The following is a 144,179-nucleotide window of genomic DNA, read 5'->3' on the forward strand; positions in this document are numbered from 1 at the left end:
TTAAGACAAAATAATACTAAGTATGAAGACTTCATGGAACAAGCAATAGATCTAAAAAAGAAATTGGAAGGGAGAGGATACGAGCCTGAGGCACTTGAGGTGGCATTGGAAAAAGCACAAAATATGGAAAGAGGAGCTCTGATAAGAGGAAAAAATAAAAAGAGGGATACAAACTTAGAATCAAGTGAGAGATTGAACCTTGTTTTTGACTACACTCCAATGCATAGAGAGATAAGACAGAGTGTACTAAAGAATTGGAAAGTGATTCAGAGGGATCCGACCCTAAGAGAAGTATATAGGCAACCACCATTGGTCACATTTAGAAGAGCGCCAACTTTAAGTAATAAACTAACAGCCAGTGAATTTAAAACACCAAGGGAACCCACATGGCTGGAGCAAGGAAGATCTAAGGGGAACTATAAGTGCGGCCATTGTTCTTTATGTACACATATGAACCCAGGAAAATATTTGAAAGTAGGACCAATAGAGAATAGAACAAGGGACTTTATAACCTGTAGAACAACTCATGTAGTATATATTGTATGGTGTCCATGCCACTGCTTTTACATAGGCATGACAACAAAACAGATGAGGAAGCGAGTACAAGAACACATCAAGTCAGTGGAGACTGGAGTAGGATGTACTAGATTGATTGAACACTTCAGGGATGTACACGACGGAGATACCACTTGTTTGAAATTTGCAGGCCTAGAACAGGTCCCAATCCCCACAAGAGGAGGGGATCGCGAACGTTTATTGTTGAGAAAGGAAAGTAGGTGGATTATCAGTAGTGATGCCCTGGGACCCTTAGGTTTAAACGATCATATAGATATGGCCTGTTTTCTGGATCCTTAATGAGAAGGTGCAATTGCATGGAACCCAAGACCTTTGATTACCATTATTGTTTTTAGATTGGATCTAGTATTCTCATGGATGGGGCAATGTGAGAAGTGTCAATATGGTGCTAAATAGTCGCAAATAGTTGATTAAGAAATAACAATGAATTAATAGAAAGTGTAATGTTTAGCGCCACACACACATTTTTTTGTAGAACAACAAGAACATGCCCTGACAGCCCCTGAAGAGTAACTAGGCCCATTTTTTAATAATGAGGAATAATATCTTTAAATATTTTCCTGAATATTTTCTTTTATTTCTTTTTCTTTTTATTTCTAAGGAATAAATTAATAAAGTTTATCTTTTTAAGTAGCTCTAGGAAAGTCCATTCCAAATAGGATACATTTGAAGAGTCTATCTAATTATTTAGCACCATCTAGTGGTACATTTGGGCGTCTTAGAGAATAGACGCACAGATGTCCAGAAAGATAAATACGTTACTTCCTGCTGAACGTACGCGTGGAACGCAAACAAATGCACGCATGCGTGTTCACGTAGTATATGCGTGACACGCAGATGAATGTACGCATGCGTCATGACGTGGAGACGCAGGAAGTGACGCGGAAGCGGCGTGACAGGCGCATTACACGGAGCGAACGCCCGGTAGTTTAAAAGAACCAGAAGTGGGATCTTTTGTGCGCACGGAGCCTCAGAAGAAGCTTGCACTAAGCGAAACGGTCGTCAGGCGGACCGCTGCTCCCACATTGCCCCACGGTAAGAAGATCATATGGGTATGTGACAAATATCTGTGTTTATTATGGATGGAAGATTTTAACAATACTAATAAAACCAATGAAGATTTGCCTAGTGATAGTGCCGGAAATTTGTTTCTATGGTGAGAAGATTGAATGTTTGTTTTTTCATTTCCTGAGCACATCAAGGGCAGCATACCCTGAGCATCAGACCCTCAAAGGGCCTCATCCTAAGCAGTCCAGATAAAGCAGTGCCGGTCACTTTCTTCTACCAATATAATTGTACACAGATTCCAGCGCCATGGCAGTCAAGGGCGTATATGCTATAGTAAAGCAGAATTACATGCATAAAGTCTGAGCGCACGAGAATGCATTACATGCAATGCTACGCTCTACACATCATGCAGTAAGACTTTATGCACATTATTCAGCTTAAGGGCCGGTTCAAACTTGTTTTAAAAATGTTTTTAAAGCTCTGCAGAAATGCTGGAAGCGGATCCTATGTTAAAAATAGGACCCGCTTCCACTTGTGCAGAAACACGGATTGCACACGGATCCGTGTTGCACAGAAAGAAAACGTTGCAGAGAGTCCAGATTTGACACTTTTTCCAGCCTATGAGAACAGACACTGTCCGCTCACACTAGGCTAGTCGTCGCATCTGCATCGCCCATTTTTGTTGCATCCACACTGTTGCCGTGATGTACTACTCACGCGTCCCGCCCTCCATCACCGCCGCTCGGTCCATTCTGAACTGCCCGGAGGCCGACAGAAGCATGGGGATTCTCCAATAAGCTGAAACAGACCAATGGGAATCCTCAGCAACAGGGAGAATTCTCATTGGTTCATGTCCCGTTTTCATTGCAAACCCTGAGAATCCCCCAAGAGGAGATGGACTGGCCCAAAACCTGTTGGTTCTGTCAGATTTTAACTGCCTACTTTTTTTGATAGTGATAGCGGTAGTGGTCCTTTAAGGAGGAGAAAAATGTGCTCGGTAAAGATCATCCATCACTTCCAGATCTCTTGGCTGCTGTGATTCTCAGGATAGGCTGCCCCAACTGGCTGTGTGTGTACAAGATTTAAGCGTTATTAACTGGTTCCGGACCAGCATGGTAGAAATCTACACCCTGTTTATGTCCACCTAAGCCTACCAGGTTGTAGAGTTCAACTTCCACATTCCGTGTGCAGGCTATACTGGGAAAGGACTGCTCTGGTCCTTGAAGCGGATCGGAGAAGAAAAACTAACTATAACAAGTAACTGGTCTATATATTTATCAAAAGTTTAGATAGTTTACACAGCAAATCTAGCTGCAAACCACCCGAAGTTCGCCGGCGAACTTCGGGTGGTTCACGTTCGCCTGCGAAGGCGAACTTTCCCGGAAGTTCAATTTGCCTCATAATGCTCTATTGAGCAGAACTTTGACCCTCTACATCACAGTCAGCAGGCACATTGTTGCCAATCAGACTGCACTCACTCCTAGAGCCCGCCCCCCCCCCCCCCCCCTTTAAAAGGCAATTGTGCCGTTTTACTCACTAGTCTGCCTACACTAATTAGTTAAGGGACAGCTGCTGACAGACTCTGCTAGGGAGAGTTTAGTTAGGCTCCTATAGGTTTGTTCCTTATACTCCCTCACTCCCTCCTCCCGGAGGGAGGAGGATCTCATCTTCCAGGGAATTGTAGAACAGGGATGCTCGGATGTGCCTCATCCACGAATTCGGCAATCCGCGTGGTTGCAAAAAAAAATCCGCATTCGGCCCCGCCGCATGCAGATTTTCGTCCACGTCCACGCAACCACGTGGATTTTCTGCCGTGAATGGCGTAATCACGCGTGGATTCCCGCCCGGAGGCGGATTTTCTTTTAACGTTAATAACAAAGCCCCCATACATGCTACAATCCCCCAAATTGCATGGATTATCGAGGTGATAAGGGGCAACATAACTTCAACATAAAAAATTCCCCAAAAATTTTTTTTTCTAGAGAAAATGGATTTTAAAGTGAAATCAACACTTTAAATAGGGCTATTAATTGGTAATAAGTGGTTTTAAAAAGGGATATACGCGTTAAGCAGTCAAAGAGGTGAAGGCGAGTTCTAATGGCACTTGGCGGCGAAGGTACCGCTGGAGGAGGCTGAGTGGCTGACGCCAAAAAGGCCCCAGAGAGGTTTTTGTAATTTTTTTTTTTTGCAGCAATTAGCAATGACATTGCAGCAGAGTTGTCAGTGGACACGGGCAGTGTGAACGCAGAGTGCAGTGGTGGTAGCGACTGAGTCAGGAGAAGGACTATGCGGGCGGTCAGTTCAGCAGCACAGAAGGACCACGGCAACATACTGGTAGTAGTAGTAGCAGCACAGCGTCATAGTGCTGGCCAAAAAATTAAATGCACCCGGTGACCCGGGCAGTGTGAACGCAGACAGAGTACATTGGTGGAAGCGAGTGAGTCAGGAGGAAGAGGACAATGCCGGCGGTCAATTCAGCAGCACAGAAGGACCATGGCAACATACTGGTGGTAGTAGTAGCAGCACAGCGTCATAGTGCTGGCCAAAAAATTAAATGCACCCGGTGACCCGGGCAGTGTGAACGCAGACAGAGTACATTGGTGTAAGCGACTGAGTCAGGAGGAGGAGGACAATGCGGGCGGTCAGTTCAGCAGCAGCAGCACAGAAGGACCATGGCAACATACTGGTGGTAGTAGTAGTAGCACAGTGTCATAGTGCTGGCAAAAAAATTAAATGCACCCGGTGACCCGGGCCGTGATAACGCAGACAGAGTGCATTGGTGGTATCGTGGTAGCGACTGAGTCAGGAGGAGGAGGAGGACAAAGCGGGCATTCAGTTCAGCAGCAGCAGCAGCACAGAAGGACCATGGCAACATACTGGTGGTAGTAGTAGCAGCACAGCGTCATAGTGCTGGCCAAAAAATTAAATGCACCCGGTGACCCGGGCAGTGTGAACGCAGACAGAGTACATTGGTGGAAGCGACTGAGTCAGGAGGAGGAGGACAATGCGGGCGGTCAGTTCAGCAGCAGCAGCACAGAAGGACCATGCCAACATACTGGTGGTAGTAGTAGCAGCACAGCGTCATAGTGCTGGCCAAAAAATTAAATGCACATGGTGACCCGGGCAGTGATAACGCAGACAGAGTACATTGGTGGTACCGTGGTAGCGACTGAGTCAGGAGGAGGAGGAGGAAAAAGCGGGCATTCAGTTCAGCAGCAGCAGCAGCACAGAAGGACCATGGCAACATACTGGTGGTAGTAGTAGCAGCACAGCGTCATAGTGCTGGCCAAAAAATTAAATGCACCCGGTGACCCGGGCAGTGTGAACGCAGACAGAGTACATTGGTGGAAGCGACTGAGTCAGGAGGAGGAGGACAATTCGGGCGGTCAGTTCAGCAGCAGCAGCACAGAAGGACCATGCCAACATACTGGTGGTAGTAGTAGCAGCACAGCGTCATAGTGCTGGCCAAAAAATTAAATGCACATGGTGACCCGGGCAGTGATAACGCAGACAGAGTACATTGGTGGTACCGTGGTAGCGACTGAGTCAGGAGGAGGAGGAGGAAAAAGCGGGCATTCAGTTCAGCAGCAGCAGCAGCAGCAGCACAGAAGGACCATGGCAACATACTGGTGCTAGTAGTAGCAGCACAGCGTCATAGTGCTGGCCAAAACATTAAATGCACCCGGTGACCCGGGCAGTGATAACGCAGACAGAGTACATTGGTGGAAGCGACTGAGTCAGGAGGAGGAGGACAATGCGGGCGGTCAGTTCAGCAGCACAGAAGGACCATGGCAACATACTGGTGGTAGTAGTAGTAGCACAGCGTCATAGTGCTGGCCAAAAAATTAAATGCACCCAGTGACCCGGGCAGTGTGAACGCAGAGTGTAGTAGCGACTGAGTCAGGAGGACAAAGCGGGCGGTCAGTTCAGCAGCTCAGAAGGAGGACCATGGCAACTTACTGGTAGTAGTACCATAACACCAAAAAATTAACCAAGGTAGGCACTAGGCAGGTAGTAACTGTCTTTATAAAGGCAGGCATAGTTAACAACAGCACATGCAGCAGCCACTTCATGTCCCCCTGTGTCCGACAATAGGGGCCAGGAACTCACCTTCCACCCAAGCCTGGTTGATTTTCAGGAAGGTGAGTTTGTCCACAGAGGCGTGGGAGAGCCGAGAGCGCTTCTCTGTGACCACGCCACCGGCCGCACTAAAGCATCTCTCTGAGAGGACACTGGAAGGAGGGCAGGATAGGAGTTCCAGGGCGTACTGGAAAAGCTCGCTCCAGATGTCCAGTCTCTTGACCCAGTACTCCAAGGGGTCCACGGGGCTGTCGGTGTCATTGAGCCCACCGGATGACCCCATATAGTCAGACACCATGGTGGTCAGTCGTTGCTTGTGCTGGTTGGTGGTGGATGCTGTGGCGGACACCTCTGTTCTGGGCTGCTGCACTGCATACAGGCTCTTGCTTAGGCTCTTCAGGTCTCCGGGGCGCCAGTTGCTGCTGCTGCTGGCGGTTGTTGTTGTGCTGCTAGTGGCAATGGCAGGCACCTCTTGCTGGCTTGGCAGAGCAGTTACAGTGGGGGTGGAAGGCTGGGGGAATGCTTCCAGTAGTCTGCGCACAAGGGCCTCCTTCAACTCCCTTGTGCGTTGCTCGGTGGTGGATGGCGTCATTAAGTCTCCCAGCTTCCCCTTCAGACGGGGATCAAGCATCAAGGTAATCCAGATGTCCTCCCTTGAACACATCTGGATCACCCGGGGGTCCCTGCGAAGGCAGCGCAACATGTGCACAGCCATGGGAAACAAGTGGGCCCTGCCAGCAAGATCTTCCTCGTCCTCGCCATTGTCCCATAACGCATGCCTGTCCTCTTCCTGTGCCAAGTCGTTGTCCTCCTCAAACCGCCATCCACGTACAACGCCTGCTGCACTCTGCTCCTCCTCCTCCTCCTCATTCAGGTTACTCTTCCACTACCTGCTGTGAGCCCTCCTCTGAGCTGGACTGTGCTGCCATCTGCTCCTGTTCTTCCAACTGCCTCAGGGCTTCATCCCCACGCTCAATTAAATTGTCCATTGCCTGCTCCAGTAGACAAACCAAGGGCACCCACTGGCACACAGAGGCCCGCTCCTCACTGACCATCTTGGTTGCCTCCAGGAAGGGACTCAGCACCAGGCATACTTGCTGCATCAGTGTCCACAGAGTGGCAGTAATCATGGGGACTTGCTGGTTGCTGGGGACACTTGGGTCTAGCATGTAGGCCCTAAGAGCCAGCCTGTGCTGACACAGCCGCTCCAACATGGCCAGAGTCGAATTCCAGCGAACTGGCATGTCGATGATCATCCGGTGTTGTGGCCTTCCATACTGCTGCTGTAAGGTGGACAAGAGTGCAGAGGCAGTGGCTGACAGGCGGAAAAAGCATACCACCTCCCGGGCATCCTGCAGCAGCTCGCTCATCCCCTGGTAGGTGCGCAAGAAGCGCTGCACCACAAGATTGAGCACGTGGGCCAAGCAGGGGATGTGCTGGAGGTTTCCCTGCTGCACTGCTGCCACCAGGTTGGCCCCGTTATCGGCTGCCACATACCCCACTTCCAGGCCTCTGGGGGTCAGCCACCTCCGCTCCTGCTTCCTGAGGGCGGCCAGGACGTTGGTGGCCATAAGCCTCTCCTTCCCCAGGGTCACCAATTTTAAAAGGGCTTGGCAGTGCCGAGGCTTGGCGCTGCTGCTGCCGAGGCGGGCTTGCTTTCCGGGTGCAGAGGGAGTGTCGTGACAGGACCCTTCTGCATCCCCCCTGATCCCGCGTGGTGGCACCACTAGCTGGGCTGATGTGCTCTTGTCCTCCCTCCCTTCCATCAGTGTCACCCAGTGGGCCGTAAAGGACAGGTAGCGACCTGTCCCAAATCTGCTACTCCACGAGTCCATGGTCACGTGGACCCGCTTGCCCACAGTGTAGTCCAGGGAACGGGCCACGTTTTCCACCGCAAACTTGTGGAGTGCTGGGATCGCGCTCCTGCTGAAATAGTGGCGACTGGGGACTTGCCACTCGGGGATGCCAAATTCGAGCAGCGTCCGCATGGCGCTCCCCTCCTGCACCAGGGAGTAGGGAAGCAGCTGTGATGCCATGGCCCGGGCAAGCAAGCCATTTAGTTTGCGGATCCGCCTGTGGCTTGGAGGCAGAGGCTTGGTCAGACCCTGAAAGGTGTCGCTCAGCAGGGTCTGACGACGCTGGGATGCAGGGGAGACAGAGGAGAGAGACGAACACTGGCTGCCAGCCTCAATGTCTGTGTCCTGAGTAGCCGAGGTGGAAGAGCGCTTGCGTGCTACTACTGCTGCTGCTGTGGGGGATTCACGACCCTGAGGGAGGGATGATGCTGCTGCGCTGGTGGGCCTTCTGCTCTCAGGAACCCCTGCCAGCAGTGCCTGCTTCCTCTTAAAGTCCGCATACTCGCGGCAGTGGCGGCTTCTCAGGTGGCCCTGGAGGGATGAGGTACCCATCTTGCTCAGACTTTTCCCACGGCTCAATCTTTTGCTGCATAACCTGCACACCGCATACCTTTTGTCATCAGTACATTCCTCAAAGCAATCCCACACTGGTGACTTTAATTTACTGCGGCCCCCACTAGCAGAGGGTGCAGCGGAACAATGTGTGGTAGTAGTTTCCGGGGGTTGCATGGTAGTGGTGCAGACTGAAGCAGTGTCCTGTCTACTTCCTCCACGCCCACTGCTGCCGATGCCCCTGCCTGACATATGGCGATATCCTTGCCTAGGCCGAGGTGACTCGTCATCCTGCTCTGCCTCTGACCATTCTTCCACGGACTCAGCAGGCTGCACATAGTTAGGGTCCACAACGTCGTCATCATCAGCAGCATCATCATAATCCAGCTCTTCCTCTGACTCCCCCGCCTCCTCTTCTGTCCCTACATCCCCAGACACAGACCCCTCTTCTTCATCACCAGAACTCAACAACGCTTGTGATTGTGGCCCGATCTGAATCTCTGCCACATCAGTCCCCAGTAAGTCCTGAGCTTCTTGCATCAGCAGGTTCCCAGAAGCCGGACTGAGGGACAGAATGCTGTCATCCTGGGAGGGCTGCTGACCAGTGGGTGCTGGGGTGGATGTCACAACAAGCGTGGGACGTTGGCTGCTGCTGCTGCTGCTGCTTGGAGTGGTGCTCACAGTAGAGGTCTGGGAGGAAGTCATGATGTCCATGAGTACGACAGGTTCCATTTGCTCAACCACCACACGGGGACCAGAAACTTTAAAATATTTGGACAATGGCGTCCGCTGACTCGGCCCAGGCTTTTCTGCCCCCTTTCTGCTGCATCATGACCACGTGCAGCTGGGCGTCCTCTCCCTGGACGTGGAGCAGTCCCAGAAGTGGCTGAGGCAATTGAACTCCCTTTCCTCTCACCCCGCGAAACCCTGCCAGACATGTTGCTAGTAATGAATCACTGGATGCAGTGGGCACAGTACAAGGTCACTGAAGGATGCACCAGGCACAGTACAAGGTCACTGAAGGATGCAGTGGGCACAGTACAAGGTCACTGAAGGATGCAGTGGGCACAGCAGTGGGCACTGGATATACAACTAGGTCACTGAAGGATGCAGTGGGCACAGCACAAGGTCACTGAAGGATGCAGTGGGCACAGTACAAGGTCACTGAAGGATGCAGTGGGCACAGCAGTGGGCACTGGATATACAACTAGGTCACTGAAGGATGCAGTGGGCACAGTACAAGGTCACTGAAGGATGCAGTGGTCACAGTACAAGGTCACTGAAGGATGCAGTGGGCACAGCAGTGGGCACTGGATATACAACTAGGTCACTGAAGGATGCAGTGGGCACAGTACAAGGTCACTGACGGATGCAGTGGGCACAGCAGTGGGCACTGGATATACAACTAGGTCACTGAAGGATGCAGTGGGCACAGTACAAGGTCACTGAAGGATGCATTGGGCACAGCAGTGGGCACTGGATATACAACTAGGTCACTGAAGGATGCAGTGGGCACAGTACAAGGTCACTGAAGGATGCAGTGGGCACAGCAGTGGGCACTGGATATACAACTAGGTCACTGAAGGATGCAGTGGGCACAGTACAAGGTCACTGAAGGATGCAGTGGGCACAGCAGTGGGCACTGGATATACAACTAGGTCACTGAAGGATGCAGTGGGCACAGTACAAGGTCACTGAAGGATGCAGTGGGCACAGCCGTGGGCACTGGATATACAACTAGGTCACTGAAGGATGCAGTGGGCACAGTACAAGGTCACTGAAGGATGCAGTGGGCACAGCAGTGGCCACTGGATATACAACTAGGTCACTGAAGGATGCAGTGGGCACAGTACAAGGTCACTGAAGGATGCAGTGGGCACAGCAGTGGGCATTGGATATACAACTAGGTCACTGAAGGATGCAGTGGGCACACAAGGATGTCACACTGTGTAATGAGATGCTCATATGCCAGCGAGCGAGCAGTGGGCACTGGGCACGGCACAAGGTCACTGACAGAATGAATGAACAGCGCTGGCAGAGAGTGGCGGCGCCGGTGGTGTGACTGGCTGCCTGCAAATAGTACAAGTGTATAACTGTCACTGGAATATGCAAGTGAACACTGCAGCTGCACTAACCTGCCTGCCTGCACTACACACAGATAATCCCCACTCCCACTACACTGACTACCCTGCAGCACTGAACCTGCCTGCACTACACACAGTTAAATAATCACTAGACTCCCACACTCCCACTACACTACACTGACTACAACTAACTACAGCAATCACTCACTGACTAGCTAACTGTGTACAGTATAAGAGCAGTGTTAGCAAAAAAAACGCTTTGTTTTTAACACAATAAATGCACTTGCTCAAACAACAATGGCCTGGAGATAATCCTCTCAGCACCACAGTCTAGCAAGGACAGAGCTTTTCCATCATGGCCGCCGCTTTATATTCAGGAGGGGAGGGCATAGCTCCCCTCCTGTGATTGGTTGCTAGGGCCTGGCTGGGGCACTCTGATTGGCCTGCAATGTGTCACTTCCGCATAGTTTGACGCATTTCCGCAAACCACGACTTCAGCACCGGGTTTCACGAGCGTGAATGCGGATTTCTGTCCGCATTCACGCGAAGCCGAAGTAGATTTTCGTGGTTGAAAATCTATTCATGGCTTAGCGCGTCCGAGGCGGAATGCGTCAAAATGGTCATGAATCCACGCGTAAGCGTGATCACGACCTGGCGGTGAGCACCACTGTTGTAGAATTTCAAAAGCCAGCTTATATACCTTGGCCGGGAATTGAACCCAGGTCTGAGTGCTTGGTAGATAGCTCTCTTAACCGCTATACCACCACCAACACTACATTCTGAAACCAGCCTAGCATGTACCATTATGATATATCCTAGAGAAAAATGAGCTTGCTTAAAGATTTGTAGGCTTTCAAAAGCCAGCTTACATACCTTGGCCGGGAATTCAACCCAGGTCTGAGTGCGTGGTAGATAGCTCTCTTAACCGCTATACCCCCACTAACACTACATTCTGAAACCAGCCTAGCATGTACCATTATGATATATCCAAGAGAAAAATGAGCTTGCTTAACCTGCTGAGCGGTCTGGACGAGCTCAGCTCGTCCAGTACCGCCGGAGCCTGCCGCTCAGGCCCTGCTGAGCCGATTTGGCTCAAATAAAAAGCAGCACACGCAGCCGGCACTTTGCCAGCCGCGTGTGCTACCTGATCGCCGCTGCAGCGCGGTGATCCGCCGCATGCAGCGGCGAAAGAGGGTCCCCCCTGCCGCCTGAGCCCAGCGTAGCCGGAACAAAAAGTTCCGGCCAGCGCTAAGGGCTGGATCGGAGGCGGCTGACGTCAGGACGTCGGTTGACGTCCATGACGTCACTCCGCTCGTCGCCATGGCGACGAGGTAAGCGAAACACGGAAGGCCGCTCATTGCGGCCTTCCGTGTTACTTCTGGCCGCCGGAGGCGATCGGAAGAACGCCTCCGGAGCGCCCTCTAGTGGGCTTTCATGCAGCCAACTTTCAGTTGGCTGCATGAAATAGTTTTTTTTTATTAAAAAAAAACCCTCCCGCAGCCTCCCTGGCGATCTTAATAGAACGCCAGGGAGGTTAAGGATGTGTAGTATGTCAAAAGCCAACTCACATTGGCCAGGAATAGAACCCAGGCGTACCACTATGTAGGCTGCTATCCTAACCATTATACCACCAACACTACATGCTGAAACTTCTTGGAGCAGACTTACTTCCTTCCTCCAAAAGACACACATACATCCCCATAAAATCATTCAACAGCAACTGTGTGCATAGTCTTTGTGGTACACAGTCTCTGTGGCACAATTGGTTAGCGTGTTTGGCTGTTAACTAAAAGGTTGGTGGTTCAACCCCACCCAGGCATGGCCTTGCCTTTTGTGTTCAACAGGTGTCCGAAGAGAACCCCAGATAGCCATGTAGATTCATGTCTTTCTCTCTCTCTAGTAAGGATGGTCACCGCTTTCCGCGGAATTATATTTTCCTCAATTTTGGGCGGAAATTGGTCATTCCATTCCTTTTGGTCGGAACGGAATTGCTTTTCCAATCCGGCAGAATTCCGAAATTGCCTGTTAAATTCTGCTGGTATCCGTTGATGCCATTACATTGTTACATAGTTACATAGTTATTTTGGTTGAAAAAAGACATACGTCCATCGAGTTCAACCAGTATAAAGTACAACTCCAGCCTGCTCCCTCACATATCCCTGTTGATCCAGAGGAAGGCGAAAAAACCCTTACAAGGCATGGTCCAATTAGCCCCTAAAGGGAAAAATTCCTTCCCGACTCCAGATGGCAATCAGATAAAATCCCTGGATCAACATCATTAGGCATTACCTAGTAATTGTAGCCATGGATGTCTTTCAACGCAAGGAAAGCATCTAAGCCCCCTTTAAATGCAGGTATAGAGTTTGCCATAACGACTTCCTGTGGCAATGCATTCCACATCTTAATCACTCTTACTGTAAAGAACCCTTTCCTAAATAAATGGTTAAAACGTTTTTCCTCCAGGCGCAGATCATGTCCTCTAGTCCTTTGAGAAGGCCTAGGGACAAAAAGCTCATCCGCCAAGGTATTATATTGCCCTCTGATGTATTTATACATGTTAATTAGATCCCCTCTAAGGCGTCTTTTCTCTAGACTAAATAAACCCAGTTTATCTAACCTTTCTCGATAAGTGAGACCTTCCATCCCACGCATCAATTTTGTTGCTCGTCTCTGCACCTGCTCTAAAACTGCAATATCTTTTTTGTAATGTGGTGCCCAGAACTGAATTCCATATTCCAGATGTGGCCTTACTAGAGAGTTAAACAGGGGCAATATTATGCTAGCATCTCGAGTTTTTATTTCCCTTTTAATGCATCCCAAAATTTTGTTAGCTTTAGCTGCAGCTGCTTGGCATTGAGTACGATTATTTAACTTGTTGTCAATGAGTACTCCTAAGTCCTTCTCCAAGTTTGATGTCCCCAACTGTATCCCATTTATTTTGTATGGTGCTAGACCATTAGTACGTCCAAAATGCATGACCTTACATTTGTCAACATTGAATTTCATCTGCCATGTATGTGCCCATATAGCCATCCTATCCAGATCCTGTTGCAATATGACACTATCTTCCTGAGAGTTGATGATTCTGCACAATTTTGTATCATCTGCAAAAATAGCAACATTGCTCACTACTGCATCTACTAGGTCATTAATAAATAAATTGAAGAGCACTGGACCCAGAACAGACCCCTGTAGGACCCCACTGCTAACAGTCTCCCATTTTGAGTACGATCCATTGACCACAACTCTTTGTTTTCTGTCCATTAGCCAGTTCCCTATCCATGAACACAGACTCTTCCCCAGTCCTTGCATCCTCAACTTTTGCACCAGACTTTTGTGGGGAACAGTGTCGAGGCCTTTGCAAAGTCCAAGTATATCACATCTACAGCATTCCCAATATCCATATTAGCATTCACTACCTCATAAAAGCTGAGCATGTTAGTCAAACAGGACCTGTCTTTAGTAAACCCATATTGATGCTGAGAAATAAGATTATTTTCTACTATGAAGTCATGTATAGTATCTCTTAGTAACCCCTCAAATAGTTTGCATACAACTGATGTTAAACTTACAGGTCTATAATTTCCTGGATCAGATTTTTTGCCCTTCTTAAATAATGGGAAAACGTGGGCTGTACGCCAATCCACTGGGACTCTGCCAGTTGCAAGAGAGTCACAAAAGATAAGATAAAGGGGTTCATCTATAACTGAACTTAATTCCCTTAGGACCCTAGGATGCATGCCATCCGGGCCAGGTGCCTTGTCTATTTTTAATTTATTTAGTCTTGCCTTCACTTCTTCCTGCGTTAAGTATTTAATATTACAGTTAGAAGATTGAGACTCTTCCGCCTCTGTAGTTTGCAACAGTGCTGTTTCTTTTGTGAAGACAGAAGCAAAGAAAGCATTTAATAACTCTGCCTTACCTTGGTCATCCACCATTGAGTTCCCATCCTCATCCTTTAGGAGTCCTATACAGTCAACCTTTCTTTTTTTAGAGTTAATGTACTTGTAAAACTTTTTTGGGTTAGATTTGATATCCTTAGCGATTTGTTTTTCAGCTTCAATCTTTGCCTGCCTAATTTCTTTTTTACAATTTTTATTGCATTCCTTATAATTGCTTAGTGCAATAAAAATTGTAAAAAAGGAGGTTCGCGATTTTCAGCTTAAAACCATCAAGTCCTAGAGAGAGAGAGAGAGAGCAAACTCATTTTTATCTTGGGTATATCACAATGGTACATGCTAGGCTGGCTTCAGCATGTAGTGTTGGTGGTGGTATAGCGGTTAAGAGAGCTATCTACCATGCCCTCAGACCTGGGTTCAATTCCCGGCCAAGGAATGTAAGCTGGCTTTTGAAAGCCTACAAATCTTTAAGCAAGCTCATTTTTCTCTAGGATATATCATAATGGTACATGCTAGGCTGGTTTCGGAACGCAGTGTTGGTGGTGGTATAGTAGTTAAGAGAGCTATCTACCATGCACTCAGACCTGGGTTCAATTCCCGGCCAAGGTATGTAAGCTGGCTTTTGAAATTCTACAATTCCCTGGAAGATGAGATCCTCCTCCCTCCGGGAGGAGGGAGTGAGGGAGTATAAGGAACAAGCCTATAAGAGCCTAACTAAACTCTCCCTAGCAGAGTCTGTCAGCAGCTGTCTCTTAACGAATTAGTGTAGGCAGACTAGTAGTGAGTAAAACGACACAAGGACCTTGCCTTTTATAAGGGAGGGAGGGGGGGGGGGGGGTTCAATTCCCGGCCAAGGTATATAAGCTGGCTTTTGAAATTCTACAATTCTCTGGAAGATGAGACCCTCCTCCCTCCGCGAGGAGGGGGAGTGAGGGAGGGACATGTTGTAATGCAGTGTAGGCCTGTAATTGAACATTGAATGAGATTTGTGACCTTAAAATAGGGGTTTTTGTGAAATCTAGATTTTTGCCTGAGATTTTTGATGTGTATTTCATTCAATAATGTCTGTGTAACGATCGATGAAGCACAGAGAGGATCTGATTACCAGTGATCTGCAGTATCACAGGAAATACAGATGTATACCAGATTATACGTGATCTGCAGTATCACTGATAATCCAATATACTAGCTAACCTCTGTTCACCTGAGTAGAGTGTAGTGTTTGGTGTAACTGTAACACTTTGAGGACTAGGCCTCAGTGCAGCAAGGAGAACTGCACAGATTCCTTCCGCAGACTTGAGCTCTCCAAGACGGGAGGAGTCAGACTGACAGTAGGAAGGACAGACTGAAAGCAACCTTCAGGAGGAAGGATCACTAACAGAGCGAGGAACCGCCTCTAACAGTAAGGTCGGTTCTCGGGGTCGGACAAGCCAGGTCGTACACACACGGACAGATAAAGAACAAGATCAGGAGGCAAAGGCGGAGTCAAAGTACAGGCAGGGTTCAGCAACGGGGTATCAGATATATCGGGGTACAAAATCAGGAGGCAGAAGCAGAGTCAAAGAACGAGCCGGGGTTCGGCAACAGAGTATCAGAAATATCGAGGTACAAGATCAGAGTTCAGGAGGATAGTCAAGGCAGGCAAAAGTCATAACAGATAATCACAATCAAACTAGTACTTTAGCTATCAACAGAATCTAGCTAAGTGTAGGATTACAGCTCCAGCTGGTCCCGGCACACTTGCGGATCTGACTACGGATCTGGGTGCTCCCACATATGTGATCGCACGCCAGACAAAGAGCAAGTGAACAACCAGCAGTATATATACTCTAGGACCTTTCCAGGACCTCCCTAATTGCTGGTCCAATGGGAGCAGTGGAATTTGTCAGCTGACCCAGCTGGTCAGCCGACACCCTTCTAAGTGCTATTTAAACTCTGCCTCTGTGCTCGCGCGCGTGTAAGTCTGAATCTTGGTGGACTATCAGTCCCAGCCACACCAGTACTGTTTTGCAATGTATCCAGTGAACTGAGTGCGGGAGCCGCCTCCAATGCGGATTCCGCCGTTCCCAATGCGGATTCCGCCGCTCTGCCTAAGCGGCATGCAGCGTTTTTTCCGCGTTGTGACGCCATGCTGGACGCGGAAACAGCCGCCTCGCCTTGAGAGACAGCGGCTTTTCCGCGTTTCATCACAGTACCCCCCCTCCGAGGAGTGGACTCCGGACAACTCCTACCAGGCTTCTCGGGGTGTAAGGCATGAAACTCCCTCCTTAACTCATCCGCATGCATACGCCTCCCTGGTACCCATTGCCTCTCTTCAATGCCGTACCCTTTCCAATGAACGAGATACTGTACCGAGTTTTGTACAGTACGTGAATCAATAATCTTCTCCACCTCATATTCGGGTTGGGCATCTACCAATACAGGAGGAGGAGGAGTGGGACCCACCTGGACTGCTGGTTTAAGAAGGGATACATGGAAAGACCTTACTCCCCGCATGCTGGTGGGAAGGTCAACGGTATATGTAACATCATTAATTTTCCTGACAACCGGGAATGGACCCACAAACCTGGGACCAAGTTTATCAGAAGGTTGTCTCAGGGTCAAGTGACGTGTGGATACCCAGACCAAGTCTCCTGGTCTGAACCTCCACTCCACTGAGCGTCTTTTGTCAGCTTGACCCTTCTGACTCAGAAATGCTTTTTCCAGGTTACTTCTTACCGTCCCCCAAAGGTTCCTAAATGACCTTTGCCAGAGCTCCAGGGCTGGGAACGGAGTGGAGACCACAGGCAATGGGGAAAATTTGGGTGATCTCCCTGTCACTACCTGAAAGGGGGAAAATCCGGAGGACGAATTTTTTAAATTATTCTGAGCAAACTCCGCGAAGGGCAAGAATCTGACCCAATCGTCTTGCGCCTCTGCAACATAACACCTCAAAAACTGCTCTAAGGACTGGTTTATCCTCTCAGTCTGGCCATTTGTCTGAGGATGATAACCAGACGAGAATGATAGCTTTATGCCCATGAGTTGGCAAAAAGCCTTCCAAAATCGGGAAACAAATTGCACTCCCCTATCTGAAACTATGTCTTCAGGAATGCCGTGCAATCGGAATACATGTGTAATAAATAACTCGGCCAACTCCTGAGCCGAGGGGAGTCCCTTCAATGGCACAAAGTGGGCCATCTTGCTAAAGCGGTCAATTATGACCCAAATGACTGTCATGCCTTCAGATCTGGGAAGCTCACCCACAAAATCCATGGACAGGTGGGTCCATGGCTCACTCGGGGTGGGCAAAGGCTATAAGGTACCGACAGGTGCCAGCCGGGAGGGTTTGCTCCTGGCACATATCGTACACTCCTTCACATATTCCTTGCAATCTGCTGCCAGTGACGGCCACCAGGCGCATCTGGCCACCAGATCCTGTGTTCTAGATGCCCCTGGATGGCCAGCATTCTTATGCGCATGGAACATCTCCAGTACCTGGAGACGAAATGGCAGAAGAATAAACAAAACCCCTGCGGGCTTCCCTTCCGGGATGTCCTGCTGAAAGGGAGTCAAAGTCTCCTTCCAGTCCTCCCAAGTTCCAGTTGCTGCCAGTATCAACCTCTGAGGAACAATGGTCTCTGGAACGGAGGGCTGTGCTGCCTCTGACTCGAAACACCTGGATAACGCATCCGCCTTAACATTTTTGCTACCTGGAGTGTACGTAATAATGAAACTAAACCTGGAGAAGAACAGCGACCACCGAGCCTGGCGCGGGCTCAACCTCTTAGCCCCCTCGATATACTCTAGGTTTTTGTGATCGGTGTAAACCGTGATGGTATGCTCAGCTCCTTCTAACCAATGTCGCCATTCCTCGAAAGCCAACTTGATGGCCAAAAGCTCCCTATTGCCAATATCGTAATTCCTCTCTGCAGGGGAGAACCTGCGAGAGAAATACGCACACGGGTGCAATCTACCCTGCAAGCCTGACCGCTGAGACAGCACAGCCCCCACTCCAACCTCCGAGGCATCTACCTCTACAATGAACGGGAAAGAGGCATCCACATGTCTGAGGATGGGTGCTGAACAGAATAGGCCCTTCAGGGTGGAAAAAGCCTGTAAAGCCTCAGGAGACCAGTGGGTGGTATCTGCCCCCTTCTTAGTGAGACAGGTAAGGGGAGCAATGACCGTGGAGTACCCCTTTATAAACCGTCTATAGTAGTTGGCGAAGCCAAGAAAGCGCTGAAGGGATTTCAACCCAACCGGTTGTGGCCACTCCAGAACAGCGGAGACCTTGGCAGGATCCATAGATAGGCCCGTGGTGGAGATTATGTACCCCAAGAAAGCGACAGATGTTACTTCAAAGATGCACTTCTCAAGTTTTGCGTATAACGAGTTCTGCCTTAACTGATTCAACACAAACCTCACATGGTTTCTATGTTCAGCGAGGTTGTTGGAGAAGATAAGAATATCATCAAGATAAACCAGAACAAATTTCCCCAACACCTCCCGGAATACCTCGTTAATGAGTTCCTGAAAAACGGCCGGAGCATTACATAGCCCGAAGGGCATCACCAGGTACTCATAATGCCCGTCTGGTGTATTAAAGGCCGTTTTCCACTCATCGCCCCTTCTTATGCGTACCAGATTGTACGCGCCCCGCAAGTCTAGCTTAGAAAAGATTTTAGCATCCGTAATCTGAGTGAACAAATCATCTATCAGTGGCAACGGATAGCGATTTTTTACAGTAATCTTGTTGAGACCGCGATAATCGATGCAGGGTCGCAGGCCTCCATCTTTCTTTTTGACAAAAAAGAACCCTGCTCCAGCAGGGGACCGGGACGGGCGAATGAAACCCTTGGCCAAATTTTCACGGATGTACTCCTGCATGGCCAATTTTTCGGGCCCTGACAGATTGTACAAATGACCCCGGGGAGGTACACAACCGGAACGGAGATCAATGGGACAGTCGAAAGGGCAATGTGGGGGTAACTTATCCGCTTATTACGTCAGCATATTCCATGTACTGTTCAGGAACCCCCTCCACCTGAACCCTGGTTTGGCCCAAAGTCACCCTCCCTAAACAGTGCTGGTGACAATGATCGGACCATCTGGTTATCTGACCCGTGGCCCAGTCTATTTGTGGAGAATGAGCTTGTAACCACGGCATGCCTAGGATGATAGTGGAGGTTGACATATGCAATACAAAAAACTGTAGATGTTCCCCATGCAGTACCCCTAAGGTGACCTTCACCTGCGGTGTCTGTGACAGGGAACGATTCCGTTGCAGAGGGGAAACGTCTACTGCCGTGACCTGAATGGGGGGACTCACTGGAGTGAGGGGAATACCCAACTCCTGAGCAAATTCAGTGTTCATAAAATTAGCCGCTGAGCCCGAATCAATAAAAGCCTCAGTGGCTACAGACTTATTATCCCATGTAATCGTACAGGGGAGAAGCAATCTTTTCTCTTTTTGGGGTGAGAATGGCGTGCCTAGGGTGTCACCCCCCACTACTCCTAGGCAGACTCGTTTCCCGGCTTGTTCGGGCAGTTTCGCTCGACCAATCTGCATTAGTTCGGGCGGAGGCAAGGCCGGAGAGGTTGAGACAGGCGGATAAGGTGTTACTAGGGGAGTAGCGGATGGTGCCGCGTACGAAGTCACCCTGACACGGTGACTGCCTCTAGCCTGCCTCTGATGACGTAGCCTGCGATCAACTCGAATGGCCGATGATATGGCCTGATCAACTGTCTTGGGCTCAGGTACAGTTAACATTAGGTCGGAGACCTCCTCCGATAACCCAGACAGGAAGTAATCTATCAGGGCAAAGTTGTCAAATCTAGCGGTGACGGACCACCTACGGAATTCTGCCGCGTAATCCTCGACCGACCCTCTGCCTTGGCGCAAAAGTTGCCGCAAGGTCAGGGTCGTCGTATATCACGGCCATAGCCTTAAAAAATTCCTCAACTGAGGTCAGAGCTGTATCTGTGGGAGGCAGATTGTATGCCCAGGTCTGGGAGTCACCGGTTAACAATGTTTTAATAAAAATGACCCGTTGGGTCTCTGTCCCCGAGGATCGGGGTCTCAATTCGAAATATGACAACACTCTACTCCTAAAATTCCGGAAGTCAGACTTGTGGCCGGAAAACTTATCAGGTACGGGCATACGTATGTCATCACTAGGAGGGGATCGCACCGAATCAACTGACGTCTGAAGGGTTTGCACAGAGCCTTTAAGAGCATCAATTAAGGCTTTGTGCTGGCCCAGTGCTTGATGGATGTTATCCACCGAAGTGGCGAGCACAGACAGAGGGTCAGCTTGTGCGTCCATCAGTATTTTTTGGTCTGGCGTTCTGTAACGATCGGTGAAGCACAGAGAGGATCTGATTACCAGTGATCTGCAGTATCACAGGAAATACAGATGTATACCAGATTATACGTGATCTGCAGTATCACTGATAATCCAATATACTAGCTAACCTCTGTTCACCTGAGTAGAGTGTAGTGTTTGGTGTAACTGTAACACTTTGAGGACTAGGCCTCAGTGCAGCAAGGAGAACTGCACAGATTCCTTCCGCAGACTTGAGCTCTCCAAGACGGGAGGAGTCAGACTGACAGTAGGAAGGACAGACTGAAAGCAACCTTCAGGAGGAAGGATCACTAACAGAGCGAGGAACCGCCTCTAACAGTAAGGTCGGTTCTCGGGGTCGGACAAGCCAGGTCGTACACACACGGACAGATAAAGTACAAGATCAGGAGGCAAAGGCGGAGTCAAAGTACAGGCAGGGTTCAGCAACGGGGTATCAGATATATCGGGGTACAAAATCAGGAGGCAGAAGCAGAGTCAAAGAACGAGCCGGGGTTCGGCAACAGAGTATCAGAAATATCGAGGTACAAGATCAGAGTTCAGGAGGATAGTCAAGGCAGGCAAAAGTCATAACAGATAATCACAATCAAACTAGTACTTTAGCTATCAACAGAATCTAGCTAAGTGTAGGATTACAGCTCCAGCTGGTCCCGGCACACTTGCGGATCTGACTACGGATCTGGGTGCTCCCACATACGTGATCGCACGCCAGACAAAGAGCAAGTGAACAACCAGCAGTATATATACTCTAGGACCTTTCCAGGACCTCCCTAATTGCTGGTCCAATGGGAGCAGTGGAATTTGTCAGCTGACCCAGCTGGTCAGCCGACACCCTTCTAACTGCTATTTAAACTCTGCCTCTGTGCTCGCGCGCGTGTAAGTCTGAATCTTGGTGGACTATCAGTCCCAGCCACACCAGTACTGTTTTGCAATGTATCCAGTGAACTGAGTGCGGGAGCCGCCTCCAATGCGGATTCCGCCGCCTCCAATGCGGATTCCGCCGTTCTGCCTAAGCGGCATGCAGCGTTTTTTCCGCGTTGTGACGCCATGCTGGACGCGAAAACAGCCGCCTCGCCTTGAGAGACAGCGTCTTTTCCGCGTTTCATCACAGTCTGCCTCCAGGTATTAGAACCCTTGAAACGTTTTCTATCATTTTTCCAACCGGTAGAAATTTTTCTAAATGTTTAAGTTCGCCTACCCATTGAAGTCTATTGCGGTTCGCGAAGGTTCGCGCGAACCAAACCTTCCGCAAACTGAAAATCGGAGGTTCGCGACATCTCTATATGTGATTATTTCTTCCTGTGATACAATGAGAGCGGCCATGTTCTGTTTGTCACATTACACATAGGTAAGCTGATAGCATCTCCAGACTTCAGCCTGTGACAAATTCACTCCCCCCCCCTCCCCTCTGCATCTAAAATCTCTGGCTAGTAACACACTCCTCCTCCTGCCCAGACTGAGCTCCCATAAGCCCTTGCTACAGTGCCAAGGCACTCTCAGACAGCTATGGGGAAGGCTTGTTTAATCTATAGGGAGTATTAAAAAAAAATAAAAAATAGTATTTGGCTTGAAGAATGCCCTATAAACTATGTGAAAGGAACACAATTATGCAATAAGTTAAAGTTTATCTGGAATCCACTTTAAGAGGCCAGAACCAACCGGTTCCGAAGTGGTTAAACAAACATTATACATCTCAGCCTTTCTGCAGTCAGATTGTGGCAATTTTCATTGCTGATGCTCTCCCTGATTCTTGATAAGCGTTCATAAATCCTCTGTGCACCACTGGCAGCAGTAAAAAGGAGAGGCATTCAGTAGGTCATATTTATGTTGTCCACTAATGATGATATCTTTTTTTCCCAATCTTATCATTTCTATGTAATATGAGGGTCTACCTGCCCTTCCACTACATAGATTTGCTAAGATTGGATACAAAAGCTTGTATTATAAGTAGGTGGCATTGATACAAAAGTTTGTATGATTAGTGGGCACCATCAAGGCGTAGGGTCAGTGAGAGAGTCTAAGATGACCATTTCATTCCATTTTACTGGTCAATCAACCTTTTGATCTGATAATTCTACTGGATCAGAGGAGAATCGATAAAGCAAATTTGGTCACCTGATCTGAAATCAGTCACAAGGGCTCAATCGGGAGCCCAGCGCAACATTTCCCATTAACCAATGGACCCCCAGCTGGCGACACCCCCTTCCCCCCCAGTGTATATGTGCTATCCCCCCATACTAGTGTGCACTGCAGTGTTAAAGTGACATTGAAGTGAAAAAAAAAAACTTATGATGTAATGATTTGTATGTGTAGTACTGATAATTAATAGTACATTATTAGCAAAGAAAATAGTATCATGTGTAAATTTTTAGATATATAGCTTTTTTTTTTATAACATTGCATCATTCTCTAATATTTGCAATTACAAGCCACACTGTGTATTTTAAACTATAAGGGCCCGTTCTCACTACGGCGATTAGCGGTCGAGTCCCACTAATCGCCAAATCGCTGGTGTTTTTTAAAGCACTAGTGCTATTCTAGCACTATGGTAGTTATCTCTCTGCCGCAATTGGCACTTATCCCGGGCGTATGTCGATTAGTGCCAATCACAAAATGTGCAGCATTTACCTGCAGCTAGATTTTGAAGCGATCGCGGTACAGTGCTTAATAAAGCGCTGGTCGTGATCGCTCTGAATCGTGGAAGTGTACAGTGATTTTACTGCGCTAATTGTGGTGAAATCACTTGCACAAAACGGTTTTGCGTTTTTACGTGTGAATGGGCCCTTACACAAGCAGAGCTAATAACCCTTTGAACTTCCCAGGAGTAAAAATGTTATCTAATCTGTCCCTGACTGTTTCTTTAAAGGTGCATACACTCGCCTGATTTATTCAAACGATGGGTTATCAGATCCCCCGCGGGGCGGCCGTTCAAGCGACAGTGTCCCTGTGTGTACAGTCAGCAGGCTGATAAGGCTGGTTTTGACCGATCCACCGAGCGCCGTCTGACGACCCATCATTTGAATAAATCAGGCGTGTGTACGCGCCTTAATGTATAAATGCTCCAGAAAGCAAAGGCCAAATTGGTGGTGGTGTTTAGATAAGCTCTTTTACATAGATAACAGCTGAAGTTTCTTAACTCTTCCTGTACTGGAAACAATATCTGTGCTACTAATGTTCTGTTTCTTAGTACTACACATAGAAATCATTATATCATAAGTTTATTTTCACTTCAGATTCCCTTTAAAGCCTCACCTGTCACATGTTGCGCCAATCCTGGCTCTCTCCTGTGCGCAGTGTCATGGTACAGGCACTTGCGGAGGAGGCCAGGATTCGAGTCAGTGTGTGACAAGTCGCTTTGTTTAAAACGTGTATGCAAGGAAACCATAATACAATTACAAAACAGTGTGCACACTAAAACCCCAGTGAACTCATCTCGTAGCCTCCGTAGAAGCGCCTTGCGGCTAAACGTCCGTCAGGCTCACGTCTTCCCCCTGCATCCACCCGCATGCCTGCTTTCTCCACGGTATGTGACTTTTTACTATACAATTTTAAACCTTGTCACAATGGACACCAATTGGGAATGAAGCTTTCATCTAGCAGTGCAGACTATCTCCTCCTTTTGCAACCTATCTATCTCTAACTGACTAAATATACACAGGAAATATACACAAATTTACACATATACATTCGTAATTGTACAGAAGGAAGCAGGCAGGAAGCAAAGTCAGGACAGAATACCAGGTTTGGTCAGCAGGTAAACAGGAAGAATCATTAAGGCCTTGAATCCACTAGAGTGTTTTTTGTTTTGTTTTCTTTGAGCGTTTAGGGAGCACTTTCAAACTCTAGCATTTTCCCTAAACGCTCTGCCAATGTATATTGTCCACCAGAGCAATTGCGATTAAGGAAATTGTAATCGCAGGCACGATCACAAATCACTAGCGATTGCGTTTTGCGATTTCTATTGGGATCCAAGCCTAAGGCCAGATTTGATTAGAGATAAATTTGTTTTTTTTGTGTGGAATCTGCCTATAATCGTCAGGTCTATGGTTACCTTTAGAATGACCTGCACTGTAATACCACTGACTGCTAATACTGTACTGCTGCCATAGAGAATGTAATAATAGCTACAGTTCCTCTATTTTACACAAGATGGCGCTTTCGCACAGGAAAAGGTGGGACGTATAAACAGGACGTTCCATTGAAGAGGATGTGCAGAGGAGACATTGCTGAGACTGGCAACAGGGAAGGTAATCAGATTCTATGTTGTCATTGTCATTATATATTTACACCGAGTATCCCTTCTCCCCTCCCCCACCACCAGCAACAGTTGCTGCACACATAGACGATAATAATAACATAGGGGTTTACTTAATTTAGTGCATGTAATAGCTAAGACATATACAGTAAGAGATGAGCTTCATTTTATTTGAGTTTAATGATTAGCTGCACAGGAACTGGAACTAGGAGGGCTGAATTGGAACTTTGCACGGGGCTAATCAGATGCAGGAAGCTGATAATTAATTACCTGTCTAATTAATCAAGCTGCCATTAGCTTTCTCATTCTAATGAGTTCTGTGTAAAGACACACTCACACACTCACTCACTCACTCACTCCAGCATGCATGCATATCATGTGAAAAATAGCTTCCGTGTGCAGTATTTAAATGACATAGTCGTTGGGAATATTGTTGTGGAAAATGTAGTTGGAAAGACTCGTCATTTCTTTTTTTTTTTTTATTTAATAAAGTATTTGTATAGTGCCAAGTGCCAACAAATTACGCAGCACTGTACAGAGCATATTGTCATGTAACTAACTGTGTCACAGCAGAGGGGCTCACAATATATGTCCCTACCATAGTCCTATATCTATGTATGTATTGTGTAGTGCATGTATCATAGTCAAGGGCCAATTTTAGCCAATTATCTTTATCTGTATGTTTTTGGGAAACCACAGAAAAAATCCACTAATGTGATTGGGTGGACAGCTCCCTTGGAACCATTTGGGTTTTAGATACCTTGTCATGAACTACATCAACACCATTCTGCCAATCATAATGCTTTATGCTGTAGTGTAGAGGGCGCTGTGATTGGAGAACTCTTCTCTTTGAGGTTTCCTGTTGGGTCTACTAAAGTAGACTAGCCTCCCTAATTTTAACACTGCTATGTAGTAGGGAGGGCTTACCTACGCAATTTGTTTAGAGTATTTAAAATTTGTTGGCCCTCATACAATGTGCCTATGAATCGGCCACCGGGAGATTTGGGCGCAGGGTAAAGCTGATAAATGACTTACCCTGCTCCTGCTATTTGCAATAAGCAATATGTGCAGTGCTGAAATGCCGCATTACAGTGGCAGAACGAGGGCTTTACACCCCCCAAATCCCGGGGCAAAAATTCGCGACTTTCCAGGCCGTGAATTTTGCTGCCCGGGGAGGTAGAGATTTGTGCTGTGGCTCTGCCTCTACTGGAGTCACTCTCCGCACCAATCTCTGCCTCTCCCCGCCCCTCTAAGTGAAAGAAGGCAGGGAGAGGCGGCGATTGGCGGAGATTGACTCCAGTAGAGGCAGAGCTACAGCGCAGAGCTCTGCCTCTACCAGGAAGCACTCCCCGATTTTTGCCCCGGGGATTTAAGGGGTATAAAGCCCTCGTTCTGCCACGGGAATTTGGCGTTTCAGCACTGCACGTATTGCTTATTGCAAATAGCAGGAAAAAACAAGTATTTAAATTGGCTTCAGAATTTCTTTAAATATAAAATAAAACTGTGGGGTATCTAAAAAAAAAGGTTATTTTTAGGAGAAGGAGGATAGATACGATTGTTTATCTCATCAGTTTATTTTCACCTCGGATGTCCTTTGCCAAACCAAACCAAAGGACAGAAAAGGGGAAAAAAATGTTGAACTTGAAATATATCCATCTGTTTAGGGAAATAAAGTACCACTAGCTGACCCACGGCGTAGCATATGCTACATAAGGGGGTAGCGGGCAGAAAGTGGGAATTGGACACAGCGGTGGGGAGGGGTTTTGGACCCCCCTCCCTCACCTGGGTCCCACATGTGCGCTCCCCTCCAGCTTAAGCTCAGCAGAACCCCCCGGCAGTGTATAGTATTGCATCCAGACAGGAGAGGAGAGTTGTGGTAGTGTCACGTGGCGGTCATTGTTACAAGCAGACCTGGCCAGTGGGTAGCATTGCATTCAGATAGGAGAGGTGAGGAGGATTCTGGGAGTGTCACGTGGTGGTCAAAGTTACAGGCAGACCGGACCAGTGGGTGGCATTACATCCAGACAGGAGAGGAGGATTCTGGGAGTGTCATGTGGCAGTCATTGTTATGTGTTTCTATATACAGGACTGTAAAGATTTGAAGAAGATATCTGGTGAGGTACTGAGTCCCGACACACAATTTATATTGGATGTCCCCCACCCTACGGCCTGACACCAGAGAGAGACAACATCAATAGATTACCATACTCAGCTCAACAGCAGGACCTCTGACTGGAGAGGTGAATGTGCCAAGAATAATGTATCATGCTATCAATTTGTCAGCACAAGTTCAGGATAGAGTCTGGTGAAATAACTTCAGACAAAAGCTGGCCACCAACCATGCAATATTGAATGTACAAACTCCTCCAATCTTACCGCATCTGTGTGATATGAGGTACTACCTAAAGTACCTGTTCAAAGTACCTTTAGCAACTTTAGCCTTCTTTTATACTGATTTGATAAAACTGAGCAAGATTGTACAATAAATTGTTTATTGTCAATGCCTACCCCCACCCCCACTATTACCACTGAGTCCTACTTAGGTGGGCAGCAAGGACACACAATCAGCTCTGAGGGGGGCTATTACTAAACATGTAACTCCGTGTGGCTACTGGTTAATAAATGTGTATTATTGGGGGTTGGGGTTTACTGCTGTAAATTGTTTATACGCCCTGATGAAGCTATTGTGGCGAAACCTGTTGGTTTAGATGGTTTGTTTGGTTTGCACTTTGCACACCTGAACTACAGAGATACTCACCTGCAGCTCTCACAACCTCCCTCTGGGCTCTAGCTTGACCTACATCACCTGTATGCCCACAGTCTTCTTTGATCTGGCATTTAAACAGAACAGCAGTGATTTACCTGCTGTGTTATACAGTACACAGCCATAATGGTGACTGTATGTTTACTCATAGGGACCCCTCCTTTTAACTTGATTTGTTACATGTGCCCTTGTTCCTATTTTATGACCTAATCAAATCTGTTTTAACTGTCAGTAAGGCCTTGTCCACTTGTTGGATGCACATTGAGCTAAGTTTTCCCCTGACTCTTTTGGATATTTGTTGCTTGTGTTATTGTGTGTGTCAGGATGTCACCAACTTTTTCTCCATGCAGGAAGGGCAGTATTCAGAGGGATACAAGGATATCATGATGGAAAATCAGCCGCCCCTCACATCACCAGGTAAGAGGAGACTTTCATTTCTTAATAAAGGAGAGAGCTGTTGAGCACAGAGTGTCCACTTAGATCCCCATTTGTCTGATAGAAACAATGTACTCAGTCAGTGTGTGTGTGTGTTTTTTTTTCTAAAGAGGGATCCAGTAACAGAAATCCACCAGAGAGATGTACAGGTCCTCTTTATACCCTGGATTGTCCACAGGAAGATCACGCCAACCCCCATCATTATCAGGTAGGTGGAACAGAGAGACTAATAGTGCCCATTAATTGCACAATCTTACTACTTCTATCTAATATTAGGGACACCTAAAATATCCATTAAAAGTATATTCACCCAGTTTATCCTTCTACATAAATTTGGTAAAATTGAACAATTAAGATTGTATCATAAACTTAAGCCCCATACACACGTTCAACAGCGGTCTTTTATGCAGCACAATTATCAACAACTTTTCTTGTGAAACAAGTTGAAACAACCATTAGAAATTGCTTGCTATTGTTCACACAACTGATAAGAAGTCAATCCAACTGTTAGATTGACCTATTATCAGTTGTGTGAACAATAGCATGCAACTTTTTTTTGGTTGTACAACTTGTTTCACAACAAAAGTTGTATGATAATTGTGCTGCACAAAAGACCGCTGTTGAGCGTGTGTATGGGGCTTAAAGAGAACCAGAGATGAATATTTATACATACCTGGGGCTTCCTCCAGCCCCATCAGCCTGGATCGCTCCCATGTCGCCTTTCTCCGCTACCACCGTCCGCCGGTACCGGGTCCCGTCATTTCCGCCAGTCGACGCAAGCGCAGTGCGCTTCCTCCGCCCTGCGCTGGCACATGCGTAAAGAGCCAGAGGAAGCCCCTGTGCATGCAGAAAACTGGCTGGAAGTGACGGGACCCGGTACCGGCGATAGAGGCAGAGGAGGACGGCGGCGTGGGATCAATCCAAGCTTATGGGGCTGGAGGAAGCCCCAGGTATGTATAACATCTTTTTTTTTTTTTCATTTTTAAATGTTGTTCGTCTCTGGTTTCCTTTAAGGTTCTTATCTTCTATGAAATCTCTATTATCTAATTTTAACGATATTATTTTATTTCTGTAAGGAGGACAAACCGATTGAAGCTAAAGTCGAGGTTAAAGAGGAAGTAGAAGAGGCGTGTGTTAGACATGATCACAAGTCTACAGAGGGGGATGAAATGACTGAGATAATTAAAACATATGTGAAAAGTGATAATCAATCTGCAGAGGAGAAAGAAATCATGAGGACTATGAAAGAGGAAGAAGAGAGGGATGTGAATGGTGATCATCAGGATTTGAAAGAAGGTGACATGATGAGGACAATTAAAGAGGAAAAAGAGGAGACGTGTGTGACGGGTGATCAGCAGTCTTTGGAGGACGGCAAAAGTATGGGGACAATTAAAGAAGAAGAAACGGAGACCTGTGTGAAGAGTGATCTGCAGCATACAAAAGAGGGTCAGAAGGTGATGCCAGTCAAAAAGGAGGAATGTTCTCTAGACATTGGCTCAGGTAAGAGATCTTTGAGAAATTCTCATCATCATACCTTAAAAAAATCATTACTGTACCCGCCCACTCACTGGATATAAGTAACAGATTGTAGTGGTAAAAGTGTATGCAGAATAGATGAATCTCTGGTCCTTATCAGAAAGCTTTGTGTAATTTACCAGTTAATGCTTTCAAAAAATGAAGTGGAGGTGCTGTACACCTGTGTTCTCCAAACCTGTCCTCAATTCCCACCACCAGTGCCTAATTTGCAGATAACCTCCTATGTACACTACTATTGGAATGGGTGATACAGTGACTAGCACTCTCACCCTGCAGCTGAAGGTTTGCATATAGCGTATTAACTGCTTGTAAGGCTCACTTGCTCAGGTTGTCCAGTGCAAATTTTACTAATGGATTACTGACTATTAGGAGCATTCCAATAAGTAACTGGATTTTTAAAGAACATACATCTTGTTACAGCAGTGTTCTCCCCAGGCTCTTATAGTCAGGAGCTCCACCCAGCTAATTTTGGTAAAGCCTGGCTCACATTGGCTCACCTCCTCATTCTCCTCCTATGCTGTAAGCAGAGTTGCACTGGCCCTGCATTCCCACCCGGCTACTTTTTCATGCCACCCGGGTGGAAAAAAAATTCTGGGGAGAACACTGACAGTCCATCAGTTTAAATCCTAGAGTTTCTATTTTCTCGCAGTGTACATGTGAGTTTTCTCTGGGTAATTCTCCTGCCATATCACAAAGACCTACAGATAAGTTGATTGGTTCCCTCAAAATTGGACATATATTGTGATAGTGACGTGTGGCTATGTTTTAGGATTCGATTGTGAGCTTCTCTGAGGGACAGTTAACCTCCCTAATGGTATTCCCGACTCAAACTTAGGCTGAAAATAAACATACTCTGAGCTGTAATCCCGAGCCTGGATCAGGGCAACTCCCAGGCAGGACAGGTTATAGTAAAGAGCGCAGCAGAGCAGTACTTTATATGTCTTCTCTCCAGGTCACCAGGTGAGATTGTTATCTATCATGTGGCGGTAGATGGAGATCTTACCATAAGGGTAGAGTGCCACCTGGAGGACACCAGGAAGAATGCAGCTCTGGATCCCAGGGAGGTGAGTAATATGCAGAGGCTGCCTGAACTTATTGGAGGGGGGACTCCAGCGTTCTCCAGGTCTTCAGCCTTCTGAGTGATTAGTTCTAAATTTAGGGTCTAAAAGTGAAAAAAAATTACACCACCTATAAAAAATCCAAAATTAATCATAACGCTAAGAAGGCATAATTATCTACTCTATTTAGTGCTGTGGAAGATCTCCGCTCCATATAAATGCACAATAATAATTAACTACAAAACATGCAGTGGGAGTTGAGTACAGGTTTGGAAAGCATTGGTGTACATATTTTGAAAGGCTCATCTCCATTCCTCAGAATAACATTGTAGTACCAACAAATGACAGGGAGATACTGTACACCATATAAAAGGCTCATCTCCATTCCTCAGTATAACATCATAGTACCAACAAATGAGGAGGGGATACTGTACACCATATGAAAGGCCCATCTCCATTCCTCAGTATAACATCATAGTACCAACAAATGAGGAGATACTGTACACCATATGAAAGGCCCATCTCCATTCCTGTGTATAAAATCATGTCCCCTACCCCTACAAATGCTGAAATCTATTACAATCCATGCCTAGTGTGAAGCAGTAATAGATCGGATGGTCGAAGCTGGTGGCGATTTATAAGTGTATGGCCACCTTTAGCCTGTCAATCAACTAATCAAGAACAGGGATTAAATTAGTTTGGACCCACCCAATATCACTCAAATATACATTTTCCAGAAGTTGCTTAAAAGCTCCAAACAAGCAGCACTCCCTGCCTCAAATTAAATTCCAGAAGACCTAGGAAAGAAATGTACTGAAATGTATCAGGAAAGGTTTACAAAGCACTCTCTGATAGCCTGAATCAGGGTCTAAGGCTAAGAATATTAGAGGCAGAGGATCAGAAGAACAGCCAGGCAGTCTGCATTGTTTAAATGGAAATAAATATTTCAGCCTCCATATCCCTCTCAGGTCAGTTGTCTTTAATCACAACAGTATGTCTGAGCATCCCTCTGTGGCTTATAGTGATCAGATTGCTTGCAGCACACACCCCTTCCATTCCTCCACAGCCAACTGTACCATAACCATCAGCATTTTTTAAAGCTAAATGACCTAAGCTGTAAATCTTCAGAGGAAAAGAAAACCACTGACTGGCTGCCATGCTGCCAGCTACATCGCAGCTGTCTTGAGTAGAGAGTGGCTAGATAGAGTACTAGGTTAAGGGCTCTGCCTCTGACACAGGCGACCATGGTTCGAATCTCGGCTCTTCCTGTTCAGTAAGCCAGCACCTATTCAGTAGGAGACTTTAGGCAAGTCTCCCTAACACTGCTACTGGCTATGGAGCAGTAGCATAAAAGCACAATAAGCACTATAAAAGCACAATTTAAATGTTCTGTGTTTTTAAAGTCTAAGATGAGGCCTAGCTGCCAGAAAGTAAGATGAGACTAGGAATCTCCTCTTCTCAGCTGACCCCATACATCAAATATAGAATTCCCAACAACACGTTTGGCCAGATTACAGCAGCTTCTTCAGTTACAAAGGACCTAGAGATGCTCTCTGCAGCTATCGGCACTATGTCAGACTATATACCTGAAGAAGCTGGCGTAGACCGATGAAACAAGTCATTGAATAATTTTCTTTGCCGGCTCAATACTTGGGAAAAGAGGACAGTTTCCACCTTCCTATTTAATATCTATTTGTACAGCTTAAAAGGAATTCGAGGTGTGAGACCTATGGAAGCTGCCATATTTATTTCCTTTTAAACAATACCAGTTGCCTGGCAATCCTGCTGATCTTTCTGGTCAGTAAGGTCTAAATCACACACAGGAAACAAGCGCACAGCTAATCTTGTCAGATTTGTCATAGACAACTGCTCTGCATGTTTATGGTCTATGGTATTAGAGGCAGAGAATCAGCAGGACAACCAGGTAATGTGCATTATTTAAAAGGAAATAAACATGTCAGTCTCCATATCCCTCTCACCTCGGGTTCCCTTTAAAGTGGTATGAAACCCAGCATATTTTCTTTGCTCTAAAAGATTTACAGCATATTATGTACTACCACCATTTTTTTTACTAGAACAGCATTCAACTGGTTAAACACAGGACTTACTTAAGCTCCCTGCAGGGACAGCTGGACGTAACCGAACTGAAGATAACATTATCTTGTGTTTACTTAATTGTGTCAAGTGAGGAATGTAAACATTCTCTGACAATTCAGACACTCCAGAACGCAGACAGATACTCACAAAGCATTTCTGGGTACATTACAATAAGAATACACCAGTTATGAATAAAATGCAATGGCAGCATTTAGAGCAAAAAAAATTGTACTTTGGGAACTTGTAATTTCTAAATGATTAACAATACTCATGCACAAATGATAACTGTATGGGATATAAAAAGTAGGAAAACATGTTTTTATTAAATATTATGTCCGTTTTATACCGCTTTAAGGCTTCCTCTTGTACCAGTTCACTAGTTCTAATCTGAGGATATGTGTGTTCCCAGCATTAGACACTACTGCAGCCACATAGATCAGCATAATGCCAGACAACTGGTATTGTTTAAAAGGAAACAAATATTGCAGCCTCCATATCCCTTTTGCTTCAGTTGTCCTTTAAATTGTTAGTTTGTAGTTGAAAGTCCTCCAGGATTTATACCTGTTCTGTAGAGGGTGGGCCAAAATGTATCCAAAGCAATGCCAAAGAAAGTGATTGATTGCAGCAAATAGCACAGCCAAGCACTGAATTCAGGGAAAGCAGTAACTTTTTCACATGTTGATATGGACAGTGAGGGTATTTTACCCAAAAAAGAATCAAATGAGCATTTGGAAAAATGTAGTAAAATACAAAAACAAACAAACAAGCTAGTGATTATTATGATTAATATAAAATAGTATAGACCATGGCAAAAAGTAAATTTTGACACAGCTGTGCATGACTAACCACACCAGGAATGTATCCTCTATAACCTCTATATACAGGATCTTCTAAAAAAAAAAAAGCTTATTGTGATAAAGTTCATTATTTTCTGTATTGTACTGATAAACATTAGACTTTCATATATTTTAGATACACACAACTGAAGTAGTTCAAGCCTTTTTTTGTTTAATATTGATGATTTTGGCATACAGCTCATGAAAACCCAAATTTCCTATCTCAAAAAATTAGCATATTTCATCCGACCAATAAAAGAAAAGTGTTTTTATAACAAAAAAAGTCAACCTTCAAATAATTATGTTCAGTTATGCACTCAATACTTGGTCGGGAATCCTTTTGCAGAAATGACTGCTTCAATGCGGCGTGGCATGGAGGCAATCAGCCTGTGGCACTGCTCAGGTGTTATGGAGGCCCAGGATGCTTCTATAGCGGCCTTAAGTTCATCCAGAGTGTTGGGTCTTGGGTCTCCCAACTTTCTCTTCACAATATCCCAAAGATTCTCAATGGGGTTCAGGTCAGGAGAGTTGGCAGGCCAATTGAGCACATTAATACCATGGTCAGTAAACCATTGACCAGTGGTTTTGGCACTGTGAGCAGGTACCAGGTCGTGCTGAAAAATGAAATCTTCATCTCCATAAAGCTTTTCAGCAGATGGAAGCATGAAGTGCTCCAAAATCTCCTGCTAGCTAGCTGCATTGACCCTGCCCTTGATAAAACACAGTGGACCAACACCACGAGCGGACATGGCACCCCAGACCATCACTGACTGTGGGTACTTGACACTGGACTTCAGGCTTTTCCTTCTCCCCAGTCTTCCTCCAGACTCTGGCACCTTGATTTCCGAATGACATGTAAAAGTTGCTTTCATCCGATAAAAAGTACTTTGGACCACTGAGCAGTCCAGTGCTGCTTCTCTGTAGCCCAGGTCAGGCGCTTCTTCCTCTGTTTCTGGTTCAAAAGTGGGTTCATGCTTCCATCTGCTGAAAAGCTTTATGAAGATGAAGATTTCATTTTTCAGCACGATCTGGCAGCTGCTCACAGTGCCAAAACCACTGGTAAATGGTTTACTGACCATGGTATTACTGTGCTCAATTGGCCTGCCAACTCTCCTGACCTGAACCCCACAGAGAATCTGTGGGATATTGTGAAGAGAAAGTTGATAGACGCAAGACCCAACACTCTGGATGAGCTTAAGGCCGCTATCGAAGCATCCTGGGCCTCCATAACACCTTAGCAGTGCCACAGGCTGATTGCCTCCATGCCACGCCGCATTGAAGCAGTCATTTCTGCAAAAGGATTCCCGACCAAGTATTGAGTGCATAACTGAACATAATTATTTGAAGGTTGACTTTTTTTGTTATAAAAACACTTTTCTTTTATTGGTCGGATGAAATATGCTAATTTTTTGAGATAGGAAATTTGGGTTTTCATGAACTGTATGCCAAAATCCTCAATAAAAAAAACAATGAAAGTCTTGAACTACTTCAGTTGTGTGTATTTGAATCTAAAATATATGAAAGTCTAATGTTTATCAGTACATTACAGAAAATAATGAACTTTATCACAATATGCTCATTTTTTGAGAAGATCCTGTATAAGCTCTATCCTCTATGCTTTCCAGATGTCAAAGCAAATCGCAATCTCAGATCTGCACTTGACCTATTGTTCTCTTCTACAATTACCTCCTCGCATTCACGTATACAAGATTTCACACATGCTTCACCCCACCTCTGGAATGCCATCCCTCAACACATCCGTCATTCTCCAACCTTTATTACCTTTAAATGCTCTCTCAAAACTCACTTTTCTCAACAAGCACTCTACTTTAGGCCACTTCCCCTTTGTCCTAAGGCCAAGTTTTACTCCTACTAGATATCCTAAAACACACTGCCTCTAGGTGTGTTTTTTTTGCTATACTACCCCACCTCTTGTTTCTCCCCTATTCCTTTAGATTATAAGCTCGCAAGGGCAGGGCTCTCTCTCACTTTTGTGTCTTGGAATTCATTATACATTTTATTCATCATGCTATTTTTGCCACTATAATTACCAATTCTGTATTTTGCCACCAATTCTGTATTTTGTTTATGGGTGTATTCCATTTGTCTGTATTATGTACCCCATGTTTGTTTCTTATTTTGTACAGCACCATTGAGTATGTTGGCACTTTATAAATCAATAATAATAATAATAATGTATCTATTATTTCCCCAATAGATGGACATTATATCGGAAACACCTCAGAGGGACGTCTTATCTCACCTCCAGATGATAATGCAGAAGATAATGGTGTCACACAATATTCTCCAGGAGGAAACCCCATTACTGGAAATACACATCACAGACTTCACCCAGAGGGGAGATCACCGGATCCCTCTAAACCCGAGGAAATGTCTTATGTATCATATCCTGTTACCCCAAATATCCATCTCGGTTTTCATGCTGCCAATAGTACCCCAGATCGGTGTAAAAATGAGGAATTCTCACCTACCACATCCCAGATGATTATAACTACTGCAGATAAGAGATTCCCATGCTCTGAATGTGACAAGAGTTTTACTAGAAATTCCCTTCTCGTTCAGCATCAGAGGGTACACAGTGGGGAGCGTCCCTTCTTATGTGCCGAGTGTGGGAAATGTTTCAGCCAGAAAACGCACCTTGTTAGACACCAGAGAATTCACGCACGCGAGCCGGCCTTCTCATGTGCAGACTGTGGGAAAACCTTCACTCTGCAAACAAACCTTGAGAAACACCAAAGGATTCACAATCGTATTACAAGCTTTGTGTGTTCTGAATGTGGCAAGTGTTTCACGCGGAATTACTCTCTGGTTCTTCATCAGAAAGTGCACACCGGGGAGCGGCCCTTTTCATGCTCAGAGTGTGGGAAAAACTTCAGTCGTAAATCAAACCTGAATGTACACCAGAAAAGTCACAAACGTGGGCTTCCTTTTTCATGTTCTGAGTGTGGGAAAGGCTTCATTCGGAAAGATCGGTTTCTGGAACACCAGAGAAGTCACACGGGTGAGCGGCCTTTCTCATGTTCTGATTGTGGGAAAACTTTCCGTCAGAGTTCGACTCTGAACAAACACCAGAGAATTCACAACATGGAGCGGCCTTTTTCATGTTCTGAGTGTGGGAAAAGCTTCTCTCAGAAATCCACCCTTGCCAAGCACCAGAGAATTCACACAGGAGAGCGACCTTTTTCATGTTCAGAGTGCGGGAAACGTTTCAACTTTAAAACAAGCCTACATGTGCACCAGAAAAGTCACACAGGAGAGAGACCTTTTTCATGTGCAGAATGTGGGAAATCTTTCACCATCAGATCCCGCCTCCTTCACCACCAGAAGATGCACACAGAAGGGCATTCTTCATGTGTCAAATGTGGAAAAGTGTTTTACAACAAACAAGACTTTCTTCAGCACCAAAAATGCCACACAGAGAAACGTCCATTCTCGTGTTCTGAGTGTGGGAAAAGTTTCAGTCAGAAAATACACCTTAAAGTACACCAGATAAGTCACACAGGGGAGCGTCCATTTTCATGCTCTGAGTGTGGGAAAGGTTTTATCCGGAAAGAAGTGTTGCTTGTACACCAGAGAATTCACACAGGTGAGCGGCCTTATTCTTGTTCAGAGTGTGAGAAAACCTTTACTCAGAAATCAAGCCTTAGAGTACATCAGAGAGTTCACAAAGCGGACTGTCCTTTTTCATGTTCAGAGTGTGGAAAAGGCTTTCGGTTTAAAGTAGTCCTCCTTAGACATCAGAGAATGCATAGTGGTGAGCGCCCTTTTTCATGCCCAGAGTGTAAGAAATCATTCTTTCAGAAATCAGAACTAGTCAGACATCAGAGAAATCACACAGGTGACCGACCTTTTTCATGTGCAGAGTGTGGGAAATGCTTCATATTCAAATCAAGTCTTATTCAGCACCAGAGAAACCATACTGGGGAGCATCGGTTTTCATGTGTGGAATGTGGGAAACGTTTTTACTATAAACGAGACTTTCTTCAACACCAGAGAGGTCACACAGGTGAGCGTCCTTTCTCGTGTACAGAGTGTGGGAAATGTTTTGTTTCTAAAAGGGACTTACTTGTGCACCAGAGACTTCACACAGGTGAGCGTCCTTTCTCATGCTCAGAGTGTGGGAAAGGATTCATTCAGAAGAAAAACCTTGTCATGCACCAGAGAAGTCACACAGGTGAACGTCCTTATTCATGTTCCGTTTGTGGGAAAGGTTTTATTCGTAAAGGACAGTTTCTTGAACACCAGAGAATTCACACAGGCGAGCATCCTTTTTCCTGTTCAGAGTGTGGGAAATGCTTTGTTTGGAAATCATGTTTTCTCAGACACCAGACAACTCACACAGGCAAGTATCCATTTACATGTTCAGATTGTGGGAAAGGTTTTTTCAGGAAAGGAGAATTTCTTGCCCACCAGAGAAATCATACGGGCGAGCGTCCTTTTCCATGCTCAGAATGTGGGAAAAGTTTCAAACAGAAAGCACACCTTCGTATACACAAGAAAAGTCACACTGGGGAGCGTCCTTTTTTATGTTCGGTGTGTGGGAAAGGTTTCATTCGGAGGGGGCATTTTCTTGAACATCAGAGGAGTCACACAGGCGAACGTCCTTTTTCATGTTCAGAGTGTGGGAAATGCTTTGCTTGGAAGACTTGTTTTCTCAATCATCAGAGAAGTCACACAGGCGAGTATCCGTTTTCATGTTCAGAGTGCGGGAAGTGTTTCATTCGGAAAGGGGAATTTCTGGCACACCAGAGAAGTCACACAGGTGAGCGCCCCTTCTCATGCTCAGAGTGTGGGAAATGTTTCTCACGGAAAATGACTCTAATTGTACATCAGAGATCCCATTCCCATTGATGCAGGTGACATATGTACTGGTGTTTGGTTGTATATGTGGAACTTTGTGAAAGGGACATGGATATTCTTCAGCAATAATGCTTGACCAATGCCCCCTCTTTTTGTTTGCTGTGCTGATCTTATCCCTCTATGTATAAGAAGTGCTGCCTCCTCAGTATGTAGTAATGGCCACATATTCCACCATACCCCCCTAGCTGTTGCTCTTCTGCCCTCATCTCCCTTATAACACAGTATACACTGCTCTTATCCCTTCTCTCTGCATAGTATAGTATATGCTGCTTCCCTTCTGTAGAATACAGTACATGCTGCTCTTCTGCCACCTTCCCTCTCCATAGTACAGTACATGCTGCACCTCTCCCTCTTCTCTCCTAAGTACAGTGAATGCTGCACCTCTCCCTCTTCTCTCCATAGTACAGTACATGCTGCACCTCTCCCTCTTCTCTCCATAGTACAGTAGATGCTGCTTCTCTCCCTCTTCTCTCCATAGTACAGTACATGCTGCACCTCTCCCTCTTCCTTCCATAGTACAGTGAATGCTGTGCCTCTCCCTCTTCCCTCCATAGTACAGTACATACTGCACCTCTCCCTCTTCTCTCCTAAGTACAGTAAATGCTGCACCTCTCCCTCTTCTCTCCATAGTACAGTACATGCTGCACCTCTCTCTTCTCTCCTAAGTACAGTGAATGCTGCACCTCTCCCTCTTCTCTCCATAGTACAGTGAATGCTGCACCTCTCCCTCTTCTCTCCATAGTACAGTACATGCTGCACCTCTCCCTCTTCTCTCCATGGTACAGTACATGCTGCACCTCTCCCTCTTCCCTCCATAGTACAGTACATGCTGCACCTCTCTCTCTTCTCTCCTAAGTACAGTGAATGCTGCACTTCTCCCTCTTCTCTCCATAGTACAGTAGATGCTGCTTCTCTCCCTCTTCTCTCCATGGTACAGTACATGCTGCACCTCTCCCTCTTCTCTGCATAGTACAGTACATGCTGCACATCTCCCTCTTCTCTCCATGGTACAGTGAATGCTGCACCTCTCCCTCTTCCCTCCATAGTAAAGTACATGCTGCACCTCTCCCTCTTCTCTCCATAGTACAGTAGATGCTGCTTCTCTCCCTCTTCCCTCCATAGTACAGTACATGCTGCACCTCTCTCTCTTCTCTCCTAAGTACAGTGAATGCTGCACATCTCTCTTCTCTCCTAAGTACAGTGAATGCTGCACCTCTCCCTCTTCTCTCCATAGTACAGTGAATGCTGCACCTCTCCCTCTCCATTACCGTACAGTACAGTACATGCTGCACCTCTCTCTCTTCTCTCCTAAGTACAGTGAATGCTGCACCTCTCCCTCTTCTCTCCATAGTACAGTACATGCTGCACCTCTCTCTCTTCTCTCCTAAGTACAGTAAATGCTGCACCTCTCTCTTCTCTCCATAGTACAGTACATGCTGCACCTCTCCCTCTTCTCTCCATAGTACAGTACATGCTGCACCTCTCTCTCTTCTCTCCTAAGTACAGTACATGCTGCACCTCTCCCTCTTCTCTCCATAGTACAGTACATGCTGCACCTCTCCCTCTTCTCTCCATAGTACAGTACATGCTGCACCTCTCCCTCTTCTCTCCATAGTACAGTACATGCTGCACCTCTCCCTCTTCTCTCCATAGTACAGTACATGCTGCACCTCTCCCTCTTCTCTCCATAGTACAGTAAATGCTTCACCTCTCTCTCTTCTCTCCATAGTACAGTTAATGCTGCTCCTCTCCCTCTTCTCCCTGTAGTACAGTTAGTGCTGATCCTCTCCCTACTTCCTCTGCCACAGTACATCACATAGATCTCCACTCCCCCTCTCTGTTGTATGGCACATACGGTTCCTCTCTAGTATGTTTGCCATACCTGCTGCTCGGCAGTGAGCAGTGAACCATGTGTGTCAAGGGATTACTGTTACACCTTCTCCCTCTGGAGCATGAAAGGTAATTTGAAGTTACAGGAATAATGTCCAGATGTCTTAGAATAACTGTGCTGCCTGATCAATTCTTAGTGCTGCTGTACAGGAGAGAGAAGGACACAGATTCCAGCACCATAGCAACCTTGGACACAGGATATATGAAATGCTGTGTGCTTCCTGAGGTTCATCCTTCAAATACAAAAAACCCTCTGGGCCTCCTCATTGGTGTTTCATTCTGATCTGGAGATCTCTCTGCTCTACAATGCATTGTATAAAATGATGTGGATTGCCTTCATGTCGTTATTCATTGTGGTTATTTGCATACTTTTAGGTGTTTTATCACCATTGTTATCATTGTGAATATTGTGAATGTAAATAACATTTGTTTCACTTTTAAATAAACAGTATATAAAAAGATACAAATTGTGATTTTGTGTTTCAAAATTGATATTGGTTTACAACAAGATAACATGACATACAATGACAAATGTCATATTTAAAGTGGACCTGAACTCAGAACTCCTCTCTGCTCTAAAAGATACACAACACCATAATACAATTTAAACAAAAAAATGTATTTGTTACAACTAATACAAATCCTAAAATAAATCTGCACTGTTTTTACTTCCTGATTCACGGAAGAAGAGATATAGTGTTTATAGCCTGTGCTTTTAAATGGGCTTATCTGCCATCTCTGCCTAGGCAGTCATGTGACACAGGGGGAGATCAAATTACAACTAGTGATTAGACACAAATGAGGGGGAATTACACAGGCTAAACTCTTTATATACATACAGGGTGCATTTCTGTTATGTTTTCCTTGTGTCCTGTGCAAGAGTTCAGGTTTGCTTTAAGTATCGTCATATACATTAATCGTGAATAAAAGGTAACAGTGCAATATGTTTTAACATAAACATTCACTGGTACAATTCTGCTGATATGGTCTCAGCTTATGTTCCAGAGGTCTTCAGCATACTTTCTGGAGCATGTATTAGGTTAAATTGGAAAAATTACACCAGTAGGAAGAGGAATAGAGGGTTGTAGGATTTTGCTGATCTGTCTTCTGAAAATGGACAAAACACCTAGGAGAAAGTGAGTTGAGTCTGTTGGTGAGGTGGGAAGATAAGAGAAATAAAGTAAGAGAGAGGGAGAAGAAAAGAGAAGAGAAAGAAGTTATATCTCATAGTCTTGTTATCAAAGCATCCTCCAATGAGGGATGTTCCCACTGACCAACTGCTACCACTGATCTCACTGCTCACCCATCGCCGGAGGCCCCTCACTGTGCCTGTGATCACTGTGAGCCAATCGTATCGGTTCACATTGAAGATAGGGTCAGGAGCCAATGAAAGTGGCTCCTGACCGGCTCACAGAGCTCTGCCATCATAGCGACGGCAGAGCAAGGGGCCTCCGGCGATCGGCGAGCAGTGTGACTGGCGAGAGCGGCAGGTTAGTGAGGGATTCGTTTTCTGGTACCAGCAGTCTCTGGTCCTTAAGGGAAAAAAGAAGCAGTCCTAGAAGCTCAACTGCTATAATATAATTGAGCCAGGGAGTCAACCAGTCCACACCCGGATCCCTCAAGGGGCAAAAGTCCACAGCAATAGAAGAAAAAGACTGGGTCTCTACCTGGATAAATGCAATTGTAGCACTATTTTATTGCTCCATAGTGACAAAACAACACAATGTTTCGGCCAGCAGGCCTTTATCAAGTTATAAACTTGATAAAGGCCTGCTGGTCGAAATGTATTGTTGTTTTGTCACTATGGTGCAATAAAATAGAGCTACAATTGCATTTATCCAGGTAGAGACCCAGTCTTTTTCTTCTATTGCTCTCATCCTTAAGGGGCCAGAGACAGCTGATATGGAAGTGGTTAAGGCCGGGATCCCAAGTTTTTTGGGGAATTTCTTATTTTATTATTATTATTTACTATTTATATAGCGCCGACATCTTCCACAGCACTGTACAGAGTATATATAGTCTTGTCACTAACTGTCCCTCAAAGGAGCTAACAATCTAGTCCCTACCATAGTCATATATATATAGTGTATGTATTGTAGTGTGTGTCTATGTATATATATATATATATATATATATATATATATATGTAGTATATGTGTAGTGTATGTATTGTAGTCTAGGGCCAATTTTCAGGGGGAAGCCAATTGTCTGTATGTTTTTGGGATGTGTGAGGAAACCGGAGTGCCCGGGGGAAACCCCTGCAGACACGGGTAGACCATACAAACTCCTTGCAGATGTTGACCTGGCTGGGATACGAACCAGTGACCCAGCGATGCAAGGCAAGAGTGCTAACCACTAAGCCACCATGCTGCCCTTCAGGATACTGGTCAATTTTTAATTGATCATAAGGAGTATATTCTAGTTGATCATAAAGGAGTATATTCTAGTTTTGACTGCCCAAAAGATGACCAAAGGTTTTTCCAGGTCATAGTTGATGCTGAGAAGACCAGGGAGGCCAGCTTATTCTGTGATTCTGTCAGCCTCCTCTTTTCTCATGTAGCAGTGCTTGCAATTTGTGATTTACCATATTAAATGACTTGTTACATTTGTCAGTGGTTCAACTCTGGTACAAGGTCATCTTGTGTTTACTCTTTACCTGCATCAGTGTTTTACTTCAGCCAAAATCTGGAAATATGCCTGAAGAAGGGGACTACATCCCTGAAAGCTTGCATGATTTACCTTAGACAAGACTGTCTTTTCTACCTACATAATCTGTTTGGCTAAGGGCCTGTTTCCACAACACGCAGATTGGATACAGAATGGATGCCTGTTTCCACAACGTGCAGATTGGATGCAGAATAGATGCAGAATAACTGACTCCAATAAATGTCTAAGAGCCTGTTTCCACTAAACTCAATTTTTCTGATGCAGATTTTCCCATAGGCATTCATTGGAGTCAATTTTTCTGCATCCAATCTGTGTGTAGTGGTAACAGGCCCTAACATAACACCAACGTTTTTGCTACTAAACTCTGGTACAAATAATTGTTATGGCTAACCCCCCTCCCCCTCATATTACACACAGTATAAGTCTATTAGAGGAGATTAAGTATCTAAAACATAACTTTTATTGCATGACTAGCTGGTGGTCTGCACTACACTGCTTGGGCAGTACTGCAAGGCCATCTCTCTGAATGGCGTGTTTGCGATCTCACCACACGCGCGCGCCATCCCGCCATGTGGGTGGCATGCAATCACCATCATGGCCAACTACAGCAGGGCAAGAGGGGGCGTGTGCTGGCTCACAAACACAGCTTCACAGCCAGAGGAGCAGGAGGGGGTGTGGTTGGGGCAGACAGACTCAGCTCTGCAGCCAATCATAGCAGGGCGATTCAGGAGAAGAGGTGTTCAAGATGGAAGGACATAAAGACACACACCAGCCCGCTTGGAAATTGCTATTATAGATTAAAAAGTGGAGACTAAGCACAACCTAAAGTGACAGTGATTAAATTTTGGCAGTGGTGGAGAGTAACATGCGGTCATGACCGGTTGTAACCTAGTCAACATCTGAAAGTAACAAGGAACACTACTTCTTACTACTAAAAACCTAACATTAAGATTCACCATCACACAGAACCCAACATTTTTTGCCCCCTCTAAAGTGGGGGGCTTTGTCAGGGGTTCAAATAAAGTACAAAGAGTGCAAGAGTGGCTGTAAACTGTATCTACAAAATGGTCACACAAAAGGTAGCTTGTGAGCTAAAAGATTAAGCTAGCTACTTTCTGTGTGACTATTACTGTATGTAGATATTGTTTACAGCACTTGCACTTTAGCACACTTTGCACTTTATATTTGTACCCTTGACAAAGCCCCCCATTTCAGAGGGGACAAAAAAATGTCCCATCTAAATCCACTTCGCTTCAGTGATAGATTGTGGTAGATTGTCTGAGCTGTGCGCAAGCTGTGGGCATTTTTCTCTGACTCACTCTGCCTCCTCCCTTTTCCAGAGCAATAGAACGCGCTGCTAGCCTGTTGCGCACGCAATGCGATCTTTCCCCTCCATTGTGCTGCAATCCTGCTTTTACTGTATTTACACTGCAACTAGCCTTCAGGTCTTGGAGAGGAGCAGGTCAATGACATCTGCAGGACCTTTCTATTATTTGGGAAGGCTTACTATATCCCAGGCAACACTTAACTGGGAGGATCTTCAGTTTAATCTCCAGTAACGGCTCTTGCCATCAGCTAGGAAAGGCTCACTGGTGTCTCTGGCTAGCTCTCCAGGACAACCCCCCCCCCCCTATTTTTTATCTAACTGGGAGTGTAGGATTATTTGTTTATTTTTAGCCAAATCTCACCTATCTTCCTAAAGTCAGGTCAAAAATGTATTCACTGCCAAAAAGTCATTCTTAAGGCTCATACACACATCAGACCATAGTCTTTTGAAAATGAAAGATCACAGACCAATTTTACCCCCTTCCATGTAGTATGAGAGCCATACCTACACAGTCTATTCTATGGAGCTGAACTCCCCATCAGATAGAAATCTTTGTAAGATGCTGCACACACAGATGCTGTACAGACACAAAGGATCAGTATCTGCAAAAGAGCTGTTCCTGCAAAATGCATTCATAGTCTATGATATCTGCAGATCCTCATACACACCTTGTTTAACAGACATTCATCTGCAGATCAGATCCACCAGGATGGATTTTCAGATCTGCAGATTATTGTCTGATCTGCAGATGAATGTCAGTTAAACAAGGTGTGTATGATGATCTGCAGATCTCATAGACTATGAATGCAATTTGCAGGAACGGATCTTTGGCAGGAACAGAACTTTTGCAGATACTGATCTTTTGTGTCTGTACAGCATCTGTGTGTGCAGCATCTTGCAAAGATTTTTTTCTGATGGGGAGTTCAGCTCCATAGAATAGACTGTGTAGGTATGGCAATCATACTACATGAAGGGGGTAAAATTGGTCTGTGATCTTTCATTTTCAAAAGACTATGGTCTGATGTGTGTATGTGGCCTTACTTATTTTTGTACCAGTCCGAAGAATAACAAAGTAAGGGTGCATACACACATCAGACAATAGTCTTTGGAAAATGAAAGATCGCAGACCAATTTTACCCCCTTCCATGTAGTATGAGAGCCATACCTACACAGTCTATTCTATGGAGCTGAACTCCCCATCAGATAGAAATCTTTGCAAGATGCTGCACACAAAGATGCTGTACACATTCAAAAGATCAGTATCTGCAAAAGATCTGTTCCTGCAAAAGATCCATTCCTCCAAAATGCATTCATAGTCTATGATATCTGCAGATCTTCATACACACCTTGTTTAACAGACATTAATTTGCAGATCAGATCCACCAGGATGGATCTTCAGATCTGCATCTAACTACCTGATGGGGAGTTCAGCTCAATAGAATAGACTGTGTAGGTATGGCTCTCATACTACATGAAGGGTGGTAAGATTGGTCTGTGATCTTTCATTTTCCAAAGACTATAGTCTGATGTGTGTATGAGCCTATAGTTTAAGCATACAAGTTGTGTGTAGTGATGAGCAGAAATTACGCCTATGCATAATTACACATTTTAATTCGCAATTACGTACCATAATCGTTATGCAAAATTTCAGGGAAAAGCGTAATTCATTTCATAGTTGATTGTAAGCATTAATAATTATGCATGAATTTAAGCATAATTTACAAGTTATTTTGTACCGACTGCTGATGAATATTAAAGCTATTGCTATTGCTTTCCAAATTACTATATATGTTAGGGCCCATTTCCACTAGACGCATTGCTATGGAGAAACCACTCTGCATCGCAACGCAAGAAAACTGCAACCAATTCATGTCAATGGAGTAGTTTCTACTGATGCGAATGTACCTATGTGATATGGCGTGATGCAACACGGGGGAAATTATGAATAGCATGCTGCAGTTTTCCACAGCATGCATACGAGTCCCCGACAGGAAGCCACATGATGCCGCATCTGGTTGTATGGAAGATAACCAGATAACTTGCGGAGGGATACGAGGCGATGAGGAGATCGCCTTGCATCCTAAACTCCAGTGGAAATGGGCCCTAAAGGAGAATAATGGGTACAAGTTAAAAAAAGATTTGTTCAAAAAGACTGTAGTTTTTGAGAAAATCGAAATGAAATGAGAAATACAAAGAAAAATGTTTTTTAAACTAATTTTTCTGAGTTAAAAAAAAACATTTTTCTTTGCATTTTTCTCAAAAACTACAAGGTCTTTTTGAAAAATATTTTTTTGAGTTCTATCTGCTGTTCTCCTTAACATATGCAATGTAATAGTGGTAGCAATAGCATGTAGGGGTGCTTTGCTATTCATTGCCAAAGTTGGCACAAAATTATGTGTTAATTCATGTGTAATTTTGCATCCTATACAATAAAATGCAAGTGTCCCTGCGTCATCAACTGAATGGTTGTGTGTCCCTGGCTTTTTTGTACTGAGCATGTGCGCAGCCAGGGTAGTTAGGACATAGGTCCAGATCTGACAGTTTGCTGTGTGTGGTTCACAGAGGTTCTCATTGCATTGTGGGAAATAACAGCTTTTTCCAACTGCCAAGCAAGCAGCTCCCTGTGTGCATATACTTCAGACAGTGGTGGGGAACGAGCAAGCGGGATGTGTATGTGCGCGCATTGCGGGGGGTAGCGACTGTGACTTAGCGCCCATTTTTTAATGGGCGGGCCTTTTTACTAGTAATATAATGTCAATTGAATTAACAATTTGTAATTATGTATAGGCGTAATTGCAAAAATGTATGTGTTATTTTGCGTAATCAAAATTAGCTGATTGCGATCATCACTAGTTGTGTGGGGGATTGCAATTGGGATACAGCCTGTATTTGGAAGAGCTGCCAGTTTCCTGTTGTACAAAAATGTCAGTCTATTTATGGCTTTGAATTCAATTTATTTAGATTAGAGTTTAGTGGCAGTGCATAGCTTTGCATCTGATTTTGTATTCAAGGAGTAGAGGTGTAGCGAACGGTTCGCCGGCGAATGATTCCAGGCAAATTTTGGTGGTTCGCGTTCGCCAAGAAAAGGCGAACTTTTGCGGAAGTTCGATTCGCCCCATAATGCACTATGAGGGTCAACTTTGACCCTCTGCATCACAGTCAGCAGGCACATTGTAGCCAATCAGGCTACACTAAGCCCTGGAGCCCCACCCCCCCTTATATAAGGCAGCCTCCGGCTGCCTGCTATTAGACAGACTTAGGCGAGCTGCTGAAGATTGTTCTCCTAGGGAAAGATTAGTTAGGTTCTTGGCTACTTAGCTTGCTCCTGGCTGATTATTATTGCTTTAATAGCACCCCTCCACAGCTCTTTTCAGAGCTAATCCTGTACTTTTTTTTTTTCTGTGTGTCAAACTGACACTTTTGTTGCATACACAGCCTTGCTATAATTCATACTGTGTGTGCCACTGCCAGCAGCCCAGCACATTCAGTGACTACCTGTGTGTGTGACTGGGAGCTGCACAGTGTACTACCCAGTACTACATATACCTACTAGTACCTGTTGTGTTTACTTAACCCACCTCATCACTGCATATACCTAGCTTTGTGTTGAGTTAACCCAGCTCACTGCATCTAACTACCTGTTGTGTTGAGTGAACCCAGCTCACTGCATATAACTACCTTTACTGTTCAGTGAACCCACCTCACTGCATATAACTACCTTTTGTGTTGAGTGAACACACCTCACTGCATATAACTACCTTTACTGTTCAGTGAACCTAGCTCACTGCATATAACTACCTTTTGTGTTGAGTGAACCCACCTCACTGCATCTAACTACCTTTACTGTTGAGTGAACCCAGCTCACTGCATATAACTACCTGTTGTGTTGAGTGAACCCAGATCACTGCATATACCTAGCTTTGTGTTGAGTGAACCCAGCTCACTGCATCTAACTACCTGTTGTGTTCAGTGAACCCACCTCACTGCATATAACTACCTTTATTGTTCAGTGAACCCACCTCACTGCATCTAACTACCTTTATTGTTGAGTGAACCCACCTCACTGCATATAACTACCTTTACTGTTCAGTGAACCCACCTCACTGCATATAGCTGAAAGGAGTGGTTACTATTAAAGTCAGGCCACGGCCTAGTCAGATTTCAGATGCTTCAGATTACTTAGGTTCCTGGCGCCAGGACATAAAAGGGTTAACAAGATACACACACACACACACACACGCACGCACGCACGCACGCACGCACGCACGCACGCACGCACGCACACACACACACACACACACACACACACACACACACACACACCTGCTTTATGCTGATTATCCTTGTCCTTATATGCTACAGAATACAGGGTTTGCTCATGCGCAGTATATCACCATAATTACAGAAAGTCATGTGATTTACAAGAAATAACAAAGTTCAATTATCAAGGGGAAAAAATGATATTTATGACCATACAGGTGTCCACATTGGGGACACATTGGGGATTTGCCCAGAAAGGGGAATTTGACTATTCTTGGTTTCATACAGCCAGCTTTTCCTGCACAGATGTGAGAGATGTGAGGCTGACTGTTCTGAAGACATTCTAATATCAAACTGATTAAATACATACATGTATTATACGTGTATATGAAATTGATCTATATACTAATATATATACATACACATACATATATACCTACACATCCTTTCACCTTTATTGTTCAGTGAAACCACCTCACTGCATCTAACTACCTTTACTGTTGAGTGAACCCAGCTCACTGCATATAACTACCTGTTGTGTTGAGTGAACCCAGCTCACTGCATATAACTACCTTTACTGTTCAGTGAACCCACCTCACTGCATCTAACTACCTTTTGTGTTGAGTGAACCCACCTCACTGCATCCAACTACCTTTATTGTTGAGTGAACTCACCTCACTGCATATACCTAGCATCCCCCCGAGATGGACAAACCAGGTAGAGGAAGAGGTAGAGGCAGACCCAGAGGAAGGCCACCTGGCACCAGCAGGTCTGTGCGAGGTGGTGTTGCTGTGATTTAGTGCGGACCTGGCCCAAAGTACAGTGCTCAGAAGAAGGCACGTGCCATCACTTCCCAAAATTGTGAGGACGTGGTTGAGTATTTAACACAGAACACCTCATCTCCCGCAGCCAGTGCCACCAGCGCTAGTACAAGCACCACATCCGCTGCATTTGACACTTCGCAGGAGTTATTTAGTGGTGGTGAAATCACTGATTCACAGACACTACTGCAACAACAAAAAGAAGGCGCAGGTACACCACCTCATACGTCAGAGTTAGGTGGCGATAGTATGGACGTAACGTGTGAGGAGGGGGATGATGAACCACCTGATGTTGGTGCAGTTGTGGAGGTGTCTGAGGAAAGTGAAGCTGGGCTGGAGGATTATGATGACGATTATACGGATGCGACGTATGTTCCCAATAGAGGAGATGACCAGGAGGACAGTTCAGAGGGGGAGTCAGAGAGGAGTAGGAGGAGACGAGTCCATGATAGAAGCAGCAGGAGCTCGTCCTCAGAAACAGCTGGGGGCAGTGTCCAGCGCCATGTATCACCAGCTATGGACACCCAGGCAACGTCAGCTGCTGATGCCACCGTAGCACCATCACCCCAGGGGGGCTCCGCGGTTTGGAAATTTTTTAACATGTGTGTCTCAGATCGGAGCAAAGCCATCTGTTGTCTCTGCCAGCAAAAATTGTGCCGTGGAAAAGCCAACTCTCACGTCGGGACAAGTGCCTTACGAAGGCACCTGGAGAAAAGGCACAAATGGCTATGGCAAGAACACCTGAGGAAAAGCAGCACCCAAAAGACAAGCCACCCTCCTTCTCCTCTTCCTCCTTCAGGTGCATCATCTTCTTCAGCCGCTTTCTCTCTTGCACCTTCACTGCCGCCACCCTCCACACCGACTCTGCCCTTGAGTGGTTCCTTCTCCTCTGCCCACAGCAGTAGCCAGGTGTCCGTAAAGGAAGTATTTGAGCGTAAGAAGCAAATGTCTGCCAGTCACCCTTCTGCCCGGCGTCTGACAGCTGGCGTGGCGGAACTATTAGCTCACCAGCTATTACCATACAAGCTGGTGGAGTCAGAGGCTTTCCGTAAATTTGTGGCCATTGGGACACCGCAGTGGAAGATACCAGGCTGATATTATTTTTCACAAAAGGCCATACCCAAACTCTACCGTGCAGTTGAGAGGCAAGTGGTGTCATCTATTGCGAAGAGCGTTGGGTCAAGGGTCCACCTGACCATGGATGCCTGGTCTGCCAAGCATGGGCAGGGCCGCTACATTATGTACACAGCCCATTGGGTCAACCTGGTGACCGATGGCAGCATGCAGGGGGTACGTGGCTGCGCAGCGGACCAACTTGTGACACCTCCATGGCTTGCAGGCAGACCTGCTGCCACCTCCTCTCCGCCTGCTACATCCTCTTCGCTGTCGTCATCCTCCTCCTCCTCGGCTGGTGCCGTGATCTCCTCTCCAGCATGTCTTGCCTCAAAGCGGAGAGTCACACTGGAGCAGCTCTCCTGGCTGCTCTTAACAAACAGGTGGAGCAATGGCTGACTCCGGACTAGCTGGAGATCGGCAACGTGGTGTGTGACAACGGCAGCAATCTCATTTCCGCGTTGAATCTGGTCGTGCAAAGATTTATGTCCAAGTACCCAGGCTTAGAGTAGGTCCTGAAGCAGGCCAGTAAGTTGTGTGGGCATTTCAGGCGGTCTTACACGGCCATGGCACGCTTTGCGGACATTCAGCAGTGAAACAACTTGCCGGTGAGACGCCTCATTTGCGATAGCCCGACTCGCTGGAATTCCACCCTGCTCATGTTCTCTCGCCTGCTAGACCAGGAGAAAGCCGTCACCCAGTACCTGTACAATTACAGTAGAAGGACACAATCTGGGAAGATGGGGATGTTGTGGCCCAACAACTGGACACTGATGCGAAATGCATGCAGGATCATGCAGCCCTTTGAGGAGGTGACCAAACTGGTGAGTCGCGCTGAGGGCACCATCAGCGACTTGATCACCTACGCTTACTTCCTGGAGTGTGCCGTGCGTAGAGTGGTGGATAAAGCTGTGGAGGAGCGTGAACGAGAACAGTTATGGCAGGAGGAGTCGTGGGAGCAATTTTCATCCGAACCAGATGGTTCCTCAACACCTGCGGCAGCACAGAGGGGGAGGAGGAGGAAGAAGAGGAGTCGTGTGGGGAAGGAGATGAGTCATACTCGGATGATGATGATGATGAGGAAGGTGTTTCTGTGGAGGAGGAAGAGGCGGCGGAAGAAGAACAACCGCAGCAGCCGTCACAGGGGGCTTCTGCTGCTCCAGGTTCCTGTGGTATTGTTCGTGGCTGGGGGGAGGAAGAGGAGTTGCGTGCCATCACTGAGGAAGAGCAAGAGGAGATAGAGAGTACGTCTGCATCCAGCTTTGTGCAGGTGGCCTCTTTCATGTTGTCCAGCCTGTTGAGGGACCCCCGTATCAAAAAACTCAAGGGGAATGACCTGTACTGGGTGGCCACGCTACTAGACCCTCGGTACAGGCACAAAGTGGCGGACCTGTTACCAAAGAACTCAACAGAAGGCGGAAAGGATGCAGCACTTGCAGAACAAGCTCGCAATGATGCTTTACAATGCGTTTAAGGGTGATGTGACAGCACAACGCAATCAAGGTACCACTGGCAGTAATCCTCCTCCTCCCAAGTCCACGCAGGCAAGGACAGGACACTCCAGCGATCTCAGGGTGATGTCGGACATGCAGACATTCTTTAGTCCAACGCCTCACCATAGCCCTTCCAGATCCACCCTCCACCAACGCCTGGACCGGCAGGTAGCCGACTACCTGGCCTTGAGTGTGGATGTAGACACTGCGAGCAGCGACGATGAACCCTTCAACTACTGGTTGCGCAGGCTTGACCTGTGGCCAGAGCTGTCCCAATTTGCCATCCAACTTCTCTCTTGCCCTGCCGCAAGCGTCCTGTCAGAAAGGACCTTCAGTGCAGCTGGAGGCATTGTCACTGAGAACAGAAGTCGCCTAAGTCACGACAGTGTTCAGTACCTGACCCTTATCAAAATAAATGAGGCATGGATCCCGGAGGGCTGCTGCACGACCGAAGACTAAGTCAGTCCCCACACACAGCATCTCTGCCTGCAGGCCGCTTGCCTTCTCCGCCACCACCAACAGGGTCCAGGACTCTAGGCGGATTCCTGAATTTTATACTAATTTTTCTGGTGCGTGTACATGCCTGCCTAATTTTTCTGGCTGCACTGCGGGCGGCTGCAACAAAAAAACAAAAGGCATGTACATGTGCCCATACCCCTTCATGATCATTGCCTTGCCGCAGTGAAGGGGCTTGCGTATCACAATGAAGCAATGACCGCCGGCTATTTGAGTGTCTCGGGTGGGGGTGGCACACAAAAGATAATAAAGTCGTTGCTTCATTGTGGTCAGACCAAATTTGATCAGCTGGACAGTCACTGTTGTTCTATCATTGAGCTACCACAGCCCGACGACCATATGGACTGGAAAACCGCCACGGGCCTACACTCTGGCTATGTTGCGCACCAGTCCAGCACGGCCGTCACTACGCAAACAGCTGTTTGCGGTGCGTTACACAGTGAGTTTGGTGTGTCAGTGTGAAGCAGTACTCTAATTACACTCCCTGATTGATGTATACACATGCAAGATGTTTGAAAGCACTTTAGGCCTTCAATTTAGCATTCAATGTGATTTCTGCCCTTAAAACGCTGCTTTGCGTGAAATACAGATTTTTCCCAGGTCCATCTTCATTCCTCATTATAACATCATGTTCCCAACAAATGTGGAGGGGATACTGTACACCATATGAAAGGCCCATCTCCATTCCTCAGTATAACATCAGTACCAACAAATGAGGAGAGGATAATGTACACCATATGAAAGGCCCATCTCCATTCCTCACCATAACATCATAGTGCCAACATATGAGGATGGGATACTGTACACCATTTGAAAGGCCCATCTCCATTCCTCAGTATAACATCATAGCACCAACAAATGAGGAGGAGATACTGTACACCATATGAAAGGCCCATCTCCATTCCTCAGTATAACATCATAGTACCAACAAATGAGGAGGAGATACTGTACACCATATGAAAAGCCCATCTCCATTCCTCAGTATAACATCATAGTACCAACAAATGAGGAGGAGATACTGTACACCATATGAGAGGCCCATCTCCATTCCTCAGTATAACATAATAGTACCATCAAATGAGGAGGAGATACTATGCAATCGAACAGAGGCACCCAAAAAATAAAAGTAGCTAAAAATGTTAAAAGCTAGAGGAGGCAGTGGTGGACTTACCTCCTTCAAGTAGGCACAAGATTGTTGTACAGGGTGGGCCATTTTTATGGATACACCTTAATAAAATGGGAATGGTTGGTGATATTAACTTCCTGTTTGTGGCACATTAGTATATGTGAGGTGGGAAACTTTTCAAGATGGGTGGTGACCATGGCGGCCATTTTGAAGTTGGCCATTTTGAATCCAACTTTTGTTTTTTCAATAGAAAGAGGGTCATGTAAAACATCAAACTCATTGGGAATTTCACAAGAAAAACAATGGTGTGCTTGGTTTTAACGTAACTTTATTCTTTCATGAGTTATTTACAAGTTTCTGACCACTTTTAAAATGTGTTCAATGTGCTGCCCATTGTGTTGGATTGTCAATGCAACCCTCTTCTGCCAATCTTCATACACTGATAGCAACACCGCAGGAGAAATGCTTCCAGTAGCTGTAGTTTCAGGTGCTGCACATCTCATATTTTCACAGCATAGACAATTGCCTTCAGATGACCCCAAAGATAAAAGTCTAAGGGGGTCAGTTCGGGAGACCTTGGGGGCCATTCAACTGGCCCACGATGACCAATCCGCTTTCCAGGAAACTGTTCATCTAGGAATGCTCGGACCTAACACCCATAATGTGGTGGTGCACCATCTTGTTGGAAAAACTCAGGGAACGTGCCAGCTTCAGTGCATAAAGAGGGAAACACATCATCATGTAGCAATTTTGCATATCCAGTGGCTTTGAGGTTTCCATTGATGAAGAATGGCCCACTATCTTTGTACCCCATATACCACACCATACCATCAATGTTTTGGTTCCAACAGTCTTGGAGGGATCTATCCAATGTGGGTTAGTGTCAGACCAATAGCAGTGGTTTTGTTTGTTAACTTCACCATTCACATAAAAGTTTGCCTCATCACTGAACAAAATCTTCTGCGTAAACTGAGGATCCTGTTCCAATTTTTGTTTTGCTCATTCTGCAAATTCAGTGCCCCGATCTGTGTCAGCCTCGTTGAGATGCTGCAGTAGCTGGAGTTTTCAAGGGTGCCATTTGTGAGTAGCTAATATCCGCCGAAGGGATGTTCGACTAATGCCACTCTCCAGTGACATGCAGCGAGTGCTACGCTGTGAGCTCTTGCTGAATGAAGCTAGGACAGCTACTGATGTTTTTTTCATTAGTGACAGATTTCATGCGTCCAAATTTTAGCAAATCCAACACTGAACCAGTTTCACGAAACTTAGCAGTTTGCTAACTGTAGCATGGGAGATGGGTGGTCTTGTAGGGTGTCGTGCATTGAAATCTGCTGCAATGACCGGGTTACTGCGTTCACCAGACATCAACACAATTTCTATCCGCTCCTCACGTGTTAATCTCGGCGACATGTCAATGGCTGTAAACAAAGAGAAACTTGGAAATAACTCATGAAAGAATAAAGTTATGTTAAAACCAAGCACACCATTGTTTTTCTAGTGAAATTCCCAATAAGACTGATGTGTCACATGACCCTCTTCCTATTGAAAAAACAAAAGTTGGATTCAAATTGGCCACCGCCATGGTCACCACCCATCTTGAAAAGGTTTCCCCCTCACATATACTAATGTGCCACAAACAGGACGTTAATATCATCAACCATTACCATTTTATTAAGGTGTATCCATATAAATGGCCCACCCTGTACAACAATCTTGTGCCTACTTGAAGGAGGTAAGTCCACCACTGCCTCCTCTAGCTTTTAACATTTTTAGCTACTTTTATTTTTTGGGTGCCTCTGTTTGATTGCATAGTATCTCCTCCTCATTTGTTGGTGCTATGATGTTATACTGAGGAAAGGAGATGGACCTTTCATGTGGTGTACAGTATCGCCTCCTCATTTGTTGGTACTATGATGTTATACTGAGGAATGGAGATGGGCCTTTCATATGGTGTACAGTATCTCCTCCTCATTTGTTGGTACTATGATGTTATACTGAGGAATGGAGATGGACCTTTCATATGGTGTACAGTATCTCCTCCTCATTTGTTGTGAACATGATGTTATACTGAGGAATGGAGATGGACCTTTCATATGGTGTACAGTATCTCCTATCTCCTCCTTATTTGTTGGTGCTATGATGTTATACTGAGGAATGGAGATGGGCCTTTCATATGGTGTACAGTATCTCCCTCTCATTTGTTGGTACTATGCCGTTATACTGAGGAATGGAGATGAGCCTTTCATATGGTGTACAGTATCTCCTCCTCATTTGTTGACACTATGATGTTATACTGAGGAATGGAGATGGGCCTTTCATATGGTGTACAGTATCTCCTCCTCATTTGTTGGCACTATGATGTTATACTGAGGAATGGAGATGGGCCTTTCATATGGTGTACAGTATCTCCTCCTCATTTGTTGGCACTATGTTATACTGAGGAATGGAGATGGGCTTTTCATATGGTGTACAGTATCTCCCCCTCATTTGTTGGTACTATGATGTTATACTGAGGAATGGAGATGGGCCTTTCATATGGTGTATGTTATCATTTAAGTAGGCCTCAGTTATCTGGACTGAGGTTTAGGTAAAAGGCTTGTTCGCAGAGTATACCTTTAAATAGAGGTTTTCGTGATGCAGGCAGAAGCATCTCAGTGTCTGCTTGAAGCAGATGATACAAGCAGATACTGAGAAGATGTTCCTAGTCCAAGGTCTTAGGCCTACACTGCCCCAGACAAATGGACTACGGGAACAATCAACATAGGCCATATTTATAAAACAGAACATTCCTGTATGTAAGTGAAAGTGGTCATGGAATATTAATCGAGTAGGTGTGTGGTGTGTGTCCTGACATCATAAGGGATCTGAACCAATCATAGATTGCTTAGATGATGTCAGAATTTAACTATTTGATTTTCATATAAAGGGGGAGCACGGAGGGAAAAGGGTACTGTACTCTACTTTCCAGCTATCCGGCTCTCTAGGCTTCCTAGTTAGAATACTAGCTTCCTGTATGTATGCTGTAAATATATGTGATGTGCATAGGACATAGGAAAGACTATTTATACTTTGAAGAAATCAAACTGTAACACAAGATGCTTAATAAACCCCTTTGAAAGGTGAAGAAGGCTGTCTCCGGTCTATCTCCTGTATGCTGTCGCTGTGAGTTGCAGCTCTGATGAGTTGCTGGTGCCGGATCTAAAGGTGATTTATTACAGTGTACAGTATCTCCCCCTCATTTGTTGGTACTATGATGTTATACTGAGGAATGGAGATGGGCCTCTCATATGGTGTACAGTATCTCCTCCTCATTTGTTGGTACTATGATGTTATACTGAGGAATTGGAGATGGGCTTCTCATATGGTGTACAGTATCTCCTCCTCATTTGTTGGTACTATGATGTTATACTGAGGAATGGAGATGGGCCTTTCATATGGTGTACAGTATCTGCTCCTCATTTGTTGGTACTATGATGTTATACTGAGGAATGGAGATGGGCCCCTCATATGGTGTACAGTATCTCCTCCTCATGTGTTGGTGCTATGATGTTATACTGAGGAATGGAGATGGGCCTCTCATATGGTGTACAGTATCTCCTCCTCATTTGTTGGTGCTATGATGTTATACTGAGGAATGGAGATGGGCCTCTCATATGGTGTACAGTATCTCCTCCTCATTTGTTGGTACTATGATGTTATACTGAGGAATGGAGATGGGCCTTTCATATGGTGTACAGTATCTCCTCCTCATGTGTTGGTGCTATGATGTTATACTGAGGAATGGAGATGGGCCTTTCATATGGTGTACAGTATCTCCTCCTCATTTGTTGGTGCTATGATGTTATACTGAGGAATGGAGATGGGCCTCTCATATGGTGTACAGTATCTCCTCCTCATTTGTTGGTACTATGATGTTATACTGAGGAATGGAGATGGGCCTTTCATATGGTGTACAGTATCTCCGCCTTATTTGTTGGTACTATGATGTTATACTGAGGAATGGAGATGGGCCTCTCATATGGTGTACAGTATCTCCTCCTCATTTGTTGGTGCAATGATGTTATACTGAGGAATGGAGATGGGTCTTTCATATGGTGTACAGTATCTCCGCCTTATTTGTTGGCACTATGATGTTATACTGGGGAATGGAGATGGACCTTTCATATGGTGTACAGTATCTCCGCCTCATTTGTTGGCACTATGATGAATATCACCAACCATTCCCATTTTATTAAGGTGTATCGATATAAATGGCCCACCCTGTATTTTACAACAATATAGTTTATTTATATACTTCCAGAGTCAGTGCAACGCATTTCATGGGCGTGATCCCGCTTCATCAAGCAATATAGATGGGTAAACAGCTGTGGGTCAGAGACATTTGGCTAAGTATGAGATGTATGGTAATGTAAAATAATTAATTTGCAATCAACAGATATTATTAAATTGGTTTGTAATAAATAAATAAGTGTGCTTGAACTGGCAATATGTGTGCAATATAACACGTGTGTGGGAAAGAATATAATACACGGGCTATGACAAAGAAGTGTATTGTAGGTGGGGGCAGTCCCCCATATGTGTCTTGTCTTGCCTTGAAGCATAGTTTTCTTGGCCCTTTTAGACTTTTTATTATGTTTTTAAACTTTTAATTCATTTTCCCCTCACATATGGGGGACTGCTCCCACCTACACCACACTTATTTATCGCAGCCTGTGTTTTATATTATTTCCCACACATGTGTTATATTACTCACATATTGCCAGTTCAAGCACACTTATTTATTTATTACAAACCAATTTAATAATATCTGTTGATTGCAATTCATTATTTTACAAGATTACTATGCATCTCATACTTAGCCAAATGTCTCAGACCCACAGCTGTTTACTCCTGTCTGTATTGCCTGATGAAGCGGGGTCAAGCCTGTGAAACGTGTTGCACTGACTCTGGGAGTATGTAAATAAACTATATTGTTGTAAAATACAGCAATCTTGTGTCTACTTGGAGGAGGTAATTCCACCACTGCCTCCTCTAACTTTTAACATTTTTAGCTACTTTTATCCTTTTGGCTCCTCTGTTTGATTGCATATTGTCTGAGTCCACCCTTGGTGGAGGGGTGCTACCCCTTATTCCTATCTACAGAGAGCAACTTCTTAATCCTGAATGGAGTCAGGTCTAATCTCCCCACCTGCTTTTACAGTGGTTGCCTATGTGGTAACCCTGGTTTGTGAGTATAATTATACTTACCTTCACTTTCTCCATCCTAATACCAGTACTTACTACACTATATTGGCCTCTCGATGTCCCATTTTTGTTTTGAGGAGGAGATATTGTACACCATATGCAAAGTCCATCTCCATTCCTCAGTATACCATCATAGTGCCAACATATGAAAGAATATGAAAATCATAGCACCAACTATCTGCTGTATACTCTTATATATGACTCTGGCTTCGTATTGGTCCATTTGTTCAAAACAATGGGAATCATGGGTGGAAAAATCAAAAAAATAAGCCCTCAGCAAAGTTTAGTATTTGAATTTCAGAACAAGCACTGCTATTGGCTCCTTCATATGTTGTGGTGGCCAGGAAGTACTTTGTGAATTGTTTGAACAGCCATAGTGGGCTGTGCGCATGCATGGTGCATTGCTGTTTTTGTTTGCTAAATGTGGAATCACCAGTTTTATTTTTGTTAAAGAATTAGCTTTCCCATGTTCTATAAATATTATTATTCCCTCACCAGATGGACGTTACATCAGGAACACACCAGAGCATCTTATCTCACCTCCAGATGATAATGCAGAAGATAATGGCATTGCACAATATTCTCCAGGAGGAAACCCCATTACTGGAAATACACATCACAGACTTTACCATGAGGACAGATCTCCGGATCCCTCTAACCTTGAGGAATCTGCCTACAGATCCCTTCCTGTTACACTAAGAAGCCAGTTAGCCTCTATTGCTACTTCACATACTATTATACCTACAGGTGATAATAAGAAATTTGCATGTTCTGAATGTGACAAGAGTTTTACAAGGAACTCATCTCTGGTTGTACATCAGAGAATTCACACTGGAGAGCAGCCCTTTTCATGTTCAGAGTGTGGGAAACAATTCATTTGTAAAACATACCTTAAAGTACATCAGAAAAGTCACAAAAGTGAGAAATCCTTTTTTTTGTTCTGAGTGTGGAAAAACATTCATTAGGAGAGCATGGTTTATTGAGCACCAGAGAGGTCACACTGGTGAGCAGCCTTATTTATGTTCACAATGTGGGAAAAGTTTCAGTCAGAAATCAAACTTTAACACACACCAAAGAACTCACACATTTGAGTATCCTTTCTCATGTTCTGAGTGTGGGAAAGGCTTCAGTCGAAAAGGAGGCCTCCTTTTAAACCAGAGAATCCATACTGGTGAGCATCCTTTTTCATGTGTCAAGTGTGGGAAATATTTTACATTCAGAACAAGCCTTCTTCTTCACCAGAAAAAGCACACAGAAGAGCATAATTTTTCATGTACAGAATGTGGGGAAGGTTTTTATTATGAACAAGACTTTCTTCAACACCAAAGAAGCCACACAGAGAGGTGGCCTTTCTCATGTGCTGAGTGTGGGAAATGTTTCACTCGGAAAGGAAACCTTAAAGTACACCAAAGAAGTCACACAGGCGAACGTCCTTTTTCATGTTCGAAGTGTGGGAAAAGATTCCTTCGGAAAAAGCAATTGCATATACACCTAAGAATTCATACAAATTAACATACTTTTTTTGCGTTCGCAGGGTGGAAAAGTTTAATACAAAATAAAGTATTATGATGCAGAGACATTACAAATTTTAGTGTCTTTTTTTATAATGTGCAGATTGTGGGAAAGGTGTAAAAGAGACATACTGAGACACAGGTTACAATTTTAAAGTTCAGAGTACTGGAAATATTTACATTTTCATTAAAACTCAATACTGACGTATTAAGCCATCTAGCAGAACAACTTCTCTGCTTGACAAGCATAAAAATAGTGCACTGTGATTCATGATGAATCAGCTGCTCCCTTCTGTACTCGGGTGGCAGCGCTGACTTATTCACATTTATTAAACCGTGTCCCAGGACAGCATTCGTATACCCCTGACTTCTGTAAAGTTAACTTGGCTCCCTGGGCTCTGATGTTCTTATCTGGTCAGGTCAGCTAGCAGCCTTAAATCTTGTCCTGCAGCAGCTCTGGAAGAGAGGGAGAAGGGTCAGACTCCACTCCCTCTGCTGTTTCACTTGTGAAGGGGGGCTGTTCAGACCACTTGCAGCAGAGGTACCAGGCAGAGATGGGTCTATAGATAAGATAGGAGATTCTCCCAGTCTCCTCTTTGATTCTGCCATCAATTTTGGCAGACGAACGGAATGGAGCAGCTGATTCATGACGAATTAGCTGATATTCAGTTGCAGTGTACTCTTTTTCTGCCTGTCAAGTTCTGCTAGATGGCTTAATTCTTACACTATCGATTAACATGTTTTTTTTTAAACCTGGGATTGAGAAAGTTTCTTAAGCGCTGGTAAATAATGATGTATACAGTTCACTTGTTTATTTCCTTTGTTTACTGTACCAAATTCCTTTCACTCTTAACTGACAATAAGTCTGGTCAAATCTGACGGCTGAGTGAATGGAGGGGGAATTCCCTCACATTACATCTGTTAATCCTGTGTGTGAGAAAGTTCTCAGCAGCTGTCTGTGTTTCTGAACTGTCTGCAGGAGAGCAGAGGAAATGTAACTTGTTATAAACATTTGTTATTGCATGTGTGAAACGTGGCACCACAGCTTTTCATACTTTTTTGCTTTCAGAGAAAAATACTCTGTAGTCTGATATGCAAAAAACACTGGCTGTGCATTGAGGCAGACACCCCTTTTGCAAATGATTTGTTCCAATAGAGCTAAATCCTACGCACAATGAATTAAAGCTTTTGCCTCTGATATTTAACATGAAAAGGAGGAAAATGTTTACACAGTTACTTAAAAAGTAATTGTACATTGTCATTTTAGAACACTTGGGTGTTGATAGTGTTCCTTTAAGAACCAAATTTTCTTCACAGCAAAAACGCCCCAGAAAAGTGCATCATTTTTATGCATGTAATGCAGTAAAGGATTTTTACTAATACAAACATTTCCCTTCAACACCAAATAAATCACATTCGGGAGGTTCCTTTCTCTCCTTCAAGTTCTGAGTAAAGCTAGTTTTATAGTTATACTGAACTCTGGTAGTCTTTAGAGCAAAATTGAACTGAAATTAAACTGAGGACATAAACAACGGTATCTATCATATTGCTGCTAAATATGGTTTTCTTGGGATCCAATGGTTTTACCTTATATTTAAAGAGACTCCTTAACAAAAATTGCATCCTGTTTTTTATCATCCTACAAGTTCAAAAAGCTATTCTAATGTGTTCTGGCTTACTGCAGCACTTTCTACTATCACAGTCTCTGTAATAAATCAATGTATCTTTCCCCTGTCAGACTTGTCGGCCTGTGTCTGGAAGGCTACCAAGTTCTTCAGTGTTGTGGTTCTGCTATGAACTCCCCCTTCCAGGCCCCTCTATGCACACCGCCTGTGTATTATTTAGATTAGGGCAGCTTCTCTCTTCTCTCTTATCTTTTACAAGCTGGATAAATCGTCCTCTGAGCTGGCTGGGCTTTCACATACTGAGGAATTACAGACAAGGGCAAAGCTGTTTGCAGGAAGAAAAGAGCAGCCTGAAACTTCAGTGCATGAGAACTGCAGGGGGAAAGAAACACACAAATGATCTCTTGACATTCAAAAGGAAGGGTGTATACAGCCTGCTTGTGTATGGATGTATTTTCTATGTGTGGACATACTGTACATCAACCTACTTCCTGTTTTGGTGGCCATTTTGTTTGTTTATAAACAAACTTTTTAAAACTGTTTTTAACCACTTTTAATGCAGCGAGGAGCGGCGAAATTGTGACAGAGGGTAATAGGAGATGTCCCCTAACGCACTGGTATGTTTACTTTTGTGCGATTTTAACAATACAGATGCTCTTTAAAGTGAACCAGAGGTGAAAATAAACTGCTGAGATAAAAAATTGTATTTATCCTACTCCTAAAATGACTTTTTTAGATATCCCATGGCTTTATTTTATATTTAAACATTTATAAAGTTGACTGAATATTTTGTTGCCTCTGCTCAGTAGCAGCCTTATAAGTGTCCCAGAGTTAGAAAAAGGTCAATACCTCATGTATTTTATCCAGGGCTGTGGAGTCGGTCCAAAAATCCACCGACTCCGACTCCTCAGTTTAGGATTCCACCGACTCCGACTCCTCGACTCCGACTCCTCTAATTTGCATATTACAATTTTGTTGATTAAAAGTATGTAACATGAAATTCGTCTCTTAACTGCCAACGCTTAGGAATTTTACAAGACAACTGAAGTGAGAAGGATCTGTAGACTACTATATTTATTCCCTTTAGACTAAAACTAGTCCTTGGTAAGAGTACTTGTAAAAGGTACAAACCGGAACAAAGAACATCTATCAGGCCCTAGGCAATGTAAGTGTGGGTACATGTAAGAATGATGTGCAGGTACTCTGCAGGGGAATGAGGAGATTCTTCCTCTATTACACATTCTTCATGCACAATCTGAACCAGGTTTATGGGTGACAGACAACACCTCTGTGTTCAATGTGCACAGCATTCTCAGTGGATTCCCTGCAGCTCTGTGGTGAGTGCATATGTAGAGTATAGTACTACTGCATAACAAAGTAAACCTGAGACAGATGAAATTAAAGTTTTATACATACCTGGGGCTTCCTCCAGCCGCCTTCAGGATAATCAGTCCCTCGTTGTCCTCCTCCACCACCTGGATCTTCTGCTAGGAGTCCAGGTATTTGAGCCAGTCGGGCATAGTGCGCATGCACACACTCCGCCGCCAGGAGCATACTACACCTGTGCAGCACTATTGCGCAGGTGCAGAATGTTCCTGGCTGTGGGAGCGGCATGCGGCCGGACAGCGCTGACTGGCTGAATTACCAGGACTCATAGCAGAAGATCCGGGTGGTGGAGGACAGCGAAGGACTGATTAGCCTGAAGGGGGCTGGAGGAAGCCCCAGGTATGTATAAAACTTTACTTTTCATCCGTCTCAGGTACCCTTTAATTTGTAGTCACCAAACCAAATTTTAACAACATATCAAGTTATTTGATTTCACGAGCAAAGACAGTGCATACATTTGCATAAATCAGCATCAGTGCAGAATTATTTCCATCTCATTGACCATCTCTATTAGTGACACAGCTACACATCAGGCTTTATTCTTACAGCATAGATGTTATTTAGTATATATAAGAGATTCCTGTGTACACATCATATATACAGTCACAATCAGATATGTATATCTGACCTTAAAAATACGGGGACTGCTTTATTGAAGCAGCACAAGTAACTAATTTTGATTGGTTTATTTCATTTTTGTGGATTAAGCACAGCTATTACTGTATATATACTGTATATATACATTATTTTTAATGACTATTATCTGAGAAATAGAACATTTTATCATATTTTCTATTTTAATTACAGTTACAAATTCATTAGGAGTCGGAGTCGGAGTCGGTGTATTTTTTCCCGACTCCGACTCCAGGCACCCAAAATTGCCCGACTCCACGACTCCGACTCCATGACTCCGACTCCACAGCCCTGATTTTATCTCCCTCTCTTCTCAGCAGTTGTATTCTGCTAGGAAAACTTTTATGGCTGTAAGTTGCTTATCAGTGATGTTTACTATATTCCCGACAAGGTACTGACAAGACAGAAGCTGTCACTTCCATGACTAGAAATTAACTCTTTCAGGCAGCAAAATAAAGTAAAACAGCCTGATTATTAATATGTTTTGTACTGTATATACATATGTTTATCTCATCATGTCAGGTCACCTCGGGTACACTTTAAAAGCTAAATCCATGAGGTTAAAGTTTTCATTGTCTCAGCTGAATGACAGTTTTAGATGTTTTACAACCCCCATCTTGAACTATTGACTTTTTTGTGTATTCTCTTCACACACAGTTGTCTTTCTCTTGCCACTGAAGAGTTGTATAGCCTGTAATTAGTTATCAATGAGTTACTACAGTCTTACTGGGGTCCCACTAGAGAGAAACTGTAGTACAGAGCCTTGGACGTTATCCCTTACAGTGAGAAAAAGGAAATGAAATGGAACACAGTTTAGTTTTACATATGCTTGTTTATCTTTTCACGGGGGTTAATTCACAAAATAGCGGCAATACTGCCGTGCACAGACTGCACACGGCAGTATTACCCTCACTACCGCCAGCAAGTTATGCTATTACTGTGACTTGCAGAACATGAGTAGCAGGACCATTGCTATGGTAATGCACATTACTAATGGTAACACTCATTACTAACCTGCATTACCGTAGCAACAGTTGCACTACTCGAGTACCGTGGGTTGCGCTAATAGCATAACTCATGGTACTTGCTCGCGGTAGTCAGGGTAATATCGTCATGTGCAATCTGTGCATGGCAGTATTATCGCTATTTTGTGAATCAACCCCCATGTAATTTGTCAGATACTCTTTAAAGTACAACTGACCTAAGAGGAATACGGTGGCTGCCTGCCTGGCCGTCCTACTGATTCTCTGCATTTTCCACATGCTTGTGTCAGGTGTGTGCTTTAGACTCTGCTGAAGCATGAAAGATCAGGTGGATTCCAGGCAACTGGTATTGTTTAAAAGGAAATAAATATAGCAACCTCCATACTCCTCTCAGGTCAGTTTTTCTTTAAAGGGCACCTCGGCTGACACTAAATCTATAAAATTACACTCAGTAATTTGTGCCGTATACGGTCCTACCAGAACAATGCTACTAGCACCAATCAGCCCTGGAGCTGGAGACTTCCAGGAGACCTCAACCTCAATTGTCCTCTGCACCTTACAATCTTCAGCCTCCCATCTGGGGCTGAAGAAGCCCTCACATTCTACTGGATTCCAGAACAATCTCTCATGCCAATTCCAATCCTTAATTAGCTCATCTTCAGCCCTAGGACCCTCCAGGGACATAACTAGAAATCACTGGGCCCCTGGGCAAGACTTTGGATGACCCCCTTTCTCCCCTCATCTGTTGAGGTAAAATCGGATGTGGGTAGAGAGTTTCTGGAAGTGGTCCTCACAAGTGTATGTTTGCTGCAGTGTAGCAAGAAGTAGGCTTCATCCACTAGTGCCCCCTCCTCAATGCTGCCAGCACAGTCTCTTTTCTTGCCAAGTGCTGGGGCTGCTGCTCTGTATGTGCAATCAGTATGAGAGCACCCTCTGCTGAATAGACAAGACACAGAACATTTATATTGCGCTTTTCTCCTGGCGGACAAAAAGTGCCAGAGCTGCAGCCATTAGGACGCGCTCTATAGGCAGTAGCAGTGTTAGGGAGACTTGCCCAAGGTCTCCTACTGAATAGGTGCTGGCTTACTGAACAGGTAAAGCTGAGATTTGAACCCATGTCTCCTGTGTCAGAGGCAGAGCCCTTGAAGCGGTATTGTCACCATAAAAATCAAATTTCAACAGCAACTGGTCTGAGTGTATAAAGTGATAAAGATGCTAAAACTTGCAAAACTTCTTCTGCTGCTATGATTTGGAGTTATCACATACTTTAGAAGCACTGGCCCTTTAATAGCCATTGCCATTCAGCTGGATTTTCTGCTTATCGTTTATAAAATTCACAGGAATCATTACGTGGATAGCACAATACATCTGTTGTGCAAGTCAGAATCAGAATCAGTTTTATTTTGCCAAATACAGCAGAGCTATAGTCGGAATTATTTGTGGTACACATGGCATAGACGACGTAGGCAGACATACAACACATACAATTATAATAAAAAAAAAATAAAAAAAAATGCAGTAGACAAATAAAATGCTGTTAAGGGTAGAGATGGGCCGAACGGTTCGCCGGCGAACGGTTCCAGGCGAACTTTGGGGGTTCGCGTTCGCCTGCATCAGGCGAACTTTTGCGAAAGTTCGATTCGCCCCATAATGCTGTATTGAGCAACATTTTTACCCTCCATTTCACTGTCAGCAGACATGTTATTGTCAAACACACTGCTTGAGAACCTGCCCACCCTCCCTTCAAGCTAGGTCCTTTATACCATTTGACTCAGTTGTCTGCCTACACTAATTAGTTATGGGACAGCTGCTACACACTCTGCTAGGGAGATTTTAATTGGCCTCCTCCCACCTACCCTTCTACTCATTCCCTCCTCCCTCCTACCAGAGGGAGGAGGGTCTCTTCTGCCAGGGAATTATACTATTTTAAAAACCAGTATACATCATATTTGACATTTTTGTAAGATCTGACAAGATTAGCTGCATGCTTGTTTCTGGTGTGATTCACACTACTGCAGCCAAATAGATCAGCAGGGCTGCCAGGCAACTGGCATAGCTTAAAAGGAAATCAATATGGCAGCCTCCATATACCTCTCACTACAGTTCTCCTTTAAGCAACCTAATGGTTCTATTGCATTGAGCATAAATGTTAAATTTTAGGCTAGCTTCACTTACTTCTGTAGTGGTACAGTACTTAGGGTGATGTGCCCACCACACAGTGAGATCTGGGTTCGATTCCCAGCTATGGTATGATGTATACTGGTTTTTAAAATAGTATAATTCCCTGGCAGAAGAGACCCGCCTCCTCCGGTAGGAGGTAGGAGGGAGGAGGGAATAGGTTGAAGGGGAGGAGGGAAATTAAAATCTCCCTAGCAGAGTGTGTATAGCAGCTGTCCCATAACTAATTAGTGTAGGTAGGCAAATGGTATAAAGGACCTTGGTGGGCGGGTCCTCCAGCAGTGATGTGTATTTCACTCAATTAGGTGTGGCTCCAGGTATTAGAGCTTTTGAAACATGTTTTCTATCATTTTTCCAGTTGATAGAATTTTTTTAAACTTTCAAAGTTCGCCTCCCTATTGAAGTCTATCGCGGTTCGCGAACTTTTTCGCGAACCGAACCTTTCGCGGAAGTTCGCGAACAGGGTTCTCGAACCTAAAATCTGAGGTTCGGCCCATCTCTAGTTAAGGGCCCAGAGTCCATATTCGGATAAGAACCAAGGCAGACAGTGTCCGGGGCCGGCTGACCCGGCAGTTAGAACTGCAGGCCGGGCAGGGGGATGTTGGAGTTCAGTGACTGGACAGCTTGGGGGAAGAAGGTATTCTTCCGCCTGGTGGTTTTGGATGGAATAGTCCTGTAGCGACGTCCCAGCGGGAGGAGCTTGAAGTAGTGGCTGCCAGGGTGGGAGGGGTCACGGAAGATCATGGAGGCCCTCTTCCTCAACCTAGCGGAGTGGAGGAGATCAAGAGGCGGAAGCGGAGACCCGATGATTCTCTCTGCATCAGTAATGACTCTCTGCAGTTTCTGTTTGTCGCTGGCCATTGCACCCGCGTACCAGACAATGACTGAGGAGCAGAGGATGGATTCTATAGTGGCAGTATAGAAGCTGGTCAGCAGTTCCTTGGGCATGCCGAATCTCTTCAGTTGGCGCAGGAAGAACAACCTCTGCTGAGATTTCTTCTGAATTTTGGTGGAGTTGTGCCCCCACTTCAGGTTGTTAGTGAGAGTCGTGCCGAGGAACCGGACCGATGACACAGTAGAGACTTCTGTTCCTCCAATGATGACTAGACGGAGGGGGGGGGAGGGGAGGGTCCTCCTGAAATCTACTACCAGTTCAACAGTCTTTGCTGTGTGGAGAACTAGGTTGTTATCTCTGCACCAGTTGTCTATTCTCTCAACCTCACTACGATATTCGTACTCCCCGTTGCTTCAAATTAGGCCAATGATAGTGGTGTCGTCTGCGAATTTTATGACTTTCACAGAGTCAGCGTATGAGATGCAGTTGTTGGTGTACAGGGAGAACAGTAGAGTAGTACAGTAGAACTAGTATTTATCTACTTATATATGTGTTTTGTATTTCTAGGTTAGCATGGGTGTCGCTTGTTCTTTAACCATTACACTATCCAGCCACCAGCCATAGTGAGAGTCTGCCTAGTTCTGGCCATCGAACCGAGTTTTAAATTCTGTGATGGACTTGGAGAAGATACTTACAGAAAGCTAAATGGAAGACTTCTGTTGGGCTGGAGTCCTATTTTTATTAGTCAGGTTAGGTGACCAGACCCCATACCTCACTGCCATAGAGTAGGATTGGGATGATGAGGCTGTCTAATATTTGTACCTAGACTCCTAAGCATTGGTTTTAGGTTGTACAGTTGCCTTCTGATGGCATGAAAGTTACTGCAGGCTTTTACTTTCAGGGCTTCTACTGCTGGCTTAGAACTCCCTTATTGGTAAGCTCCAGCTCCAGGTAGGTGCAACACCCTCAACTCTGCTAAACCGGGGGTGTCTATCAACCTTTACAGAAAGAGCAACTTCAGTTTCCTGCCACCACTGAGGATTCTGAGGTTTCAGGTTTTAAGGAGTGCGATGCCCAGGTGTTTGGAGGGCTGATGCGCTTGAGATACAAGAGGGAACACGGTGAGTGTGACCCACTACGCGGGTACAGTATCCCTCAAGCTCTAAGCCGCAAGACGCGCTGCTGTAATAGGAGTTGCTGATGAGAGGAGAGCGGCGCCTGGGGGACTATAAGAAAGGAAGCGGCCGACCGCTCAGGAGCGGCGGGGGGAGGGGCACTACCTACCTACCTATACTAGGGCGCTATACTGGGCACTATACTAGCTATACTGGGCGCTATACTGGGCACTATACTAGCTATACTGGGCACTATACTAGCTATACTGGGCACTATACTAGCCATACTGGGGCACTATACTAGCTATACTGGGCACTATACTAGCTATACTGGGGCATTACCTACCCATACTGGGACTATACTAGCTATACTGGTCACTATACTAGCTATACTGGGGCACTATACTAGCTATACTGGGGTAACTATACTAGCCATACTGGGGCAACTAAACTCCCCATACTGGGGCAACTATGCTAGCTATGCCACCGCACCCCAACCCCCCCCTCCCTGCGCAGGACACTGTCCACTAGGTCGCACACCGCGCCCCCCCTATCAACTCCTCCCCCCCAGTCCCCGGAGAAAAATTTGGTCAGAAAGTGGTCCCCGGGCCGGAAAAGGTTGGGGACCCCTGCCCTATCTGACTGGTGAAATCAGTTTCTTTAAATATTAACAATAGCTGTGTTGTGGAGCGCAAGCCTTGACCCCTTGGTACTCTTTAACTGCACATATAAAAAGGTTGCAGCAAATATGGACGTTTTTGAGTTCCGTAAGCACAGAGATATTGATTTGGATACAATATTTATTGATGAACTTCCGATTCAAGTGAGCCTGGAGCAGGACTTCAAAGGCTTACAGAATGTAATGGGGAAAGAGTTACAAACTTGGTGGGACATTGCGTCCTTGGAGAGGTATAAGAAAAAGGAAATTGTGCCCAAAAGGTTGAGGTGGGATATCTTCCCAAATGATGGGGAAGAAAATGAGGAAAATGATGAGGAATGGTTTGAATTTTGGGAATCCTGTGGTTTGGGAATGGTGGACAGTGGTGCTCGGATACCCCTTTTTAAAATTCGAGTTTGGTCGAATTCGAATAGTAAATTATTCGAGGTCAGTCGAATATTCGATTCGAATAATTTTTACTATTCGATTCGACCTCGGACTTCGAGCTCACTATTCGAGTCGGTATTCGAGCTCATTATTCGAGCTGACTATTCGAATTGGCCTTAGCTTCCAACACTTGTTTTGAGGGTGAATGATCTTATGCACTAATGGACCGCCACTCACTTACTATATAAATCTTTATTATATCAAAGGTGATTATACACAACAATACTTTCCCTCAGACCCCCACCCCTTAAAACTCCCATCCCAACGCTGGACTAACAGGAGCGCTCCTGGTCACACCATACACATCCAACCTTCATTCATCAACCATAGAATTTTCCAATCCCTACTGGCTAAACAAATGGAGGTAATTGCATGACAACAGTTCCGCCAAGGCACGTCCGCCTATCTGTATTCACTCCGGAATATACAATGTAATGATTCCTCATGCAGCACTTTGTCACAGTTCAGAGTATGTCTTCAGCAACTGCGCCCAACCTCTGCAAATCACATATCTTTCAACGCTTCCTTATGGAGTTAATCATAGGCTTCCCTCGACACACCATACCATCATAAGCCCTCTGGCTCTCCACACGGCTGTATGGCCTCTAGTGTTTCCCTCAGCATAAAGGTATTACCTTCTCGCTGCCTCAGTTGATGGTCGTCAAGGCTTCTGACTGCGGCGTCCCACAATGTGGGCGTGGCCAATACGCTGGTGATGGAGGGCTGCTCCAGGCGTCTGCACGAAGGGGATGCATGACAGGGTACAAGCCGGCTAAACATCATACACACACAGGTACCTGTATACTGCGGGACGCCGCAGTCAGAAGCCTTGACGACCATCAACTGAGGCAGCGAGAAGGTAATACCTTTATGCTGAGGGAAACACTAGAGGCCATACAGCCGTGTGGAGAGCCAGAGGGCTTATGATGGTATGGTGTGTCGAGGGAAGCCTATGATTAACTCCATAAGGAAGCGTTGAAAGATATGTGATTTGCAGAGGTTGGGCGCAGTTGCTGAAGACATACTCTGAACTGTGACAAAGTGCTGCATGAGGAATCATTACATTGTATATTCCGGAGTGAATACAGATAGGCGGACGTGCCTTGGCGGAACTGTTGTCATGCAATTACCTCCATTTGTTTAGCCAGTAGGGATTGGAAAATTCTATGGTTGATGAATGAAGGTTGGATGTGTATGGTGTGACCAGGAGCGCTCCTGTTAGTCCAGCGTTGGGATGGGAGTTTTAAGGGGTGGGGGTCTGAGGGAAAGTATTGTTGTGTATAATCACCTTTGATATAATTAAGATTTATATAGTAAGTGAGTGGCGGTCCATTAGTGCATATGATGTTCGGAAGAGTTTGGTCCGGCCTTCCCCCACAGCTGTGAGGTTTTACTAAATAAGTAATTGATCTGTGCTCCAGATTGGAGTTGTCTGTTGAGGGTGAATGATGCAAGAAACATCTTTTTTTCCAAGTAACAACAGCAAGTGATTATGTGGGGATGTTCCTTTAAAAAAAAAAAGGTGGAAAGAGAAGTTGTGTCCAAAATTTTGTTCAGTACTGTATATTCTCCTTCTTCTTCATCTTCTTCTTCTTCTTCTTCTTCTTCTTCTTCTTCTTCTTCTTCATCTTCATCTTCTTCTTCTTCTTCTTCTTCTTCTTCTTCTTCTTCTTCTTCTTCTTCTTCTTCTTCTTCTTCTTCTTCTTCTTCTTCTTCTTCTTCTTCTTCTTCTTCTTCTTCTTCTTCTTCTTCTTCTTCTTCTTCTTCTTCTTCTTCTTCTTCTTCTTCTTCTTCTTCTTCTTCTTCTTCTTCTTCTTCTTCTTCATCTTCTTCTTCTTCTTCTTCTTCTTCTTCTTCTTCTTCTTCTTCTTCTTCTTCTTCTTCATCTTCTTCTTCTTCTTCTTCATCTTCTTCTTCTTCTTCTTCATCTTCATCTTCTTCTTCTTCTTCTTCATCTTCATCTTCTTCATCTTCATCTTCTTCTTCATCTTCTTCATCTTCTTCATCTTCATCTTCTTCTTCTTCATCTTCTTCATCTTCTTCTTCATCTTCATCTTCTTCTTCATCTTCTTCTTCATCTTCTTCTTCATCTTCTTCTTCATCTTCTTCTTCATCTTCTTCTTCTTCATCTTCTTCTTCTTCTTCTTCTTCATCTTCTTCTTCTTCATCTTCTTCATCTTCATCTTCATCTTCATCTTCTTCTTCATCTTCTTCTTCATCTTCATCTTCTTCTTCATCTTCTTCTTCTTCATCTTCATCTTCTTTTTCTTCTTCTTCTTCTTCTTCTTCTTCTTCTTCTTCTTCTTCTTCTTCTTCTTCTTCTTCTTCTTCTTCATCTTCATCTTCTTCTTCTTCTTCTTCTTCTTCTTCATCTTCATCTTCTTTTTCTATATCTTCTTCTTCTTCTTCTTCTTCTTTTTCTATATCTTCTTCTTCTTCTTCTTCTTTTTCTATATCTTCTTCTTCTTCTATATCGTCTTCTTCTTCTTCACTTATTTCTCTTTTATAATTTTTTTTTTTTAAAGAAATGCAGCTATTTTTGAGCATAATAAATAGCTAGTACCTGTCTGCACTAAGCAAATCAGTATACTGTCACTGATGACTACTACACTGGCTACAGCTAACTTAAGTTAATCACTCACTGGCTAGTTAAATACACGTATACAGTCAGTAATAGAGCAGTAGAATCAGTGAACCTGCCTGCACTAAGCACAGCAATCAGTACACTCTCTAAATTACTACAACGAACTTAAGTAATCACTCACTGGCTAGCTAGCTGAATACATGTATCAAATACAGTATAAGAGCAATGTAAGGAGTGAAAAATGCTGGGGTTTTTGGACAAAAACGCTCTTGCTTATGCCTGGAGATGCTCTCTCAGTGCCACAGAGTCTAGCAAGGATGGAGCTCTGGAAATGGCCCCCCGCTTTATACACAGGAGGGGAGGGCAGAGCCTCCCCTCCTATGATTGGTTGCTAGGGCCTGGCTGGGGGCCTCTGATTGGCCCAGGAATGTCATTTTCGCCCATTTCCACAATCACGACCTAATCATGGGTTTCTGCATCGCGATCATGACCGTGATCGCGGTCCGAATATTAGTAACCACGGAAAATCCGTGATTGAATTCCGTGATCCAGAATTGATCACAGATTCGGAAGTCAAATAGTGAAAAAAACACTTGTGAATAACGGATATTCCATGATCACGGATTGTATCCGAGCACCACTGCTTGCCACCACGTGCTAATCACGGAGCACAACAGTAACTATAATAATGCACTGAGAACACTTCATTAATCTGTAGCTGTATGCAGGTTCGGCGAGCGCAAACTCCCGTAAAATCTTGCAGCTCATGAGATGACGCCACATGGCATCGCTGAGTCACTCTCCCGCTGCCATCCTGTGTTAGGCGGTTGGGAGGAATTTTCTCGTTGTTGTGTTTTTCTTTCTTTTTTTAACTCTTTGTGGAAATGGATAAGGGATACGTCGGTATCCCCACTATACCCTTTTCACCTGGGGAGGGGATGGGCGTACGAGGGTCTGCTTGTTAAAGGGGAACCCTGGATGCCACAATTAACCCCTCCCCAGGGCATTGGCGGCCCCCACCTCCTCCTGGGCTCTGGAGGTGGGGACGAGCCCCTTGTCCATAGATTGGACAGGGGCTTTGGGTGAGAGGGCTCTCCTCCAGAGCCCCCATACCATGGCCCATGCGGGCTGATATAGCTCAGGGTGCGGAGTCCTACCCGGTCAGGGCTCCGCATTCTGGCGATCCCAGTCTGCATGGGTGACAAGAAGTGAAAGAGGCATGGGAGGGGGGACCCCACGCTGTCTGTTTTTATAAAATATATACAATGTGTATACAGAACTCAGAATGTAGTACAATGTACTATGCAGCAAAGTGTCATTTTTTTCAGTTTAAAAAACACTATTTATGCTATATGTCCAAATCCAGAGTCCTCCGAAAGTAAATAATTTCTCCACATTTCACGATAGGACTGAACTCCTGGAACATAATCTGTAAGTAGGAAACCACTTGTAATTGAATACTCTGTTTTGTAATTGAATCTTAACCACTTGCCGACCGCGCACTCATACCGCGCGTCGGCAAAGTGGCAGCTGCAGGACCAGCGACGCAGTATTGCGTTGCCAGCTGCAGGCTGATTAATCAGGAAGCAGCCGCTCGTGCGAGCGGCTGCTTCCTGTCAATTCACGGCGGGGGGCTCCGTGAATAGCCTGCGGGCCGCCGATGGCGGCTCGCAGGCTAAATGTAAACACAAGCGGAAATAATCCGCTTTGTTTACATTTGTACGGCAGCAGCGCCGTAAGGCAGATCGGCGATCCCCGGCCAATCAGCGGCCGGGGATCGCCGCCATGTGACAGGGGACGTCCCGTCACTGGCTGCACAGGACGGATAGCGTCCTGTGCAGCCCGGATCTCCAGGGGGGGCCAGGTAGGAGAGGGAGGGGGAGGATTTCGCCGCGGAGGGGGGCTTTGAGGTGCCCCCCCCCCGCAACACCCGCAGGCAGGAGCGATCAGACCCCCCCAGCACATCATCCCCCTAGTGGGGAAAAAAGGGGGGCGATCTGGTCGCTCTGCCTGCACGCTGATCTGTGCTGGGGGCTGGAGAGCCCACCCAGCACAGATCAGCAACAACAGTGCTGGTCGTTAAGGGGGGGGGGTAAAGGGTGGGTCCTCAAGTGGTTAACATACTTACCCAGAGCAATTATCAAATTTTAAACAATGTTGTTCCAGATGAAATAAAAACACAGGGAAAAAAAATCCACATTAAAAATGAAATTACTAGTATGGGATTGTCACTAAACAGTAACTAGTACAAGTCTGTGCAATGTTGGTTGCAGTTCTCCTTCTTCCCACAAGGTGCCGCTGCCACACACAGGAATTAGAGGAACCAACGGGCAGGAAGTAAAAGTGAAGTGGAAGGAAGTAGAGGGGAGACGATAGTCCAATTCCTGAAACTGGCAGGAGAGACGGTAATATTTATATATACTAACCTGTTAGTGCTGTTGTTGAGCACAAAAGGGCAGCGGCCAGAAATAGCAGATTTGTACACAGACACTGTAGAAAAAAAGGAGCTTTAGTTATTGTGTAGTATAGTTAATTTACAGCAGCCGATAGGTTAGATAGGTTGGAGTAATAAATACATAGCTCTCAGCTGTCCTTTTTTTCGGAGGGACAGTCCCTCTGTGGGAACCAAGTCCCTCTGTCCCTTTTTCTTCTTCATGTGTCCCTCTTTCAGGACTGATCTACAGATCTATGTAAATATATGTATTTTTCTATTGAAAAATGTGGTTTTAATCTACTCTAAACTGTATTCCCATCATTTTTTTAAAGGATACCAGAACTGAAATGTGACATGATGAGATAGACATGTGTATGTACAGTGCCTAGCACACAAATAACTATGCTGTGTTCCTTTTTTTCTTTCTCTGCCTGAAAGAGTTAAATATCAGTTATGTAAGTGGCTGACTCAGTCCTGACTCAGACAGGAAGTGACTACAGTGTGACCCTCACTGATAAGAAATTTTCCCTTTTTATCTCTTTCTTGCTCTCAGAAGCCATTTTCTGCTAGGAAAGTGTTTTATAATTGTAATTTCTTATCAGCGAGGGTCACACTGTAGTCACTTCCTGTCAGGACTGAGTCAGCCACTTACATACCTGATATTTAACTCTTTCAGGCAGAGAAAGAAAAAAAGGAACACAGCATAGTTATTTGTGTGCTGGGCACTGTACATACACATGTTTACCTTATCATGTCACATGTCAGTTCGGGTATCCTTTAAATAGATACATATTTGAGATGATGGATATTGGACTGTGAGGTTTTTACGTTTGGGGCTTCTCTATTTTTTTACTCCATATCTTGTTTATACATGGGTGCCGGTGTAGTGAAATTTTTTGCAACTTGATCAGATTTTGCAACCGGTTGCACTTATTTATAGGTATAGCTATCAGGAAGTGCAACCTAACCATTGACTTCAACCTGTATCAGAAAATGCAACCCAACCAAGCCCTATACTCACACAGAACCCTCCCCTTCTTGCTCAACTAATAACCACCCTGGATGGAACAATCCCCCCCCCCCCCTCTTGCTCAACTAATAACCCCCCCCCCTGAGAGAATGAGATAACAATCCCCCCTCTTGCTCAACTAATAACCCCTCCTGGAGGGTAGAATCTCCCCTCTTGCTCAACTAATTAACCCCCAGAGGGAACAATTCCCCCCTCTTGCTCAACTAATAACCCCCCCTGTAGGGAAGAATCCCCCCTCTTCCTCTCTTCCTCAGGTAATAACCCCCCAGGTGGGAAAAATCCCCCCTCTTGCTCAACTAATAACCCCCCTGGAGGGATCAATTCCCCCTCTTGCTCAACTAATAACCCCCCTGGAGGGAACATTCCACCCTTCTTGCTCAACTAATAACCCCCCTGGAGGGATCAATTCCCCCTCTTGCTCAACTAATAACCCCCCTGGAGGGATCAATTCCCCCTCTTGCTCAACTAATAACCCCCCTGGAGGGATCAATTGCCCCTCTTGCTCAACTAATAACCCCCCTGGAGGGAACATTCCACCCTTCTTGCTCAACTAATAAACTCCCAGAGGGAACAATCCCCCCTGTTGCTCAACTAATAACCCAACACCCCCCCCCCCTCCTCCCGGAGGGAACAAACTCCCCCCTGGAGGAAACAATCCCCCTTCTAGCTCAATCGGATCCGTGGTTGCAAAAAATTAAGAGCGTGTCAACAGAGAGAAGCCACGCCTACGCAGCTATAAACTGTCCTCTATGGCAAGTTGCAAAATATTATGGGTTGCAAAATCTTTAATTACACCGGCTTGATGGAAGAAACCATATACCTCTGAATGGAGGATCCATGTTTATGCTGAATTGCTCCTTGTATCGTCACTGCATTCTATAATTGAAGCCTAGGTTAAACACAAGTTGTTTTTTACAGGATTGTTTTTGCTGGTCCTTTCTACAAATTGTTATAAATACATGGACTCCTGCGCACTATGCAAAGAGAAATTATTCACTTTATTAGAATAAAATCAATTAAATGAATAAAATTCACAGTAAAACATGGTCAAAGATGTCTCTAGCAAACATTAGAAAACACACCCTTAGCTGTCTTAGCAAAATATCCTGCGAGCAATCTCACACCTCATCCACACCGCCATACACACTGCGAGATCTGGCGCAGATAATTGGACAGATCACAGGGATCGCTCCTGCAATGTTCCTGTAGATAGAGCCTCCTTATGGCTTCTAAATCAAGATAAAATGTATACAAACACCAATATACATGTGTAGATAGCATAAGACATCGGAGTCCACTTGTATTTCGCAATCCTAAATCGGTTTCATATTTTGCACAGTTTATATAGAGCAGCACAATAGCGGCATTCGATAGGAGTGTATCTCCTGGTACTCACGGCTCCACACAATTAGTGTGTCTTTCAGTACAATTCGCCGTGCTCCAACAATCAGACCTACTCGACTGCTGCGGAGCACCGGCCGGCAGCTTCCACAGTCAGGAGTATAACGGTAGATTCAGTCTGTTGCTGTGCTTGCGGCCCACAAAAAGACCCGAGAGTTGCGCTGTGTGATGTCTTTCTACAAATTGTGTTTATAGTGTCTGCTTGTGCTCTAGTGGACTGATCGTTATTGCACCTAACTACAAAAGTGTAAGTCTCTGGGTGGGTGGACAGTGGGGTGGTGTGAGTCTGTTGATGGGTGGATGGTAGGGGTAATGTAAGTCTTTGGGTGGGTTGACAGTGGGGTGGTGTAAGTCTCTGGGTGGGTGGACAGTGGGGGTGGTGTAAGTCTCTGGGTGGGTGGACAGTGGAGGTGGTGTGAGGCTCAGTGGGGGTGGTGTAAGTCTCTGGGTGGGTGGACAGTGGGGGTGGTGTAAGTCTCTGGGTGGGTGGACAGTGGGGGTGGTTTAAGTCTCTGGATGGGTGGACAGTGGGGGTGGTGTAAGTCTCTGGATGGGTGGACAGTGGGGGTGGTGTAAGTCTCTGGGTGGGTGGACAGTGGGGGTGGTGTGAGGCTCTGGGTGGGTGGACAGTGGGGGTGGTGTGAGGCTCTAGGTGGGTGGACAGTGGGGGTGGTGTAAGTCTCTGGGTGGGTGGACAGTGGGGGTGGTGTGAGTCCCTGGGTGGATGAATAATGGGGGTGGTGTGAGTGTCTGGGTGGGTGGACAGTGGGGTTGATGTGAGTGTTTGGCTGGGTGGACAGTGGGGGTGGTGTGAGTCTCTGGGTGGGTAGACAGTGGGGGTGATGAGAGTCTCTGGGTGGGTGGATGGGGGATAAGTCTTTAGGTGAGTGGACAGTGGGGGTGGTGTAAGTTTCTGGGTGGGTGGACAGTGGGGGTGGTGAGAGTCTCTGGGTAGGTGGATGGGGGGATAAGTCTTTAGGTGGGTGGACAGTGGGGGTGGTGTGAGTCTCTGGGTGAAATGAGAGTGAGGATGGTGTATGTCCCTGGGTGGGTGTAAATGGAGGGTTATTCAGCACCTATAGCACCTGTGTGACATAGTAAGATACTACAACTGACTGACCAAATGTAACTGGCAGATACAGCCAAGTGAGCACAGTCAAGCTTCCTTGCAGGCAGCCATGTTGAAGCAAAGGGGCACAATTACTAAGAATTCAAAATAATAGATATGCAGTTTTGTGCATATTTACTGATGTGCTTGGTGCTGCATCACAAGCCCCTCCTCCCCAGAACTAGTACACATCTCTTTATCATAGCCCAGTCTATAACAAAAAACTAAATAAATATCATAAATACCAATGAAAATTCTTAAGCTGAGTGTACAGAGCAGCCACACTCATGCCAGCATATGTGAATTGCAGCTGTGACACCTGAAGCAATAGGGACCAGAGATCCCATACCAAGAACAAGAAGACACACCAAAGACGTTTATATACAAAGATGTGAATAAATATGACGGGTGGATCAGCAATGCGACTACAAGTCAAACCTCAGCATCCCGTCAGAGTAATTCACAACAGAGTACGCTGGTCAGTCCATTGTCGCCATGTGCATACAGCCTCTCCAGCCTCTTCCACTGTTCTGACACAAGCAGGGAATCCTGTGCCAGTGATTACTCTACATATGACATGATGCACAGAACCCAGACATAAGAAGCATCATGTGATTGGCTACATCACTGGTCATCGCATTATGTGGGCTGGTCGTTGGTCCTTCCAGAAACTGACGGAAGGTTGCCAAGGCAACTGCTGCAGAAGGCAGGAAAGGAAGCAAAACCCATTGTTATGGCTAATAAGAAATCTCTCCCCTCACTATGTATATATTGTATATAGAGCCTTTCTATAACAGCATACATCAAGGGTCAGTGCAGGTTTAGAAAGTCATTGTATGTAGGGAATGATAAATTCTTCACCACAATATATCAAAAGCTCAGAGGTAGGTATCCGCCAAACATCACAACAAGAAAAGGCTTACCAGCTCCCAACAACCCACATTATAAGGTTGTAAAATGGCTCAGGTCACAGATAACGTCCAGGTAACATCAGACGTCGTGAAGATCCAGTGGACATCCGTATAGAGGTAAAGTTTCAGGAATTTATATAGGAAAAAAAAATGGCAATATCTAAGCGTAACCTGTTTATTTAGATAAAATTTCTTTAAAAGGTAGTAGATATAAAACCAATAACTCACATACGGGGCCCATAAACTGGGAACCCCGAAAGATTAGCGCGCATGTAATGGTCAATCGTAGATCAATAGACAATGGTGCCGCCTGTTACCTACCCGACCGGTTTCGCAGTCTTGCGTCATCAGGGGATATAAATTCCTGAAACTTTACCTCTATACGGATGTCCACTGGATCTTCACGCCGTCTGATATTCCCTGGACGTTATCTGTGACCTGAGCCATTTTACAACCTTATAATGTGGGTTGTTGGGAGCTGGTAAGCCTTTTCTTGTTTTGATGTTTGGCAGATACCTACCTCTGAGCATTTGATATATTGTGGTGAAGAATTTATCATTCCCTACATACAATGACTTTCTAAACCTGCGCTGACCCTTGATGTATGCCTGACTTCTGAACTTTTGGACATTGTTCTTCTCAGCAGCGGTTCCATTGTTCCTTTGCGCCGATATATTTGCTATTATATATTACTTTCTATAAGAGCGTTGTGGTCACCAGAATGTGTCTACAAGAATACTCTGACACCATAAAGGGGAACTCGGAAACAGAGCAGAAAAAAGTTGTTGAAATTGATCTAGAAAAAAAGTTATGAAGATATTTATCAGCATATCATTGTCTGTTTCTCCATGCAGGAGTGTCAGTGTCTAGAAGGACACTAGGACCTCTTCAAGGATATCATGATGGAGAATCAGCCGCTCCTCACGTCACCGGGTAAGAGCAGCATGGTGGTGTAGTGGTTAGCACTCTTGTATGTTCTCCCCGTATCTGCATTGGTTTCCTCTGGCACTCCTGTTTCCTCCCACAACCTAAAAACATACAGAAAAGTTAATTGACTTTCCCCTAAATTGGTCCTAGACTACAGTACATACACTATGATACGTACATAGATTTATGACTGTGGTAGAGATTATATTGTGAGCTCCTCTGAGGGACAGTTAAAGTAGTTGTCAGCCATAAAATGCTTTCTCCCTGATATACTTACCCAGGGCTTCCTCCAGCCCCTTGCAGCAGACATGTCCCCGCATCTCCACCTGCAGCCGCCGACCCGAGGTCCCCGTCGGTGCAGAGGCCGACCTCCAGGTCACCCTTACTGCACCTGCGAGAGCGCTGCTGTCAATCAAGCCCGCGTTGTTCACAGTGCACTACAAAGGCGCAGAACTACTATGCCTGCGCAGTACACCGCTGACACACTAGAGGAGGTCGGATGCTGCAGAGACGGAGACCCGGGTCTGCGGCTGTGAGCGGAGATGCTGCATGGGACATGCCGGCTGCAAGGGGCTGGAGGAAGCCTCGGGTAAGTATATCAGGGGGAAGCATTTTATGGCTGACAACTCCTTTGAGTGATAAGACATTATACTCTGTACAGCGCTGCGGATGATGTCAGCGTTATACTGTATAAATACTAAATAATAATAAGAGGAGACTTTCATTTCTTCCAATAGAGAGCAGTATAGAGGGTCCACCTAGATCCCCCATCATCTGATAAACACATAGAAACAATGAACTCAGTAAGGGCCCATTCACACTAGAAGCGCTTTTCCGAGCGCTTTGTGATTGACTAGCGTTTTTTTAAATCACTCCCATTCACTAAAATCGCAGTAAACCTCGTGTAAAAATTGCTGCGATTTCCGTGTACGCGATCGTGAAATAACAGTAATCAATCACAAAGCGCTGAGAAAAGTGCTTCTAGTGTGAAGGGGTCCTAAGTGTGTGTGTTTTCCACAGATGGATCCAGTAACAGAAACCCACCAGAGAGATGTACAGGTCCTCTTTATTTCCAGGATTGTCCACAGGAAGATCACACCATCCCACATCATGATCAGGTAGGTGGAGCTGATGATCTACCTACCTGACTTTATGCTTTATTAGACTATAGTAGGGATGATCAATGAGATGCAAATTGTTCTGAAATGATGCAAATATTTATGCAAATATATGCACCTTAAAAAAAAGGACTAATCAATTTAAACCTGGGTTTAAATTGACTGATCCATTTCCAAACTGCATACATTTTCATAAATTTGCATTAACTCGGAACAATTTGCATATCTGTGATCAACCCTAGACTATAGTCATTTCTGTAGTGTCAGTACATTATTATAAATGTGTTACATATGTTGTTTGTCTTATGTTGATGGTTTAGGATGAAGACCGGGTTGATATAAAAGATGAGTTTAAAGTGGAAGAAGAAACGTGTGTACGGGGTGATCAGCAGTCTATGGAGGATGAGGAAATGATGAGGAAGATGAAAGAGAGAGAAGAGGCATATGTGATGGGCGGTCAGCAGCTGACACAGGACCGTGGAATGATGAGTACAGTTATAGAGGAAGAATTAGAGATGTATGAGAGGGGTGATCAGCAGACTATGACGAAGGAAAGGAACGCAATGAGGACAATTAAAAAGGAAGAAGAGGAAACACATGTAAAGAGAGATGAGCAGTCTATGGAGGAGGGTGATCTTATGAGGACAATTAAAGAGGAAGAAGAGACGTGTGTCAGGAGTGATCTGCAGACTTCTGAGGAGGGTGACCTGATGAGGACAATTAAAGAGGAAGAAGAGACGTATGTCAGGAGTGATCTGCAGACTTCTGAGGAGGGTGACCTGATGAGGACAATTAAAGAGGAAGAAGAGACGTATGTCAGGAGTGATCTGCAGACTTCTGAGGAGGGTGACCTGATGAGGACAATTAAAGAGGAAGAATTACAGACGTATGTGAGGGGTGATCAGCAGAAAATGATGGCGGAGGGTCAAATGATGACGACTATTAAAGAGGAAGAAAGATGTACAAGTGGTGCTCAGCAATCTTCAAAACAAGGTCAAATGCTGAGGACTATTAAAGAAGAGAACTATTCTCCTGACATCAGAACAGGTAGGGTACCCATTACTGGAAGAGTTCAGTATTTACTACATTAAAAAAAATCCGTCAGTTTTCAGAACATTAAAAATAATCCCATTACTGCTCACCCGGCAATCTACATTATTCTTCAACAGCACACACCCCCGGCGGCAAAACCGCCATAGCGCTTTTTAACCTGAAGCCTTTCTGAACAGGTCCAGAGCTTTGTGGGTATCTGTGTTTCCGCAGCCCGACCCCAATTTGTCAGCCGTGGTCTGATTGGTGGAAGCGAGCTGTGGCAACACAGGTAGGGGTGATGACAGAACTGCAGATCTGTTCGAAAAGTCTTTGAGCAAAAAAATCGCCACTTTGGTTTTGCAAGTGGGAGCGGAGTTTACTGCGGCAGTGCGTTAGTAAATTGATTATTTAGGACACAAGGGGGTTGATTCATCAACGTAACCCTCCTGGCGGTTTATTAAAAATCCGCCAGGGGGCAGCAAACTCCCGTTCCCGGTGGGAACGCCGCCGTGGCGACGGGCGGCATGACGTCACCGACGTCATGGACGTCATTGGGAGTCCCGCACTACCCCTCAGCGCTGCCTGGCACTGATTGGCCAGGCAGCGCACGGGGTCTGGGGGGGGGGGGGGCGTCGCGGCGAAGCGAGCGGTTTGTAATCGGCGGCGATCAGAGTGCACACGCAGCTAGCAAAGTGCTAGCTGCGTGCTGCAAATTTTTTTTTATAAAAATCGGCCCAGCAGGGCCTGAGAAATTCCCCTGCGCGGCATAGCCCGTGCTGTGCACGGGTTTACCGCCAGGGAGGTTAAATAGCGTGAGAAATCTCCTGTTTCCTTTGCTAATTAATCAGCCCTAGTGGCAGCGTAGCATGCGTAACTAAGCAACAGCCACTGCTTACAAAAGCCGTGCTGTGTTGATGTAACTCTCCTGCGGTATTTCACTAGCGCGGCCGCTACTATGTTAATTAACATAGTATAATGAACATAGTAACTATGTTAATTTACATAGTAACGGCCGCGCTAGTGAAGTATCGCAGTAGCAATACATCACTACTGCGCGGCTTTTGTAAGAAACAACCGTTTCTTAGTTATGCACGCTATGCTACCACTAGCGCACGTAATGGGCAGTAAAAAAAAATTATAAGTTGCGCTAATCTATTAGCGCAAGCAACAAGAGGTTGAAATAATAAAATAAAAAAAAAAATCAACCAGATACTTTCCTATGGAGAGGGAAGGCTCTGCGTCCCCATTCCAGGGCTGGATTCCCCGGTAGCAGTATTCGACCCATTGGACAATACTGCTCTCTGCAGCCGAAGGAGGCTTCGGAAGTCTTAGGGAAATGCAATTCCCTATTGCCAACAGCCAGCTGTCGATGGCCTGAGGTCAGCAGACACCTCAGATTAATGCGTGGGGGAAAGCTGCTGTATTCCGCAGACACAAGTGTGACCCCTGCCTGAGTGCTGCTGCTCCTCTCCTGACGCCCACAAGCACAGATTAGTGAGTTCTACAGTATGTGGGGTGAAGGAAGCAGGGAGGAAAAATGGGCTCCAGCTGCAACAGAGTGGGAGGTTTGGGTGATCACAGTGTGTATTTGGAGGGGATATTGTGAGTGGGAAGGGAACAAGCGATACATAACAGAAATGTGTGCTATACCCATGGGGAGGAGAGGAGGGAGGTGTGTCCTGTTAGCAAGAAAAGGGAGGGTGGAGCATAGTAGGAATTGGCACCATCTGCACACCTGCTGCAACTTGGCACTCACTGCTATTAGCACCAACTACAATTTGTTATGCACTGTAATTTTGCAACCCTTGATGCTTTACACCAGTTTTAACTTGTCAACCACTGTTGTTTAGCACTCACTGTTGCTTAGTATCCACTAGAATTTTTTGCCCACTGTAACTCAGCACACACTGCTGCATAGCAGCCACTGTTGGTGTCACCATCTGCAACTTAACACCCACTGCTTCTTGGCTCCTACCACTTGTCTGTTACCCATTACAGGGTTCTCACCACAATCTTTTTCCAGCTGGGTGACGTAAAAAAGGTAGCCAGGTGGGGCCCGATGAGAAAGTGCAGGGCCGGCACTTCTCTGGCCAACTCTACTTACAGCATAGGAAGGAGGTGATCTGATAACAGCCGGGTGCTCCCCAACAGTAGCCGGGTGGAGCACCTGGCTAAAAGAGCCTGTGGAGAACACTGTCACTACTTGGCAGCCCAGTATTTATCAGTTCTTGTTATCTACTACCTGCCTAACTATCAATACTTGCCTGACCCTAATCTAATTATAACTTCCAGCCTGCCACTAGAATCTATCAATCATACCAGCCTGCCACTAGAATCTATCCATCACTACCAGCCTGCCACTAGAATCTACAAATCACTACCAGCCTGCCACTAGAATCTACAAATCACTACCAGCCTGCCACTAGAATCTACAAATCATTACCAGCCTCCCACTAGAATCTACGAATCATTACCAGCCTGCCACTAGAATCTACCAATCACTACCAGCCTGCCACTAGAATCTACAAATCATTACCAGCCTGCCACTAGAATCTACCAATCATTACCAGCCTGCCACTAGAATCTACTAATCACTACCAGCCTGCCGCTAGAATCTACCAATCACTACCAGCCTCCCACTATAATCTACCAATCACTACCAGCCTCCCACTAGAATCTACTAATCACTACCAGCCTGCCACTAGAATCTACAAATCATTACCAGCCTGCCACTATAATCTACAAATCATTACCAGCCTGCCACTATAATCTACAAATCATTACCAGCCTGCCACTAGAATCTACAAGTCATTACCAGCCTCCCACTAGGATCTAATCTTTACCAGCCTCCCACTAGAATCTACTAATCACTACCAGCTTGCCACTAGAATCTACAAATCATTACCAGCCTGCCACTAGAATCTACAAATCATTACCAGCCTGCCACTAGATTCTACCAATCACTACCAGCCTGCCACTAGAATCTATCCATCACTACCAGCCTGCCACTGGAATCTACAAATCACTACCAGCCTGCTACTAGAATCTACCAATCACTACCAGCCTCCCACTATAATCTACCAATCACTACCAGCCTCCCACTAGAATCTACAAATCATTACCAGCCTGCCACTAGAATCTACTAATCACTACCAGCCTCCCACTAGAATCTACTAATCACTACCAGCCTGCCACTAGAATCTACCAAACACTACTAGCCTGCCACTAGACTCTATCCATCACTACCAGCCTGCCACTAGAATCTACAAATCATTACCAGCCTGCCACTAGACTCTATCCATCACTACCAGCCTGCCACTAGAATCTACAAATCACTACCAGCCTGCCACTAGAATCTACAAATCATTACCAGCTTGCCACTAGAATCTACAAATCATTACCAGCCTGCCACTAGAATCTACAAATCATTACCAGCCTCCCACTAGAATCTACAAATCATTACCAGCCTGCCACTAGAATCTACTAATCACTACCAGCCTGCCACTAGAATCTACTAATTACTACCAGCCTCCCACTAGAATCTACTAATCACTACCAGCCTGCCACTAGAATCTACCAAACACTACCAGCCTGCCACTAGAATCTACAAATCATTACCAGCCTGTCACTAGACTCTATCCATCACTACCAGCCTGCCACTAGAATCTACAAATCACTACCAGCCTGCCACTAGAATCTACAAATCATTACCAGCCTGCCACTAAAATCTACAAATCATACCAGCCTGCCACTAGAATCTACAAATCACTACCAGCCTGCCACTAGAATCTACTAATCATACCAGCCTGCCACTAGAATCTACTTATCACTACCAGCTTGCCACTAGAATCTACAAATCATTACCAGCCTCCCACTAGAATCTACTAATCACTACCAGCCTGCCACTAGAATCTACCAAACACTACCAGCCTGCCACTAGACTCTATCCATCATTACCAGCCTGCCACTAGAATCTACTAATCACTACCAGCCTGCCACTAGAATCTACAAATCATTACCAGCCTGCCACTAGAATCTACTAATCACTACCAGCTTGCCACTAGAATCTACAAATCATTACCAGCCTGCCACTAGAATCTACCAATCACTACCAGCCTCCCACTAGAATCTATCCATCACTACCAGCCTGCCACTGGAATCTACCAATCACTACCAGCCTCCCACTAGAATCTACTAATCACTACCAGCCTCCCACTAGAATCTACAAATCACTACCAGCCTGCCACTAGAATCTACTAATCATACCAGCCTGCCACTAGAATCTACTAATCACTACCAGCTTGCCACTAGAATCTACTAATCACTACCAGCCTGCCACTAGAATCTACTAATCACTACCAGCCTGCCACTAGAATCTACCAATCACTACCAGCCTCCCACTATAATCTACCAATCACTACCAGCCTCCCACTAGAATCTACAAATCATTACCAGCCTGCCACTAGAATCTACAAATCACTACCAGCCTGCCACTAGAATCTACCAATCTTTATTATCCTGTTTCTCGAATATTCCAAAAGCAAAGAGAAAAGAGGCCCTCTAGTAAAGCACCACTCAGCTAATACTTTATCTGATCACAAATAAATCTTTATTTATACAAATTGAAAAAAAGCCCCAACGTATAGATCATCTACAATATATAAATAAGAAGGGGGGTAAATCAATCCACATATGTATACTATAGCTATACCAATCCAAAAAATTAAAAACACATAATAGCACAGCCTCAACCTCTGATCCATATTGCACTTCCCCACACAGGTATTGCAATCAATTAAAGAGAGTCTGAAGCAAGAATAGATCTCGCTTCAGACCTCATAGCTAGCAGGGGCATGTGTGCCCCTGCTAAAACGCCGCTATCCCGCGGCTTAACGGGGGTCCCTGTCCCCCCAAATCCCCTCCGTAATGCGGGGGAGCGTTTACGCATTGGGGCAGGGCTAACCGCCGCAGCCCTGCCCCACGCTCGTCTGTTAGACGCGTATCTCCGCGTGTCCCCCGCCACTCTCAGTCTTCCTTCACTGAGAGGGGCGGGGGAGAGGCGGCGATGCGCGTCTGATAGACGCGCTGGGAGGCAGGGCTGCAGCCGTTAGCCCTTGCCTCCAGGAAGAAAAATTTAGCGACCAAGTCTGCGACCAACTTTTGCGGGGGGTGGGTTGGGGGTGATGGGACCCCCGTTAAGCCGCGGGATAGCGGCGCTTTAGCAGGGGCACACATGCCCCTGCTATATATGAGAGCTGAAGCGAGATTTAGTCTCGCTTCAGTGTCTCTTTAATACATCTATCTCCACTCAGGGCTTGTTTCAAGCCCTTGAAGTGGAGGAACCCGTGTTCAGTCTAAAGTGCAGTGCATTAGCATGTAAACAAACACCATATGACATATATTACATATGAAATAACTATTGTGATAACAACCTAATTCATTAGTGGAGCAACCTATAGATAGAGTGCAAAGGGAAAAAAAAAAGGTGCTGAGAAAATATATACTTAGACCAGGTATGAATGAATGGGAGCGCAATGAGGCAAGGCAGGCAGAGGTTCCCCTCACAATAGGTCCCACTAGTTCCGCGGATTTCCGTCCGCTTTCTCAAGGAGAGGAGAGCATATGCCACTCCTCTAACTAACCACTAAATTTACCTATCACTACCTACCCTCCACAAGCATCTAACTATCACATCAGCCTACCACTAGAATATAGTGATCACTACCTACCTTCTACTAAAAGTGATGTAATAAAAGCCTGCCTGATTGCCCTGTATTAATAGCTTATTGTTAATATTTGGGGGAGTGACAGGATGGACTGCCTGGGGTGCCAAATAGATCGGAAACAGCCCCGGGGCTAGGATAGATTTTACAGTGGTCAAACACTGACTAAATAATTTGTAAATTACTACTGTAAAAAAGGGCAATTGTATTCATTATGTTATTTTTAGTACAGTTCCTCTTTAATGAGACTGAAGCTTTTTAATCACTTAACCGCTTCGCATCCAGACCTTGTTTTCCCCTTATTGACCAGAGCAGTTTTTGAAGTTTTAGCTATGTCCCTATTCAATTAGCCTTAACTTTATACCTACTCACAACACCTAAATGATCTAGGTATCATTTTTTTCAGGACAAACTAGACTTTTATTGGCGGGTATTTTGTCCCTAGACCAAAAAAGTTTTCTATGCATTTTAATGGAAAAAGGAGGGGGACAATGGAAAAAAAAATCATTTTTTTCTCAGTTTTTATCAATTCCAGTTTAAAAATAAAAAGTGGCACAGGAGATAAAAACATGTCACCAGTATTATGTCCCCCAGTATAGATAGCAAAATGTGTCCCGAGTATCAGACCCCCCCTGTATAGCCAGATGTGTCCCCAATATCAGTCACCCCCAGTATAGCCCGATGTGTCTTCTGTGTTTGGCACCTCCCAGTGTAGATAGACAGATGTGTCCCCAGGATTGCTGCCCCTCATTATAACCAAATGTGTCCCCAGGAATAGTGGTCCCCCATTATAAGCAAGTGCACCCAGGATTAGCCCCCCCCCCCACCACCACCCCCATTATAGCCAGATCTGCCCCCAGTATAAAATGTTACACTTTAAAATATGTGTCCCCTCTTACTTAACCCCCCCCCCCCACAGCTGCACATTTTACCCCCCACCAGGGGTCCACACACCCCCATAAGGGCCAGCCAGATCCACCACCCCCCACCCAGGCAGCGCCCTCGGTGGCCAGATCGCTATAAAAAATTATCAGAAAGCAGCCTGACACCTTATCTCGTTCCAGCGATCAGCCTGCGGCCCGAGCCTTCGATCCCTGCTCTGCATGCAGCCCTGTGATGCTGAATAGCCGGGTCCCGGGTGCCACAGCTGACGTAGATATACTGTAGCTGTGGACAAAGAGGTTAAGGACCACAAGCTCCCCCCCCCCCTCCCCTATGAGAGCGATTGCTCTGTGGGTCACTCCAGTGGACAGCCGAGTAACTTCGCTGTCCCTAGTACAGTGCTGCAGTAGATTGCAGCACTGTACAACGAAAACAAATGACCGTTTGCTTCCGTTTCACTCTGCTAGTGGTGATCGTCGCTGGCAGACTGTTGATGGAGCGGAGGTCCGTCACTCAAGCGGGATTTTGCGCACATCGGCTAGGACTTGATCCCAGTCGGCGTTAGCTTGTCCTGGGGCTGCCACCCTCCCGCCACTGATTGGCGTTAGGCGGTTGGGAGAGAGTTAAATCCAACATTGCATTGGTTTTATCGTGTACCTGTAGGGAAAAAAATATTGCCCTTATGGGGTACTCCCCTCTGGATCCTGGAGAGGGTTCACCCGTCTCCCACCACCGGCCTGTTCTAGCGCTGGGACCCCTGAAAAGCCACTTGTTTATGGCTTGCGCATGCCCACTAGCACGGACCCACTTTGGCTCCAGTGAGAAAAAAGCCGAGCCTGATCGGATCCATGATATACAGTACATAACAAATTTGGTGTGAAAATTGGCCCTAAGGGTTTGTTTTTATTACTATGGCTTCAATTCATCAAAGGCTGTTCGATAACAAAAAACAAGTCGCTAAAATACCGCATTCAGTATTTTAGACTTGTGTGTGCTAATTTATCAATATTTTCACAGGTGTCGTAGATGTTTGGTAATTTACCAAAGTGAGGGCATTACAATAGAAAGAGGCAACCCCGACATCCCTTTAGATGTGCATGTTATACTGCCTCTGCTCGCTCTGAATCTGCTCTGAATTTGTCCCATTAGTCTTAACAATTTATTCAATTGCCACAGCTTAGATTAATTGCCAAGAAACATTACGCATGCCCTGCTTTGGTCATTTTCCCACCAGCTCCCACTAGCATCTCCACATATACAAACAGGCACTTAAGGGGTTACGTTACCGAAGGGAGGCAGAAAAACATCTTTTGTCCTTTTCTCTCTGCTCGCTGCCTGGGGGGTAGGAAAACCAGACCCTCCCTCAATTGTTCACTTCCTACCATGGAGGAGACGGGCTTGCAGGAGAGAGAGAGAGAGAACTGTCCCTATTGGCTCTCTGTAGCTGTCAGTCAGAGGGATATTCGAAGCTGGTTATCGCAGAACAGCCAGTAATGATCGAACACATTTTTATGTGTTACCGAATGCTGTAACCTTGATGAATTGACATTTACTGACTGCTCTGTATTTTCAGCTTTTCATGCAGTAACAGCCTTGATGAATTGACATTTTCCTAAGTGCTTGGTAAAGTCAGCTGTTTTCAGCATTACTGTATGCGGTAATGCTTGATGAATTGAAGCCCATGTCTTTCTTTTCCTTTTTGCTGTTTGCTTCTAGGGGTTGATTGAAGGGGGCTTCAAGAAGTTGATACTTCCACATTTTTTTTTTTGCTTGCATTATGTGTTTGAATTTGGACAGATGACCTTATCCTCTTGAGTCTGCACACTTGTTTTCATTATGGTTTCTCACTGCCTATTCCTGTCTATTGGCAACAATAGGACAAACAGCGCTGGGCACCAGAATGTCTGCTTCCAGAATTTATTCAACAGGTTGCACACCAATTTACAGGCAATCAGACAAGGAGCTGGACTTACGGCTGTTTCGCGGGATAAACCGCTTCCTCAGAGACCACAGATCTGCTGGAAGCTCATTATTGTCCCAGCAACGTGTTGCTGTGCATTAGCCAGCATCGTGTACCCTTCGAGGAAACCGTTTAGCCTGTGAAACAGCTGTAAGACCATATGCAGATATTTGAACAGAGGCACCAAAAAAAAGGATGAAAATGCCTAAAAACCATTTAAAAGGGGGAAGCTATGGTGGACTTACCCCCTTGTAGATTAACAGACATTAGCCTGTTATTTAAATTCAAAAATAACATTTATTAGAAGCTCCACAATGCAACACGTTTCGCAGGTAACAATCCCGCTTCATCAGGCAAATAATGGAGAACTCAAACAAGAGTCTGTGCCACAGCCAAATGCCCATAAATGTTATTTTTTAATTGAAATAATGGTCTAATGCCTGTTGATCTACAAGGGAGGTAAGTCCACCATAGCTTCCCCCTTTTAAATGGTTTTTAGAAGTTTTTATCCTTTTTATGGTGCCTCTGCTCAAATATCTGCATATAGTCTAGTGTAGTCCACCCTTGGTGGAGGGGTGTTCTCCCTTTCTTCTATCTACAGAGAGTTATCTCTTAGGTCTTAAACCTAAGTGGGGTCAGGTTCTAAGTCTCCCCACCTGCTTTGATAGTGGTTGCCTGTGTGGTAACCTACGGTTTTGAGTATACTTCTTATTAGCTTTATAACATCCTTTGTGAACCACACAAATACTACACTATTTTGGGCTCTCGGTCTTCTTTTTCTATTTTTTAAGCTGTAAGACCAGCTCCTTGTCTGATTGCCTGTAAATTGGTGTGCAACCTGTTGAATAAATCCTGGAAGCAGACATTCTGGTGCCCAGCGTTGTTTGTCCTATTGTTGCTGATTGATCACTGATCTGCTGGAAGCACATTATTGTCCCGGCAACAGGTTGTTGTGCATTAGCCAGCATTGTGTGCCAGCCAGCCTTTTGTCTCTTCTACTACAACTATTCCAGTCTGTTAGATCTGTGGATCTATTTTAGGCTATTGAAGGAACTGTTGTTTGCCTTACCTGTATGCCACATTATGCTGTAATTGAAGTTATTCTAACTCAAGTGTTTAAGTTAAGTACCAGTGGCCTCTGCCCCCTTAAAGACCAGAGACTGCTGGTACCAGACACGTCGGAAACAATGAATTGCCGCAAATACCCGCCGCAACCGCTGTCCACGCCGCATGCCAGGATCCTCAGCCACCCACTCTGCCGTCTCTATGACAGCAGAGTTTCTGTGAGCCAGTCAGGAGCCGCTTTCATTGGCTCCTGTCCCTGTCTATCAATGTAAGCCAATGGGAGGAGTTTATGTTGATAGACAGAGTCAGGAGCCAATGAAATTGGCTCCTGACCCACTCACAGGTCTCTGCCTTTATAGAGTTGGTAGAGCGAGTGAGCTGCGGTGGGGAGACAGCGGCGAGATCGTCAGGAGTGATGAAAGCGATGTCGGTGTATTGAAAAATTTATTTTAATTAGCGTTGTCCTTAAATGGTTGAGCTTTGGTTTGAAGCTTATATCGGAGAGAACAGAGGCGCCAAAAGGATAAAAGGGGTCATAAAGGAACTTAAAAACCAAAAACTTGGTAATTAGAAGAGGCAGTGTTGGACTTACCTCCTCCAAGCAGACACAACACGACTGTACATTCAGTCTATTTATTAAAGAACTCCAGATAAAACAAAGCAACGCGTTTCACGGGTCAGCGCCCGCTTCCTCAGGCAATAGAAAAAGGAGTTACAGCATCTAGCAAAACAAACAACACTCGTCCACCACTACCTCGTCTAATTACCAAATTTTTGGCTTTTAAGCTCCTTTATAACCCCTTTTATCCTTTTGGCACCTCTGTTCTCTCCTACATAATATTGTATCCACCCTGGGTGGAGGGTTGCGACCCTTTTCTACTATCTACAGAGAGCGACTTCTTATTCCTGAGTGGGGTCAGGATAATCTCCCCACCTGCCTTTACAGTGGTTGCCTATTGGTGACCCATGTTTGTGAGTATAACTATTATTACTCTTTGTCATTATCCCCTTTGTCAATACATACTACACTATTGGGGCTCTTGGTGTTCCTCTGTTTATTTGGTTTGAAGCTGTTTATATGCTTGTTTTTTCTCAATAAAACTTATTGAAACAGAAAATTGACAAAGCAAATGTGGAAAATACATCAAATTTTGGCTGTAATTTTGTGAAATTTCCGCTAATTTAAGTTTGGGAATTTATACTTATTCACTGCTAGAGCCACATACATGACTTCTGTCTGCACACAGGAGAATGAATGTTTGTTCTATAACTATTATTATTTCCCAAATAGATGGACAGGATGTGAGGAACACCTCGGAGGGACGTCTTTTCTCACCTCCAGATGATAATGCAGAAGATAATGGCGTCAATCAATATTCTCCAGTAGGAAACCCCATTACTGGAAATACACATCACAGACTTTACCATGAGGAGAGATCACCGGATCCTTCTAATAGTATCGGCGGGGCAAACAGGTCACCAGATCAGTGTAATGATCAGGAATCCTCTTCTGCTACATCATACGCTATTATATCAATGAAAAATAAGAAGTTTGCATGTTCTGAATGTGACAAGTGCTTTACAAGGAAATCATATCTGGAATTGCATCAGAGAGTTCACACAGGGGAGCGTCCATTTTCATGTTCAGAGTGTGGGAAATGTTTCAGTAGGCGAGATCACCTTCTTATGCATGTGAAAAGTCACACAGGCAAGCGCTCTTTCTCATGTTCAGAATGTGGGAAATGTTTCTGTAGGAAAGCAAGCCTTCGAACGCACCTAAGAGTTCACACAGGAGAGCGGCCTTTTTCATGTTCAGAGTGTGGGAAATGCTTCCGCGATAAGGGGGTCCTTTTTACACATCAAAGAGTTCACACAGGGGAGCGTCCTTTTTCCTGTCCAGAATGTGGGAAAGATTTCAGTCAGAAATCATCATTTCTGAAGCACAAGAGAAATCACACAGGGGAGCGTCCTTTTTCTTGTTCAGAATGTGGGAAATGTTTTACTCACCAAGGAGGTCTTTTTAGACATCAGCGATGCCACAAAGGTGAGCTTGCACTTTCCTGTTCAGAATGTGGGAAGTGTTTCATTGAGCTTGCTCAGCTTCTTAGACACCAGAGAATTCACACCGGTGAGCGTCCCTTTTCATGTTCAGAGTGTGGGAAATGCTTCCGCCAGAAAGAACACTTTCTTAGACACCAGAACACTCACTCCGAAAGCCGTCCTTTTTCATGTTTAGAGTGCGGGAAATGTTTCAAACAGAAATCAATCCTTCATGAACACCAGAAATGTCACACGGACGAACGGTCTTTTTCGTGTTCCGAGTGTGGGAAAAGTTTTAGGCAGATTGGACACCTTCAGTCACACCAGAAACGTCATACGGGTGAACGTCCGTTTCCATGTCTGGAATGTGGAAAAGGTTTTACAAGGAAAGGGAATTTAATTAAACATCAGAGAACACATAACTCCTGATGTACTGTACATCATGTGATCTTTCCTGGACTGACTGTTTTATGAAAGAAGAAATATGATTGAAATCAGTCTGGAGTTACCACCACCCAAATGTGATATTTCTGGTGTAGGTGACATCTTTTTAATTACTTTATCTTTTGGTACTGTGCCTAACCCAATTCCGGGCATGACCCAGTCATGCTTGGCGAAATAAAGAATTCCTGATTCCTGGTGCTTCCAGAGGGGCATCCTCCAACTGTAATTCCTGGCTTTTCTTACTTACTGTGGGCCATGCCCACCCACAGTCCTCCTGCTAGCTCACATACAATCACTAGTGATGTGTGTAATGTGGCTGCATAGTATGTATGTAATGAGGTACAACATACACACTATGCACACAGGGAATGTGAGAAGTAATAGGTGTGTCATGTGACTGCACAGTGTGCCTGTAATGAAGTATAAACACACTATGTACACATGGAATGTGAGAAGTAATATGGGTGTGATGTGTATATTGTGGCTGCAAGTTGTAAAGACACTATGTACACAGGGAATATGGACAGTAATGTGTGTAATGAGGCTGCACAGTATGCCTATAATGAGGTATAGGCACACTATGTACACGGGGAATAGGGTAATTAATAGTGGTGTGATGTGTGTAATGTGGCTGCACAGTATGCTTGTAATAAAGTATAAACACACTATGTATGCAAGGAATGTGAGAAGTAATAGGCAATAGTGGTGTGATGTGTGTAATGTGACTGCATAGTGTCCCTCTAATTATGTGTTTCATACTCACTATGTGAGAAGTATTATTATTATTATTATTTTATAAGGCGGCAACATATTTAGTGGCAATGTGCACTGAGTAATAAACAAACAAGGGGTACATAATACAGACAATGGTATGCCAAAGATATCATCATTGGTATATAATTTACAGTGACAAATGTAGAATGATAATAAAAATGTATAGAAAATTCCAATACACAATAGGGGAAGACAGCCCCATCCTTGCAAGCTTTTAATTTACTGTAAAGGGTTGTGATGTGTGTAAAGAGAATGCACAGAATGACTGCAACACACTATGTACACAGGGAATGTGAGAAGTGATAGGGGTGTGATGAGTGTAACGTGACTGCATAGTATAACTGTAATAAAGGTATAAACACACTATGGCCTCAATTCATAAAGCATTACCGCATGCGGTAATGCTGAAAACAGCAAACTTTCCTGAGCACTTAGCAATGTGTAAATTCATAAAGGCTGTTACCGCATGAAAAGCTACAATTACCGACCAGGGAGATAAATTACCGACTTGGCTGTAGTTACCTCCAACACGTCAGTAAATTGTCCGCAAATGACAATTCATAAAGCCTTCAACAAGCGGTAAGCCTGACGATAGTTACCGACACCTCTGGTGAGGCGTTAACAATGCAAAGTGCAGGGAGCTGAAGTCTGTATGAGTCATTTGTGCAGAGAGCCGTCTGTGTGAGTCATTTGTGCAGGGAAAGTCTGTGTGAGTCATCTGTGCAGAGAGCCGCCTGTGTGAGTCTTCTGTGCAGAGAGCCGTCTGTGTGAGTCATTTGTGCAAGGAAAGTCTGTGTGAGTCATCTGTGCAGAGAGCCGCCTGTGTGAGTCTTCTGTGCAGGGCAAAAGAGAGATATCGCCACACTGCTCAATGGGCTGCGGTAATTTACCGACCTTCAAAGGCAGCTGGGAAAATCTTTATGAATTAGCACACAGACCGGGAAAATACAAAGTGCGGTATTTTCCCTCCCAGATTTTTTTATCGCACTGCTTTTTATGAATCGAGGCCTATGTACACAGGGGATGTGAGAAGTAATAGGGGTGTGATGTGTGTAATGTGACTGCACAGTGTGCCTGTAATACATTCTATACACACAAGGGATGTGAGAAGTGATGTACACAGGGGATGTGAGAAGTAATAGGGGTGTGATGTGTGTAATGTGACTGCACAGTGTGCCTGTAATACATTATATACACACAAGGGATGTGAGAAGTGATGTACACAGGGGATGTGAGAAGTAATAGGGGTGTGATGTGTGTAATGTGACTGCACAGTGTGCCTGTAATACATTATATTCACACAAGGGATGTGAGAAGTGATGTACACAGGGGATGTGAGAAGTAATAGGGGTGTGAGGTGTGTAATGTGACTGCACAGTGTGCCTGTAATACATTATATTCACACAAGGGATGTGAGAAGTGATGTACACAGGGGATGTGAGAAATAATATGGGTTTCATGTGGCGGCACACTGTACCTGTTATAAACCGTATACGGCACACATGACATCCCTATTGCTGCTCACATTTATTTTGCTGTTGATGCAAAAACACTGTTTTGTCAAAATGAAACCAATGTCCCTTTTTTGTTTATATATATATATGTAGAATATACTCTAACTTGTGTTACTGTACTTTACTTACACATATCTTATTATTGGGACAAAAAAAACATTACAATTGTTACAAGTATAAGATGTAATGAACAATAAACCATGGTAATTGCTTTGCAGAAGGAACATCTAATGTGTGTGTATATATATTTTTCTAAAAAAAAAAAAAAAACGCAGCACTTTCGGTTTTGCTCCCATTTTGCATGAGCTGAACTCAAAGATCTGAAGCATTTTCTACATATACAAAAGCCCCGTTACTCTTAACGATTGTTCACAAATCCTTAGGCCCCCTGCACAATTCAAATCTGATTTGCATTTCTGATTTTCGCTGGAGGCTATCAAAATAAAAATAAAAATGCAGCATGCAGTACTGATTAAAAATTTTGCATGTAAAATCGGGTGAAAGTAGCAAATTGGAATCACATGTAGTGTGCAAGAGGCCTTAGGTACACACACACAATGCAATTTACTGACAGATCGATTATTTCCAACATGTCTGATCTGATTTCCAATTGATTTTTCACTCAACCCGAGCTGCATGTGGTGTGTGCCGTCCCAGCTGGAGCTGTGTGTGGTGCTGTCTATGCCAGCATGTGATGTCCTCCTTCCAGCTATGTGGTCAGCTGTCCCCCACCGGAGCGCTGTATTCATCTATGGGCTGCTGCTAGCATGTGCCCCCCCATGCTGGACCTGTGTAAAGCTGCGGCATGTTTCCCCCCGCCACGTGTTCAACTGTTCCCCGCTGGAGCTGTATTCATCTACGGGCTGCTGCTAACATGTGCCCCCCCCTCCCCCATGCTGGACCTGTGTAAAGCTGCGGCATGTTTCCCCCCCGCCACGTGTTCAACTGTCCCCTGCTGGAGCTGTATTCATCTACGGGCTGCTGCTAACATGTGCCCCCCACGTCGGAGCGGTGTGAAATTGTATTATCAGGCATTTGCAGAGTCGTCCTCCCTCCAGGATTCATCTCGTTTGTTTGTCCGGGGTCTCTATGATCCCCAGCTGTGGCGCATAAAATGTGACGAGTCACTAGAGGGCATCATACAGATGAGGCGAAGATGAATTCTGGAGTAAGGACGACTGCAAATGCCCGATAACACAATTTCACACCGCCGCTCCGACGTGGGGGGCACATGTTAGCAGCAGACCGTAGATGAATACAGCGCTCCGGCGGGGGACAGCTGAACACGTGGCTTGGGAGAGAATACATGCTGCAGCTTCACAAAGGTCCAGCGGTGGGGGGGGGCAACATTCTGCTGATGAAACCACACACAGCTCGGGGGGGGGGGGAACAACAGCACAGCCTAACACAATGCACGCAGCTCCAGCAGGGAGGGAGGGGGGCACAGCTGGACATGCCACACACACACCTTTGGCAGCAGGGACACAGCTGGACATGCCACACACACCTTTGGCAGCAGGGACACAGCTGGACATGCCACACACGCCTTTGGCAGCAGGGACACAGCTGGACATGCCACACACGCCTTTGGCAGCAGGGACACAGCTGGACATGCCACACACGCCTTTGGCAGCAGGGACACAGCTGGACATGCCACACACGCCTTTGGCAGCAGGGACACAGCTGGACATGCCACACACGCCTTTGGCAGCAGGGACACAGCTGGACATGCCACACACGCCTTTGGCAGCAGGGACACAGCTGGACATGCCACACACGCCTTTGGCAGCAGGGACACAGCTGGACATGCCACACACGCCTTTGGCAGCAGGGATACAGCTGGACATGCCACACACATCTTTGGCAGCAGGGACACAGCTGGACATGCTCACATGCAGGGGGGATGCAAGTGATTACATTTAAATATAAGGCTTAAAACAATCAACAAGCTTTACTGGAAAAACATGCAAAGTCCCTAGTACTGCTGTTTGCATGGTACATTTGCTGAACAATGCTAGACTTTCTGCAGACCTGTCACCTATTGGGTCACTAGTAACGACCAGAGATGGACTAAGATGTAATGGAGCCTTAGGCAGGTAGTAGATGTGGGACTCCCTTGTAGTCTTTTTGGTAAGCTGATGTGGAGAGGTCATAGAAGGTGGCTGATGGGCCCCTTGACACCCAATAGGCCCCAGGTTGCCTGGTGGACGATCCATAGGAGGTCCTCAGTAGGTGCTGTGCTTCCTGCCCTCGGCTTATACTCGGGCCAATCATTTTCCCCTGTTTTTTAGGTAAAAGTTGGGGGGTCGGCTTATACTTGGGTCGGCCTATACTCGAGTATATACGGTATATAGGGACTGATGCTTGGCCAGGAATGAGGTTCTTTATGGAACAGCAATAGGGACCTTTCACATGAGCAGTTGATAGGCAGTGAAAAGACCGTTGAACTCTCACAACTGCTTGCTGCCGCTTGGTAACTGCTGCCTGCTTCGTGAGCACACAGTTCAACTGTCCATGTGAAAGGGCCCTTACCCTGTGATGCAATGTGTCGGCCATATCGTGAGGAGAGCCATGGTGACCAGATGTTATAGAAGGATGTTGAGGAGTCCTAGAGTAAACTAGGCAAGTACTCGTTTAGGCAAATGTTATTGACCACCATGACTCCCATGACTTGCTCGCATGACCTCCATGGGCTCCCAAATAAATTCTAGCAGCCATAAAGATACGCGAGAGGTGCTCATTTTCCCATTTGTGCAGGTTCACGTGATAAAGGTTCAACAAAGCATGGATTGGATCTGTAGAGATATTGGTCTTGAGAATCTCATTGTAACACACATAAACGCCACTCCAGAACTCCGAAGCTTTAAAGGCAGGTCCACAAAGTTCCCTTGAAAAGCATCCTCTGAAACAGTCTGACTTAAGTTTAGGGTTGGTTTTAAACAGCCTATTTGGGGTCATGTGGGCTTTGTGGAGCACTTTGATTGAGGTCTCTTATAAAGAAATTCATGGAGGCTTTAGCTGTGCTAGCCCACTTATTGCACCAGGTTAGTTGGTCCAACCTAAAGTGAACCTGATATGGTACACTGGCCCGTATTTACACTTTCCTGGGGCTTCCTCCAGCCCCATGAGCACTGTGGCCTCCCTCGCCGTCCTCTGGTCCCTCCGTTGTCCCGCAATAACTCCCAATAATCCAGGCAATTTTAAGATTTTTGCCAAAGTGGTCCTTTAATCTCAGGCTAAACTGCAGTCAACTGGTTATGTAGAAAGGCGATAGCCCCTTGGACTCAAAAAGATTCTAATTCTGTGGGTGTGACGCATTCACCATATTTCATAACAAAATACATAATTACAGTGGGATGTGAAAGTTTGGGCAACCTTGTTAATCGTCATGATTTTCCTGTATAAATCGTTGATTGTTACGATAAAAAATGTCAGTTACATATATCATATAGGAGACACACAGTGATATTTGAGAAGTGAAATTAAGTTTATTGGATTTACAGAAAGTGTGCAATAATTGTTTAAACAAAATTAGGCAGGTACAGTAAAGTGCAGGGTGCGCTTAAGGACTCATGGGACCTTATGAAAATAGATAACAGAATACTTTGCAGAATATTTAATAATAAATCTGATATTTAAAACAAGTACAAAATCAATGTAAAATCAATATGCAGGATCCTGCTCACACCTCGTCATTCACACACACATACACAACCCAGCACGTCAAAAGCAAGTTCCATAGAATGAGGGAACTTTCCTCCGTGACTTATAAGAAGTGATGTATTACAGCTGTCAACTTCAGCCCTTGAAGACAGCTGCATGCGTCAATGAAGGTCATATAAGCAAAGTTAACCTTGAAAGTTCCAATCCTATAGGTTAAATCAGTAATTAGGTAATACTACTGATTGTTGCAGCGTTGCTTGTTGTTAAGTCAATTAGCTTACCCCCTCCGTGGTTTGCAGCAAAGGACCTTTATGAAGTATTTCCTGCGGCGATTCCCGCTGTATAGAGGATGATGTGGCAGCAGATATATCCAGGACCGCTCGATCTCGGGTGCCCCGGCCGGCGGCAGACCAAGAGAGTCTATGCGCTGCAGTAAACATGTGTTCAGTGCGCAGGGACAGGATGTCCCGGTCCTGGAACGCAACAACTTCCGCGTTCCGCGTGCAGCGTGAGGGTAAAGGAAATCAAACCCCCGGATGTGGTCAGCGGTGACGTCACTCTTGCTTCAGCCAATGCTTACGCGTTTCAGAAACTTGACGGTTTCCTTCATCAGAGCTAGGCTTCCAGGGGCACATAGATACCTTTATTCGCTGCGCTTGTCAGTCACTGCCCATAGGGAGGTGGTTATAGATTTGATTGACAAGTCTGAACTCCCAATGATGATAAAATTCGGAGTGCTATATGCATTCCTATTGCTGAGGGAGAATAATACATTCATGTTTTACGTGCACCATCCATTCCATAAAAATACATACATGCGTAAATACATAAATATATTTAAATAACCAGTATATAAAAAAATCAGTATATAAAAAAATCCTGATTCGGATGTATATAATCAAACAAATATTCAAATAATCAGGGATAGAATTCCGATATATGACAAGGGCATTAGATTATATATACTGTATATTACAATGAATAGAGGTAAATGACTTGAATAATTCTAATTTATAGGGTAATGGGTTTATGATTATATACATCCAAATATTTAATAACCCTCATCAATAGTAAGATAAAAATTAATGAAAGAAGTGGGTGCAGCCCATACATATAAATCATATTCACTTTGTACCCTGACAAGTACATAGTGATTAATAGTAATGCCCAGTATAAAAAATGAAGCATATAGAGTAATACATATAGTAGGTATAATACATAGTGTCCCCCTCCTGCTTATTACAGGGCTAACTATATGGCTTGAATACGTAGCCTTCACAACACTCAGCTATGGCTACCAGTAAATAGTCCCCAATCTTCACAACCCATATATGGTGGAAAAATACATTAATAAATAGATAAAGGATATTTTAACAAACAGAACCCCCCCTTTCTGTATATTCCCCCAATATCAATATATAGTGTTCTGTCCAAAAAGTGCATAACATCTAGATTTTCTCATATATCAACGAATGGTGAAGCATGCTGAGTGAAACATAACGTTCCACTTTCACTAACCTGACGGGGTTTACTTTATCATATATGTATTTAGTTGCATCTGATTTATATTTTTAATCAATTGAACGCATATAATTCAAGATCATGATTCAGTCCCATTGGGTCAGGCTCTCGAGTTGGTACATCCAGAGTGTTTCCAATCGTGAAAGTTGTGTAATAAAATCTCCTCCTCTCCAATGTCTCACTATTCTCTGTACACCACAAAACCTGGTACCCATAACTGAGTTAGAGTGGTGTACCTTATAATGTAAAGATAGTGGATGTCCGGTGAATCCCTTCTGGATGTTTTTGCAATCGTCATGATTTTCCTGTATAAATCGTTGATTGTTACGATAAAAAATGTCAGTTACATATATCATATAGTAGACACACAGTGATATTTGAGAAGTGAAATTAAGTTTATTGGATTTACAGAGTGTGCAATAATTGTTTAAACAAAATTAGGCAGGTGCATAAATTTGGGCACCACAAAAAAGAAATGAAATCAATATTTAGTAGATCCTCCTTTTGCAGAAATGACAGCCTCTAAACGCTTCCTGTAGGTTCCAATGAGAGTCGTGATTATGGTTGAAGGTATTTTGGACCATTCCTCTTTACAAAACATCTCTAGTTCATTCAGGTTTGATGGCTTCCGAGCATGGACAGCTCTCTTTAACTCACACCACAGATGTTAAATTGTATTCAGGTCTGGGGACTGAGATGGCCATTCCAGAATGCTGTACTTGTTCCTCTGTATGAATGCCTTAGTGGATTCTGAGCAGTGTTTAGGGTCGTTGTCTTCTTGACAGATCCAGCCCCGGCACAGCTTCAGCTTTGTCACTGATTCCTGTACATTGGTCTGCAGAATCTGCTAATACTGAGTGGAATCCATGTGTCCCTCAACTTTGACAAGATTCCCAGTCCCTGCACTGGCCACACAGCCCCACAGCATGATGGAACCACCACCATATTTTACTGTAGGTAGCAGGTGTCTGTCTTGGAATGCTGTGTTGTTTTTCCTCCATGCATAACGCCCCTTGTTATGCCCTAATAACTCAATTTCAGTTTAATCAGTCCACAGCACCTTATTCCAAAATGAAGCTGGCTTGTCCAAATGGGCATTAGCATACCTCAAGTGCCCCTGTCTGTGCTGTGGGCGGAGAAAAGGCTTCCTCTGCATCACTCTGACATACAGCATCTCCTTGTGTAAAGTGGTGCTGGTCTGTGGGTTGACTCTGACTGTTCTTACCATTCGTCACTTCTGTCTATCCAAGATTTTTCTTGGTCTGCCACGTCGAGCCTTAACTTGAACTGAGCCTGTGGTGTATTTCCTCAATATGTTCCTAACTGTGGAAGCAGACAGCTGAAATCTCTGAGACAGCTCTCTGTATCCTATCTGTATCCTATCTGTATCCTTCCCCTAAACCATGATGGTGAACAATCTTTGTCTTCAGGTCATTTTAGAGTTGTTTTGAGACCCTCATGTTGCTACTCTTCAGAGAAAATTATAAGAGGAGGGAAACCTACAATTTACCCCTTTAAATACTCTTTCTCATAATTGGATTCACCTGTGTATGTAGGTCAGGGGTCACTGAGCTTACCAAGCCAATTTGAGTTTCAATAATTATTTCTAAAGGTTTTGGAACCAATAAAATGACAACAGTGCCCACATTCATGCACCTGCCTATTATTTAAACAATTATTGTGCACTTTCTGTAAATCCAATAAACTTCATTTCACTTCTCAAATATCACTGTGTGCGTCTCCTATATGATATATTTAACTGATTTTTTTTTTTTGTAACGACCAACGATTTATACTGGAAAATCAAGACGATTAACAAGGTTGCCCAAACTTTCGCATCCCACTGCATATACTCTGTACAGCGCTGCAGAAGATGTTGGCACTATATAAATACTAAATAATACATATGCTAACACTTGCGTTTTAAAATATACATTTTTTCACAAATTGTAAAAAGTCACTTTAACCACTTGCCGACCGCCCACAGCCCATGGGCGGCGGCAAAGTGGATCCCCTAAGGACCGCAATACGCCTTAAGGCGGTGCGTCCTTTTGCTACGCCGGGGGAGCGATCGCGTCATTGATGACGTGCGCTTCCCCCGGCAACTGGCTCCGCCCACCCGCCGTAACATCCCGCCGGCCATACGGAAGCGCCGGCGGGATGTTAACCCCGCGATCGCCGCTACAAAGTGTATAATACACTTTGTAATGTATACAAAGTGTATTATACAGGCTGCCTCCTGCCCTGGTGGTCCCAGTGTCCGAGGGACCACCAGGGCAGGCTGCAGCCACCCTAGTCTGCACCCAAACACACTGATCTGCCCCCCCCCCGCCCACTGATCGCCCACAGCACCCCTCAGACCCCCCCTGCCCACCCCCCAGACCCCTGTTTGCACCCAATCACCCCCCTAATAACCCATCAATCACTCCCTGTCACTATCTGTCAACGCTAATTTTTTTTTTATTCCCCCCCCCCCTGCCCCCTCCTGATCACCCCCCACCCCTCAGATTCTCCCCAGGACCCCCCCCCCTGTGTACTGTATGCATCTATCCCCCCTGATAACCTGTCAATCACCTGTCAATCACCCATCAATCATCCATCAATCACCCCCTGTCACTGCCACCCAACAATCAGCCCCTAACCTGCCCCTTGCGGGCAATCTGATCACCCACCCACACCAATAGATCGCCCGCAGATCCGACATCAGATCACCTCCCAAATCCATTGTTTACATCTATTCCCTCCTCTAAACACCCACTAATTACCCATCAATCACCCATCAATCACCCCCTATCACCACCTGTCACTTTTACCTATCAGATCAGACCCTAATCTGCCCCTTGCGGGCACCCAATCACCCGCCAACACGCTCAGATTGCCCTCTGACCCCCCCTTATCAATTCGCCAGTGCATTAATTACATCTGTTCTTCCCTGTAATAACCCACTGATCACCTGTCAATCACCTGCCAATCACCTATCACCCATCAATCACCCCCTGTCACTGCCACCCATCAATCAGCCCCTAACCTGCCCCTTGCGGGCAATCTGATCACCCACCCACACCAATAGATCGCCCGCAGATCCGACATCAGATCACCTCCCAAATCCATTGTTTACATCTATTCTCTCCTCTAAACACCCACTAATTACCCATCAATCACCCCCTATCACCACCTGTCACTGTTACCTATCAGATCAGACCCTAATCTGCCCCTTGCGGGCACCCAATCACCCTCCCACACGCTCAGATTGCCCTCAGCCCCCCCCCCCCCCCTTATCAATTCGCCAGTGCATTAATTACATCTGTTCTTTCCTGTAATAACCCACTGATCACCTGTCAATCACTTGCCAATCACCTATCACCCATCAATCACCCCCTGTCACTGCCACCCATCAATCAGCCCCTAACCTGCCCCTTGCGGGCAATCTGATCACCCACCCACACCAATAGATCGCCCGCAGATCCGACATCAGATCACCTCCCAAATCCATTGTTTACATCTATTCTCTCCTCTAAACACCCACTAATTACCCATCAATCACCCCCTATCACCACCTGTCACTTTTACCTATCAGATCAGACCCTAATCTGCCCCTTGCGGGCACCCAATCACCCGCCAACACGCTCAGATTGCCCTCTGACCCCCCCTTATCAATTCACCAGTGCATTAATTACATCTGTTCTTCCCTGTAATAACCCACTGATCACCTGCCAATCACCTATCACCCATCAATCACCCCCTGTCACCCCCTGTCACTGCCACCCATCAATCAGCCCCTGTCACTGCCACCCATCAATCACCCCCTGTCACTGCCACCCATCAATCAGTCCCTAACCTGCCCCTTGCGGGCAATCTGATCACCCACCCACACCATCCGATCGCCTGCAGACCCACAGTCAGATCACCTCCCAAGTGCATTGCATCTGTTCTCTCCTCTAAACACCCACTAATTACCCATCAATCACCCCCTGTCACTACTACCCATCAGATTAGACCCCCATCTGCCCCTAGGGCACCCAATCACCCGTCCACACCCTCAGACCCCAGCCCTGATCACCTCGCCATTGCATTACTTGCATCTATTCCCCCCACTAATCACACCTTGAGACACCCATCGATCACCTCCTGTCACCCCCTAGCACCCCTACCCATCAGATCAGCCCCTAATTTGCCCCGTGTGGGCTCCTGATCACTCGGCCAAACCCTCAGATCCCCCTCAGACCCCCTTCCGATCACCTCCCCAGTGCATTGAGTGCATCTATTTTCCCCTCTAATCACCCCCTGAGACACCCATCAATCACCTCCTGTCACCCCCCTAGCACTCCTATCCATCAGATCAGGCCCAATACAACCGGTCATCTAAAAGGCCACCCTGCTTATGACCGGTTCCACAAAATTCGGCCCCTCATAGACCACCTGTCATCAAAATTTGCAGATGCTTATACCCCTGAACAGTCATTTTGAGACATTTGGTTTCCAGACTACTCACGGTTTTGGGCCCGTAAAATGCCAGGGCGGTATAGGAACCCCACAAGTGACCCCATTTTAGAAAAAAGACACCCCAAGGTATTCTGTTAGGTGTATGACGAGTTCATAGAAGATTTTATTTTTTGTCAAAAGTTAGCGGAAATTGATTTTTATTGGTTTTTTTTCACAAAGTGTCATTATTCACTAACTTGTGACTAAAAATAAAATCTTCTATGACCTCGCCATACACCTAACGGAATACCTTGGGGTGTCTTCTTTCTAAAATGGGGTCACTTGTGGGGTTCCTATACTGCCCTGGCATTTTAGGGGCCCTAAACCGTGAGGAGTAGTCTAGAAAACAAATGCCTCAAAATGACCTGTGAATAGGACGTTGGGCCCCTTAGCGCACCTAGGCTGCAAAAAAAGTGTCACACATGTGGTATCGCCGTACTCAGGAGAAGTAGTATAATGTGTTTTGGGGTGTATTTTTACACATACCCATGCTGGGTGGGAGAAATCTCTCTGTAAATGGACAATTGTGTGTAAAAAAAATCAAACAATTGTCATGTACAGAGATATTTCTACCACCCAGCATGGGTATGTGTAAAAATACACCACAAAACACATTATACTACTTCTCCTGAGTACGGCGGTACCACATGTGTGGCACTTTTTTACACCCTAAGTGCGCTAAGGGGCCCAAAGTCCAATGAGTACCTTTAGGATTTCACAGGTCATTTTGTGACATTTGGTTTCAAGACTACTCCTCACGGTTTAGGGCCCCTAAAATGCCAGGGCAGTATAGGAACCCCACAAATGACCCCATTCTAGAAAGGAGACACCCAAAGGTATTCCGTTAGGAGTATGGTGAGTTCATAGAAGATTTTTTTTTGTTGTCACAAGTTAGCGGAATATGACACTTTGTGAAGAAAAACAATTCAAATCAATTTCCGCTAACTTGTGGCAAAAAATAAAATCTTCTATGAACTCACCATACTCCTAACGGAATACCTTGGGGTGTCTACTTTGTAAAATGGGGTCTTTAGTGGGGTTCCTATACTGCCCTGGCATTTTAGGGGCCCTAAACCGTGAGGAGTAGTCTTGAAACAAAAATGACCTGTAAAATCCTAAAGGTACTCATTGGACTTTGGGCCCTTTAGCGCAGTTAGGGTGCAAAAAAGTGCCACACATGTGGTATTGCCGTACTCGGGAGAAGTAGTATAATGTGTTTTGGGGTGTATTTTTACACATACCCATGCTGGGTGGGAGAAATACCTCTGTAAATGACAATCTTTTGATTTTTTTACACACAATTGTCCATTTACAGAGTTATTTCTCCCGCCCAGCATGGGTATGTGTAAAAATACACCCCAAAACACATTGTACTACTTCTCCCGAGTACGGCGATACCACATGTGTGGCACTTTTTTGCACCCTAACTGCGCTAAAGGGCCCAAAGTCCAATGAGTACCTTTAGGATTTCACAGGTCATTTTGCGGAATTTGATTTCCAGACTACTCCTCATGGTTTAGGGCCCCTAAAATGCCAGGGCAGTATAGGAACCCCACAAATGACCCCATTTTAGAAAGAAGACACCCAAAGGTATTCCGTTAGGAGTATGGTGAGTTCATAGAAGTTTTTATTTTTTTGTCACAAGTTAGCGGAAATTGATTTTAATTGTTTTTTTCACAAAGTGTCATGTTCTGCTAACTTGTGACAAAAAATAAAATCTTCTATGAACTCACCATACTCCTAACGGAATACCTTGGGGTGTCTTCTGTCTAAAATGGGGTCATTTGTGGGGTTCCTATACTGCCCTGGCATTTTAGGGGCCCTAAACCATGAGGAGTAGTCTTGAAACCAAATGTCGCAAAATGACCTGTGAAATCCTAAAGGTACTCATTGGACTTTGGGCCCTTTAGCGCAGTTAGGGTGCAAAAAAGTGCCACACATGTGGTATCGCCGTACTCAGGAGAAGTAGTATAATGTGTTTTGTGGTGTATTTTTACACATACCCATGCTGGGTGGGAGAAATAACTCTGTAAATGGACAATTGTGTGTAAAAAAAATGAAAACATTGTCATTTACAGAGATATTTCTCCCACCCAGCATGGGTATGTGTAAAAATACACCCCAAAACACATTATAGTACTTCTACTGAGTATGGCAATACCACATGTGTGGCACTTTTTTGCAGCCTAACTGCGCTAAGGGGTCCAAAGTCCAATGAGCACCTTTAGGCTTTACAGGGGTGCTTACAATTTAGCACCCCCCAAAATGTCAGGACAGTAAACACACCCCACAAATGACCCCATTTTGGAAAGTAGACACTTCAAGGTATTCAGAGAGGGGCATGGTGAGTCCGTGGCAGATTTCATTTTTTTTGTCGCAAGTTAGCAGAAATGGAAACTTTTTTTTTTTTTTTTTTTTTGTCACAAAGTGTCATTTTCCGCTTACTTGTGACAAAAAATAATATCTTCTATGAACTCACTATGCCTCTCAGTGAATACTTTGGGATGTCTTCTTTCCAAAATGGGGTCATTTGGGGGGTATTTATACTATCCTGGAATTCTAGCCCCTCATGAAACATGACAGGGGGTCAGAAAAGTCATAGATGCTTGAAAATGGGAAAATTCACTTTTTGCACCATAGTTTGTAAACGCTATAACTTTTACCCAAACCAATAAATATACACTGAATGGGTTTTTTTAAATCAAAAACATGTTTGTCCACATTTTTCGCGCTGCATGTATACAGAAATTTTACTTTATTTGAAAAATGTCAGCACAGAAAGTTAAAAAAATCATTTTTTTGCCAAAATTCATGTCTTTTTTGATGAATATAATAAAAAGTAAAAATCGCAGGAGCAATCAAATAGCACCAAAAGAAAGCTTTATTAGTGACAAGAAAAGGAGCCAAAATTCATTTAGGTGGTAGGTTGTATGAGCGAGCAATAAACCGTGAAAGCTGCAGTGGTCTGAATGGAAAAAAAGTGCCTGGTCCTTAAGGGGTAGAAAGACTGTGGTCCTCAAGTGGTTAATATTGCCATAACAGGGTATTACAAATTACTACATTTAAAATCAATAAAAATGTGCTATTCCTTATATCAGCGCGCTGTATATTATATCACCAGTGGCCTGACCATTACTGCGTGTGACGATCGCCCAGCATTAGCCTCTACAAATCGTCCATATCACTGTCAATGCCTATGGGAACACCACCACCAAACACACACACCCCACACGGTGACAGGCAACTTTCCCTCCTCTAACTAAAGGGGTGATGCGGCCTGGATTTGTTCATATGGGTATCTTTAAAATCCAGTTTTCACATGTATGCAAGTTTACTTGCAGGATTTTAGCATAATACAGGATGCTTTCACAATATTGACGTGAACTTCTCCTGGAAACCCGGTATACCACATTAATTTCTTCAGACAGCAAGTCTAACCACCACCTCCATTTATTAGTCTAGTGCAGACTGTCCACCGCAGCTCCTACCCTTGTCTCAGCGCTCCATGAGCCTTCCCTGGGGCAGCCGCCAATGAGAGGAGAGGATCCACCGCTGTATGCACGCTCCTCCGAGACTCCATCTAGCCCGTCCATCTTATTTTTCACAATAGTTTGCTGGATGAGGCCGATACTAGAATAGTGGTAATATTCCCGACATTCTACTATCACTTCCTATAACCTAACTTTCACGTTACTTCTCCTCTACCTATCTACCTATGCCTAAGACTATGCGGCCCCGCCCGGATGACCTTGCCGGCGCCACTATATTCACAATTTCTACAGCAGCTTTTAACAGCGTCCAAATAATCTGACTCGTCACGATCCCAAATTAACTGATTTGCCTAGATCCCTTCCCCCATCATCTAACAAACACTTGGAAAGAATGTATTTAGGCAGTGAATTGTGTTTCTTACAGATGGACTCAGTAACAGAAAATCAGTATCATCAGAGAGATTTACAGGTCCTCTTTATTCCTGGGATTGTACACAGAAAGATTCCCTGACTACTCCCCCTCTCCACCCCACTGTTATCAGGTACGTCTAAAACTAAAAAGAGTCTTCTGTTTTGTTTTATGCAGTTGGTCTAACTTCACAGTTATGTGTTTTTGGGGGTTTTGCTCCTTTTACTTTGGCTTATTTCCAGCTTTAGGGAGAGGGGGAAATGGATATTAAAAACGAGGAAGAAGAAGAAGAGATCTACTTAAATCAGGGGTCTCAAACTCGCGGCCCTCGATACAATATTTTGTGGCCCTCGCCGGCATAAGTTTCCTTATAGTTCTCTTCAGTGCTCCCAAGTAATCCGCCGCATCCCCGCCGCTAAATGAGGGCTGCAGAGCCCCCAAATCACCCAGGGGGCAATCTGCCGGCATTTCCTGGAAGGGGCAGAGTTTTCAGCTTCAGCTCTGTACCTCTTGACGTCAATCGCGGCGCATTGCTACCTCTGCCCGCCCCTCTCACTCTTCCTTCACAGAGAGGGGCGGGGAGAGGCGGCGATGCACTGCGATTGATGTCAGGAGGGGCAGAGCTGAAGCTGAAAGCTTTGCCCCTTCCAGGAAATGCCAGCGGATTGCCCCCCGGGCGATTTGGGGGCTCTGCAGCCCTCGTTTTGCGGCGGGGACACAGCGGATTACTTGTAATGGGAGCACTGAAGCGAACTATAAGGTAAAATAGGTAAAATAGTTCGCTTCAGTGTGAATTTGAGTTTGAAATAAAAATCAATTCAAGGGACGGGGGAGGGGGGGGGAGGTGGTTGCAGCTGATTGACTTTTTTGTGAACAAGGGGGGGGGGGGGGTTGGGTAGCTTCTGATTGACTTTTTTTGTGAAACTCCTTATGCGGCCCAGCCTCATCCTGACTTTGCCTCCTGCGGCCCCCAGGTAAATTGAGTTTGAGACCCCTGACTTAAATACTGTTCATGGCATATTTTATATTGATGTGTATAACTTAATACTGACAGGGAGGTTAAATTGATACATATCTTGTTTTCATATGGTAAAATTAAGGAAAACTTACAATGATAGAAGGGGCCAGTGTGGTTTAAATGATAAAACTACATCTTTTGCCTCTGAATTCTTTGTGATTTGCATGATGAGGGGTGTGGTGGGGGAGTGACTTAAAGTGTCCCTCTTTCTTATCTCAAAATGTTGGGAGGTAAGGTAATATTAAAGGAAATCTTAAGTTTAAAGTGGACCCAAATTAAAAATACAAGATTTCAGAAATAAAATCTATTTTCTAACTTATAATAATAAATAGCAGCCTTTTTTCAGCTGTATGATGACAAATATAAAATATTTTACATTCATTGGAGGAACCCCTCCCTACCTTTCATATTGCCGGGACAGAATCCGGCAGACTGGTGGAGGAGAAAAAAACAAAAACAAAACACAGGCTGCTACTGATGATGTCACAGGGGAGGTGATCTCAGCTTGTGTGAGATATCACATAGAGGGCGCCCCTGTGAGTGAGGGTAGCTGATGGCAAACACACTCATGATCTAAAACCCCCTACTAAGCTCAGAAGTAATGGCTGCCACCTGTATAACCCCTAGTTATGAAAAGAGAAGGGTGAAAAAGACTTATGTCTCCCTTTAATCTTACTGTGACTCCCACCCTGCATCACAGCCCTGATAAAGCCACGCCCCTAAAATGTACCCCTCCCGCCAAAACTGATTCCGGCCTTTCATGTTACCCCAATTTTGTAATCAATACAGTCCCTAAACATAATGTCTCAGTAAATATTGGTAAAACTGACTTCGCCCTATGTCTATAAAGCACTATTAAATTAATAAATACATGAATAAACTCATATATTATTCTCCTATGTCTATAGCAGTAGCTGCTGGTGATGGAGGGGGAAAGATGAGGGTTGTTATAAGGAGGTAAATATACAATCATGTGGCAAGATCTGAAAACTGCTGTTCACAAACGCTGTCCAACTAATCTGACTGAGCTGGAGCTATTTTGCAAAGAATGGGCAAGGATTTCAGTCTCTAGATGTGCAAAGCTGGTAGACATATACCCTAAAAGACTGGCAGCTGTAATTGCAGCAAAAGGTGGTTCTACAAAGTATTGACTCAGGGGGCTGAATAATTATGCAAACCCCACTTTGCAGTTATTTATTTGTAAAAAATGTTTGGAATCATGTATGATTTTCGTTCCACTTCTCACATGTACACCACTTTGTATTGGTCTTTCACGTGGAATTCCACTAAAATTGATTCATGTTTGTGGCAGTAATCTGACAAAATGTGGAAAACTTCAAGCCTCTGTGTGTATGTGTGTGTGTATATATATATATATATATATATATATATATATATATATATATATATATATATATATATATATATAGCGTAACCAAGAGCCCCTGTCACTGTTTTCCTGTTGTGTGCTGTAGCACCCTCTGTATTTATATATTTCCTCTGGAGATTGGGGTTCTCCAGTGCTGCGTGCATGCTTTGCATAGTATTGCATAAAATTCGGTTTGTGCTGCTCATCCCTTGGCTTATGTTATTTTCCCCTGTGAGCGTGCATAACCACACCCATCTCTAGCCCAGTTAAGCATATAAATGAGCGGTGCTCATAGGTCAGTTAGTAGCTAGTAGAAGGTGAGGTGTTTTTAATTTCATTTCTCCCATTTAGCTGACCCCTGGGCTTTTGGCATGGTTCCCACTAGAACGCTGATAAAAACTAGCATTTTTGCCTGGTTAGAGTAGGACTCACCAGATCGGGGACACTTTGGCGCAGTTGGTGAGCTTAAACGCGTTAAAGCGTAATCAAGAGCCCCTGTCACTGTTTTCCTGTTGTGTGCTGCAGCACCCTCTGTATATATATATATATATATATATATATATATATATATATTTTATATATATATATATTTAAAACAAGGAATGCAGCCACTGAAATAAAGTTTTTCCTTTTTACACAACATACGGTAAATAGCCATGTGCCGCCAGATACAAGAACCAGGTAGCTACAGTGGTGTGAAAAACTATTTGCCCCCTTCCTGATTTTTTATTCTTTTGCATGTTTGTCACACTGAAATGTTTCTGCTCATCAAAAACCGTTAACTATTAGTCAAAGATAACATAATTGAACACAAAATGCAGTTTTAAATGATGGTTTTTATTATTTAGTGAGAAAAAAAACTCAAAACCTACATGGCCCTATGTGAAAAAGAAATTGCCCCCTGAACCTAATAACTGGTTGGGCCACCCTTAGCAGCAATAACTGCAATCAAGCGTTTGCGATAACTTGCAATGAGTCTTTTACAGAGCTCTGGAGGAATTTTGGCCCACTCATCTTTGCAAAATTGTTTTAATTCAGCTTTATTTGAGGGTTTTCTAGCATGAACCGCCTTTTTAAGGTCATGCCACAACATCTCAATAGGATTCAGGTCAGGACTTTGACTAGGCCACTCCAAAGTCTTCATTTTGTTTTTCTTCAGCCATTCAGAGGTGGATTTGCTGGTGTGTTTTGGGTCATTGTCCTGCTGCAGCACCCAAGATCGCTTCTGCTTGAGTTGACGAACAGATAGCCGGACATTCTCCTTCAGGATTTTTTGGTAGACAGTAGAATTCATGGTTGCATCTATCACAGCAAGGCTTCCATGTCCTGAAGCAGCAAAACAACCCCAGACCATCACACTACCACCACCATATTTCACTGTTGGTATGATGTTCTTTTGCTGAAATGCTGTGTTACTTCTACGCCAGATGTAACGGGACACGCACCTTCCAAAAAGTTCAACTTTTGTCTCGTCGGTCCACAAGGTATTTTCCCAAAAGTCTTGGCAATCATTGAGATGTTTTTTAGAAAAATTGAGACGAGCCGTAATGTTCTTTTTGCTTAAAAGTGGTTTGCGCCTTGGATATCTGCCATGCAGGCTGTTTTTGCCCAGTCTCTTTCTTATGGTGGAGTCGTGAACACTGACCTTAATTGAGGCAAGCGAGGCCTGCAGTTCTTTAGATGTTGTCCTAGGGTCTTTTGTGGCCTCTCTGATGAGTTTTCTCTGCGCTCTTGGGGTAATTTTGGTCGGCCGGCCACTCCTGGGAAGGTTCATCACTGTTCCATGTTTTTGCCATTTGTGGATAATGGCTCTCACTGTGGTTCGCTGGAGTCCCAAAGCTTTAGAAATGGCTTTATAACCTTTACCAGACTGATAGATCTCAATTACAGTACTTTTGTTCTCATTTGTTCCTGAATTTCTTTGGATCTTGGCATGATGTCTAGCTTTTGAGGTGCTTTTGGTCTACTTCTCTGTGTCAGATAGCTCCTATTTAAGTGATTTCTTGATTGAAACAGGTGTGGCAGTAATCAGGCCTGGGGGTGACTACAGAAATTGAACTCAGGTGTGATAAACCACAGTTAAGTTATTTTTTAACAAGGGGGCAATCACTTTTTCACACAGGGGCATGTAGATTTGGAGTTTTTTTTTCTCACTAAATAATAAAAACCATAATTTAAAACTGCATTTTGTGTTCAATTATGTTATTTTTGACTAATAGTTAACGTTTTTTGATGAGCAGAAACATTTAAGTGTGGCAAACATGCAAAAGAATAAAAAAATCAGGAAGGGGGCAAATAGTTTTTCACACCACTGTATATGCCCCATGATACCAGAATAAGGCAGCAATGCACCCCAGATATCAGAATTAAAGGATACCCGAACTGACATGTGACATGATGACATAGACATGTGTATGTACAGTGCCTAGCACACAAATGACTATGCTGTGTTCCTTTTTTTCTTTCTCTGCCTGAAAGAGTTAAAAATCAGGGATGTAAGTGGCTGACTCAGTCCTGACTCAGACAGGAAGTGACTACAGTGTGACCCTCACTGATAAAAAAAATTCCAACTATAAAAATGGCTTCTGAGAGCAAGAAAGAGATAAAAAGGGGAATTTCTTATCAGTGAGGGTCACACTGTAGTCACTTCCTGTCTGAGTCAGGACTGAGTCAGCCACTTACATACCTGATTTTTTAACTCTTTCAGGCAGAGAAAGAAAAAAAGGAACACAGCATAGTCATTTGTGTGCTAGGCACTGTACATACACATGTCTATCTCATCATGTCACATGTCACTTTGGGTATCCTTTAAGAAGCCTGGTTTTCCCAGATACCAACATTAAGTAGCAATGTGATATTGGAAAGAAGTAACTATGCTCCTTAGAAACAGGGTTTAAAGGGAACCTAAACTGAGAGGGATATGGATGTTTCCTTTTACCCGATACCAGTTGCCTGGTAGTCCTGCTGATCTCTATGGCTACAGTAGTGGCTGAATCACACACCTGAAACAAGAATGCAACTAATCCAGTCTGACTTCAGTCAGAGCACCTGATCTGCATGCTTGTTCAGGGGCTGTGGCTAGAAGTATTAGAGACACAGGATCAGCCCAAAAGGATATACTGCGCATGCACAGCATGTCAGGTCAAAGGGCACCATCCAGGAAAAAGACAATGCAAAGACATAGCGGACAAACGGAAGAAGATGCCGGGCCACAGGAGGTGCGGTAAGCCTATGTGCAAACCCCCCCCACACACACGGAGAGTCATTTTGAAATTTAAATTAGGGCTAAGGTATCCTTTAAATCAATGTTACATGCTGGGAGCATCGACATGTCACACTGACTGGACAGGTCACACTCTCGACCTTATATTCTCTAAATCCACCACCATTGCAGACCTTGACATCGCACCCTTTCCACCCTCAGACCATCACCTTCTCACCTTCAACCTCCTCATGGAAGGCACCTCCAAACTACCCGCCCACCCACCTGGTCGATGGCAGCGAGACCTACGCAAGCTCAACCCTAGCAACCTTGCTGACCCCCTCCATGCCCTCTCCTCCACTCTCCCCACCCTAACCTGTCCTAATCTTGTAGCTCAGTATCGCCAAACTCTCTCATCAGCCCTAGAGAAAGCTGCTCCACCAATATTTCGCCACAACTGACCCCTAACCCCCAGCCCTGGCGCACTACCCATACTCGCAACCTCCAGAGGAAAACACGCGCCACTGAACGGAAATGGAGGAAAACTAGACTTAACCAGGATTTCCTACAGTACAAGACTAACCTGCTGCAGTTCCACACTGCCCTTGCTCATGCGAAGCAGGAATACTTTACCAAGCTCATCGGAGCACAAGCTTCCAACCCCCGGCGTCTTTTTGCCACTTTCAACTCCCTGCTTAAACCCCCCCCCCACCCCCACCCTCCATTTCCTCCCTCTCTGCCACAGATTTAGCCACCCACTTCACCAACAAAATTGTCTCCATCCGCCATGAAATATCCAATATCAAATCTTCACCTCCCAACCAGCTCCTTCTCCACCCTATCCCTCCCCTCACATCCTTCACTTCTACTACCACCGAGGAAGTCATCCACCTACTGCAGATTTCCCATACCACTACTTCCCCCCTTGACCCCATCCCTTCTGATTTACTCCAGCCTCACTTCACGGAATTGGCCCCAGTCCTCACTACCCTGTTCAACCTCTCCCTATCCACAGGCACCTTCCCCTCAGACTTAATTCAGGCCACTGTACTACCCCTGCTCAAGAAACCCTCCCTCGCTACCCTCCAACTACCGTCCTATCTCCCTCCTCCCCTTTGCCTCAAAACTCCTTGAGTGTCTGGTTCACAAACGCCTGACCCAGTTTCTCAATGCCAACTCACTGCTAGACCCACTGCAATCTGGATTTCGGCCTGCCCACTCAACTGAAACTGCTCTTACCAAAGTGGTCAATGACCTTGCCTTAGCTAAAGCTGAAGGTAAATACTCCATTCTCCTCCTCCTTGATCTTTCAGCAGCTTTTGACACAGTAGATCATCCCCTACTCCTCCAGTTCCTTCAGTCCATTGGCATTCACGATCTTGCCCTGTCCTGGCTTTCCTCCTACCTCTCCAACTGCTCCTTCACGACCGCCTTCAATGAGTCCTCGTCCACCCCCAACCACCTCTCGGTGGGAGACCCCCAAAGTTCAGTCCTTGGCCCCCTACTGTTCACCCTATACACATCCTCCATTGGCAAGGTTATCTCCTTCATGGGTTTTAACTATCATCTGTATGCAGATGACACCCAGATCTACCTCCACACCCCTGACATATTCACCACTACCATGGACAAGGTCTCCTCCTGTCTATCAGCCATCTCCTCCTGGATGTCCGCTAGGTTCCTGAAACTAAACCTAGACAAAACGGAATTTATGATCTTCCCACCCCGGACATCCATAAACCTCCCAGATGTGCATGTCACTGTTAACCACACTACCATTCGCCCTACCTCTCAAGCCCGCTGTCTGGGTGTCACCCTGGACTCCGCACTCTCCTTCACTCCCCACATCCAAAACCTCACAAAGTCCTGCAACTTCCACCATCGTAACATCTGTAAGATTCGCCCTTTCCTGACCTCTGCCACCACCAAACTCCTCATCCATGCCCTCATAATTTCCCGCCTTGACTACTGCAATGCCCTGCTGTCTGGTCTCCCTATGACCCGAACAGCCCCACTGCAGTCCATCATGAATGCGGCAGCCAGAAATATCCACTGCTCCCATCGCTCCACCACGGCGGATCCCCTCCTTGAATCCTTCCACTGGCTTCCAATCAAGTCCAGAATCAGATTCAAGATACTGTGTCTGACGTACAAATCTGTCCACAAAACCTGTCCAACCTACATTTCCGATCTTACTCAGAGATACACACCTAGCCGCTCACTCCGCTCTTCCAATGAACTTCGCATAACCGCCCCCGCATCACCCAGTCCCATGCACGCCTCCAGGACTTCTCAAGAGCTGCTCCAACACTATGGAACTCCCTACCTCCACCCATTAGGGCAGCCCCCTCCTTCAACATCTTCAAGAAAGCCCTCAAAACTCACCTTTTCACTCTGGCCTACCACCCCTCACAAGTGCTCTAAACCCACAGCTGAACTCTGGTCCCCTACCTTCTGTGTCCTTACCTCTCCCTCTAGATTGTAAGCCTTTGGGCAGGGTCCTCCTCCTTTCGTGTCCTACCTGATCATGCACCTCCATTACTGTGAACCCATGCTATGCATCTGAGTGAACCTAACTTGCCTAATCTCCATGCTCCCCTCCAGTGTCTGACTAAGCATTACCTTGTACTCATACTGTGCTGCATGATCTGGTCTTTTTTGTATTCAGGTATTGTCATTTTGCTGTATGTCACCCCTAAATATTGTATGTATCCCTATTTATTGTCCAGCGCTGTATATATATATATATATATATATATATATATATATATATATATATATATATATATATATATGTCGGCGCTTTATAAATACAATAAATAAATAATAAGGATGAATGGGCTGGCAGGACAGGTGAAATAGCACCTTAACCAAGCTCTGATCAGTTCTCTGCACTGGGTACTCACCATTAGGCCTGGAACACACTAGAAGTGCTTTTCTAAGGCCCAGTGCAAACCAAAAACCTCTAGCAGATCTGCAAAACGCTAGAGGTTTTTGAAGCAGATTTCAGAGCGATTCTAGGCATGTTTAGAGGTTTTCTAACCATGCCTAGCGTTGTTTGGAGCGTTTTTGTGTAGCAGATTACAAATATTGTTACAGTAAAGCTGTTACTGAACAGCTTCTGTAACAAAAGTTTTTCTGAGCGGTTTTCCACTTTCCTATACTTTAACATTGAGGCAGAAACGCCTCAGAAATTTAAAAAATGCTGCAGCCCCCGAGTTTGCATTTGTGGAAAAAACGAGCAGCCCTGGTGTGCACCATCCCATTCACTTTCATTAGCCAAGCGGTTTTCTCCCTGCAAGCGTTTTAAAAAAAGCTTCAGAACCACTCTGGTGTGCACCAGCCCTAAGTGCTTGTGATTTTAAAAGCTCTTGCTAATGTAAGGCTATGAGGGATTTTTAAAAAAAGTACATCCCTCAAGTGCAATTGCACACATAGCACTACATTAGCAAGAGCTTTTCAAATCAAACACGCTTACAAAAGGTTTAGAAAAGTACTGCTAGTGGGTACCAGACTCTAAGGACTGTTGATGAGAAATAAATAATCTGAGTTGATCCAAGATTATGCAAATGTATGCATACTTATACAGCTCGAAAGTAGACCAATCAAATTCCAACTTGTTGGGGTGGGATTGGTCCATTTTTGAACAGCATACATTTATATACACAATTTGCATAATTTTACATCAATTAGAAATTACTTGCATCACAGTGACTGTCCCTAGGCACACATTTGAAATGGGCGCCGGTAGACTTGGGCGCAGGATACAGCCGGTATATGGCTGATCCAGCTTCTGCACAAGTCCGGGCCGTGTTAATTACTATTCCCCCTCCAGGCTGCCATGGATACTGGGGAATGATATAATTCGGCTTCCAGCGGTTGCTGGAGACCGAAATATTGTGTTTTTTAAGCAACTTCGGCTCTGTCTTCTGACGGCGCTGACATTACTCACTGAGCGGCACTATAGATGTGATTCCTATGAAAGTCTATGGTGGCGCTGGCTGCGCCCACATCTAGCAGCACTGAAAAGCACTGCTCCGGTCCCTAGTCTCTATTGTATCCATTCAGAGCCACAGTGGGCCACACCTGAAACTCTGACGGGGCACCAGTAGCCTGGTGCTGGATCCCTGAATACAATTCACTAAGCATTGCTGCATGTGGTAAAGCAGAAAACAGCTGATTTTAGCAAAAATTTTGTGAAATGTTGATTCACTAAAGCTGCATACCCAACTGGCGATTTTCCTGATGACCAGCAATTTTCAAATTACATCGCAAGGTGGGTACAGGCGCATGAACCCGAACATCCCGTCGTACCAATAACAACGGACCGACACTGCGGATCGGATCTTTAACCACTTGCCGACCGCACGCTTATACCGTGCGTCGGCAAAGTGGCAGCTGCAGGACCAGCGACGCAGTACTGCGTCGCCAGCTGCAGGCTAATTAATCAGGAAGCAGCCACTCGTGCGAGCGGCTGCTTCCTGTCAATTCACGGCGGGGGGCTCCGTGAATAGCCTGCGGGCCGCCGATGGCGGCTCGCAGGCTAAATGTAAACACAAGCGGAAATAATCCGCTTTGTTTACATTTGTACGGCGCTGCTGCGCAGCAGCGCCGTAAGGCAGATCGGCGATCCCCGGCCAATCAGCGGCCGGGGATCGCCGCCATGTGACAGGGGACGTCCTGTCACTGGCTGCACAGGACGGATAGCGTCCTGTGCAGCCCAGATCTCCCGGGGGAGCAGGTAGGAGAGGGAGGGGGGAGAATGTCGCCGCGGAGGGGGGCTTTGAGGTGCCCCCCCCGCAACATGCCTGCAGGTAGGAGCGATCAGACCCCCCCTGCACATCATCCCCATAGGGGGAAAAAAAGGGGGGCGATCTGATCGCTCTGTGTGGCCGCGGATCTGTGCTGGGGGCTGCAGAGCCCACCCAGCACAGATCCAAACAAACAGCGCTGGTCCTTAAGGGGGGGTAAAGGGTGGGTCCTCAAGTGGTTAAGATCCCTTACGACACCATGCAGAAGTCTTGCTCGCACCGTCATGTACGTCGCGTGACCTCATGCTTTAACCTGCCAACAGGAAGAGGCGTCACTGAAAGGGACGTCGTGGGAGCTGTCGGGCAGTGAGTACGAAGCTTTATGCTGTGCATACATGGCTAGATAGTGCGCTTGTATCCAGCCAGCGGCTCAATGCCGGCGCGTCACCGCTCGTCCGTGCGTGTGCGCAGATCGATTCCCGATTGTCCTCATGGGCGCTTTCTAATCAGCTCTTCGTTTTTTCTATTGTTCTGCCCTCCAGTATCGAGCGCGGAATCGATCCGGTGGGCAATCGGACCTGTCAGAAATTATCAATCGAGCCACCAGCCAGATGGATAAGAAGAAACGAGCCGTGTATGCCCAGCATTAGGCCATTACTGAACGGAAAACTGCCAACCATTGCCAACAAGTCTGTGCAAGGACTTGCGGACAGAGGAGCAACAGATGATGGAAGGCAGATAAGAAATCACCTAATTACACTTAATTGACCACAAACAAACCCTGAGTCTTTCCCCACTGTACTTCAAAGAGAAAACATTAGCCACACTTGAAGAATTTCACACCTAGCCTGGAAAATGGCAGTGTAAGGGCCCGTTCACACTTAGAATCGCAGAACGCCGGCGTGCGGGAGTGATTTTCCCGCGATTAGCGGAAAAATCACTGGACACTGCGGCGGTTTTGGAGCGATCACGATTCACAATTGATAATCGCGGAACGCTCGTCGCCGGCAAACCGCTGCATGCAGCGCGGTTGCGGTTATTGCTAACCGCAACCGCGGCAGTGAGAACACTGCCACTCGCTACATTGTGTAGCGGTTTTTGCTAAACCGCTAGCGGTTTGCCGTGAGCGGGAATCGCGCGATTCCCGTTCAGGTGAGACCGGGCCCTAAAGATAGCAGGGGGTGAATGTCTCAAACATGGTAGCCCTTTCAGCTATTTGAAGCCAGGAGCTGCTTAGATCCCTAAAGACCCATACACACATCTGATTTTTTTAAACGACGGGTCGTTTGGACGTCCCGTCGTTCAGTCGTCCGGACGTCAAACCAGGAGTGTGTACAGTCCGTCGTTCGGCTGATAAGACTGGTCTTGAGCGATCCGCCAGGTGTGTATGGGCCTTAAACCTGCAGAGCTAATACGTTTCAGCAGCTGCCAGTTAATTATCCTGCAGATTTGTAAATAGGGATGGTCAACAAGATGCAAATAATTCTGAGTCGATGAAGAATTATGCAAATTTATGTAGCTTGAAAATAGACCAATTGAATTCTACCCCAGCAGGATCCAATTGGTCTATTTTCAAGCTGCACAAATTTGCATGAAAAATGTACACAATCCTGCATCAGCTCCGAATAATTTGCATCTCAGTGATCATCCCTGTTGATTAAATATTAGCAACTCCTGAACACCTCTTGCAAAGTTTAGGGCGCTAGTCTACTGTAGGGGACCCAGCAAGAAACCTTGTAGGGAATTTCACTAAAGCGATTGGGTAGACAGCACCCTCACAAATGGCTAGGTTTCCAATAGATTGTAGTAAACTACGCCTACACTGTTCAGCCAATCACAACACTTTGTGCTGTGAGGACTCGTTCACACTAGGGGCATTTGACATTTTTTTTTTAAGCGCTGGCGATTTTCAAAATCGCCCTGAAAGCGCTTGTGCAATGATTCTCTATGAGAAACTTCACATCTCAGTGGTTTGTTTCTGATCCGCTCAGAAAAGCGGTGCATGGGCCATTTTTGAGGCGATTCCGGAAGGTATAGGAAAAACGCAAAACACTCACAAAATCGCTTTGTGCAGTGATTGCGGGAGCGTTTTTAAGAATAAATTTATTGTATTTATTCTTTTCCGGATCAAAGAGTTCACTTCCTGACTAACGTCAGGAAGTGAAAAAACGCAAACGCTACGCAAAAGCGCTTAGAAAAGCGTCCAAACAAAAACGTCCAACTAACAGAAATTAAAAAAAGGGTTAAAAAACAGCCAACTCTAACGAACACGCAATGGGAACAAGGCCTTAGAGGGTGCTGTGATTGGAGAACTGTTCCCTATGAGGTTTCCAGCTGGGTCCCCAAAACTAGACTAGCGGCGAGTTACATTCCAGCCTTTTGAACCGGAATTTGGTTTGGCCAAAATTTCTGATCATCTCCAGGATGTCACTAGATCACCTTTTAATCTGTCTGATCTGTTTTAAAGAGCCCCTGTGGGGGACTTACTTTGGGAGGGGGAAGCCTCTGGATCCTAATGAGGCTTACCCTGTCTCCCTCCGCCAGTTCAATCCAGCGCTGGCAGCCCCGAATGGAGAGCCACAATAATATTTACATTGCCTGCCTTGCGCAGGAGCACTAGTGGCTCTCCAATTGGGCTCTGGTGGAAATAGGCGAGCCCGATCGGGTCCACTCTATTGCACAGACGGCTCGCGCCTGCACAGTGGAGCGGACCTGATCAAGCTTGCCTATTTCTGCAGGATAGTGATGTAGGCGAGCTGTTCTCTGTGAATAGCTATGGGCAGCCTGACCCTGTACTATTTCTGGGTCGCAATGTCCCGCAGTAGTACCCATGCCTTTGTCTGCACGCGTCCATTACTAAGCATGCCCTGGCCTGGCGGTGTGCATCCTTGACTGCGCGCCTGTGGCCGGCCATGCTTTGCACAAGTGTGTGACGTCACGGGCGCCAGGCGAGCAATCAAGGACTCGCACCGCTGGGCCAGGGCATGCATAGTAATGGGTGTGAGCAGACAAGGGCAAGCGTACTACTGCAGGACATTGCGGCCCAGAAGTAGTACAGGGGCAGTCTGCCCATAGCTATTGGATGGCGAGCTGTTCGCCAGCATCACTACTGCAGGGGAGTAAGTGGAGTGCTGCAACCAGTGGATCTTCAGGAGTCCTAGCGCTGGATCCTATCTGCAGATGTGGAAACCTCTTTAGGATCCAGAGGCTTTCACCTTCATGATAAATACCAACAGGACACATTTTTTTCACTACAGGTACATTTTAAATACAGATGTGTGAATAAAGGTTAGTATATTTCATAAATTAGTACTTGGTGTACAATTGTGATTAAGAAAAAAATGGAATCTCCCAGGGCCAGGTAGGCTCCTGACACCGGTCTACGCTGTTTTCTGTACAGCAGCCATTTCCTGGTTATTGTGGAAATAGTTGGATTATGTGCAGCCGTCACACAAGGTACACAGACAAAGCAGGCTTGGGACCCACTAGAAAGCGCTATCGCAATCGCTAGCGTTTTGTGGTAACGGGTTTGCAAGTGATTTTGGAAGCGATTTCCCTGCTCCTATACAATACATTAGAATGGAAATGTTTCCAATGTGCTGCATATCCTGCGATTGCAATTTGCCTAACCGCAATCGCTCTAGTGGAATCTGTCCCATCCATTTACATTGGCAGAGAGTTTATGGAAATCGCTAGCGATTGAAAATGCACCCTAAACGCTCAAAAAATTGCTCTAGTGGCAGGGGCGTAACTAGACTTAAAAGGGCCCCCCTGCAAAAATAATAGCATGAGGCCCCCTTGTTCCCCAAACCCCATGTGGGTCACGTGATTGGGAGCCGGTGATTGGCAGCAGAGAGTGCTCTGCTCTGCTGTGAAGCAGGAAAACATTACACACGCTCCTGCACATGGTTTTTGTGAGCAAACAGGGAGGGCCCATGTCTAGTGGGTCCCGGCCCTTAGTCCCCACCAGCCCGGATCTCCTGTGCTGACATTTTTTTGCAACTTTATAAGATTTTGCAATCGGTTGCATTAATCTATAGGTATACATATCAGAAAGTGCCACACAACCATTGACTTTAATGTATTAGTGTCAGAAAATGCAACCCAACCTAACCCTATTCTCATTCAGAACCCTCCTCTGGCGGGCAACTAATAACACCCCCCCCCCCACCAGAGGGAATTAATTATGCCCCCTTTGCGGGAAACTAGTAACCCTCCGCTTGGCAGGCAACTAAGAATACGCCCTAAAGGGCAACTAATACCCCCCCCCGGCGGCCAACTAGTAACTCCCCGCTGGAGTGAACTAATAACCCCCCTCCCTTGTTGAGCTACTAATACCCCCCCCCCCCCTTCCGGAGGGAAATAAAAACTAAAGGTTGCAAAATCTTACTGCCGGGATAAGGGAAAGATGCGCTGCACGTGCACTGTACAGGAAGTTTCAAAATGTTATGAGTTAGTCTGTGTAATGTACTTTTACTGCAGCAAACATTGTCAAAAGCTTTCCTAGCTATAAATACTGTATAGTCAAGTAACAGCCACGGCATGATCAGAGGACCAGTTGTGGTCTTCCCCTCCCCATCAGCGCACTGTGGTGGGCTCCTCATTACTTGCTTCTGAATCTAGGCACGGGGCAGTGATGAGGTGAGGACTGTGACCACTGCACAGGAAGAAGTTGTCCAATAGTGATGGGCTTATGAGTACATTAATAGCCAAATTTGTGATTCTAATGAGGCCTAATAGCCTCAGATGTGCAGCTGGGAGAGAGGGAGTTACCCAGATGTCCGGCGCTTCTATGCGTATCACACGCACTCACTCGCACTCAATACTGTGCAGTTCCTTCTTCCGGCCGGCGATATTGAGTGTGAGCGTGTGATACGCATAGAAGCGCCAGACTTCTGGGTAATTAACCCCCTCTCTCCAGGCCGCACACCTGAGGTTATTAACCACTTGAGGACCGCAGTGTAAAACCGCCTAAAGACCAGGCCATTTTATGTAAATTGACCACTGCAGCTTTAAGGGCTCACTGCAGGGCCGCACAACTCAGCACACAAGTGATTCCGCCCCTTTTCTCCCCACCAACAGAGCTCTCTATTGGTGAGGTCTGATCACTCCCCCAATTTTTTTTTTCTTTTTAATAATTGTCTGATTATTTTGTTAATAAACTTCTCTTTTTTTACCTTTTTGTCCCCAGCCCTCCACCCCCCCCCCCCCCCCCCAATCAGCATGATCGGCTGTTATAGGCTTCAGCCTATGACAGCCAATCACTTTCCTGCCTCTGGAGGGGACAGCTGTGTTACATACAGAGCTGCCTTAGATCGCATCGCTGTACAGCAATAAAAGACAGCAGTTTTGCCATCTAACAATCTCTCAGCGGCGATTGCTGATAGGAGACTGAAGGCGGAGCTCCACCATCAGAGCGGGAATGCGCATCAGCGTGCGCGATCGTCTGCAAACCACGCCCCAAGTACCTTACGCCGATTGGCGTTAGGCAGTCCTACACGGCTCATACTGATACTTTGTTAATCTAATCCAGGGGTGCCCATTCGGTAGATCGTGATCTACCGGTAGATCACAAAGGACTTCATGGTAGATCCTGACCCCACTACATTTTCCACTCTGTATATACAATTTTGCTCCTAAAAGTGTACACAGGTAGATTCTTATGACTTGCTAATTGTTTAAAGTAGCTCACAAGCCGAAAAAGTGTGGGCACCTCTGATCTATCCTATGGGAACATAATGCATGCGGCGGTGCAGCAAATTAAAGTAGAGATGCTTCCCATAGCAACTGCGTCAGTTATATCAGTCAGTGCAGAGGGAAGCATGAAAGTGGAACTACTTTCAAAATCCATTTTTAACAATAGTCGTTTATTTGCAGAGTGTAACAGCAACACACTAATAATCAGAAACAATATCTGCTGAAGCACTAATGACAATGACAGGCCAGGCCATGCAGACATGACAGGTGCTCTTATGTGTGAGCGGCATGTGCTGGTAGCTGGAGGTGGCAGAGGTACAGAAATATATTTAGCCAAATCTAGGTAAATAACAAGTATATGTGAGGTAAAGCACTTTGGGCAAGTGATGGGACGCCGCGTGTCCACCGCATCACCTCCCGCAGTCATGCGATCCTCTCCGGCGGCACCGTCACCTGATCGTCTCCCGCTCTGCAGGAAGCGTGCCATGTGGGTTGCGTGTAAACCTCACGAGCGGACACACTAGCGGCGGTACGAGCAGCAGAAGAGGACGCAGCTCCAATCTGTCCCCATTCTTGTGTAACAAGAGCCGCCTACTTGCTACAAGAATCTCACGGAGGACCGATGGATCAGCAGTGCGCATGTCGGACAACTTCCTGTACGGAGCGCCACCGTGTGGCCGTCAGTAAGGTGACCATTAGTCTGATAAGTCTATAGGAAAATCTGTTAGGGAGGCAGCAGCATACAGATCACTCCTCCCCCTTGTTCTCCTTCTCCCGGCGGCCAGCAGATAATAATCAGGGCACAATACACTGTCACGTCCAGCTGGGGGAGATACAGCAGGAGACGGAGAGGTGATAATAAACCCCGAGCACCGCACTGGCAGCAGAGGAGACGGCAGCGAGAGAGAGACAGGCTGTAACATGCAGCTGTGTCTCCTGCTCGCCTCTGTATGATCCTATCCTCCCCAGTGCACTCCTCTCCCCCTCCTCCTCCAGCCACAAATTAGGATATATATGTCTTTCTATCTTTACTATGAATCTTTACTCCTCAGTAATAGCTAAACAGTAATGGTGATCTAGTTGTAGAAATGACAATAGATGCTCTATCTAGTATTACTATCCGTTAATATATATGTTATATATGAACATTAAGCCATGTTATATATGGTATATACTGTATTACATAAAGTACTTTGGCCAGAAGTGATCGTGTCACAGGCTCGAGCATCCACAACATGACATCAGAACAGCTGCTGCTCAGCGGAAACACGAGCAATGGACGGGCTAGGGAGTCTCTGCGATGCAGGAGAGTCACATGTCTCTGCTGTACACAAGCTGACACCAGACGGGGAGTCCGCTACCCACTCGAGGGCAGCCAGGAACCAGAAGACCATACACCAGCCCAGAGGAGAGCATTAGTAGTGTGCGCCTGTACGGAGTTAACCTTGTGGCCGTTATTAAGCAATCTTACTGTGAAAGTGTCCCTATTGAAATTTTTTGAAGATGAAAATAAAAAGCGATATAAGCAAGTTCGATCAGAGGAAGAGAGTGGATTCTAATTCTGATTTCTGCATGTGAGAATCACTGTATGTAAGGCTGCTGAACAGTAAGGCTGTAATGGCGGCGGCTGCTTACAGAGCTGCAGGTAATCAGGGGCGCTCCTGCTGCTGCTGCAAATGACAGTCTACATAGGTAAATAAATGTGTCCTGCATACAATGGGGGGTTTAATCATAAAAAAGGTGACTGTTGGGTAAAGCAGTAACTGCGGGGTAGAGACAAGGGAATGTTTGAGGGCTCGTTTCCACTTGTCCGGCACGATTCTGGTGCGGAAAACGTGTGAACGAATCCACATGCGGTTACGGATTCTTTCGCGTTTCCATGCATTTTTTCACGTGAAAACGCACACGGTATGCAATTTTAACTATGTCAATGCCGGTAAGCATTGACATAGGCTATTGAAAGAAATTGCAAAAGTAAAACGCTTGCGATTTTCCAATTGGTTACATTTGCGGCGAAATGCGCCCGGGTGTGCGGTGAGTGAATTCTGATGGTTCTGCTGTGCAGATTTTTTTCTGCACAATAAACTGCGCAGATTTTTTGGCTAGTGGAAACGAGCCCGTTTAGTTACATTATTTATGTGAATCTACATGCAGAAAACGCATGCAGATTCGCTGTAGTGGAAACGGGCCCTGAAAGAAATAATGCTAAATTGAATTTAGACTTAAGGTAGCCATACACTGGTCGATTTGCCATCAGATTCGACCAACAGATAGATCCCTCTGTGATCGAATCTGATCAGAGAGGGATTGTATGGCTGCCTTTACTGCACACAGATTGTGAATCGATTTCAGCCGGAAACCGATTCACCATCTGCTGAGCTGCTGCTGTCGCCTGTTCCCCCCCCCCCCCCATACATTACCTGAAGCCTGATCCCGGGCATCTTCTCCGCATCACCTCCCGACTCCCGGCTGGCATCTTCTCCGCATCACGACATCCAGCATCCGCGTATAACTTTATGTCACTCCAGTGACAGCGGAAGTTCAAATAGAGCGCCCTCTATTTGTACTTCCGCTGTCACTGCAGTGACACAGGAAGTTATACACGGATGCTGGATGTCGTGATGCGGAGAAGATGCCAGCCGGGAGATGATGCGGAGAAGATTTAGCATTAACGATGTGACAGTAGATTCGATCCCAGTGATCGAATCTGCTGTCGATCGGCGGGTAATCGGCCTAGTGTATGGCCAGCTTTAATCTCTATAGAAAAGCTGGAATAGAATTAACTCAGGTACGTTGCTAGGGGTTTTTTGTCTGCCTACAAACCTGTTGCCATGGTGCCCCGGATGCAATATTGTCGGGTTCCACATGAGCATCCCTCCCCCCGTAGTGTGCCGACTCCCCGCTCCTGCCATGATATGACCTCAGATTGTGGCAACTAGGGAAGCTTACCTCCCAACTTTTTGAGATGAGAAAGAGGGACACTTAAGCCACACCCCTGATCACACTCCCGTCACACCCCTAGTCACGAACACCATAAAGATTTCATAAGAAAAATGTTGTTTATAATTCAAACCACACTGGTACTTTCTATCATGGTGCATTTTCCTTCATATTAACATTTTAAAATTAGTAATGTATCAATTTAAAGGATGGGAATAAAGTTTAGAGTGAAACACAAATTTTTTAGTAGATAAATATATATATATATATATATATTTATTTCTATGTACATAGAAAGACGGACAAATTTAGGACAGAGCTCCCAAAGAGGGACTGTCCCTCCAAAAGAGGGACAGTTGGTAGCTATGGGGAAGGCAGAGCAGGACGCACTTCAAATGCGGAAGTGACGTCACTAGTCACTTCCTGTATGTGTGTCCTGCTCCGCCTTCCCCATTCGCCGTGATCTGAGGTCTGTAGCGCTGCTGCCAGCCCTCCCGCCCAGCAAAGCAAAGCCCCCAGCCTAGCATAGCCCCCTTCAAAGGAAAGACCCTGGGCCCCAGAACAGCAAAGAAAAGCCTCAGGGCCCAGCAAAGCAAAGCCCCTAGCCCAGAAAAGCTCCCAGTCCAGCCTAGCAAAGCCCCTGGACCCCTGACCAACAAAGCCCTCAGCCCAGAAAAGCACCCAGCCCAGTCTAGCAAAGCAGAGTCCCTGGGCCCCAGCAAAGCCCCAGGGCCCCAGACCAGCAAAGCCCCCAGGCCCAGCAAAGCCAAGACCCAGGGGGCCCAGCCTAGCAAAGCCCCGTGGGCCCAGCCTAGCAAAGCCCCGGGGGCCCAGCAAAGCACCCAGTCCAGTCTAGCAAAGCCCCCAGCAAAGCAGAGCCGCCAGGCCCCAGCAAAGCCCCTGGGCCTCAGCAAAGCAGGGCCCCAGACCAGCAAAGCCCCTTTGCCAAAGCAAAGCCCCTAGACCAGCAAAACTACTGGGCCCCAGCAAAGCAAAGCTCCCGGGCCCCAGCCCAGAAAAGCGTACATCCAAGCAAAGCCTCCAGCTCAGCAAAGGCTAATGAAGCCTCCAGCCGAGAAAAGCGTCCAAAAATGCCCCCAGCCCAGTAAAGCCCTCACCCCAGCAAAGCCCCAAGCAAATTGCCCAGCCCAGCAAAGCGCTAGGCCCAGCACCCATCAAAGACAGGCCGGCTCAGCATCACCGCCAGCTAGGCCGGCTCAGCATCACCGCCAGCTAGGCCGGCACAGCATCACCGCCAGCTAGGCCGGCTCAGCATCACCGCCAGCTAGGCCGGCACAGCATCACCGCCAGCTAGGCCGGCACAGCATCACCGCCAGCTAGGCCGGCACAGCATCACCGCCAGCTAGGCCGGCACAGCATCACCGCCAGCTAGGCCGGCACAGCATCACTGCCAGCTAGGCCGGCACAGCATCACCGCCAGCTAGGCTGGCACAGCATCACCGCCAGCTAGGCTGGCACAGCATCACTGCCAGCTAGGCCGGCACAGCATCACCGCCAGCTAGGCTAGCACAGCATCACCGCCAGCTAGACCGGCACAGCATCACCACCAGCTAGGCTAGCACAGCATCACCGCCAGCTAGGCCGGGACAGCATCACCACCAGCTAGGCCGGCACAGCATCACCGCCAGCTAGGCCGGCACAGCATCACCACCAGCCAGACCACAGCATCAACACTAGCCCATCATCATTACCAGCAAGCCCAGTATAACCGCCAGCCGAGTACAGCACACAGGCCAGCCAGCTGAAAGACAAAACAGAAGCCAGGTGAGGGGATTCTTTATGTGAAATAGTGCCTATTTAATATATTTTCTACACTACTGCTATGTTCATGTACATGTACATTTGATTTGGCCCCACCTATGACCACTCCCACTTTCCCACGACATGACCAAGCCCATTTTGCAGCTTTTAGTGCCCAGGGGTGCCCCGGATCTCCCAGGAACCTAGCAACACCCTTGAATTAACCAATTCAGGACCGCAGGCTCTCCCCCTACCCCCTCCCAGTGACCAGGCAATTTTTTTACAATTAAGTCCTCTGCAGCTTCAGAGCCATATGATGCAGCACAGATATGACCCTCCTCCCCCCCCCCCCCCCCCTCTGCCCACCAACAGAGCATTGTAACTGTAAATATATTTATTGGCTGTATACTTCACTGTATGCAGCAACTTTCCCATTGTGCCCAGTGTGAACCTTGCCCTATGGCTGAGTTGACACTGGCAGCTGATAACAATTGACATGTTTTAACTGATCAGTTGTTCTTCTCTCCAAGATGCTGTGCATTTCCCTGCACTTTAGTATGTGTTACAAGAAAGCTTACAATATAAAGGAATGGGGGGGGGGGGGGGGGAGACATACAACCTATTGAACCATGTTATTTGTAGACATGCTGGCTAAATATGGTATTGTGGATCATGCAGCCTTATTAATTTGTTATTTAAGAATATGCTGCTTGTCATTTGGGAATATGCTGATTTTTAAATGTTATTTGGGGACATCATGCTGCCTAATTCTGTCATTTGAGGACATGTTACTGAATTATAGTATTTGTGGTCATGGTAATAGCTGTTTAATAATAAGATTCGAATGACATACTGATGTTATTTGGTAGACATGCTACTTGTTATGTGAGGGGGATGATTATTATTGGTTAATAAATCAACATCTTATTCTGTGCTGCCACCTATGAGGTGCTTACTAGGGCTGGTTCATACTGAGGATTTCAGTGAGTTAAATTTAAGTATAATGCACTGTTTACTTATGTTGCAGCTCATGCAACTACGCGACTGGTGCCAAAGCTATAATGCACTAAGGTACCTGCTTTTGTTAGTTATGCAATACAGTGGGATGCCAAAGTTTGGGCAACCTTGTTAATAGTCCTGATTTTCCTGTATAAATCGTTGGTTGTTACGATAAAAATGTCAGTTAAATTTATCATATAGAATACACACACAGTGATATTTGAGAAGTGAAATGAAGTGTGCATTTCAGTGTTTCGTTTCAGGAAAGGTGACAGAAGATGAGGTGGAAGACTGGAAAAAAAGAAGAAGATGGTAAATAAAGACAGCACAGGTGAGTCTGAGATAAATAAAGTGTGCATTTCAGTGTTTTGTTTCAGGAAAGGTGACAGAAGAAGATGAGGCGGACGACTGGAAAAAAAGCAGATGGTGATAGAAGGCAGCACAGGTGAGTCCGAGAAAAATAAAGTGTGCATTTCAGTGTTTTGTTTCAGGAAAGGTGACAGAAGATGAGAGGGAAGACTGGAAAGAAAGAAGATAGTGATAGAAGGCAGCACAGGTGAGTCCGAGATAAATAAAGTGTGCATTTCAGTGTTTTGTTTTAGGAAAGGTGAAAGAAGATGAGGTGGAAGACTGGAAACAAAGAAGAAGATGGTGCTAGAAGGCAGAACAGGTGAGTCTGAGATAAAGTGTGCATTTCAGTGTTTCGTTTCAGGAAAGGTGACAGAAGATGAGGTGGAAGACTGGAAAAGAAGAAGAAGATGGTGATAGAAGGCAGCACAGGTGAGTCCGAGATAAATAAAGTGTGCATTTCAGTGTTTCATTTCAGGAAAGGTGTCAGAAGATAAGGCGGAAGACTGGAAAAAAAGAAGAAGATAGTGAATAAAGACAGCACAGGTGAGTCCGAGATAAATAAAGTGTGCATTTCAGTGTTTTGTTTCAGGAAAGGTGACAGAAGAAGATGAGGCGGACGACTGGAAAAAAAGAAGATGGTGATAGAAGGCAGCACAGGTGAGTGCGAGAAAAATAAAGTGTGCATTTCAGTGTTTTGTTTCAGGAAAGGTGACAGAAGATGAGAGGGAAGACTGGAAAGAAAGAAGATAGTGATAGAAGGCAGCACAGGTGAGTCCGAGATAAATAAAGTGTGCATTTCAGTGTTTTGTTTTAGGAAAGGTGAAAGAAGATGAGGTGGAAGACTGGAAACAAAGAAGAAGATGGTGCTAGAAGGCAGAACAGGTGAGTCTGAGATAAAGTGTGCATTTCAGTGTTTCGTTTCAGGAAAGGTGACAGAAGATGAGGTGGAAGACTGGAAAAGAAGAAGAAGATGGTGATAGAAGGCAGCACAGGTGAGTCCGAGATAAATAAAGTGTGCATTTCAGTGTTTCATTTCAGGAAAGGTGACAGAAGATTAGGTTGAAGACTGGAAAAAAAGAGGAAGATGGTGATAGAAGGCAGCACAAGTGAGTCCGAGATAAATAAAGTGTGCATTTCAGTGTTTCGTTCCAGGAAAGCTGACAGAGAATGAAGCAGACAACTGCAAAAAAAAAAAAAAAAAAGAAGATGCTGATAGAAGGCAGCATAGGTGAGTCTGAGATAAATAAAGTGTGCATTTCAGTGTTTCGTTTCAGGAAAGGTGAAAGAAGATGAGGTGGAAGACTGGAAACAAAGAAGAAGATGGTGATATAAGGCAGCAAAGGTGAGTGCGAGATAAATAAAGTGTGCATTTCAGTGTTTCGTTTCAGGAAAGGTGACAGAAGATGAGGTAAAACACTGGAAAAAAATAAGAAGATGGTGATAGAAGGCAGCACAGGTGAGTCTGAGATAAAGTGTGCATTTCAGTGTTTCGTTTCAGGAAAGGTGACAGAAGATGAGGTTGAAGACTGGAAAAAAAGAGGAAGATGGTGATAGAAGGCAGCACAGGTTAGTCCAAGATAAAAAAAGTGTGCATTTCAGTGTTTCGTTTCAGGAAAGGTGACAGAAGATGAGGCGGAAGACTGGGAAAAAAGAAGAAGATGGTGATAGAAGGCAACACAGGTGAGTCCGAGATAAATAAAGTGTGCATTTCAGTGTTTCATTTCAGGAAAGGTGACAGAGGATGAGGTGGAAGACTGGAAAAGATAAAGTAGATGGTGATAGAAGGCAGCACAGGTGAGTCTGAGATAAATAAAGTGTGGATTTCAGTATTTCGTTTCAGGAAAGGTGAAAGAAGATGAGGTGGAAGACTGGAAACAAAGAATAAGATGGTGATAGAAGGCAGTGCAGGTGAGTCCGAGATAAATAAAGTGTGCATTTCAGTGTTTCGTTTCAGGAAAGGTGACAGAAGATGAGGTGGAAGACTGGAAAAGAAGAAGAAGATGGTGATAGAAGGCAGCACAGGTGAGTCTGAGATAAAGTGTGCATTTCAGCGTTTCGTTTCAGGAAGGTGACAGAAGATGAGATTGAAGACTGGAAAAAAAGAGGAAGATGGTGATAGAAGGCAGCACAAGTGAGTCCGAGATAAATAAAGTGTGCATTTCAGTGTTTCATTTCAGAAAAGATGACAGAAGATGAGACGGAAGACTGGAAAAAAAAAAGAAGATGGTGATAGAAGGCAACAAAGGTGAGTCCGAGATAAATCAAGTGTGCATTTCCGTGTTTCGTTTCAGGAAAGGTGACAGAAGATGAGGTGAAACACTGGAAACAAAGAAGAAGATGGTGATAGAAGGCAACACAGGTGAGTCCGAGATAAATCAAGTGTGCATTTCAGTGTTTCATTTCAGGAAAGGTGACAGAAGATGAGGTGAAACACTGGAAACAAAGAAGAAGATGGTAATAGAAGGCAACACAGGTGAATCCGAGATAAATAAAGTGTGCGTTTCAGTGTTTCGTTTCAGGAAAGGTGACAGAAGATGAGGTTGAAGACTGGAAAAAAAGAGGAAGATGGTGATAGAAGGCAGCACAGGTGAGTCCGAGATAAATAAAGTGTGCATTTCAGTGTTTTGTTTTAGGAAAGGTGACAGAAGATGAGGTGGACGACTGGAAAAAAAGAAGAAGATGGTAAAAGAAGACAGCACAGGTGGGTCCGAAATAAATCAAGTGTGCATTTCAGTGTTTAGTTTCAGGAAAGGTGACAGAAGATGAGATGGAAGACTGGAAAAGAAGAAGAAGATGGTGATAGAAGGCAGCAAACGTGAGTCCGAGATAAATAAGGTGTGCATTTCAGTGTTTCATTTCAGGAAAGGTGTCAGAAGATAAGGTGGAAGACTGGAAAAAAAGAAGCAGAAGGTGATAGAAGGCAGCACAGTTGAGTCTGAGATAAAGTGTGCATTTCAGTGTTTCGTTTCAGGAAAGGTGACAGAAGATGAGGTTGAAGACTGGAAAAAAGAGGAAGATGGTGATAGAAGGCAGCACAGGTGAGTCAGAGATAAATAAAGTGTGCATTTCAGTGTTTTGTTTCAGAAAAGGTGACAGAAGATGTGGTGAAACACTGGAAACAAAGAAGAAGATGGTAATAGAAGGCAACACAGGTTAGTCCGGGATAAATCAAGTGTGCATTTCAGTGTTTCGTTTCAGGAAAGGTGACAGAAGATGAGGTGGAAGACTGGAAAAGAAGTAGAAGATGGTGACAGAAGGCAGCACAGGTGAGTCAGAGATAAATAAAGTGTGCATTTCAGTGGTTCATTTCAGGAAAGGTGTCAGAAGATATGGTGGAAGACTGGAAAAGAAGTAGAAGATGGTGATAGAAGGCAGCACAGGTGAGTCCGAGATAAATAAAGTGTGCATTTCAGTGTTTCGTTTCAGGAAAGGTGACAGAAGATGAGGCGGAAGACTGGAAAATAGAAGAAGATGGTGATAGGAGGCAGCACAGGTGAGTCCGAGATACATAAAGTGTGCATTTCAGTGTTTTGGTTCAGGAAAGATGAGCGAAGATGAGGTGGAAGAGAGGAAGAAGATGGTGATGGAAGGCAGCACAGGTGAGTCTGAGATAAATAAAGTGTGCATTTCAGTGTTTCGTTTCAGGAAAGGTGAAAGAAGATGAGGTGGAAGACTGGAAAAAATGAAGAAGGTGATGATAGAAGGCACACAGGTGAGTGTGAGATAAGTAAAGTGTGCATTTCAGTGTTTCGTTTTAGGAAACATGACAGAAGATGAGGTGGAAGACTGAAAAAAAAAGATGATGGCGGTAGAAGGTAGCACAGGTGAGTCTGAGATAAATAAAGTGTGCATTTCAGTGTTTTGTTTCAGGAAAGGTGACAGAAGATGAGGTGGAAGATTGGAAAAGAAGAAGAAGATGGTGATAGAAGGCAGCACAGGTGAGTCCAAGATAAATAAAGTGTGCATTTCAGTGTTTCGTTTCAGGAAAGGTGACAGAAGATGAGGTGGAAGACTGGAAAAAAGAAGAAGATGATGATAGAAGGCAGCACAGGTGAGTCAGAGATAAATAAAGTGTGCATGTCAGTGTTTTGTTTCAGGAAAGGTCACAAAAGAAGATGAGGCGGACGACTGGAAAAAAGGAAGATGGTACTAGAAGGCAGCACAGGTGAGTCTGAGATAAATAAAGTGTGCATTTCAGTGTTTTGTTTCAGGAAAGGTGACAGAAGATGAGGTGAAACACTGGAAACAAAGAAGAAGATGGTAATAGAAGGCAACACAGGTGAGTCCGAGATAAATCAAGTGTTCATTTCAGTGTTTTGTTTCAGGAAAGGTGACAGAAGATGAGGTGGACGACTGGAAAAAAAGCAGAAGATGGTAAAAGAAGACAGCACAGGTGGGTCCGAAATAAATCAAGTGTGCATTTCAGTGTTTTGTTTCAGGAAAGGTGACAGAAGATGAGATGGAAGACTGGATAAGAAGAAGAAGATGGTGATAGAAGGCAGCAAATGTGAGTCCGAGATAAATAAGGTGTGCATTTCAGTGTTTCATTTCAGGAAAGGTGTCAAAAGAAGATGAGGCGAACGACTGGAAAAAAGAAGATAGTGCAAGAAGGCAGGCCAGGTGAGTCCAAGATAAATAAAGTGTGCATTTCAGTGTTTTGTTTCAGGAAAGGTGACAGAAGATGAGGCGGAAGACTGGAAAATAGAAGAAGATGGTGATAGGAGGCAGCACAGGTGAGTCCGAGATAAATAAAGTGTGCATTTCAGTGTTAAGTTTCAGAAAAGGTCACAAAAGAAGATGAGGCGGACGACTGGAAAAAAAGAAGATGGTACTAGAAGGCAGCACAGGTGAGTCAGAGATAAATAAAGTGTGCATTTCAGTGTTTCGTTTCAGGAAAGGTGACAGAAGATGAGGTGGAAAACTGGAAAAGAAGTAGAAGATGGTGACAGAAGACAGCACAGGTGAGTCAGAGATAAATAAGGTGTGCATTTCAGTGTTTCATTTCAGGAAAGGTGTCAGAAGAAGATGAGGCGAACGACTGGAAAAAAAGAAGATGGTGATAGGAGGCAGCACAGGTGAGTCCGAGATAAATAAAGTGTGCATTTCAGTGTTTTGTTTCAGGAAAGGTCACAAAAGAAGATGAGGCAGACGACTGGAAAAAAAGAAGATGGTACTAGAAGGCAGCACAGGTGAGTCCGAGAAAAATCAAGTGTGCATTTCAGTGTTTTGTTTCAGGAAAGGTGACAGAAGATGAGGTGGAAGACTGGAAAAGAAGTAGAAGATGGTGACAGAAGGCAGCACAGGTTAGTCAGAGATAAATAAAGTGTGCATTTTAGTGTTTTGGTTCAGGAAAGGTGACAGAAGATGAGGTGGAAGAGAGGAAGAAGAAGATGGTGATGGAAGGCAGCACAGGTGAGTCTGAGATAAATAAAGTGTGCATTTCAGTGTTTCGTTTCAGGAAAGGTGAAAGAAGATGAGGTGGAAGACTGGAAAAAATGAAGAAGATGATGATAGAAGGCACACAGGTGAGTGTGAGATAAATAAAGTGTGCATTTCAGTGTATCGTTTTAGGAAACGTGACAGAAGATGAGGTGGAAGACTGGAAAAAAAAGATGATGGTGGTAGAAGGCAGCACAGGTGAGTCCGAGATAAATAAAGTGTGCATTTCAGTGTTTCGTTTCAGGAAAGGTGACAAAAGATGAGGTGGAAGATTGGAAAAGAAGAAGAAGATGGTGATAGAAGGCAGCACAGGTGAGTCCAAGATAAATAAAGTGTGCATTTCAGTGTTTCGTTTCAGGAAAGGTGACAGAGGATGAGGTGGAAGACTGGAAAAGAAGAAGAAGATGGTGATAGAAGGCAGCACAGGTGAGTCCGAGATAAATAAAGTGTGCATTTCAGTGTATCGTTTCAGAAAAGATGACAGAAGATGAGGCGGAAGACTGGAAAAAAAAAAGAAGATGGTGATAGAAGGCAGCACAGGTGAGTCTGAGATAAATAAAGTGTGCATTTCAGTGTTTCATTTCAGGAAAGGTGTCAGAAGATAAGGTGGAAGACTGGAAAAAAAGAAGAAGATGGTGATAGAAGGCAGCACAGGTGAGTCTGAGATGAAGTGTACATTTCAGTGTTTCGTTTCAGGAAAGGTGACAGAAGGTGAGGTTGAAGACTGGAAAAAAAGAGGAAGATGGTGATAGAAGACAGCATAGGTGAGTCCGAGATAAATAAAGTGTGCATTTCAGTGTTTTTTTTCAGGAAAGGTGACAGAAGATGAGGCGGAAGACTAGAAAAAAATAAGAAGATGGTGATAGAAGGCAACACAGGTGAGTCTGAGATAAATAAAGTGTGCATTTCAGTGTTTCGTTTCAGGAAAGGTGACAGAAGATGAGGTGGACGACTGGAAAAAAGAAGAAGATGGTGATAGAAGGCAGCACAGGTGGGTCTGAGATAAATCAAGTGTGCATTTCAGTGTTTGTTTCAGGAAAGGTGACAGAACATGAGGTGGAAGACTGGAAAAGAAGAAGAAAATGGTGATAGAAGGCAGCACAGGTGAGTCCGAGATGAATAAAGTGGTGCATTTCAGTGTTAGATTTCAGGAAAGGTGTCATAAGATAAGGTAGAAGACTGGAAAAAAAAAGGAAGATGGGATTAGAAGGCAGCACAGGTGAGTCCGAGATAAATAAAGTGTGCATTTCAGTGTTTTGTTTTAGTAAAGGTGACAGAAGAAGATGAGGTGAACGACTGGAAAAAAGAAGATAGTGCTAGAAGGCAGCCCAGGTGAGTTTGAGATAAATAAAGTGTGCGTTTCAGTGTTTCGTTTCAGGAAAGGTGACAGAAGATGAGGTGGAAGACTGGAAAAAAGAAGATGATGGTGATAGAAGGCAACATAGGTGAGTCCGAGATAAATCAAGTGTGCATTTCAGTGTTTTGTTTCAGGAAAGGTGAAAGAACATGAGGTGGAAGACTATAAAAGAAGAAGAAGATGGTGATAGAAGGCAGCACAGGTGAGTCCGAGATAAAAAAAGTGGTGCATTTCAGTGTTAGATTTCAGGAAAGGTGTCAGAAGATAAGGTAGAAGACTGGAAAAAAGAAGATGGTGATAGAAGGCAGCACAGGTGAGTCTGAGATAAAGTGTGCATTTCAGTGTTTCGTTTCAGGAAAGGTGTCAGAAGATGAGGTGGAAGACTGGAAAAGAAGTAGAAGATGGTGACAGAAGGCAGCACAGGTGAGTCTGAGATGAAGTGTACATTTCAGTGTTTCGTTTCAGGAAAGGTGACAGAAGGTGAGGTTGAAGACTGGAAAAAAAGAGGAAGATGGTGATAGGTGAGTCCGAGATAAATAAAGTGTGCATTTCAGTGTTTTGTTTCAGGAAAGGTGACAGAAGATGAGGCGGAAGACTAGAAAAAAATAAGAAGATGGTGATAGAAGGCAACACAGGTGAGTCTGAGATAAATAAAGTGTGCATTTCAGTGTTTCGTTTCAGGAAAGGTGACAGAAGATGAGGTAGACGACTGGAAAAAAAGAAGAAGATGGTGATAGAAGGCAGCACAGGTGGGTCTGAGATAAATCAAGTGTGCATTTCAGTGTTTGTTTCAGGAAAGGTGACAGAAGATGAGGTGGAAGACTGTAAAATAAGAAGAAGATGGTGATAGAAGGCAGCACAGGTGAGTCCGAGATAAAAAAAAGTGGTGCATTTCAGTGTTCGATTTCAGGAAAGGTGTCAGAAGATAAGGTAGAAGACTGGAAAAAAGAAGATGGTGATAGAAGGCAGCACAGGTGAGTCTGAGATAAAATGTGCATTTCAGTGTTTCGTTTCAGGAAAGGTGACAGAAGATGAGGCGGAAGACTGGAAAATAGAAGAAGGTGGTGATAGGAGGCAGCACAGGTGATTCCGAGATAAATAAAGTGTGCATTTCAGTGTTTTGTTTCAGGAAAGGTCACAAAAGAAGATGAGGCGGACGACTGGAAAAAAAAGAAGATGGTACTAAAAGGCAGCACAGGTGAGTCAGAGATAAATAAAGTGTGCATTTCAGTGTTTTGTTTCAGGAAAGGTGACAGAAGATGTGGTGAAACACTGGAAACAAAGAAGAAGATGGTGATAGAAGGCAACACAGGTGAGTCCGAGAAAAATCAAGTGTGCATTTCAGTGTTTCGTTTCAGGAAAGGTGACAGAAGATGAGGTGGAAGACTGGAAAAGAAGTAGAAGATGGTGACAGAAGGCAGCATAGGTGAGTCAGAGATAAATAAAGTGTGCATTTCAGTGTTTGGGTTCAGGAAAGGTGACAGAATATGAGGTGGAAGAGAGGAAGAAGAAGATGGTGATGGAAGGCAGCACAGGTGAGTCTGAGATAAATAAAGTGTGCATTTCAGTGTTTTGTTTCAGGAAAGGTCACAAAAGAAGATGAGGCGGACGACTGGAAAAAAAGAAGATGGTACTAGAAGGCAGCACAGGTGAGTCAGAGATAAATAAAGTGTGCATTTCAGTGTTTCGTTTCAGGAAAGGTGACAGAAGATGAGGTGAAACACTGGAAATAAAGAAGAAGATGGTAATAGAAGGCAACACAGGTGAGTCCGAGAAAAATCAAGTGTGCATTTCAGTGTTTCTTTTCAGGAAAGGTGATAGAAGATGAGGTGGAAGACTGGAAAAGAAGTAGAAGATGGTGACAGAAGGCAGCACAGGTGAGTCAGAGATAAATAAAGTGTGCATTTCAGTGTTTTGGTTCAGGAAAGGTGACAGAAGATGAGGTGGAAAAGAGGAAGAAGAAGATGGTGATGGAAGGCAGCACAGGTGAGTCTGAGATAAAGTGTGCATTTCAGTGTTTCGTTTCAGGAAAGGTGTCAGAAGATAAGGTTGAAGACTGGAAAAAAAAGAGGAAGATGGTGATAGAAAGCAGCACAGGAGAGTCAGATATAAATAAAGTGTGCATTTCAGTGTTTCGTTTCAGGAAAGGAGACAGAAGATGAGGCAGAAGACTGGAAAAAAGAAGAAGATGGTGATAGAAGGCAACACAGGTGAGTCAGAGATAAATAAAGTGTGCATTTTAGTGTTTCGTTTCAGAAAAGGTGACAGAAGATGAGGTGGACGACTGGAAAAAAAGAAGAAGATGGTGATAGAAGGCAGCACAGGTGGGTCTGAGATAAATCAAGTGTGCGTTTTTAGTGTTTTGTTTCAGGAAAGGTGACAGAAGATGAGGAGGAAGACTGGAAAAGAAGAAGAAGATGGCGATAGAAGGCAGCACAGGTGAGTCCGAGATAAATAAAGTGTGCATTTCAGTGTTTTGTTTTAGTAAAGGTGACAGAAGAAGATGAGGCGAACGACTGGAAAAAAGAAGATAGTGCTAGCAGGCAGCCCAGGTGAGTTTGAGATAAATAAAGTGTGCGTTTCAGTGTTTCGTTTCAGGAAAGGTGACAGAAGATGAGGCAGAAGACTGGAAAAAAGAAGATGATGGTGATAGAAGGCAACATAGGTGAGTCCGAGATAAATCAAGTGTGCATTTCAGTGTTTTGTTTCAGGAAAGGTGACAGAACATGAGGTGGAAGACTGTAAAAGAAGAAGAAGATGGTGATAGAAGGCAGCACAGGTGAGTCTGAGATAAATAAAGTGTGCATTTCAGTGTTTCGTTTCAGGGAAGGTGACAAAAGATGAGGTGGAAGATTGGAAAAGAAGAAGAAGATGGTGACAGAAGGCAGCACAGGTGAGTCCAAGATAAATAAAGTGTGCATTTCAGTGTTTCGTTTCAGGAAAGGTGACAGAGGATGAGGTGGAAGACTGGAAAAGAAGAAGAAGATGGTGATAGAAGGCAGCACAGGTGAGTCTGAGATAAATAAAGTGTGCATTTCAGTGTTTTGTTTCAGTAAAGGTGACAGAAGAAGATGAGGCGGACGACTGGAAAAAAAGAAGATGGTGATAGAAGGCAGCACAGGTGAGTCTGAGATAAAGTGTGCATTTCAGTGTTTCGTTTCAGGAAAGGTGACAGAAGGTGAGGTTGAAGACTGGAAAAAAAGAGGAAGATGGTGATAGAAGACAGCATAGGTGAGTCCGAGATAAATAAAGTGTGCATTTCAGTGTTTTGTTTCAGGAAAGGTGACAGAAGATGAGGCGGAAGACTAGAAAAAAATAAGAAGATGGTGATAGAAGGCAGCACAGGTGAGTCCGAGATAGATAAAGTGTGCATTTCAGTGTTTCGTTTCAGGAAAGGTGACAGAAGATGTGGTGGACGACTGGAAAAAAAGAAGAAGATGGTGATAGAAGGCAGCACAGGTGGGTCTGAGATAAATAAAGTGTGCATTTCAGTGATTTGTTTCAGTAAAGGTGACAGAAGAAGATGAGGCGGACGACTGGAAAAAAAGAAGATGGTGATAGAGGGCAGCATAGGTGAGTCCGAGATAAATAAAGTGTGCATTTCAGTGTTTCGTTTCAGAAAAGATGACAGAAGATGAGGCGGAAGACTGGAACAAAAAAAAGAAGATGGTGATAGAAGGCAGCACAGGTGAGTCCGAGATAAATAAAGTGTGCATTTCAGTGTTTCGTTTCAGAAAAGATGACAGAAGATGAGGCGGAAAACTGGAAAAGAAGAAGAAGATGGTGATAGAAGGCAGCACAGGTTAGTCTGAGATAAAGTGTACATTTCAGTGTTTTGTTTCTGGAAAGGTGACCGAAGGTGAGGTTAAAGACTGGAAAAAAAGAGGAAGATGGTGATAGAAGACAGCATAGGTGAGTCTGAGATAAATAAAGTGTGCATTTCAGTGTTTTGTTTCAGGAAAGTTGACAGAAGATGAGGTGGACGACTGGAAAAAAAGAAGAAGATGGTGATAGAAGGCAGCACAGGTGAGTCCGAGATAGATAAAGTGTGCATTTCAGTGTTTTGTTTCAGGAAAGGTGACAGAAGATGAGGTGGAAGACTGGAAAAGAAGAAGAAAATGGTGATAGAAGGCAGCACAGGTGAGTCCGAGATAAAGAAAGTGGTGCATTTCAGTGTTAGATTTCAGGAAAGGTGTCAGAAGATAAGGTAGAAGACTATAAAAAAAGGAGAAGGTGATAGAAGGCAGCACAGGTGAGTCTGAGATAAAGTGTGCATTTTAGTGTTTCGTTTCAGGAAAGGTGACAGAAGATAAAGTTGAAGACTAGAAAAAAAGGAAGATGGTAATAGAAGGCAGCACAGGTGAGTCCGAGATAAATAAAGTGTGCATTTCAGTGTTTCGTTTCAGGAAAGGTGACAGAAGATGTGGTGGACGACTGGAAAAAAAGAAGAAGATGGTGATAGAAGGCAGCACAGGTGGGTCTGAGATAAATAAAGTGTGCATTTCAGTGTTTTGTTTCAGTAAAGGTGACAGAAGAAGATGAGGCGGACGACTGGAAAAAAAGAAGATGGTGATAGAGGGCAGCATAGGTGAGTCCGAGATAAATAAAGTGTGCATTTCAGTGTTTCGTTTCAGAAAAGATGACAGAAGATGAGGCGGAAGAGTGGAACAAAAAAAAGAAGATGGTGATAGAA

The 144,179-nt window shown here is 45.1% G+C and overlaps 1 protein-coding gene across 1 annotated transcript; it reads left to right on the top strand.

The window, feature by feature from the left end:
- Nucleotides 1–24,585: 24,585 nt before the first annotated feature.
- LOC137536886 (zinc finger protein 208-like) lies at nucleotides 24,586–97,260 on the top strand. The gene is made up of 12 exons (XM_068259068.1): nucleotides 24,586–24,646; nucleotides 26,741–26,894; nucleotides 27,769–27,835; nucleotides 27,964–28,061; nucleotides 28,930–29,353; nucleotides 35,599–38,244; nucleotides 59,217–59,577; nucleotides 59,684–60,119; nucleotides 68,876–68,990; nucleotides 81,505–81,602; nucleotides 81,923–82,649; nucleotides 93,556–97,260. The coding sequence occupies exons 3-12, from the start codon at nucleotides 27,802–27,804 to the stop codon at nucleotides 94,731–94,733; spliced, it is 6,117 nt and encodes a 2,038-aa protein (XP_068115169.1). The 5' UTR covers nucleotides 24,586–24,646; nucleotides 26,741–26,894; nucleotides 27,769–27,801; the 3' UTR covers nucleotides 94,734–97,260.
- The last annotated feature ends 46,919 nt before the right edge of the window (nucleotides 97,261–144,179 follow it).

This window comes from Hyperolius riggenbachi, chromosome 10 (genome assembly GCF_040937935.1).
Source record: "Hyperolius riggenbachi isolate aHypRig1 chromosome 10, aHypRig1.pri, whole genome shotgun sequence".
NCBI classification, from domain to species: domain Eukaryota; kingdom Metazoa; phylum Chordata; class Amphibia; order Anura; family Hyperoliidae; genus Hyperolius; species Hyperolius riggenbachi.

Bases quoted from the DNA above. Each gene is read 5' to 3' on its own strand.
- LOC137536886 (XM_068259068.1), top strand. From the start codon at position 27,802: ATGATGGAAAATCAGCCGCCCCTCACATCACCAG. The intron at 27,836-27,963 runs GTAAGAGGAGAC...TTTTTTCTAAAG, and splicing joins GCCGCCCCTCACATCACCAG to AGGGATCCAGTAACAGAAAT. The intron at 38,245-59,216 runs CCCATTGATGCA...TTCCCTCACCAG, and splicing joins TGTACATCAGAGATCCCATT to ATGGACGTTACATCAGGAAC.